The following is a 144,179-nucleotide window of genomic DNA, read 5'->3' as shown; positions in this document are numbered from 1 at the left end:
ATTCGTTGGATTTTTCTGGATCCCTCCTATGTTGTCTTAGGGGTAACTGCAGTTCAGCACACATGAACAATAAATAGAGTTTAGATAAATCAGAAGAAAAATAAATCAAGGGAGAAAAACGCTTTGGGTTATGTTTGGGTAGTTTAAATAAAAATTCCCTAAAGCTGACAAAACACCTCAGTGGGTTGAGCCATCATGGGTGTCAGATGAAAGTTGAACAGACTTGCAAAGTACACACATCCTCTTAATTCTGAATGATTTATAGTGAGGACCTAAGCAACTTAATGAATGACTGAGCTCCTGTTGAGAGGATAAGGTGTCCACAGATCCTTAAAAAACTTAATTAAGGCCTTAATTTTACTGAAAAACTATTAAATTCTTAAATACATTCCTTAAAAACATTTTTCAAAGACCTTTAAAAGCTATAGACACAGCAGTTGTGATTTATATTTAATTGTCTTGTTGCAGACAAAATGGTACACTAATGAGACCTCCAGTTGTTCTTTTTGGGGTTTTTGTTAGATATCATTGACTTTAGCGAGAAATGTCAGGTAACACCACTGCAGGCATCCGTGGGAAGCGAACGGTGAACAAGCTGTGATCCACCAAGTATTGTTTAGCGAAAACCTCAGAAAATGTGTTTTTGTTTTCTGTTGGGAAAACGTAATGCTCTAAGCTCTACAACAAATGAAGCCAGCTAGTTATAATGTTACGGACTAGAATGAGAACTCTCTCGCTCTGTACTTCTGCAGAAAAAGCTACACAAGCATCTCCAACTACCTCTAGATACTCTGTGTTAAAAAGAAATATGGAAATAAAATAGCCAAACATGACAGAAAGAAAAAAAGAGGCCGTTTTGATGTTTATTTGCATGTTTGTTGACACCCAAACTGCATAAACAAAATTAACTACACACGTATGACCAGACATCAGAGTTAAAGTGGTTCATGCATTGATTTCCTCTCACTGCTCTCCTTCTCCTCCTCCTCTTCTTCCTCCTCTCCAATCCTCTTAATTCTTCTTGTTTTGCATTATGTTATCGATCAAGCCGCAGCATCATACAGCGTGGCCGATCAGCTGTTTACTGACAGAAAAATAAGCTTTTAGGAGGCAGAGGAGACATGAAGAGGCAACGGTATCCTCCCTGCTATTTTAGTTTTCACTCCGTTTTGTTATTTTCTCTGTTGAAGTGGGTTATTGGAAATTCTCAAACTTTCATTTGACCACTTTACTGACAGACACAGCACCTTTCCTCATGTCACAGTGTGTTACAAGTCACTATAATGTGAGCGGGTGCAGGTAAAGGACATACTTTATGGGGCCTGAGGAAAATACCATACCCCCCATGAGAATAGCCACCTGGCGGAGGGGTTTAAGTGGCTCAGTGATCCTAGGAGCTGTGTTGTCGAGGGCATCAGCCCCTGGATCTCCAAAGGCAAAGGGAGAGACCAGACTAAGAATGGTTCAAAACACACCGGATGAGAAGCAGCCCACGTCCCCAGCTGAGTGCAGCTGAGTGCAGCTGTGTTGGAGTTTTTTCCGAGGGTCACCTCTATGCGCGTGCGAGTTCCTAAGAGGAAGGCTCTGATTGTTGTTTGTGTGTATGCACTACACAGCAACTCTGAGTGCCAGGCCTTTTTGGAGTCGGTGGGAGGAGTCCATGAAAGGGCACCACCTGAGAATTCTATAGTTTTTCTGGGGACTTCAATGCTCATGTGGGGAACGACGGAGAAACCTGGCAGGGCTGATTGGAAGTAACGGCCTCCCCAATCTAAATCCAAATGGTGTTTTATTGGACTTCTGTGCCAGTATCGGGTTGCTCATAATGAACACCATGTAAGGTGGTTCATAAGTGTACCTGGTACCAGAACACCTTAGGCCTGAGATCAAGGATCGACTTTGCGGCCGTATGTCTTGGTCACTTGGGTGAAGAGAGGAGCAGAGCTGTCAATTGATCACCACCTGGTGGTGAGTTGGATCACATGGCAAGGTAAGATCTGCCAAACCAAACGTGTAGTGAGGGTGAACTGAGAACATCTGGCGCAGGCCCCTTTCCAGGAGGTCTCCAATTCCTACCTCCGGAAAAGCTTCTAAAACATCCCAGGGGAGGTTGGGGACATGGAATCCAAGTGGACCATGTTTAAAGCCTCCATTGTGGACAGGTGCTAGGAGTTGTGGTTGGAAAGGTTATTGGTGCCTATTGTGGCAGCAACCCATGAACCCAGTGGTGGACACAGGTGTGGGAGGAGTTCAGGGAGAAGGCTTTTAGTTTGGCGTCAAGGAAGTTCTGGCAAACCATCCAAAACATCAGGAAGGGAAAGCAGGGCTTACCCCAGGCTGTTCTCAGTCGGGGAGGATTCAGACTGGGGATATCAATGGGCGGTGGAAAGAACACTTTGCCAAACACCTGAAACCGGCCAACATGTCCCCTGGGAAGGTGGCAGAGTCTGAGGACTTGGGGGGATCTCACTCATATCTCTTGCGGAGGTCTCTGAGGTAGTCAAAAAGCTTGTCGGTGGCAGGGTTACAGGGGTAGATGAGATCCGTCCTGAGATGCTGAATGCTCTGGACATTGTTGGGCTGTCTTGGTTGGCATGCCTCTTCAATATAACATTAAGTTGGGATCAGTGCCCATGTACTGGTTGGGTGGATCCCATTTTCAAACAGTGGAACCAGAGACTGTGCTACACACCACTCATCCTCGTGGGGAAAGCTCATACCAGGGTGCTGGAAAGGAGTCTCAGACCGATTGTTGAACCTCGGATTCAGGAGGAGCAATGTGGATTCTGTCCTGGCCGTGGACAGTAACCATTGCAAGGTTACTCATGGGGTAATGGAAGTTTGCCCATCCAGTACAACTGTAGTAGGAGTTGTGTTTGTTGCGTAGTCATGTTTCCAGTGGGTGTTGGCCCCTGCCAGCACTGTCCTTTGTCTCCGATCCTGTTTGTGACCTTCATGGACAAGATTTCTAGGTGCAGCTGGGGGGAGGAGAACGTCAGGTTTGTAGGTCACAGGATCCCTTCTCTGCTGTTTTCAGATGATGTGGTCCTGCTGGCTTCATCAGACCGTGCCCATCAGCATGTACTGGAGCGATTTGAGGCCGAGTGTAAAGTTGCGGCGATGAGACTCAGCATCTCCAGTCTGAGGCCATGGTGCTCTGCTGGAAAATGGTGGATTGCTCCCTTAGGATGGGAATGGGGTGCCTGGCCCAAGTGAAGGAGTTGTAGTATCTCAAGATCTTGTTCACGGGAGATTGATCGGCAGATTGGGGTGAAAAACAGCTGCACTGGACATTTTCGGTGAAGGGGGGGTAAGTTGAAGGGCAAAGCTCGGCTATCTCATCTGGATGCCTCCTTGCCACCTCCCTCTGGAGATTTTCTGGGCATGCTCAAATAGGAGGAGACCCTGGGATAGACACAGGGATGCCTCAGGATCCCCCAGGATGAGCTGGAAAATGTTGCTTGGGAGAGGGAAGCCTGGGCAAACTCACTCAACCTGCTGCCACCTCGACCCGACTATATAAGCAGACGAAAAGGATGGATGGAGGAAAATACCACCTCAAAATTGACTCATTTAAATCCATTAAATCTTTAGTCAAATTTGGCAGAAAATGTCCCCAAAATTCAGGCAATGGCTTCTAAGATAAAGCTCGTTTTTCTCTCTACTTCATCAACTGATTGTAAGGGTATTTGCTGTGATTTGTAGCTATACATATATTTTTTTTTAAGCAGGTATTTGCTACTTTGACCAAAGCTGTTTTACCTAAAAAATACACCACAAGTTAATGGCATCAGAAGCCTCCATCTGTCAAACCACCTGGTCAGACCTCCATTACAACCGGATCTGTCAGTTGTCAGTAGCTGGTTTCTTTTCCAGGATGACAACTAAAAATACAACATCTATGTGTTTAACATACAAAAATAATTTTCAAGTAGACTACAGAACAGGGTAGAAAATGGCCTATGTTTGTAGTCAATGCTAGGAACATGGGGATGTCAATATTGACTGGTCAGTCTGACTTTAGTCCTAGCGCCGCTCTAGGTTTACATGTATGGTTAAAATTTAAATGTCTCACAGAAATGGGTGGATTGCCATGAAATTTGAAACATCTTGGGAGCCTCAAGATTGTTGCGTAACTGATCCCTTTATTTTTCACCTAAAACTTAATTTAGTCTAATACAAAAAAAAACCAATGACCTCCTTTGTATTTAATGCTAATTACCAAATATTAGCATGTTTATGAGCTAAACTATAAGATGATAAATAGAGTAAACATATTCCCTAATTAACATCATAATATGGATCTTTTTTCTACTTTTACCATCTTTTTTCCTCCTCTTCCTCTGATATCTCAGCCCTCTTCTCATTCTTCATGTCTCCCTCCTTTGCTCGTCCCTCTGCTCCAGCCTTCACTGCTAATTAGTTTCAGAGGGAGAGGAGAGAGAGGGAGGAAGAGGAAGATAGAGAGAGGAGAAAAAGGATAGATGAGGAGGAGAGGGAGAACGAAGAGAGTAGGACAAGAAGAAATGGAGGATTACTGCGACTGGTTCTGAACCTAACAGTACAACTGGAGCTGCTATGACCATTACGACCAATACTACTTTTAAAAGAGAATGACCCTTATTTTACAAATGAAGATCAGTTTACTAGTTGCAAGAAGTACTATACACAGCTTTAAAACAGTTGTATTACGCTCTCTGTGGCTTTCAATAATCCTGATGACATCATGTGGCAGACAGCTTTTAAGTGATTTCCATGGTAAAAGCAAGAACAATTTCTTAAATATGTATGATTCCTTATGTAAATAACTTTGCACTTTGCCAGGGAGAATTGCTGCAGCAATGTTGTATCGTAATAAATTAAACAAAGCATTTTTGTAAAATAGAAAGAAAGAAAAGGGAAATATGTTGTTATTTACTAATGGTGGGTGGTGAAAAAAGTTAGTTGGGTTGTTCCATATTCAGTCAGTTTCAGTAACCTGTGAAAAGACTGAAAAAGAGAGGTTTATCTGCCGGTGGTTGGTTTAATTAGCATTGTGTGAACCCCTTTAGCACAGTCTTGAATGTAATGTACGTTTATTTATATGTAAAAGTCCCCCATAATAGCTTTAACATCAAATAAACGGCACCAGTGCCATATATAATTGTTAGATGTAATTTAATGTCAAACCAACATTAACAGCATGTTGCACATACACTAGCCTCTACTTGCATGACACTGAAAGCAGGTTGTGAAGCAAAAGGTTTACTTACTTTACTTACAAAGAATTGATGAAAAATTAAAGATCGGGCAGGCTACAGAGGGTAAGGTAGGGTCACCTGTTCTAGGATAATCTGTGTCTTTTCCATAGATATGGGATCCACCCTGACAGGCTTGTATATGTGACTGACTGTTTACATTTCACACACACACACACCCTTGATGCTCCTCTCTGAACAAACTTGTTTTTTTTGGGTTTTTTAACTGTCTCTCCTGACCAGTGGACATTCCAGTCAGAATCTATCTATATAATTCAGCAAAGCTAAAAAAAACAAAATGCCTTCAGAAGTCCTCTACAGATATGGGAGGACTTGCTGGGTAGACGACATTCTCAGCAGCACATCATCAATCAGGCCTCTATGGTACAGTAACGAGAAGGAAGCCACCATGAGTAAAAGACAGGACAGCCTGCTTGGAGTTTTTCAAATTGCCTTTAAAGGACTCTGAAATCACACAGAAAATATTCTCTTATTTGATGAAACAACAGTTCAACTCTTTGGGCAGACCTTTAAGGACTTTGTCTGTCAGATTTCAAGCACTGCTCATATTGTGGCTATTACCAGTTTTACAGCGGAGCATGGTGGTGGTAGCATCATGAGATGGGGGCGCTTCTCAGCAACACGGACAGTGACTGGTCATAACTTCGAAATGAATGCAGAAAACCTGCAGCAACCTGAGACTGCGATGATGGTTCACCTTTCAGCACCACAGTGACCTGAAGCAACCACCCGGTATCACGGCAAAACGTGAAATAGACACTCTGTGCTGTCTAGGCGTGACAGTTCCACTTTTTCCTGTCGTGAAAAATTTAACTTTAAGCTAAAACACATGTTTGGCATTACTAAATAAGCACATGGCTGAGGTTAGGAAAAATAATATGGCTGCGGTTTGGAAAAACAAAATGGTTGGAGTTAGGGAAAGAAAACATAGTTGGGTTTAGGAGAAAGAATAGAGTTGGGGTTAAGGAAAAATTAAATCATGGTTGGGGTTACAAAACTCAAAACAACTCAACAAAATGCCACTAAGCCTCCTAATATTGCCAAAAAATGTCTTTTGTTGCCTCAGTTTTGGGACGTTTGTCACATGTTCCTGTGTCACCTAAAATGTTCGTGCTTGTAAGTTTTATGCTTTCAAAACGTAACTTTCACGCCTAGACAGCCCAAAGCGTGGCTATTTCACAGTTTTGCTGTAGTGGACCAGTGGGTCTATTTCAAGCTTTGTCATGATACCGGGTTGCAAGCAAACCGCCAATAGAAGATTTTTTGTTTCCAGTCCAAAATCTTTTGTTTTGTTTTGTTCACACTGAGAACTGCAGAGCCATGACCATATAAATGGTTTTCACAGCCACAACCATTAACTCCAACAACTGAAGTAAAAAATCTGGAAAAACAAGAGTACTTTAAATAATGTTTGACAGAGGAAACTCTCCTCACCTCTCCTCTCAGTTAGGACTCTAATTGGATGATGAGAGGGGCCCATTGAGGGTGTTGTGTGTGTGTGTGTGTGTGTGTGTGTGTGTGTGTGTGTGTGTGTGTGTGTGTGTGTGTGTGTGTGTGTGTGTGTGTGTGTGTGTGTGTGTGTGTGTGTCAGCCGCATATCTGTGTGCGTGTCAGCATTTCGATTTTCTTGCACCATCCCTCTCTTTTCTCGCTTGTTGTAAAGAGGAAGAGGAGGCGATGGAGGAGGAGGAGGTGTCACTGTGGCTGCAGTTGCCAGTGGTGACAGGACAGCAGCTGCTCTCTCTCTCTCTCTTTCACCCCTTTTTCTCTCTCTCTGTCTCTCTCCCTCCTCATCGGCCCGGATGATCGAAACTCAGGGGAAATCATCACTATGTTTACTTCAACCCCCCCTCCCACGCCACCCACTATTTCTGTCCCATAACACCGGCACCTCCAACCCCCCCTCCCCATATCTCTGTTTTCCGCCCCATGATGGTGGTTGTTAGACAGAAAGACAGCAACACCCACCCTGCCCTCCACTCCCTCTTGTAAATGTGTGACCTCCGCTAGCATCCAAACAAAAACAAGAAGGAGGAGATCGAGGGGGGGGGGGGCAATTGGGGGTGATGTGAGAAGGGGGTAGTAAAGGCCACACAATTGGTGGTGAGGGATGCGCTAGAGTAGAATGGAGGGGGGAGAAAGAGGACTTGAGAGGGCGATCAATGCGATGTTCACCTGCCGTCCACCTCCCCAATTTAAAGAGAAAGAGCTCTAACGATTTCCCCGGCTGGCTCCTCCCGACCGATGGAGCCCGGGAGGAGTGGAGACTCAGAGAAAGTAGAAAAATTAGGCTTCAGTGCAGCAATGCATATAGATGGGAGCAGGGCTGTCAGAAAATTAGCTTTTATTGGTGGAAAACATGTAGTTAAGACAGAAACAAAGGAGGGAAATGGCTTTTAATATGTTTTGGGTGAGAGGAGAAGTGGAGGCAAAATCAGGCTTTTAAAGCACGACTGAAACAGAAGGGAGGGAAATTACAGGACAATTAGGTGCTAATGGTTAAATGCATACAGAGAGAGAAATTTGGGTTTAATGCAAGAATTTATGTAAAAAGAAATAGCAGAAAATAAGCTTTTATGACCGAATATAAATGGGACAAAGACCACCAGAGAATGAATGCACATATTTAAGAAAGACAAAATTTGTTTCACTGTAATTAACCGAAATTGAATATACATTGCAGTAAAAACACACAATTCTGTAAAGCATGAATGCACACATAAAAAAATAAATAAAAAAACCCGCTGGAAAATATGCTCTGAACTGTTAATCTCAAATAATGGGGAGGGAATTTCCTGACTTTTTTTTTTTTTTTTTTAAATAGAAGTTTATCATTTGGAAAAAAATAGTCCATCAGAACATTTGTAAAAGCAACAGCTCTGTTTTGCAATGCTCAAGTCACTGAGTTAAAAATCATGAGCATATTTGTGTTGATTTTAATGGCAAAGATATTTCTCTTTCTGAGTAAAACGTGATTTATATGATTACAATTTTTGCACTTTAGAAGATTGACAACCATTTGGGTTGGGGGGAGGGGGTTTCAGTTATTGCATTTATTCTGGCAAACAAAATGTTTGTTTTCCATGTTTCTACTCTAAATACAGAATGTATTATAGAAACAAACCATAATGAAATAATAAGTCAAATTTACATTTGTCTTTATTTTCCTTTATTTATTTTTCCCATTTCCCATGAGGCGCTGAGATCCTATATACAGTATGCACTGATCCCTGATGATATTCAGCTCCTATTCCACCGGTACATACGATGTGCCCAAAGCAAATATTACGCTGGAGCTTGCCCTTATGAATGGAACGAATGTTAGCCTAGCCAATTTAGCCAGTCTGACTAATCAATAACGGAAATTTGTATTCACTAAAAAGGCAATTTTCTTTCAGCTCTTGCGGGGAACCTCCGATAAGCCAGCTGAAAATGATCGCAATGTTCTTGAAGTTACGTAATAAACCAGAGAGTTAGCTCTGTCCGAACCCATCAAGAGCTTTGCATGTAAAGAGGAGGACCTTAAAGTCAATCCTTAGTGTTGCAGGTAGCCAGTGCAGAACAGCTAAAACTGGACTAATGTGCTCTCTCCTCTTGGTTCTGGTTAACAGCCGAGCTGCAGAGTTTTGGATGAGCTGAAGTCTCACTTTAGTTTTCTTTTCAAGGCCTATAATAATTGCATTACAGTAGTCCAGTTGGCTAGAAATTAAGGCATGAATAATTTTTTCAGCATCTGTGTGATTTATAAACGGGCATACCTCGGCTATGTTCATGTCAACATATCTGTATAGAGAATTAAAGTCCTGGGCTTTCATCGGAACTGGCGGTCCAGTGATTCTGAATTTGTATTGACTGTAATGTTGTAATATCAACGCTGCAATAAGACAGATATCTTCATGAATTTAGCTAAATTGCCAGCTCCTGCAAATATTGCAGAGATTGCTTGAATTTGCGTTAATTATCTTGTGATCTCAATTTCCCGGAGTGACGGAAAAGTGGACGTAGCTTTCGGATCTGAAAAATTAGGCCAATGCGAAAGTGCCTTAAACTGCAATACCACTGAGAGCAGCTGGGGGTCGGTTCCAAAAAGACTCTGGCTCCATAGACTCTTAATCAAATTCTCCCATGGAATACAAAGTCAATACATTTTTTCCATCATTATGGTGTCATTCACTAAATTCCCATCAGTGTTCTGGTGGTCCATCTGAAAATAATCCTGTCATTAATTAGATATTAGGCCTTAAAAAGCGGCAATTGTGGGGGGGGGGTGTCTGTTTGATTTACAGGCCTGTGGTACAGTCAGGTTTTTGCAACTGGTGGGCGGGGCATAGTGTCCTCAGGTTCCCAATGACATTGAGTCAGATCCCCACTCGCTTGTCCACAGCCTGTTCAAATATGGTCACTTCTGTCTCCAAAATAGCAAAATGGCGACGTCCAAAATCTGAACTCGAAGGCTTCAGAAAGGCAATTCATAACCCGAAGGGTGATGTCACTGTTGGTTGCTGCTTGACGCAGACACAGACACAGACAGGTGACACACAAAGGATAAATAGAGATTGATGAGGAAAAAGTCCTTTCACTGTCAGTGAAAGAATGTTGTCATGAATAATCATTTTTCTGTAGCTACTATATATTATACAGGTGTTGTCACAGGTTGTAGAAACAGTTGTTGTTGTTGTTTATTTTTCAGTTTTTGACCATAAATTCTAGAGCTTATTTTTTCAGATGAAAAAAAATAATTTTGAAAGCAAACAAAAATCCCTACAGATTGGTGTATAAATTGTACCTGTACATGTATGTGTGTGTGTGGGGGGGGGGGGAGAAGAGAGAGGGGGGGGGTGGTACAGGATTAACAACCTGGGGGGCATATTAACACATTTTTGACAGTATTTTAGTGAGTCAGGGAGTTGAAAGTTAAACACATTCTAACCTTAACACTCCATTTAATACGGACTATAAACGGAAAAAGGGTCCAAAAAGTTATTGTATTGAACAAATATGTCATCAATTAAAGTTCAAAGCCTCGTGGCCCATTAAAAGCCTTGTGTCCCATTAAAATGTCCTGTCTGGAATAACCATATTCTTCCTGTCTAAATGGGTCTTTAGTTTTGTTTCATCAATTCTTGTATTATTCTTGTACATCGTGGTACTATAGGGTTCTGGTCAGTGTAGTACAATGCTACTATTGATGGTCAAATTTAAATGTATAACAATATGCCCCCCAGGTTGTAATACAGCAGAATTATCCTGAACGCATCCTTACAGTTGTGCATTTGCCGTGTTGTGGTTCGTTTAAAAGCGGCTTGTGTGTTGGTCGTGTCCAGATTAGGTGTTAGTTCTCAGGGCAACCTCTCTCTGTCTGAGGATGTGTTTGCTCCTGACCTTTAAACAACTCTGTCCCATAATCCTTTGCTTCTCTCATGGAGGCCCACAGGGAGTGAACACACACACACACACACACACACACACACACACACACACACACACACACACACACACACACACACACACACACACACACACACACACACACACACACGTGTTGAGAGAAAGAATAGACAATCTTGCAAACACTTCTTACACTTATGATTGCAAATAATCTTCTGCTGGCATGGAAATACACACAGTATAGAGTACATGCAATATGAAAACACAAACATTCTAAACACACGCACATATAAACATGCACACACATGCGCGCACACGCACAAAGAGGCATCACTGTCTGATGTTTGGTGGTAATGAGACCTGTCATCCTTCCACACCGCCGCCGTCCCTCCCTCTTTCTTTCTTTCTTTCTTTCTTTCTTTCTTTCTTTCTTTCTTTCTTTCTTTCTTTCTTTCTTTCTTTCTTTCTTTCTTTCCATTGATCTGCTATAAAAGATCCCCCAATATAACAACTAGATATCACTGTGGGAGCCTCCCCACGTTCCTCTCCTCCTCCTCCTCCTCCTCCTTCTCAACACGCATCCCTCCGGACCATTTAAAAACCTCTCCTCCTCTTTGTCTCTTTCTCCCTGTGTCTTTCTATCGCTTTCTGTTTCTCTCTTTTCGCCTCCCTAAACCCTCTCTCTGCCTCCATCTCCAGCTCTCTGCTGGTCCGCCGGGTTCAGACAGTCTTGTTATATCGGCTGAAAAACAGAGGGATTTCTCTGCGGCGGCCTGAGTGGAGTTGGTGGATACTGGAGGTGGTAGTTTGTCCATCGCTTTTACCTGGTGGTCCCATAGAAAAATAACAAAACACAGAAAATAGAGTCAGTTGAGATGCTTCTCTATTGAATCACATTTATTCTTTAAAAAGCCAAGTTTAATCCAATTTTATGATGTGTGAGTCTTCTTAAACTTTAATGATTTGAACGTCAAAACATTTGTTAGGGGTCCAAACTAAATGCATGTGTTGTCTTAACAGCTTTTCAATGACTGCGTTTTTGCTTGTTGTTCAGACCTGCTTAATGTTTGAAAACAGTTTTTACTTTTAAATACTGCTGAATGAACATGGGGCACATTTCAACCAAGTCATAGGATGGCTTTGGATGGTTTCTGTGTATCCTAATACAATTCTGACATGCTTGTTAACTGTCTGTATGTTGAATACTAATTCGTCACTGCTACTGCTACATATACTCTTATACCACAACTAACTTTGGTCTGTATGTATTGAATTCAAAAAGGGTTTAAACGATTGAAGACTGATTCTTGAAGCACGGTTTTAAATTTGCCTAAATGATTCTTAACATTTGTATCACAAAATCTAGGTGATTCTCACAGAAACATGTCCAACAAACTTTTCAGTCTGAAAAATGACATTTTTAGATTTTCTCATCCCGTGTTTGACTGAGGTCGAGCCTTTAACTGATCACATGTACAAAATGGACTTTGGTTATAAAGAAACTGTAAAACTCTTCACTTTATTTAACTTTCGTAAACTCACCTTGTAGTAGACATTAAAAAGAGAAAACAAGATATGTGGTACATATATACCCAAATATAACAATATCCCATGAATTTGCATTGCATTGTGGGACATGAAGAGGCTGTCTGCTTTTGCCTGAAGTGATAGAACCTCTTTCTGAGAAAATGCCTACTAAATCTCTTATTTTCAGTTATAAAACAGACACGGCACAAAATGTTTTGTTTTTTTCCACATGCAGATTATATATTAAAATCCCAGAGACATTGACTGAGAAATTAAAATGGCCTTGGTCCAACTTGCCTTATACCTGCAAATGAGAAATTATGTTCAGAAGTTTGAGGTCGTGAGACTTTAACTAACTCCACACTTTCATTTATTGTTAAAATCTATACCAGCTCTGTGGGATGAAAGAGTGGACGCCACAGGTATAAGAGAGAAATGTGAAAAAGATCTGAATACACAGATTGCAGAGAAATGATATAATCATAGTGCAAAACAAAGTAATTCACATCAGACATAGTCTTATTGTAACGATCCAACGTGTGGACTGAGAAAGCACGACCCGAGAGACGCATGTGGAGTCGACAGTTTTACTTTGTATTAGGTGCACACAAAAACAGGCAAAAACACCAGAGGGAGCTCCAGAGGCTCAGTCCAATCACGTAGTCCGGGGTCAAAACCAAGTAAGCGGATACAGGCAATAGTACAAGAGGGTCGGGCAAAAACTCGGTCTAAGAAATCAGGCAAAAAGTCACAACACCAGGAAACTCACGCAGAAACAAAGAGCACAAGTACCACGATGAACTGGCACTGCAATTAAAAAGAGGACATAAGTTGCACTTCCCCACATCTAAGATAAATAAATGGTTCCTCTGTGTTCCTTCCTCCTGTCCAAGTGAATCTAATGAAGCCGTCTAGTTCACTGCTGTATAATGTGTCCTAAGATCCGGTTGTGCTGATTCCACATTTTCATATAGTTTCAGTAACTAACTATTCAAGAATCAAGCCTGAACCATATACAATTACTGTATTTTTGAATGTGTCAGAGATGTTAAACAACATCACATTTGGTTGATAGACAGCTGATCAATCGTTGCCTTCTTACAGCAAAGAAATGCTTGTGGATGTTGTGGAAGGGTAAAGATCTTCCAAATGTTAATATGTGGCTTGATGATCTTGTCAATACTCTTGAGGTGGAGAAGAATAAATATATTATAAGGTGAACTTATAAGTCACTATCTGGCAACTTTACATTCAATATTTGGAGATGACGAATGGATTCTGATGCTATTTCCACATTTTGCTACCTCATGATGTTCCTTTGGTTTTGCTTTGGGTGTTTACGTGGGGAGGTGAGTTGGGTGGCTTTTCTTTCTTTTTTCCACCTCCTCTCTTTTCTTTTCTTTAACTGTTATGTTCTCCAAATCCTAAAAACAGAAGGGTGTCTGTGTTGTCCTCATCACTAGAAAATATCCCTCTGCCCTCTCAATGGCAATACATAATTGTTATAGAATTTCATATAATATGCAATATAATGTTGTTTTTACTTGTTATAGGTCTATCAAATGTGACCCATAGTGAAATCAGGTCTCTTTTGGTCCTTTTTTGGACCCCGTACCGTAACACCGCAGATAGTCACGCACTTAAAATCCTAGCGAGTCCATCGATATCTTCTTTCAGTGGATATCTTACTTACCACGAGATCGAGCTAGCTGAGCAGTTTAGTGTTTCTATGTGCTGTATTCATTTAGTTTGAGAAAAGATCTCTAGAAAGCAATAAAACTGACTCGATCTCGTCTCTGTTGCTAGGGTTGTTGCTAAGGGTTGGCCTACTTCCTGGAGTGGTAAACATTACATACATTACATAAGAGTCTACAGATGCGACTGATTGTTTTCCAGCTCTTTGTCTTACCCCATGTGTTGCCATGGAAACAGAAATTGCACTAACCAAAAGTTTAATATTTTAAGAGTGAACTGACCCACAATATAAATACATTTTGATTACATATTTCATTTAGTTGGTAAACTTGTTGTATAATCGCAATATTACACTCAAAGGTGATGCTTTAACGTCATTATCAGCACAAAGTCAGCGCCGAGGTCGTTAAACATTGCTGAAGTGTAATATTGCTTATTTTGATTTGCATATTCTCTAATTCTCTGCGTATTGCATTGGTATATTCATCAATAATTTGTCCACTTTCTATATTCACTAATAATCTGTACATACTCGACTCCACGCTCATGGAAGTCGTGTTGAATAATAAAATAAATTAAAAAAACATGTTTAAACAAACACACAAACAAGCAAATGCATGCATACACAAAAAAAATCTAAAAGAGACACAGTAGACAGCATTAAACATTTAGTAACATGAAGTTGGCAGCTTTACAACAGTTTGTTACTTTTGCCTGCAATGCACATCCAAGTTCAAAAGCAAAAAAATTAGAAAGGAAAATATTACAGTGATAAAAAAAACATGAATAAAACATGTCCATGGTGCTTTTAACAGGTTGTCGGTAGTAGTCTTAAAGGTAATCCAAGGATTCAACACCCTGAAAACACATTATCAGATGTTATTGGAATTGTTTTAGTGAAAAAAGTGTTTAAATTGGAAGACATTTAAAATCGGCTGAAAATATCAGCAACATGAGTTGAAATTAGATGAGCAGTTGAAACCAGACTCTTTTCCTGACAATAAATGTCGAAAATTAAAGAAGACAAACAAAACAACCTTTGATGATATCTGAACCCTCGTCCAATTGCCCAGCCACCCTTCACCGTTTTGAAGTAAACATGTCAGGGGTGAAAATTATTGTCTTATTTCGGTAATTTGTGAAGATCTGACTTTTCAGAGAGTGCCGCGCATCGAGCGGAGGGGCTGTGATATATTTCATTGTTTTCTGTCGACTTCCTGTCTTCCTCCAGAGATTTCTACTCCACTCTGACCTTTGTGTTTGGATATGTTTTCCTCCCCCGTGTGTGTGTATGTGTGTGTGTGTGTACCTGTTTATCTGTTGGTATCTGTGTGTATATGTGTGTGTGTGTGTGTGTGTGCGCGCGCGTGTTGTAGAACAGGGGAAAACAAATCACCCGCTGTAGTTCTCATTAGCAGCAGTTTTGTGTCAACGCTGAGAGATCAGCTGTCGGCTCGCCAGCCTTCCTCTGCAGCTTCACCTTTTACTGACGATAATTACACAGCTTAACGGCGAACGCTTCTCAAACGGCGGGGCTGCAGACTCCCGACTGCCTCGAATGGAGGCCTGAAACAACAAAAAAAAAGTGTTCCAGAATGACAACAGGTTTCACGTTTTAGTCGCACAACGGCTCAGTCACGATTCTGTTCTGATTCAAATTTCACAACCAGAGCATCTGTCCCTTTTGTTTTTGATGAAGTTAGGACTTGTACCTGCATAAGCAGGTTTCATGCTTATACGTCATTTCGATGTAGAAATAGATGCTTTGTGTCTACACGTCCTTTATCATTTATCAGAATACAAAAACCTTGTTGCCCGGCGATGATTTAAATATCTCCTTGGTGTGTCCCTCACAGGTGCATAAACCATTCTAAAGTGCCTAAAACCACAGCAAAGGCCATATAAATTCATAATTCAATTTCACACGTAAACAAGATGCATAACTACAGCTCAGCAAGCCAATATAACATATGGACAATTTAGTAACTGTAGCAACAAACTTACCTTTGGTCCTGTACTTGGTAGGCTCTCTGAAAGGACATTAGAGTGAAATGAACATTCAATTTAAGGGCAATAGTTCTGATGGAGGTTCCTGCAGTCAGCATGACAAATGGCACATTCTCTCAAAATCTTTTGACATTTGTGGCATGTGAGATAAAACTACACATTTTAGAGTTTTTACTTCAACTCATGAAAAATGGACACGAAAACAAAAGTGTTGCATTAATATTGTTGTAGAGTGTGATAAAAGGAGGATTTGGAAGAAGAACATGGGAAAGATGCAACCCAAATATTGATGCATTACCTTCAGATGAAGAAAATCCCCAAAGCTGAGAGAGGGAGAGACATTTTCTTTAAAAAAAAAAACCCAGTAAAATACGTGGCTCTTGTTTGGGCCAGATGTCATCGCAAAATGTCATGAGGAAGACCTCAGCGGCCACAACATGTGGAGTTGCCCAGCCCCACGACATTGTGTCAACATTCCACATCTTCTTCACACCATCGAAAAAAATAAACCCGAATGACCAATTTGGAAAGTTTCTGAAAATATGGAGTCAAGTGGAAAAGGATGGATGAGATTGACCTGCGGGCCGATGTAGGGCTGCTTAGCACGGTGTGGTATATGATGTTATCTGCAAGTAACAGCATCTGGCTTCATATATATATATATAATGATGATAACATCATCCATGTTCGGTTTGTTTACATTTTGTTGGCGGCAGGAAGTGTGTGTAATTCCCTTTGGCCAAGTCTGCAGAAATGCAGACTTACAGTAAAATGTGCCTAAAGGGCTCAAAATGTCCACCAGAGAGCCCTCATGGACTTGACGATTTGACAGTAGGACAGCCTTAAATCCTCGCGGACTCACTGGGGACGCACCTAAAAGTTGGTGAGTATGGACATTGAAAATTGAGCCTGTGTCTCAAAGCAAGGCTGCATCTGATCTCTGTGATGCGGAGAGCGTGTAATTCTAATTCAGGTGAAACAGGGCAGGTGTAGTGTTGTTGAATGCACCTTAAGGCCTTAGACTCCTCCCCCAGTTTGCCAATTTAGAGCCACAGGCACCTGCTGTCCTTCGTTCTCCCTCTGCTGTCCCTGCTGCGCTTGGTAGTGTTGTAGTTGCAGACTATGTAAATGTAATAATGTAAATGCAATGATCGCTCCTCATGTCAAAGTCTAAATCTTGTGAAAGCTTTGTCTGACACGGTAGCTTGAAATTCATGTCGGCAACCCCGTAATTGTTCGGCCATCTTGACAACACGTCAGCTCCATGTCAGAAGAAGGGACACAACATGATGTGCTTTAGTTGGCAGCATGGTGGGCCTCGCTGAACTGATTTGTCTTTTTTCTTTTCTTTTTTTTGTAGGCCCACCAGCAGCTTTTCTTTGCCTCTGTTCTGTTTTGTGTTACTCAATTTAATTGGCTGTGACACACCCTTCTAATGATCTATTCCTCCTACTTTACTGAGTTGCTCCTGCATCTGTATTCATCAAAATACCAAACAAATTGGCCACACTTATTTGCGGTACATGTTATATTTGGTGCATGTGTCATGTCTCTGTGAAACATGACTGTTCATGTCTCTTACCTTAAAATACTTAATTTAACCCAGAGCATGTTTTTTTTTTTGTAACCAGGTTGTTTCTGTGCCTGAACAAACCTTGACTAAAGCAATGATTACATGATAAAAGGGTAGTTATTTATTTGTCCAACGGATTTAAACAGTTTATCCGTAGCATTTGGTCTGCTACTACAGCAGTCAGGTTATCCCCCAATAACCTAGAAACAGTAATTCATGCTTTCATCTCATCCTGTTTAGATTACTGCAACGCACTGTACTCCTGCCTCACACAATTAACAATAAAGAAACTTTAACGTATTCAAAATGCAGCAGCCAGACTCATAACCAGGTACCAACAGGAGAGAGCACAATATACTTTTTTTTTTTAAATCACTTCATTTTCTCCCTGTCCATTTTATAATAGATTTTAAAATGTGTATGATCACTTATAAGGGTTGCAGGGGGCTGGCGCCTGAATATATAGCTGACCTCCTGTCCCCCTACGAGCCTACAAGCAACCTGAGATCTTCTGGTAGGTCGTTCCTGACCACACCTCCAACTAAACACAAAACTAAAGGTGACCGGGCGTTTTCTGTTCGGCCCCCTCGAACCTGCCAGAGGTGATAAGGTACACTAACACACTGTATTCTTTTAAGTTACTCTTAAAAACGCACTATTTTAGATTTGCCTTTTGTTGGCTGCATTATTATTGATTGACTGTCTGTTTTATTGTCTATTTAATTTTTGTTATATTTTATCATTATATGTTATACTGTTGCATACTGTGTTTTGTAACTTGTTTTTGAAAAGCACTGTAGAAATAAAGTTGTTATTATTATTATTATTATTATTATTATTATCAGTAAATTGGGATAAACCACCTATATTGCTGGAGGACAATAAGTGGTGCATCTGATAGTGCCTTTTTATTGTTTCACTTGATGTGATACACACAGTTTGCCATTACAACTACCTGAACAGCTGTCTTAATGAGTTTATAGGGACCTCAATTCTTGCACAAACAGCTGATAGATGAACAACGAGAGAGAAAGATGAGGAAAGATTCCCAAATAACTGAACATTGGCCTCAGACGGTTTTGCAATAGTGTATTTACTGTAGAAAATACACCAGTTGGCACTTTCTTTAGTTGTGCATGGAAAAAAAAACATTCTGATATGTATGGTAAAGGAACTTTTGAATGCTGCATTAATTTCAGTGGCACCAGGAATATTCTACATCATAATGCTACAATAACTGTTTTGGGTTATCACAATGAGAACATTACAAAGAACATAACACATTATCTCTAAGAATTGTTAATTGAATAGGTGACAGTCAGCAACTAAACACCTCACACAGAATACAACATTTAAACTCATTATTAGGAAGAGAAAACAACATCAGTACATTAATAATACTCTTTTTCATTCTGTTCAATTTGTGCTGTTGTTTTTGCACAAGATGATACTGTGTATAATGTATCGAAACACGCAACACAAACTCTTCATTTTCAATGACAAAAATAATGCTAGAATTTGACACTTGCTACACAGTTTTTGCATATGTATTTTAAAAGGCTTTGAAATTCTGGTATTTATTGTTCAGATGCATAAGAAGTATAAGGAATTTGGCAAATAAAAAAATTATTTGGCAATAAGAGAAATGTAGTTATTCTGGAAGTGCAAATTTCCATGACATTTCCATCATGTTTTATTTCAGCCAACATGGTCTTCAGTCTACTTTATGACATGATGGAAAGTTAAACAGTTTGTTCATTATTCATTTTGATATAAAATGTGATGGATAATGCTAGGTGGCACCTACCACTAAAAACAAACACAAACTGCCACTAGCCTTTGAAAACTTTGTATCTCTAGGTTAATATGTATTTAAGCAGGATTCTGCTAATTTGACCTTAGATGTGCATTGTTTCATGCTGTATGTTTAAATACTGCATGTGTCAATGCACAAACGTAATGGAATAAAAAACACTGCATTATTGGCCACACTTCTGAAAGAAGTGGCCATTTTGAAAAAAATAAATAAAGTTTCCATCTCAGCATAAAATGACCAATTGACTGTCTATAAATCTCTATCTGACCTCCAGAGATTCATGTCTTAACGACGGTGTCACTGAAATACAAAACACAACAGCAAAAACCAACAGTCCTGAAGAGCAAAAGCATACACACAAAGGAAAATGAAAAAACTCCCCCCAAAAAACTGTGGTCCTGAGGTGCAGATGCAAAATACAAAAAAAACAAAAGAAAACTGTCATGAAGGGCAAAACACAAAAAGAAAATGCACAACAACAAAAACTTGCAGTCCTGAACTGCAAATACAAAAAAAGAAAACAAAAATTACAACATAAGCAAGTAATCTTGAAGTGCAAATTGCAGCCCAAAAAAAATTACGGAAATACATCATCAGCTGGTCCGTCAGCTGTTAGCACCGTTTCCAAAGGATTTGAGGCAGCAGCACTGAGATGGGAAAGCGCTTTATATCATAGTGAAAAAGTACCTTGAGTCTATGCCAATCATATATATGCTGGTAGAAAACACACCGGCTGCTAGTTGAGTGGTATGATGGCATAGCATACTACTATATAAATGCATGTGGATATGGTTGGTCTAAAATGGCATTTGCAGCCTGATTATATGAGGGCGGATCAATAAATTCCTTTTGCGCCCAAACGATGTGCAACCTTACGACATTCACGGAGCAGAAGGAAGGTATAATCCTAAACAAGTGTTAAAAATGTTGTCTCTTGACCATCATCAATCTGGAGTTACAGATGTATGTGGTCACTGGTCGGTGCGCACAGCCATTTCTCCGTTGACACTACCAGAGGGGAACACATCAAATATTGCGTCAAATGGTGTAAATTGGCAAAGGAAACCCTTAAAATGCTTAAAAACCTTTTTTTTAAAAAAAAGGAAGCCTACAGAAATGGAATTAGAGGTGTTTTGACTGACACTCCTGCTTCCGAGTGGCATAACGTCCCCGTCCAAAAAAAAAAAAAAAGGTGCATCAGGTCAGGCGCACAACCAGGTGGGTTTTTCTTTGACATTCGCAGGACTGTGCACTATGAATTTGCCCCCTCAGGGTTAGACTGTGCTCTATTGTGATATTTCTGAGGTGTCTAAGAGAAAAACGTTCAGTGCAAATGACCTGAACTGTGGCGCAATTGGACTTGGGTTCTCCAACAAGCGAACAGGTCCCCTCAAAGCGCATTGAAAATGCACAAGTTTCTCTCCCACAAAATCACAAGTGTCAACCCCCACCACTCCGGCTCACTGGATTTGTCCCCCTGCAACTTCTTCCGGTTCCTCAAAAACTTTTTCACAAGCTTTTATGTGCGTTCTCTGCGCAAGTTTCAGGTTGCGTAAAATGTCGCAGAAGCACCCAGGCCACTACTCACAGAAGCAGGAGCTGATTTTGAGCAAGAAACAAGGAGTACTTAATCACAAAGGTTCCGTCAAGAGCCCAGTTTAAGCTTTCTCTCTTCACCTACAACATACAATATACATTGACGTTTGTGACTTCGGTAAAGGGAGTCGCGGGGAGCCAAATCCGGTGAGTAAGGGTGGAGGGGGTTGTATTACTGTGTGTGTGTGTGTGTGGGGGGGGGGGGGACTGGTGTGTTTTCAATGCGTTGTGAGTGGGACACATTGTCATGTTGAAGTGCCGTCACGTCACACTTCAGGTCATTTGCGCTCAATGTTTATCCTTAAGACCTCTCAGAACATCCTAGTAGAGGACAGACCCATGAATGTCAAAGAAAACCCACCCGGTTTGCACCTTAACCTATTGTGCCTTTTTAGATTTTTGGAGGGTGACGTTCTGCCCTTTGAAAACGTGAATGTCAGTCAAACACCTGCCCAATTTCATTGCTTCATTCACGTCGGCTTCCTGAAGCTTTTTATGCATCTCCGTTGCCGATTTACAGTTTGACACAAAGTTTGATGTGCGCCCTCCGGTGAGGTCTGTGGAGAAATCGGCACGCGCATAGACCGGCACTCAAAGATACACGTGTAACTCAGGAACTGACGATGATGATCGAACGATGAAGTTTGTAACACTTATTCATGAGGGTTATATCTTCCTTCTCTCGGGACTTATTGATTAATCTTCAAATACACCAGCTGCAAATGCCATTTTAAACCAATCATATCCAGGAGGCATTTATACTGTGGTGTGATGGCATATGTCAAATGCCATCATACCCGTCATCCAGCAGGCATAAGTCATTTTCCACCAGCATATATATGATTGCCATAGACTCGGGATACTTTTTCACGATGACATGAGTGGCTTTCCTGTCTTGGTGCGGCTGCCTCAAATCCTCCAGAAATGTAGCCAAAGCTGACGACTAGCTGATGACGTATTATGGTAACTTTTGGGCTGCAATTTGCACTTCAGGGCTGCTAGTTAATATTGTTGATTTTTAAAAAAAAAATGTTTTATGGTATTTGCGTTTTACCCTTCAGGACTGCAAGTTTATGTTTTTGTACATTTGCATCGGCACCTCAGGACCACAGTTTTTTTTTAGGGAGTTTTTGCATCTTGTTATTGTGTATATGTTTTGTAGTTTTTGGTGTGTTTTGCACCATACTTGACCTTGTATTTCCTGTTTATTTTCATGAAGTTTAATAGCTACAGTGCCTGTTAGTCAGCTGCTGTATGGTTGATCATTTCTGTTAATCCCTTACTAAAAATATCTGTGACTTCTTATGTTATGTCTCCGTACAGTAGACATTTATCAGAAGCCATGTTCAGCTTATACCACTGGGTGTTAAAATGCCAGTATTAGCCTGATAAATTAGCCTTTGGGATATGTTAGCATACCAACATTAGCTAGTGAGTTACCATGCTCCGAGTTAACATTAGCTTTGTGGAGCTGAGTATTAACAACTTCTTTTGGACTAAGTACAAGCTGGTTCATGTCTTGTCTCTTTGTCTCGGTTGTTTACTCTTTGCTTAGATATTTCTTGTGGTGATTTCTAAACATTTTAAACTCCATTACTTTATTTGGGCAAGGTTCTTCAGCTGCTACGATGAAATTGAACTGATCATTTTCAACAATTTCGATTTGTTAGAAAAACATTTGTATTCGTCAAGTAAAAAAGTCAAAGAAATTCAATTACTTTATCAAATCTTAAACTCAGATACTGTATTGGCCCTGACAAATTAAAACAACCATTTCTGCATGCTAGAATGCTACAATTTGCTAGTTAAAATGCTAAGGTATGAAATGAAAATGTAAATTTGGCACGATTCAAATGGGACTTCTGATCAATCACCAGGGTATAGTACTGTATTTGTCCTACAGAAAACTTTCCACCAGTTGCGTTTACCAGCCTTCCACCTCCACTATGAAGGGCTCTTTAATGGGGATCCTGCCGCTGTTGATGACCACACACTCGGTGTATGGCAGGTTCCTGTCGTTGGTGTCCTGAAGCTCGATGGTATGAACCACGGACTGTCAAAAGAGACACACAAAATCACGTTAGACGCACTCAGTTTAGATAAAGAGTGCCAAACATTTATTTGGGCATTTATTTGGTTTTGCAAAAGATTAACAGGAATTTCTGCATTATATTGTTGGTACAGTGGCTAATTCCTAAGGAATGTCTATTGCCTTGTTGTCATTTCCCATGAGGCTTTAACAACCCCTTTAAAAAAAAACTACTAATGGGTGTAGTTGGTTAATAAACTCTAAATCTTTGTTTAATTGATGAGGATTGTATATGTAGGTTTTAGAACAGCAGATGTGTCTGAACATGAACCAAAAATCTCAAGAACACCTTTCACTTTTTATATTTCCTATGTGGGTGAAGCTCCTGAATCTAAGAGGGATGGATCAAAAAGTGGATTTAGCAGAATCTAAAGTGTATTCCTTATTTTCTTTGTCTTCTGTTTTGTTTAAAAAACATTTGGGACAGGGGCAACTAAAGGCTGGACAGGTTGTGTGATGCTAAAAAAAAAAACACCTCGTGGAACAACTCACTAATAATCAAATTGCTTGGTAAGATGTCAATAATTTGATTGCCTCTCTGGGATGTTCTTTTTATACCCAGAATCTCTTGGGAGGGATTCACCAATCTGTGAAAGACGGTGTGGACAAATAGTGCAACAATCCAAGAATAATGTTCGTCAATGTGAAATTGCAAAGAATTTGGAGATTTCATGAAATTATAACCTAAAATCGTTCTGGAGTGGAAATCATTGCATGTGTTTGGGAACACTTCTGAACACAATTGTCTGTAAACACAATTTGTTAATGCATCCACAAATGCAGGATAAAACTCTACCATGCAAAGAAGAAACCATGTATAGACATGATCCATAAACGCTGCCATCTTCTCTGGGCCCGAGCTTATTTAAGATATATACAGTGGGTACGGAAAGTATTCAGACCCCTTTAAATTGTTCACTCTTTGTTTCATTGCAGCCATTTGCTAAAATCAAAAAAGTTCATTTTATTTCTCATTAATGTACACTCAGCACCCCATCTTGACAGAAAAAAACAGAAATGTAGAAATTTGTGCAAATTTATTAAAAAAGAAAAACTGAAATATCACATGGCCATAAGTATCCAGACCATTTGCTGTGACACTCATATTTAACTCACATGCTGTCCATTTCTTCTGATCCTCCTTGAGATGGTTCTACTCCTTCATTGGAGTCCAGCTGTGTTTAATTAAACTGATTGGACTTGATTAGGAAAGGCACACACCTGTCTATATAAGACCTTACAGCTCACAGTGCATGTCAGAGCAAATGAGAATCATGAGGTCGAAGGAACTGTCCAAGGAGCTCAGAGACAGAATTGTGGCAAGGCACAGATCTGGCCAAGGTTACAAAATAATTTCTGCAGCACTCAAGGTTCCTAAGAGCACAGTGGCCTCCATAATCCTTAAATGGAAGAAGTTTGGGACGACCAGAACTCTTCCTAGACCTGGCCGTCCAGCCAAACTGAGCAATCGTGGGAGAAGAGCCTTGGTGAGAGAGGTAAAGAAGAACCCAAAGATCACTGTGGCTGAGCTCCAGAGATGCAGTAGGGAGATGGGAGAAAGTTCCACAAAGTCAACTATCACTGCAGCCCTCCACCAGTCGGGGCTTTATGGCAGAGTGGCCCGACGGAAGCCTCTCCTCAGTGCAAGACATATGAAAGCCCGCATAGAGTTTGCCAAAAAACACATGAAGGACTCCCAGACTATGAGAAATAAGATTCTCTGGTCTGATGAGACCAAGATTGAACTTTTTGGCGTTAATTCTAAGCGGTATGTGTGGAGAAAACCAGGCACTGCTCATCACCTGCCCAATACAATCCCAACAGTGAAACATGGTGGTGGCAGCATCATGCTATGGGGGTGTTTTTCAGCTGCAGGGACAGGACGACTGGTTGCAATTGAAGGAAAGATGAATGCGGCCAAGTGCAGAGATATCCTGGAAGAAAACCTCTTCCAGAGTGCTCTGGACCTCAGACTGGGCCGAAGGTTCACCTTCCAACAAGACAATGACCCTAAGCACACAGCTAAAATAACAAAGGAGTGGCTTCGGAAAAACTCTGTGACCATTCTTGACTGGCCCAGCCAGAGCCCTGACCTAAACCCAATTGAGCATCTCTGGAGAGACCTGAAAATGGTTGTCCACCAACGTTCACCATCCAACCTGACGGAACTGGAGAGGATCTGCAAGGAAGAATGGCAGAGGATCCCCAAATCCAGGTGTGAAAAGCTTGTTGCATCATTCCCAAGAAGACTCATGGCTGTACTCGCTCAAAAGGGTGCTTCTACTCAATACTGAGCAAAGGGTCTGAATACTTATGACCATGTGATATTTCAGTTTTTCTTTTTTAATAAATTTGCACAAATTTCTACATTTCTGTTTTTTTCTGTCAAGATGGGGTGCTGAGTGTTCATTAATGAGAAATAAAATGACATATACATATGTATGTATGTATGTATATATATATATATATATACAGTGGGTACGGAAAGTATTCAGACCCCTTTAAATTTTTCACTCTCTGTTTCATTGCAGCCATTTGCTAAAATCAAAAAAGTTCATTTAAAAAAATTTATAAAATAAAAAATATATATATTTTTATATATATATATATTTTTTTTGTTGCCCCAAACAGACAGATGAAGGAGCGTTATGGAAAGTGTTTAAGGTTCCACCCACCATTCCATCTAAAACTTTGCCGAAAACCACGTGTTTTCCATCAAGCCATGGTGCTTTAGCAGCCAGGACGAAGAACTGAGACCCGTTGGTGTCTGGACCGGCGTTTGCCATACTCACCTGGTACACAAACACACACAATTCTCCACATCATATCACTTTCACAAGGTATGTTTAAGCTATAGTCGCAATATTCGATCCTGCTGCCAAGACTCACTTTGTGAAAAAGCAAAATTAATGAAACGTATGTTTAAAAGATTTTGGCTTCTTATTGGTTTCATGCAATGCATAAATGACAAAAACACAAGTACAAGTATGTGAGCCCTTACCCAGCCTGCTCCTAAATGCTTCAGTTTGAAGTTTTCATCTGCAAAAGTTGTTCCATAGATGCTGTGACCTGGACAGAAAAAGAATGAGGTCACTTTTAGGTGTTGAAATATTTTACAAAATGTAAAATCTTAAAATTCATACTATCTTGGCTTTTCTACATTTTGCAACTTTCTTTGTGCATTGTATCTCGAAAAACAAAATTGAATCACTTTGAGGATGCAAATGGACATCAACAAAGTGGAATATAATACAGGTTTGAGAAATTTCTGTGAATGATATTTTCATGAAACCTCATCACATTCTGAATTTAGTCTACAAATATTACTTTGAGTTTCAATCCCACCTCCAGTTCCATCTCCAGCTGTGAAGTCTCCTCCCTGAATCATAAAATCCTTGATGACTCGATGGAACTTTGTATTTTTGTAGCCATAACCTTTCTGCGGAGACACGGAAAAAAGTCTCTCCTTAAACACAACAGTAAGAAAAAAGTAGAAGCTTTAAGAGAGTTAGCAACTTATTTAGAGGAGATTAAGATAAAATAAATTTAGCTTCCTAAAACAAACAAACATTTCGGTGTTTTGAATGTTTTGTATTCAAAGTTCCCTTTAAAATACTTTTTATTATGTCCTGGTGAATTTCAAGTTGGAATGTATATAGACTACTTCATTGAGTCTAGAATGAAATATACTGTACATGCTGCATAAAATAAGTGGGGGAAAAAAATCAAAAGAAATGGAAATGCAATGCGAATATAAATAAAGCCAAATATGTTAAATGGACATATAAAACAGCTTTCAATGCTACATTTTATAAGGCTGATGAGCACAGCTGCACTTCCACTAGTTCCCATTTGGTTAGCTGCATCGAAGTATATTTACAGACATCCCTACAGATGTATTGCTTGTGCGTCTTGTTGAATGTGTGTGTTTGTGCATAACACGATTTACATATCGTTTCCAATACATTAATTTGTGAAGATTAAGCACGTAAATCACTTCAGTGTGTTTGTGTATGCAAGTTTCTATACATCATCCTACCTCTCCGGTTGCCAGGGCGACAAAGTTATTCACAGTGAGAGGGACAACCTCTCCAAACAGACCAATGACAATCCGTCCCACCTCGTGACCTGCAATCGTGATGTCAAAAAACACCTGGGCACAAAAAAAAAGTTAATTAAAAAATATATAACATACTAATGTCTACTCGATTCACTAATAAACACCATTCGAGATTATTTTTCTTGGGATTTCCACCATATCTTATGGTTTTTGGTATTTTTTCTCCCTCCTCCAATTCCATGTCCACCTTTTAATTCTGGAGGTGGAGTTCACTCTGTGTAACCACCTGTGTGTTTAGGTCAAATGAAGGAAGTAAATGTTGATCTTTCCTGTATTTCTTTTTGGATTTAACTTTTTTTTTTTTAAAAGCCTAAATATTCTATAACAGAGAATGACCACTCAGGGCCTTATCTCTGTCTGCCAGCAGGTGTGCCAGGAGCACAAGTGGGTGTGGCCAACTTCTTTATGATGTTAGTGAACACAAGCACAGGTGCTCACAACTCTGGCGCTGTGTGGAAAAATGGCAAAAAAACATGTCTTAAAGTTGCCAAACACTGGTATTAAATAAACGTCCAAGTGAAATCAGGTGCTGGAATGTTGAGGCGTAAGCAGAAGTAAATTATGCACACTTAAAGCTCCCAATGCAATTCATTTATTAATAACACTGATGAAAAGCAATGTCCTCCAAATGTCACTGATGTTATGGTGTTAATAAATGAACAGCATTGGAAGCTTTGAGTGTAAATCATTTACTTTCTAATCATTAATTAAATGGCCAAAGCTGCTGATAGTAAATTGCCCTAACCTTTTGTGCAAAAATGACGCATTGTCACACTCCTTGCACTGATTACTAAACCAGACGAGTGCATAAATAAGCTTTTTGAATTGTTACCCCTTTGTGTAATTTAATTGCAACTCATTTGTAGTTAACCCGAGTGCCTTTTATATTTTGTGGCTGAGATTGGCCAACTGCCTGATTCCCATCCAATTCAATAAGCAAGAGTCAGCTTCATTTTTATACGATTAACTGAATCAGAAAGGTGCATTCAAAAAAAAAAAAAAGTTATTATTTATGTAACTGGCATAAAATGTGTAGGACAGCCAACAAACCTGTCTGTGGGATTTTGGATGGGTCGGTTCATGTGTGCACTTTTACCACTGGAGTCACAAAAATATCCCTCCGCCAGCTGTGCTGCACTGAGACCTGTGCTGTGTTCCCAATGACAAAGTTCCCGTAGTAGAGTAACAAATAGTGCTCTTCCATCTTAGGTGTCTTACTTGTGTAGTGCAGGAATTTTGACAGGGTAGTGCTGTTTTAAATTGCACACTGCTGTTCTGCACTGACTGGAAATGACCTGAGCAAGTGAACACATCACCCTCCAAAATATCTGCAGCTTTAATTACTTCCCTCTGAAATTAACACATTTTTGTGCCCTCTGTTTAACACACTCAATAAACACACTGATTCTTCTGTCCAGCAGCAGTGGGGAAAAAACAACACTTTTGTGTGGTGTTCAGGAACAGCTGAGACACCTTAATCTGAAAATTCTTCACGCCGGTGGTCCCGCCCCCTTCTACTATGTAGCCAAGATGGAAACCATTGAGGGTGGAAAGTGTCCAGAGTTTCACATTTCTTTTTAGGGGCGTTTTGAGGGCATCCTCCTGCTACTTGTTGTGCACCGCATGTTTCTGTACTTGACTGTGTGAACACACTCATGCACTCAAAATAGAGAGTGTTAGTACACGAGTACACCATTTGGAACATAGGACTTGTTTGAGCTGGCGGAGGCGCAGCCGCAAGTTCACTGGAAAATTGACATCAAAATTGCACTGCATTGGCACTTTAGCGACATCACACCCCTTTTGCGCTATTCTGCACATTGTTTAATGAAAATTGCAACTTGGCAGAAGTCTGGAAAAAAGCCCTGCTATATGAAAATGGCAATGGGTCTGGATTTGTGCTACGTCTGCGCTGCGCCGGGTGTAAAAGTTGGACCCTCAGTGTTTTCTTCTGCAAAAACGTTCTGTGCTGAGGATGGATATGTGACATGAATGCAGGTTTGGGACAACACACTCGCCCAAGTGGCAGTTATAGAATACGAACGTGTGCATTTCCCCGTGGAGTTAAGCATTGACATTTTCATAGTATTTCAGCCATCATCTGTCGCAGATGGCTGACAGTCATCATAGTGGGAATCACCAAATTCAATGTTTTTAGTGTCATAAATCTACCTGAAGTCACCCCGACAGAGACCAGCGTTGCTAAAGCAGACACGAGCATCTCAAGTAACCACTTCTGATCGGATCTCACTTTTTCGATTTAAATGCAAATGAACATGTACGTCACATTAATAAATAAGTGCATAAACATGGAAAAATACGTGCAGAAATGGAAGGAAAGCAACAGGCATTAAGAAAATGAGACATTCCTCACACACCCCCACCCACCCCATGATGTTGGTCCACAGTAGCCATCGACCAACTCCAGCAACTAGACCTGCTTTATTGTCTAAAAAGGAAATAGAAATCTAATATCATTTAATATGGGCCCTTTAAAAGTTTGACTGCTTCTGCTCTTCTGCAAACAGTAGCTAGGTGTCATGAATTTGTGGCAAATCAGCCGATTTCATAAAAGTCTCTGTATTTAGGTATCAGGTGGCAGCATGGTGAGTTAGCCTGAAATGCCCAAAAAAGACAATAGCTCTCCTCCACTAAAAATACTGCTTCGGGTTTGGTGTTTGTCAGTTAGTGTGTGGTTAGTTTAGGAATATGCACAACTTAATGCACAATGTAAAATGCACTATTTTAACTATAATTTGACACAGCAAAGCCACTACAAGACGGGACCTGCCCTTAACGTTGTGTTTTAGTGCAACTGATTACCAAATAACTGCAATGTGCCTGAGACTTCAGACACTTTAGGGCCAGAGGTGACCACTTATTTCTATAGACAGCACTTGTTGTATGCACATGATCTCTGTTAAACATAATTTCAAAGTAAAGCCAGGTGCTTGTTGATCCAAGTTCCCCAAACTGACACTGCTTTACACAGAAGCTGCATTGTTTGTATTCATTTCACGTGGACGTCAGAGCCATTTGAGCCTGCAGACAATTGCGCAGCAAGCTGTCATCTGAACGGACGAGTGCGCAGCTGTGTTTGTGTGGGGTGTCCCCATATATCCAGGAAGAATCTGTAAAGCAGTGAGAGAGACACAGAGAGAGAGAGAGAGAGAGAGAGAGAGAGAGAGAGAGAGAGAGAGAGAGAGAGAGAGAAGTGTGTTTGTGTCAAGGCCTCCCCCAGCTGATACACGTCCTGGCGTTCCCCCGAGAAAGTGTGTGTGTGTGAATTATTCCTCCGTTATCATCCGCGTTCCGGCGGCGCGCACGGCCGCACCACCGCAAAGGGTGCCGACGGAACACGGGAAAAGAGAGCACAACGCTGCTTTTTGGATCTATGCAAATAAATGCGGCAAAATATCACTCACCTTCTCCGTGACTTTCGGTCCCGTGCGTGAAACCGCACCGGACACCGACTTCAGGGAGGCGGCAGAGAGGAAGAGGAAAGCGGGTAGAATGATCCGCAGCTCCATCTTTTTCTCCGGAGAGAGCAGGAGGCAGGCACCCTGCAGGGAGTAGCGGCGGAGAAGGGAGCGGAAGAGAAGGAAATAATAGCGAGTCACAGCTGGGAGAGCTGGCAGGGAAACGGCTCTCCAAACCCAGCTGCATCACAAGACCACTCCCACCCGTGGCCTAAAGTCTCGATCAAAGACCCGCCTACTGAGGAGAGGAGAGGAAACAAGAAAGAGGGATTAAAGGTCCCACACTACACTTTTTTCCTGAGTATTATTTGCAGTCTTTATATCCACAGGTACTTGTTTTTTGGTATGGTTTTAAGCACCAAAATTAATTTCAACATAGTCCCTTTCACTGTGAAGTTCCATCAAGAAGAGGCTGTTTTGTGTCTTAACAGGGCATCTATAACAATGACCCCTTTCTTTTGATTGGCCGACTCCTTCCTGAGTGAAGCAAGCCCTGGCCAACCACAGGTTTTATTTAATCTCCGAGCTTGCTGAATGGATGGAGTGACTGCTCGTGTTTACTTCTATATACAATTTTGGACAGTGGGCTGTGCGAAGGGTTAGACATATACAGTATGACGGGAGCAGGAGTTTGTGACATCACAAATTTACAGAAGTACAAATAGAGAGTCCAAAGAGCACAGTTCCTGGAAATCAGCATGTGCATTTCTCTGTGGACTCAGCATTTTGACACTTTCACTGTACTTATATAGGACCTGCTTAATAATCACAAAAATAAATTAAAATCTGAATTTGTATAAGTTGAGGCATTTTCATACTTTTAACATCTGAACCAAGGTCAATGTTTTTGTTACAGTGTGTACATTTGATCCTTTTAGTTTTAGTTTCACTTTGCAATTTTGAAGGCACACTAAAGAACTTTGCATCACATACAGTAACATGCTGATTAATATCATAAATGCCTCTTCTTGAACAGTATTGGACGCTTTGAGTGCAAAAATGACACATTGTCTCACTCCTTGCACTGATTACTAAAGTGCAAGTGCATAAATACGCTTTTGAATTTCCACCCCTTTGTGTAATTGAATTGCAACTCATTTGCAGTTAAGCCAATCTCAGCAATAAGCTATAGAAGGCACTTCTTTTATATATTATGGCTGAGTTTGGCTGCCATTCAGTTATCACCTCTGAGGGCTGCATGTCCCCATATACTTGACATTGAATGGTTTCTTCTGGACAAGAATGGGCTTGATTTAATTTCCAAATCCTTTAAAATCAGAACCACAGCATGAAAATGACAAAGCGTAATGCAGTTAGCGTTACAAGAGGAGGGTTGAACCTGTTGCAATAAACACACAAGTATTTTTCCAGGACAAATTTCCACTTTGTGAAGCCAGAAGATCTCAAAAACTTTCCTCAAACTTTATCTTTTAGTTTTGGTCTGCAGAAAAGGGAAAACGTGCAGCAACTTCCAAAAGCTGATAGATGCCTCAAAAGAATCAGAACCATTTCAACGTGAAAACTCCTACAAAAACATTGCTTTGCGCATTAACCACAATAATGTGACTGTGATTTGTAATTACTGCGCTGACTGATTTGGGTTTTATTGGTGTTACTTTATGAAAAGTTACAGGGGTCTGAAGACAGGAAAAATAGGAAATATGTCAGTCGGCGTCACTAGAATATGCAAGAAAACCCCATCAATGGAAAACAATATAAGTCCATAATGTATTTTTTAATCTTAATGTTTATTAAAGAGTATAGACTTTAACATATACTGTCAAATGTAATATATAGGTTACAAATTGTAAATACACAAACGTCTCTTCATCAGAACACAAAACGGAACAAAAGTAATCCTGCAGCTCAGAGGATTAATTTTTTTTTATTCCTGATTGACGTACAAATGCATTTTCCAGCTTGCAGAGATCAATAATCAGCTTCAGCAGCTTGTTTTTAACACTAAACAGAAGGATAATGAAGTCTATACAGCCGAGTATTACAGCTTTTAAACACGCCGCTTTAAAAACACCTCGGCTCAGCTCCAGCTGCAGGAAATAAAGCTGAAAAAGAGAATATAAGTCCCTCCTGAATACATGTCTATAGAGATGACTTATAATAGTCAGCCTGCCGTGACCTTAACACGACAACCGGGACACACACAAACACATACACACACGATTATTGGCCTCCTGTCAAAGCAGCCTGTCCATTCGTCTTTTCTCACCGCCATCCGCAGAATTAATTAAGCAGAAATGTAAACGTTTTAATTGAATGTCAAAGCAGGACCTGAACAGCATGCTCCTATGTAAATGAAAGTGACACCGCTTTAAAACTGTATATTTATATATACTAAGGTTACAGGGGCCCGTTCATGCATTTATGTATGTGTGTGTGTGTGTGTGTGTGTGTGTGTGTGTGTGTGTGTGTGTGTGTGTGTGTGTGTGTGTGTGTGTGTGTGTGTGTGTGTGTGTGTGTGTGTGTGTGTGTGTGTGTGTGTGAGTGTGTGTGTGTGTGTCTGTGTTTGCTGCAGAGTGACTGCAAACTGCAAATGTTTTAATTGAATTACCGTCACTTGTGTACTAACTAACCCTCATGGATTTAAACTAGTAAGGCCTTCAATTAACCCAGAGTGGAAATAAACCTTTTAAACTTTCTCTTAACTGCCCCAATCAGTGATTTATGACCACATGAATTGCAAAAAAATGTATACATACAGCCATAATATAGATTCAAACCTATAAAATAGGACTCACCGAAAGGTGATAAAGCGCTATACAAGTACAGACCATTTACCATTTACCATTTACTTCTGGTCATGAGTGATATGATTTGATTTAAACGACCCAATCCCGCAGCTTCCCATGCGACCACACTGACGTGCCGTGTGTTACATAGCGACAGGGACATTTAAATGGGGTGCAGGAGGCACAGGAACCACAGAGCACAAGTATTAGACTGAATCCAAATGTCCACCCTCCTGGACATGCGGACTGAGCACGCTCAGACGTCAGTCTCTACGTGTTCAAGTCTGCAAGGGCACAAGACTACAAGACTGATAGGCCTGAAACTACAATAATTAAAAAAAAAAATGTGATTACAAGTCTGCAGCATATTTCTGTATCTTGATGTGGTTAAATATCATTTCCGGACTCTCTGGAAGTGTGCAGAAAATCTGCCTGAGGCCCCTTTTTATGAACTGAATGAATTGTGAGTGCAGCCCTTAGCAATGTGAATGAGCAGTGAAGTGTGGACATTTGGATTCAGTCTGAGTATTTTGGTCAAACCTTCTGCAGGCTACATTAATGAGACAACAATAATTACCTGATATGGCTCTTTTAGACATTTGAAGTTTATTGGATGGTTCAATTGTATAAATGAGTTCATATATGTGGTTGTTTTTTATTAATTTAGCAAAGGAAAAAAATCTAATACCTGTAATGCTGCTATTGGCCATCCCGTAAAATGACCTGACACCTGTATTGTTTTGGGTGTCCAGCTGGAACGGACTGGAAACGATAGTGCATCCAGATTAAGGTATGGAGTCCCTCTGTTAAACAATGTTTCCAAAGAGGGTGTAACGCTGATGGCTGCTTCCAGCATTTATTTTAAATTGTGTTGCCAGGGCTTCACTTTGTACACAAACTGTTAAACAAAAAAGGCTATGCAGCCAAAAGCACTTTTTATTTTTTTTATTGTTACCTTACTCACATTTTATGTTGCTGTCCTAATTGTATCGTAAATCCTGCAATGGTTCTTCAGTTTAACAAATGTAACCAATTTTACACCCTGAATAGATAGCAGTGTTTTACATACTTATAAATATGCCTTTATGTCTACATTGCGATTGTTGTGTTAAAAAAAATTCTTAGTTGTGCAACGACTTTTTAAAAAATCAGGAATTATAAAAATTGGAAATGAAAAGATAAACAAAGTCATAGGTTATAACTTCCCATTATAATAACCTGCACACTACAGACATAGCTTTTAATGTTTTACTTGTGATTGTATTTTTATTTACTGAACTTAGAGAACCATGGGCTCAAAATTGAATCATAAAAGTGATGTTACTTTACAGAACAGACAATGTCACATTGCTGTGACAGCAATATAGAATACATACATCTGTAAAAATAAAGACTTTAAATGTTTTTGTAAATAATATTATTTCAAAACATGCTGTTTGCATGAAGTTTAGTCTCTTGGTGGATACAACTTTTTTTTTACACATATTGTATTATTTGACTGATGTAGGGAAGTGTGACAAAGTCTGATTTCCATGATGAGACCATTGTTTCCATAAACCCTGTCGCTTCCTGTTTTGCCGTTCTGTGTGGTCGATTGGCATGTGGTTAGTTTTGGTGACAGAAGGAGCGACTAAAGAACCTCCCTAACTGGTATATGAGAAGCTATTTTTGATGTTTTAGCAAGTTTGACTTTTCAATATTCACTGAAATATTGTAGAAATTGTGCAAAATTGCAAGCTTCTGCCAGGGATTGGCTACATGAATTGTTGCAGATTAATATTTGCAAAGTTATTTTTCATTTACTTTTAGATTGTTAAATGTGCACGGATTGCCTAACGCACATATGAGGTTACAAGGTTTCATTTGTGGATAAAATAATGCAATGCAATACAATAGAAAAATAATAAATGAAAAGATATAAAATGATAAGCAAGCAGTTTGAGACTATCTTCCTGCTTTTTTGTAAATTACCCAAAAATAATTTTATACATTTCGATACACATAGAACACACAGTGAGTCTACCGCCATGCTAGCTGCTCTGTGAGTGTGTACCGAGCCATCTGTAGGTGATTTTAGTGTAGTACCCCAACCACCAACTTTTTGCATTGTTGTGGAGTCAACTAAAGTTTTCACAAAGTTTTATATTTGACCTGATGATGGCGCTAAATGAAAAGTTACGAAGATCGTGAATGTCTTAACCATAATGGCTAAAACCATCCGGTAATTATGGAGGCATGTCACTTTGAAAAAACAGTTTTATGGGTTCACTATTGTTGGCAATAGGAACAGTTAAAAAATACAATTATTTTTTATTTTAACTGTTTTTGTCCAATTGTAAGTGCATCTATGCAATGGATCGATTTGGGAATTGTTTTTTTTAGCAATCTATTTAGTACTCTTCCATAGCACTGATATTTACCTTTGTCTTATTTTTTTTTATATTAATTCAGTTAGTTGGTTGGTTAAAAGCCATACCTTTTTTATTTTTATTTTTTAAGAACTGTAATCTAAATCTGTTGTTGTTGTTAAGCATGAAGCTCCATGTGGGTGTAAACAGCAACTCTGCAGTGTTCTCACATGTAGTAATACACAGCTTTGCTAAATGAACTCTTGTTAATATTGTGTTTTTTTCTTTTCCTGCAGCCGTCTAAATAATTAGCTTTTGTTGTAGAAAATGATGAATTTGGGCAGTTAATTTATTGATCGGGCGGCTCCTTTCGATGTGCTTTGCTTTAGAAAGCCATTAATCAATGGATGAAAACACCTAATTCTACTCGTGGTCTGCTTTCCTCTTTTTTTTCCTTTTCTTTCTTCACACTTGGTGTCCGAAACGGAGGATCCCCTGTGACAATATGGAGGTGAATCATAATTATGTACTAAAACGGATGATGACAAAGTAGAAAAATAATAGTTTATATACATTTAGAACAAATAGGTCCACGCATTCATAATTTCTATTCATCAGTTGTTGTATTTTTTTGCACTTGTTTGCTAAAATGTAACAGAAAAAAACTGATTACAGCTTCAAATGGGACTAACAGAGATACAACCATTGAATAATAAAAATACTTTTATTGAAATAGACTTTTCTATGATTTTCTGGCCACAGTGAGACACAAAATGATAAAATTGTCTTTCACTAAAATATTGTTCATATCTTTGTGACCCATTTAGGAGCTGTTAAAATAGTCTAAGAAGATGGAAATATATATTAATATCTCTAAACATTTTGCCAGGAGCGGTGAGCCTAAAAGCCTGAAAACTGCTTTTAACTGTACATGTATGTATTTTTGAACAGACTGACTATTTACCAAACTCCAATCATGTTAAATCATGCTTTTATTATTAACTAATTTAAAAGGTGACATAACTTTATTTGTCAGTTTTATTGTTCCACACTGCATGAATGCAATCATGCAAAACATCCCTATAGTGTCAAATGAAAGTTACTGTGATGCCAATTTTTCAGAAATGATTAAAAGCTAATTCCTCAGAAAAAAGACCATAACATTACTGAAAAAAGAAAAAATATAAAATAAACAAAAAATTCCTGAGGGTAAGTTAAAAAAAATAAATCTATACGGTAACAATTTACAGTCTTTCAGGTGAAATAAATACAGCTTAAATTACACACCAGAGGATCTGGGATTTTAACCCTGATTCACTGCTGGCTACCGTCGACCCTGAACTTGTGCTTCAGCCAATCAGATGGCCAGTTGTTGCTCCACATTCCTCCGTGTTGAAAAAGTTGCTTTAAGCCAACAAGAGTTCATTTTCAGACGCTTATGTTTGTGTTTTTGTTCGTTATCAATCCACCAGAGGTCCCCAGTATGACAAATGGGGCCTGTCAGGGCAACGCCAGTCATAACAACACATGCACACTTGCGCACACACACACACACACACACACACACACACACACACACACACACACACACACACACACACACACACACACACACACACACACACACGGGCATTTAGCTGATGTTCTTATCCACAGCAGCTTACAATGACTGATGCACACACACGCACTGTTTGCTTCACATGCCTGCCTCACCGTTTGTGTGTGTGTGGGTGTGGGTGTGGGTGTGTGTGTGTGTGTGCAGCAGACGGGTGGGAAAGCTTGGGGTCGTGGATAACAAGTCAGACCCAAAACACAATGAGCTCAGCTGTAATCTATCTTATCTACACACACACACACACACACACACACACACACACACACACACACACACACACACACACACACACACACACACACACACACACACACACACACACACACACACAGAAACACACATGCACGTACACACATTAAAAGTTGAGCGAGGTGAGCTGACAGCAGGACGACCATCTACTGCAGCAGAAATAATAATGAAAGCTATAACAATAATCTTTACTGTAAAATTGACAAACATGTTCCCAGATGTTAAGAGGACATAACAACCACTCCCCAAGCCTGGTGTTACCAGACTCTTGCTCACAGCTTAGTTTTCTTTGTTTGATTATGGTATGGAAACCCTGTTCACATTAACTCCTGCTCAGCCAGTCAGAGGCGTGGACCAATCTGCGACCAGTGGGGGGGGGGATTTCTTTCTAAATGGAGTTGCAGCGGTAGTACAGTTTAGCACATACAGTGGTCAGTGACGATTGGTTAACGGCTGCTCTTATGGTTTCAAAATGAACCCAAGGTCTATGCCGAGACTGGAAACAAGTCTCTCAGGAGAGTGCCCAGACCAATAATTCATACAGTGAATCGGGGTCACTGCTGTCTGTACTCTCTACCCTGCCACCACCCCAGCATCCACCTGCAGACTCTGGGGGGGTTTAAGTTATTTGCTCATCACTTCCCAATATCTCTGTTATCACATCTGCGGAGAGCCCAGACATAAAGCTTAACTATGTTCTGCTACTGCAATAAACATTTCAAATGTAAGTCGTCTGACTGAAATCAAGGTCATAGTATTAATCCCTATGACTCCAGTGGCACTGAAAATCTGTACAAGGATGTTATTGTTTGGGCATTTTTACTGAGAAATCTGTCCAGGAAGTCCCCTCAAACTACTGGCCAATATTCTGCCTTTCCACAACAGAGAATTTCCTCTCGTGCCTCATACCAGCTAAGTAGAGTGTACACTAGCCGGCACATGAGTAAAGCTCGGAGAGCTATCAGACACAAAACTGTAGAGTTGGTGCACCAGCTACCTGTCGATAGAACAATCACCCAAGACTCTAACACATGGCAGACCAATCCGAGCATCATCCAGATTGACTTCAAGAAAGCCTACAACTCAAAGCCCTACACATGGATACTCGAGTGCCTGGCACTGTACTAAGACTAACAGGACAGTAAATAACTCAATATCAACAATTCAACATGGCTGTGGACAAAAAGATCCAGAGGCCGACTCCGAGGCTACCACACAATTCCCCTTTAATTACAGAATGCAGTATACCAAGGTGATACATTATCACTGCCACTATTTTGCATAGGCCTGAACCCTTTCAGCCAGATGATCACAAAGAGTGGATATCAATATATAATCAATGGTAAGAGTTGGACTGGCAATCAGCCGCCTCCTATATATAAATGACATCAAGCAGTATGTCAGGGTTGAACTAGACATCTACTTTCTGATCCATCTATAGCCAGGACATTGAGATAATTCAATACAAATTTTTTATTTATTTATATAGCGCCAAATCACAGCATAGGTTATTTCATGGCACTTAATACATTAAAGTCCTTACAGCAAGACTTTACAATATCATACAGAGAAACCAACAATTAAACAATTCCCACATAAGCTAGGAGGGGAAAAAAAAACTCCTCTTTAAGGGAGAAAAACCTCCAACAGAGGGAAGGAAAACTCCCTCTTAACAGGAAGAAACCTCCGACAGAACCAGGCTCAGGGTTGGGCGGCCATCTGCCTCGACTGGTTGGGGTGAGAGGAGAGCACAGGGAGAAAAGGACAGCATAGAGATACAAGAGAAGAACTGTTGGTGGAGACGACAAGCACAGGACAGAGACATGCAGCTCCATGACGGACATCTGCAAAAGAAAGAACAGAAACTGCGCAAGCGAGGGAACTGAATGGAGACAACAGATAATAAGCAAAACCTATGGGAGAGAAAAAGATGGTGAGGTATGAGTCAGTTAAAGAGTAGGAGGAAAGAAAAGAAGCTCAGCATGTAACGAGGTCCCCCAGCAGCCTCGGCCTATAGCAGCATAACTAAGGGTTGGTTCAGGTCTACCTGAGCCAGCCCTAACTATAGGCTTTATCAAAAAGGAACGTTTTGAGTCTAATCTTAAAGCTAGAGAGGGTTTCTGCCCCTCCAACACAAACTGGGAGCTGGTTCCACAGGGGAGGAGCCTGAAAACTGAAGCTCCGCCTCCCATTCTACTTCTGGAAACTCTAGGAACCACAAGTAGACCAGCGTACTGAGAGAGAAGTGCTCTGCTAGGATTATATGGTTCTATAAGATCTCTAAGATATGATGGAGCCTGGTCATGTAGGGCTTTGTAAGTCATCAAGAGAATTTTAAAACCAGGGTGTACCTCAGGCCAATGCAAGCCATAATGAGGATGCAAGGAAGTTAAGCAAAGCAAATACCTCCAGAGGATAAGACAGTGCTGAAAAGCAACTCAATAGTAGGAATAGGATTCAAACCATCAATATGTCCTTCCTATCAGTCATCAGATACCCAGCTGGAACAGTAACCTGGCCGCAGGAGGACATAATTGCTACTGATGTTAAGACAACTCACAATGCATGGACTCCAATTGTGCAATTGTCCAATGCAAAACTCCAATACCCTGACGCTCCTACGTTGTAAAAGACGGAGGGTGAGGATTAGTGTTTTTCTGAGCCACTATCCAGGATGACACAAGAAGTATCTGTCCAGATAGATGCCCTCTCCCCTCCCCCCGCAATAAACTGCTGAGAGAGTACCTTTCGAAGAGTGATGAGGAGGAAGAGACAATGACATGGAAAACCCAGCCCCTCCATGGGATATGCCATTGGCAGATACAGGAAATGACTTACATCATGAACACTTGACTAAGTGACAAGAAAAGGTCATTCTGAAGGAGAGCAAATAGGATCTGATCATGAGAGCACAAGAACAGGCCCCAAGCAGCAGATCCACACAGGTTACCACAGCAGACAGGACCCAAGGTATACACTGTAAAAAGATGTCTCTGAGACAATCCAGCACATAGAAGCAGGGTGTAAGTTGCCTGCTCAGACAGCGTACAATTAGAGATTTAATCAAGTTGGCTGAGATAGGGTACAGGAACGTCTTTGCCGACAATGGGCTACAAAAGTCCCAGAGTCCCAATGGGACATGCTACCAAAAGTGGTTTAGAAACATAGAGCTGTGAGACTTCCAAGTTCCAGATTGATGAGCAGCCACTGGCTAACCAACCAGACACAATGGTTCAATAGGAGCAATTGTCATAAATGTGACAATCATATCTGACAGTAACTTTAGGGGGGGTGAGGGGAGCACAAGAAGATCCAGAACTACCAGGGGCTGAAAGAACAATTGGAATAGATGTGGAAAATGAAGCTACAGTTGGTGCCAGGGGTAAGAACCATTCGGGGCTGCGACTCACAAACTAAAAAAAGCTCGAGCAGAGTCCAGCTAAAACATCTGAAGTCCAGAAGAGCGCAGTCCTAGAAGCAGCTGCATATATATGGAATGGAGCCACCCTCATGGTCCCTGTTCATAGCTCCAAATCAAATTGAGACAATCAGTGGACAGAGGTGGGGTGCCATGGCCGCAAGACTCTTCTGGAGGTTACTCCACAACGCTCTCTGACTGCCACACAATCCTGCAGGATGAGGCTCCGGTCTATCCCAATAATGCTCAACTGACTCGACTCAGCCTGGATCCCACACTGGCTGTGGCCACCTGTTTCCAGTTTTGAGCCTATTCTGCTGGCCTCAGCACAAATGGAGATAACTGCACGTACACTGTCCTGTCGAGGTAGCCCAAACACACTGTCTCCAGCCCTTCTTCCCCTTTTTCACCCCCACTATATTAATTAGTAGTGATGACATAACCAGCAGCATCTGCTTCAATGTAATTATAAACGGAACTGATGGTGAAATGGAGAAGAGACGTGCCACATACTTTTATCCCACTGAGCAACAGATCTTAATGGAAGCATATGCAGAGGTAGATGACAAAACATGTCAAAAATAAACACTGGTGTGCTGCTGTGATTAAAGATAATCAAAAGGTGAGTCAGACAAGAGTGGACCGACTGAATGCATAACTATCCCTAAACCACTGATCTTAACTTAAAGTATCATCACTCTCCACTTGTAGGAGTTACTTGCTCAAAGTGTCAGTTGTACATCTTAATGCCTTAAAAGAGCAATGGAAGGTACTATGTGTATAGATATATACATATGTATATGTATACACACATATATGCTCAGATTTTCAGCATCATATAAGAACATGGCCCCTGACACTTAATTTTAATTTTTTCAAAGATCAGATTGCTCAAAGCTTTTATCTATTCTCAACACAAATTGTAATACAATGTTGTATTGTTGTGGATTTTAACTTATACATAGACAACAAAAATGACAAAAAGGCCACTGATTTTAAGAATCTTTAATACGTTTTACACAACTTGTCCACGAACCAACCCACAACCAAGGCCATACTTTAATAGCTCGTAGTAAATGTCATCAGTTAGAGGGGTCACTTCATCTGATCATTATTGCATTGAATTAAATGTGTCTGCCGAAGCCTCAGGATAATACTTCAATGACTGTAAAAAATAAAATAAAAAAAAAAAAGGCTTCTTACACCACCATGTATATGAATCTTTACAAACTCTACCTTTTGTTCACTCTCTGGTAAATGTGGTTACTAACACAATTTCAAACTATTTCCACACTTAATCTAATTTTTGTTAACCAGGATGCTGGTTTGTCTGCCGGGATGATTGAACAACGCACAACAGGGGTGTGTGTCAGTAAAAATGCTTCTGTATAATATTGGTGTCAATTATGACTTGAAGTTGCGCTTGCTATTTCCATGGCTTCATTAGGCAAAAAAACACACACAAACTGACCTATTTAAAATCACACAGACAGGTTAAGTGGATGTTCTAAGTATTTAATCTAATTTATGTAAATATTTAAAACAAGATTTATGAATGCAACCTTTCCGGTTTTGTAAATCACATAAAAACATGAAGCTGACTCTTATCTATTGAATTGGATGTGAATCATGCAGTTGGTGTGCATCACAATGCTGTAGCCCATCTCAGCTGTAAAATATTGAAGGCAAATGGGTTAACATCAAGTGAATTGTAATTAAATTGCGCATAAATGAAGTAACAATTTAAAGCCATTTAACCGACTCATCAGGTTTGGTCATCTAGCCAGCTGTGGAAGGCCATGGAGCCTGACACTGCGTCATTTAGGGCAAGTTACGCATACCAGCTTAGGCCATTTAACTCATGATTGGAAAGTAAATTAGGCACACTCAAAGCTCCCGATGCAATTCATCTATTAACACCGCAACATCAGTGACGGTTGGAGCTCATTGCTCTTCATCAGTGTTGCTAAATAAATTAACTGCATTGGGAGCTTTAAATGTGCATAGTTTATTTATGCTTACTCGTAAACATCGCCCCAGCACCTGATTTCAGAATATTGGCTGTGTTCTTTGTTTCTTGTTTTGTGCATCATTGAAATGCTTCCTACATTGGCCAGTGGTTCCCCTTCCATGGAAAGAGGCATTTATTAGTTACTGCTTGATGAGCAAATTTAACATCTGCCTTTGGAGGCTGAAACTACTGGACAAGTATGTCAGTTTCCTCCTGCATAATGTTTAGATGGCGGTGTCCGTCTGCTTCTTCTTCAGCTATTAGGAATTTAACAATACACCACACCACAACCATTATAAAGGATATGAGAGGAGCTTTATTTTTGGCTTTTGTGTGTCTTCACCAAAATCCAAACAATTTTGCTAAACTTACTTGTGTTCCTGGTAAACCTGCACTTGCACAGATGAAAATAGAACCTTACATCTAAAGAACTTCTATAAAGACATAATCCTGAGAAATTAATGTCCGGGGGAACAAATGGCTATTGTTACTGACTATTGTTGGCATGTCCACAACTTTTAAGCTTGTTAGTGGTTTTCTTTCCAGCTAAACTAACTTTTTCATTTATAAGTCAGAACCACATGACATTGCACATTTTATCATGACAGATTGTGGTAAAAAATAAATGCAAAGACACGGTTTCCTTTTCTTTTTGAAAATATGGAACTGCAAAAGATGTAAATGAAAAATTATGTAAATAAATTTCCGATATTAAAATAAAATAGGCCTATCTGTGATAATGTTCCTTGAGTTATTTTCAACAGCAATAATAGACTGATGTGCTGCATTAAGTGTAGCCTGTCGTCTATTTTCCGGTTGCTGGTGTGTCTTACTGACAACTTTGTTGTCCTATTTCAATCATGGCTCTCTCCTTTTTTTTAGATTTGCTATTTATGTTAGCTTAGCAGTTATAGCGATGGCTTCTCTCCCTCTCCTATGAGTCTTCTGTTTAGTTATTCTTCTGCCTCATTTAGTGATGATGGTGGGATATGTATAATATATGTAGTTTATTTTTCATGATGGAGGGGAGGGTTCGTGAACTTTGATGCATGGCCAGGTTGGCTGGGCGACTGTTCGAAGGAAGCCCACAATTCACCAGCAAACACTTTCCACAGAGAGCATGAGAGAAGATAAACAGTGGTTTTACGGAGCGAACAGTTTATGTAACACGGCATCAAACTATATCAATATATATGTATTGTCTAATCCTATATGTAGAATGAAAATGTATCAAAATACTTTAAAAAGTCCATATACCACCCAGCCCACATCAAAACCTCTATGACTGGACCATATATTAAACACTGGAGGACTTTTAATTTGAAAGAACAGATTTTAATTTGGAACAAATGCACACAGCATTCAGCCAACTAACAGTAATTTCAGTTGTTTTCTCATATTAACTCCAGAGTTAATAATAAAGAGTAGCCATGTTGTCATACATTTTTTTGACGGTAACATGAAATCAGCAAGCTTTCAACATTTCTGGGAGGACAAAAAAAACAGTGTCATTCATAATATGTCATTCCCCATATTTAATACATGTTGTGCATTATTGAAAGGTTAATATAACCAGTAGTGAGTATCAGCACTGACCATAACCAGGATTTTTCTAACCTAACCACATAGTTTTAGAGACCTAAACCTCACTGAACAATTTACTAAACACTGGCACATTCAAAAGGCACCCATTGAGTTGTCCCATTAAAAGACTTGACAAAATAGGCCATGACCTCACGTAGATGTCACACTATTGAACATATCGTACATCTCACAAAGCATAGTAGGGGGTCTGGACGAACTGCTGTGATATAGACACAATATATTGTACACTCTCTCCAATGTTGGATGTTTGCAGGGCCTGTTAGGTGTTTGCTAAGCATATTCATCTGAAAACAGTCATAAGGGACATTTTAGAGGACAAACTTCTTACGGTTTATAATTTAAGTTGGAGGACTTTTGGGTACAAAATTCTGTCAGTGGAGATGCGCAAAAGTGATGAACTGATTTGAAAATGTTTTAAATCATTTGTGTTTGAACTAACGATGCACACAACAGCAAAGCAAAACTGTAGCTACCAAAAGTTGAGTTGGCTTTTGTCTAAATGTGATTTTGTCGCTATATAGGGTGGCTGCGGCTCAGATGGAAGAGTGTCCTGCCCTCCTGCCCACTGGTTGGCATTTCCATCCCCGGTTCCTCCTGTCCACATGCCAAAGTGTCATTTGGGTATTACCCTAAACCCCAATTTCCTCCTGATGGCAGGCAAGTAGCTTACTTGCATGGCAGCTGTAAAGCCATTGGTGTGTGAATTGGAGGTGAAAACTGTAAAGCACTGTCTGAAAAAAAAGGTAAAATAGATATATTAATTTGATCAATTACCTTTACAGACACACACATATACACTGTGTGTGTGTGTGTGTGTGTGTGTGTGTGTGTGTGTGTGTGTGTGTGTGTGTGTGTGTGTGTGTGTGTGTGTGTGTGTGTGTGTGTGTGTATGTAAATGTATTAATATCCACATAAATCCTATTGTTTACTTTCCAAATATTCTTAAAACTTACTAAAATAAAACCCTCTGAATTGAGCGAAAACGGAGTTTGAAGATGAAGAAAAAAAAGAAAGAAAACAAGGAAGAAAAGGAAAATTGTGAGGCGAGAAGGAGATCGTGTGAGAAATGATACTGTGTATTAGAGGGGGAGACTACAGGAGATAAGGGACAAGCAAGAGAGAGAGAGAGAGAGAGAGAGAGAGAGAGAGAGAGAGCGAGCGAGAGGCAGACACACACACAGAGAAACTCGCGTAGCTCCCGCAACGATAGTTTTGGCCCCAGTGACGCGCAGGACGCAGCGAACTGTCCCGGCTACCCTCGATGGTTCACCGCAGCCCGAAGGAGGGACAAACCTTCCACCGCTGCCCGGAAATCAGCGCCCAGGAGCCGCATACTCTCTGACAGCTGTAAGCTCTTTTCTGTGCGTCAACAACTTTCACTTAGAAAAACAAACACACATCCAGGTTAGGAAACCCTCGCAGAGACTTCCCGTGTTCTCTCTTCCCGCGGATCACCGCCTCTGCTTGGACACAAACCGCTGGACCGTCGATCTCACTTGGATTTATCCGGACCATCTTGTTTTGTTTGATCAGAAGACAATTTTACTAACTGCCTGATTTATATTGTAAACTCGTTCAAAGTGTGCATAGAGTGAGTGCACGCGCGTTTTTGTTGCTTTTATTTGGAGCGTTTTTTGCGCTTGTGCGTAAAATCCGCGCTCAGAAAAACCGAGACAGCGAAGCAGAGCGGGGCTGAAGGAGGGTCAAACAGGCATAAGTCAGTTAACGCAAAGTGTTTTAATTACTTGAGAGTTCATGTCAGCGATAGCGTTTAAACTTTTTTTTTTTTTAGAAAGAGACTTCTAAATTCCTTTTTAAAGGATTGAAGATAAAAAGCAAAATAAAGAATAGTTTTGCAGTTGAAAACAGAAAATATACATAAAAGTCTGTATTATAAGATCACGAGATTGCAAAGACATTAAGAGACTCTTTCCTGATTACATCTTATAATTATGCCATGATCAGTGGCTGTATTTCTTTTCTTTTCTTTCATAATCAATATTCTTCATACTTTAATACTTCCTTAAAAATAATTCAATTATACGATTATGGATTTTTCTTCCGTTTTCCCAATAGAAGCTTGATCTGCAGAACTAAAATCTCCACTGAACTTGACTGTTTTTCTTTAACAAAACCACATGAGAATTGATGTTCAACTCTGAATTTTCTCCTAAAACAGCAGCGGAAGCCTGCAAGACTGACAGAGTGGAGAGTATCAGACTAAACAAACTGTCCAGGATCACCTAAAACACTTTAAACCAGAGCTTCTGACAAATTGAAATTTAAGCTAAGACATATGTGTCTAATTTGATCACGATAAGCTCTGTTTCAAGCCTAAAATATAAATTGTAAGTGATTGACAGGAGAGCATTGTGTAATCAGTGTTTGAGAAAATGATGTTTTGTAGCATCAATTTAAAACCCGAGTGTCATCTCGAAGAAGAAGACTGAAACATTGAACGTGTTTCATCTATGGAAAGACGTTGATATAGATTTAATGTTGAACACAGTGTCTCCTATAATCTCAGTTTTATACGTAATTCTAAATACATATCATAGTATTTATATTTTTTTATAATCAATCAAAAGTATATTAAAAAATATTAAATAAAAATTAAAGTTAGAAACGTGATTTGACAGCAGGATGAGGTTACATTTCTGGGTCTCGTGCTGAGGATGATTCATGGCAACAGGACTCAAAGTGTAAATTACAGGTAAAAAAAAACGGGACATCAGGAGTGACCTAGCTCAGCTTTGAACAGAAACATTTTAATTTAGTGTGTGATGAGGTTTGATATTGCTTCTTCACCTTTTGAGTAAATTTAATTCAAATATTCTTTGAGATAAGTTTAGTTTTAGGGATTCTGGCTACAGTTAAATGCCTAAGGCAAGATTTGAATGTGACAATGATTAATGGGACATGGTTATCATGGTGATAAATGTCTGACACGTAGCATTTAAATGTCAAATTTATTTTTGCTCATGTGTCTCAGGTGAATTTTACGCACATGTCCTGCACCTTATGTTTGAATTTATGAAATAGATTGAACCCTTTTAGTGTTCAGCACATGTCCACCTTGTGACCTGACCTCTTGAATGCTTCCTTGTATGTATTTTGATGCCGATGATTGACACCTCTGCCTATGATGTTTCCTGGAAGCAGTCAGCGGACAGCCATGCTGAAGCCAGGCGACCCGAGCGGCTCGGCCTTCCTGAAGGTGGACCCGTCGTACCTGCAGCACTGGCAGCAGCTCTTCCCCCAGGCGCAGCTGAAGGTTCCTCTGGCCCCGCCGCTGCCCCCACCGGATCGCCACTCCATCCCCGTGGACACCCTGCGCCCATCCCGCCTGCACAGCCACCTCCTGGCCTCCACACACTGCACCTCCTCCTCCTCTTCTTCTTCCACACCTTCCTCTTTGGCAGCTTCTTCGTCAGCTGGACCAGCTGCCGTGGCAGCGACGACTCTCAGCCAGTCCTCCTCCATCGCCATCTCCACCTCCACGGGGCTCTCCCAGCTTCCCGTCACCCAGCAGATCGCGCTCTTCGGGCAGGCGTTGGCCCCGGTGTGCGGCGGGCCCGTGGGACCCGGAGGGGGAGCGGGAGACCTGGTGGTGGTGGTGCCCCCGGAGAACCAGCAGGGTCACAACCCAACAGCGGGGTTCCTTCATCAGGCCAAAGAGCAGAGCTGTGGGGGGGTTGGGGTGGTGTCGTCGAGTGTGAAGAGCAGCAGCGGAGGAGGCGTTGAGGAGGGCGGCAAAGGAGCAACAACGAGGTTCAGGCTGACGTCGGAGGAGCTGGACTACTACCTGTACGGACAGCAGAGGATGGAGATCATCCCACTGAGCAACCACACAGGAGAGCAGAACAACCGTACGTAAACACACACACACACACACACACACACACACACACACACACACACACACACACACACACACACACACACACACACACACACACACACACACACACACACACACACACACACACACACAGACCTTTCAATGCCACCTTTATTTAGAGGTTTACATGCACTCCTAACATCTTACAATACTTCAGTGACATTCCCATCGGGTCTGTGGTGCTCAGTGGTGACCTTTGACCTTGTCGTGTCTATAAGGCTGTTTTACCTGTGATGACCACATGCTATCACTGTGATATTTCTCTCTGGGCTCTATATTGTTTTCTGCACAATTAATTTATCTATGGAAAAAATATATGAAACAAATGTTATGAAGTGAATTTACGTGACACTCATCATAAAGCAGTACATTTGTATAAAATGATCATATTATCAAAGGCGAGCCTCGTAAATTTAACCTATATAGACTAGTCATTTTATATTAATGTAATTATTCATATTTTTTAAATCTCTAAATTCTGTCTTTATTATATGTATTCAATTGTGTGCAGTGCTGAACAGGGACTTTATTGTGCTTTATTAAATATAAATCTGTTCAATTTATGTCATTTTTTAAATCTGAAAATTATACCTATAATATTTGTACATTGTTATGACCTTAGGACCCATTTGTAAGAAGTTCTATCGTGTTTTAAGGATTTTTCATTTGCTGCAAAACATTCTCTTAAAATCTGTTAAATAGGTGAGAACTACATTCATGATTATGTAGTTAGATAATTACCACTTTAAACTATTTTGTCATATCATTTCTATCACTTAAAAATGTGAAGCACTCTTTGAATTATAAATTATACAAGAGGTATTTAGTCATTAAAGCGTGTTAAACGTGTAAAAACTATTTACAGCTCTAAAAAGACATCGTGCAGCTGGTGTGTGAGATCGCAAAGTTGGTTTGACAGCTGCTGTGTTGGACAGTCGACACGGAGGAGGAGGAAGGTTGTTGGGGTGTGGAGGGTCAGAGGTCACAGGTCATAAACCGGGCGGGGTTCAAGCCCTCAGACAGCAGCAGCAGGCCTGCCGCTGACAGTAGATATTAACCGAACTCCTTTCGGATTTTTCAAGTAAAATATAAATGGTCTGTTCAATCTGCACCCGTCTGGCTCCACGAGACATCTCAGTGTGTTTTAGGTGTGTGCGCGCTAATGACTAACCTCACTCCAATCAAAGCTATTATTATTATTTCAGAATCAATTTCTTCAATTGAGGAGACAAAAAAAGCCAAACAGCAAACCAAAAACGTTTTAGCGGATTTTTTTTTCTTCTAAATAAAGTATATTTTTAAATTAATTATTAAAAGCAGCTTTATAGTGCATCACGCCTACTTTTAATGGTTTACCTCAAGAAACTTCATCCGCAATGAAAAAAACATTTAGCTCTGAAATTGCCGACACTCATTTATTACTTTGATGTTGCTGTGAATCCGCGTGCAGCCTTAGTTGACAGATATTGACAGAACACCGTCATGCGCAACAACAAAAAAACAAAAAAAAATAGCACGGACACGCCGTTTAAATTCTCCTCAACCTGAATCAGAGGTACGTTTTTTTAGGGACCTTAAACATACACGGAGTTTTCACACACTCAGTAGCAGCTCACCGGTCCGTTTATCCGGTATAGCAGTATTAAAAACACCGGGCCAGCCTGCTCGAGCTGATAACACCCGCCGCGCGCGATATCAAGTGAATTCTCTGTTAAGTTTGGAGTGTTTAAGGTGGAAAATATGAATATTGACAACATCTCTATGACTGTTTGTGCCCGATAGCTGTCACGCCTTCTATAATGGTTTATTTTTCCAGTCTAATATTGATTTATTTCCCATCCGTATAAAATAACTTATTTATGATGATACAATAAGGTCCCAGGGGGGTTATTTTAACATAGCCTCTAATTTGAATAATTTTATAATACTTCGCGTGCAGTGGTCAGTAGACATAATATGGGAACAAACGACATGAGGATAATGTCCTTTTTAAATAATGTATGTTATATTTGCCTGATAATTGTTATTTTTTTATTTTGTCAACACGCAATTCTCTTTTAATATTGTTATAATATTTCTGTGGTCATTTTGTATCTCAGTCTGTGTCCTACAAATTACTTTAACTACGATTTATGTTTAAGTGGCTGCGCTGCGTTGAGCTATACCTCTCTGAATAGTGTGTGGAGATTTTAATATTATCATCTTATTAGTATTGTTTCCCTATAAATTAACGTGTATCGGACTTTTAAAGTGTGATTTTACTTAATGTAAACGTGGACGTTGGGCTGCATACCGATTTATTAGCTCTGGAAGAAACTTAGTAGGCTACAGAACTGTTTTAAATCAACACAAACTATTTATGGGAAAACATATTATAGATGATATCTTTATATCTCTGTGCTGTTTTTGTGTGTGTTTTTTTTTTTAACGGTATCCTTTTTTCCTGCTTCCATGGTGTCACCACTCAGGCTACGACTCGAACAGTCCGCTCCTAATATGAAGTCCGTGCCGCTGTGGCATCTGTATCGTAACTTCATGGTTCATCATCGTTGTTTCTAGTTTCGGGCGTTACGGCAGCGATCCTGAACACCACTGAGAACATGTGGATGTGTGTGCGCGCGCGTGCGTGCGTGCGCCCCTCGCTGTATATTCCGCGGTGATAAAACGGACCATCAGCAGTAATCTGAGTCGATACACGCCGGCAGGGCCGATGAGGGATGGAGGGACAAGCAGGAATTAATTGCCGTATATAGTTTTGTGTTTGTGGAGGAGGGAGAGAGAGGGGGGGAGTGGGGGGAGGAGGGATCGATCCACCGGCCTACCGGCCCGCTATTTATCATCCCAACTGGGCCGTATTGAGGTCTCTGGGGTGTGTGTGTGTGTGTGTGTGTGTGTGTGTGTGTGTGTGTGTGTGTGTGTGTGTGTGTGTGTGTGTGTGTGTGGGTGGGTGAAGTGGGGGTGTAGATAAAGCAGTCACAAACACTCCCCCATGTCACCATCTGACCTCAATTATTATTATTATTGTTGTTATTATTATTATTATTATTATTCATATCTCCTTAATGTCTTGTCTGGTTATACATAGACATAGGCTATTCAATATCAATACCAAAAATTCAACAATTTAATCTAAATGTGAAATAAATGCATTTGAATGATCAGTTTTTCTGTTATAACTAGAGGGCATATCTGGGTTTTCACAGGACAATTTGTACATAATAAACTTTTAGACGCTGCTTCTGATATTTTTAGATCTTTAGATCTTAAACTTTATTTAAAGAAAAAATAAATAAATGAATGAATTAAATAAGGAACCTTTTATCAGAAGATTGTTGGGTAAAGAAACCTTTGGAAAAAAAGCTTTAAGCCCTCATGTCGGTGTATTCAGTTTAACTGAACAAAATATATCAAATAGACTTATAATATGTTCCCCCCCCCCCCCCCCCCCCCCCCCCCCCCCCCCCCCCCCCCCCCCCCCCCCCCCCCCCCCCCCCCCCCCCCCCCCCCCCCCCCCCCCCCCCCCCCCCCCCCCCCCCCAGATTTTTTATTTTTTTTATTTGCGCCACCATACATTTGAGGGACTTCTGAAAAACACATTAAACGAACAGACAATAGTCTCTAAAAAAGTTGCAACAATTAGTCAAGTGACAGAAAATTAACCAACCACTATTTTAATAATTGAATAGTTACTTTTCAAGAAGAAATGCTAACCATTCCCTCTCACGTGAGAATTATTATTTGTTTTTTGGTCATATGTTCATGTAGATCTAATATTTGGAGGGTACTTGGTTGGACTTTCGGAGACATTTGAGGACGTTACTTTGGATTCCAGGGTGCGTTGATGGGTAGTTTTCACCATTTTCTTATTGAGTGAAAAATCCACAGATTATAAAAAATGAAAGTTATGATTAGTGTCAACCCTACATATCCATGTAGTCCCTAGCACAGATCAAACTCCCAAAACACCACAGTTCCCATAATGCAATGGGATGGCATCTTTTCATAGGACTCTCTCTTCTCTGAGATTTAATTTTTCTAGGAAACTCCACATTTTTAGTTTATACAGGCTTTTTGTTAGAAATTTGTAGCTTTCAAAGACCACACCAAGATAACCCTGATGATCTCAGCGTTAGCTTCTCACACTTAAGAAAACAATATTGTCATTATCTTTTTTTTTAAAGAACAAATCAAACTACTGCCAAAGTTCAAGTTTAAATGCTCAAAGACTGTTTGGATGACGGTTAGTCAAACATTTCTTAAGTGGGTGATATGAAGGATGCATTTAAACCCCATCATTGCAATATTTTTAGAATCTTGACTTCATCCAGATCACAGATGAATCTAAAAAAAGATCATTTCTCTCAAAATTACACTGATATGTTGATACTATTACAACCTCAAAATACAGATATGTAACAGACACAAGAAATAATCAAACGTATGCAAAGTTACTTAATGTTTTAGAGAACAAAATGTGATCATACTGTTTAGTGTCTTACACCTTTGCATAATTAATTGGCAAAATGATTATCAGTTTTTTAGATTGAAAACTTATATATCACATTTCCTGTCTGTTTCATTTCTAATAAGACATCAGATGTTTTAAATGTATTTTCTGATCAGTAGATCTAATTTCTAAACTGGAAAGGAGAAAAAAAACATAAAGAGTCTGGGTTTTTATTTGAAATAAATTCAAATGTGTTTTTAGCTTTTTGTCTTTGCTCCAATACAATAACACAACTCATGACTGGAAGTTATTAAACGGCTGTGATGTATTCTGGTTTGATAGGAAACACAGCTCAATTCCTAAAGTTACATCTGGAGTTAATGTCAGCTGGCAGTTTTACTGTAATTTAATAATGACAGCTAAACACAGGCAGACCCTCGATCGCCTGCTCAATGCTTTTCAGCCTCTGACTTTGGAGTCACTAAAACAAACTTCACTCACTAAACCTCTATGTTTGATTAATAACTGTGTTAGACTTGTTGACTCTTTAATCTCTGCTTCAAATATTTCTATGTAAATTTTACTGCTACATCAAGAAGATTATCCTTTTCTCATGTCTACATGAGGTGATGGGTCAAATTGTTGAACCTCTTTTTTTTATTGTTATTCCATGCTTGAAGTGAAACTAAAACTACACATTCTCAGTAGCGAGTACTTGTGGCGCTTCATGTGTTCACTGAGCGAAACCAGCCCTCTTTCCTTAAAGATGACAGTCATATACTTCTAATTATTGTTGGCATATACAAAAATACAGTGAGTGCTTTGACTGTATTATCTTTTATCTGGTAACGTTCACACTGCAGAGAAGTTGCAGGGAGTAGAAATCAGAAAAAGAAAAAGATTGTAGTTTAAGATAAATATTGAACGTGTAAATAGATCCTCTTTTAGTGACTTGTTCAGTATTGAATCGTGACTACAATCTTTAGTGTGTTTTATATATTTTCCACATAAAGAGTTATATTACCGAGCTCCAGATGTGATTATTCTCTGTGTATGAGAACCAACAGAGCTGTTTTTCCTGATAACGTTTAATTCTAGAAGTAGAGAAAGGTGAACGATCCCCACCAGACTTGCCTCGGCTTATTTTAAAATGGCACGCATGGAAAAATGTAATGTATCCATCATTAAGCTGTTTAATTTATATTTTCTTTAGGCTCTTTATCCCAACATGCAAAGCCTTTAATATCCTGCCATCTTTTTTAGTTGAAGTTGAGAATAGTAAATCATTTTGTTTTAGTAAATTTACAGTTTTGCCAACAACAATTGAGTCCAACGTGTTTGTTGTGTTTGAAAAGCAAATGTAAACATTTTATGTCATTTGACCTTCCAAACTGTTCATGTTTGTAATGGTAGTGACACCTGTGTTAAACTTAAACTGGCTTAAAGCATCTTATTGTGCAGAAGCTACAGGAATACAAGGTTTATTACATTAATAGCTTCGAGAGATGGAATTCCTCTCAAACTCACACACACATTAGTTATCATACCTAACATGTTGGCAAATAGTTGCCTCATACAGCAACTGACTTGAGCAACATTATCATCCCATTGCATTTGTGCTTATATCAACCGAATACTCACCCTGTTATAGCTCTGGTTTGATCTCCACCAGCTCCAGAGAAAATGATCTGTCACTTCAGCACATTCTTCCACACTAATCTCTAACGGTGAGCTGAGACTGAAGCTAACAGTGAGTGTGCTGTAAAAAGAAAAACTAGTGGCAAAAGAGGCTGAAATGTAAATTTGTAGACTTTTATTTTTCACTGTGGATTTTCTACAGCGTAGAAGTGCAGTCTTGCTGTGTGGTCCCTTCTCATCTGGACTCCCAGATGTGCGAGAAACAAATACTGCTATTAACATCCATAGTCATTATGAAGTGTGGTGGTTCTGCTGAGAGGTCCAGAAGTTTGTAACTGAACCTCGACCTTCTCGCTGTTTAGTGCTCGAAATAGTGGCAAGTCAGGAAATGACACAATCTATTTTTTTTTACTCCACGCACTTATACTTTCTGGATCAGTCAGATAAATGGAGGAGATTAATACCTGGGAATTTAAAGTAGACTAGTTTAAAGAGATAAAAAATTTGTCACATTGAGTACCTGTCCTAAAAAAAAAAAAATCCTAATTTTCTGGGAACATAATGCTTCGCAAAAAGCAGCAGAATAAGAGAAGCCTGCTGAAGTTTTGGCTGGAAATAACCCATCAGAGGCAGAGCGGAGCTGTTTAAACACTGGCGGCGGATGTAAGAGAATACTGAGTTTGAATGATGGGCAGTGAGGAGAGCGCACCACATACAAGTTCACAGCCAAGTTCATCAGTCTGAAGGAGAGGAAGAGAAGAACAGAGAGGAGGAAGAGACAGGTTCGCCGATGGGAAGACGAGGCATTTACAGCTTCAACTCGACTCAGAGATTATTAGCAGGATTATTAGCAGTATCAGAAGTCGACGTAGTAGCAATACGTGACATTTAGAGGATGTACCTCATACGACTTGTGTCATGTAAGACATCACAAGTGAAAAACAACAATTTCCCACGTGCAAAAACCTGGAGCTGTGGCCCTGGATAGACTCTCAAACTAAACTATTGTATTTTATTTTTAGTACAAAAATATCAAAATCAGTAATAACCAAAGTCCCCTACCATTGCTTCATAACAAAATGAGAAGTAGAAAGCTTAAATAAGTACAAGCATAAATCTTATGTAAAATGATATTCCAAGTTTTATATGTAATATATTAGGTTAGGTAGTTACTTTATTAATCCCCGAGGGGAAATTTTTTGATATGAAAAATTATATGATATCATAGGTTTTTGTGCATATGCAAACATTTTGTTATTATTTTTTAAAGAATATATTACGAACAACTGCCTACAAATTGAGCAGTATATGGTAAAGTTATTATCATAATTATTATATTGTTATAGTAATAGTGGTGATAACTCATGTCTGTTGCTATATTGTTGCTATCTATACACAGATAGATTACAGGTAATATATATTTCACTGCATCAGAATAGTGAGAGAGGCACTCAGATCAGAAGTGGTCAGATTACTTTATGAGTAGTACAAATATTATTATTTATTCATTCAGCTGTATCAGGCCTGTTAGCGTGACTAAAAAAACTGCATCCCCCTCAATTTCATTGGAAAGCATTGACCAGCATGTCAAGAGCCAATCAGCCTTTTGATCTAAATCTTTTGAGTGGTTAATTGGTTGATTGGCTTGTTTAGTTTGTAGGCTTCCTCGCTCCAGAGAGTTTGATGGATATGTTTGAGATAAAACGGTGTTGGACGTTATGAGCATCAATCAATTTGTAAGTATGCTTTATATTTGTTATATCATTGTAGATATAAGGATGACTGACTGTTCAGAGTTTGGATGTGTGTTTAGCTCGGTCCACGTGCTCTGCAACTTGTAACATCTAAGTTGTAACTTACCATGAGTGTATTTGCAGTCTTATTGTTTATTTCTGCGAGAGTTTGACATATTGTAAAAGCTTAGAGGTTAGGATTTCTGTTATATCATATATCCTGCTCTAGAAACCACATACAGTAAAAAAACAAGTGTAAATCTGCACAGCCTTCTCGTCAAGAAACCTTTTAAGCGTCCTCTCACGTACAACCCATTTACGAAAAAGTTGGAATACTGTTTGAAATGTAAATAATAACAGAATTAGTTGATTTGCAAATCACATAAACCAATATAGACCAAAGACAACATATTAAATGTTGAAACAGAGAAATATTTGTGTCTTATGAAAAATATATGCTAATTTTGATGAGCATATATTTTGATGCCAGCAACATGTTTCAGAAAAGCCGGGACAGGGACATGTTTACCAATGCGTTGCATCATCTCTTTTAACAACACTGTGTTTGAGAACTGAGGCAACCAGTTGCTGAAGTTTTGAAAGTGAAATGTTGTCCCATTCTTGCCTGATGTAGGATTTCTGCTGCTCAACAGTTCGGGGTCTCCTTTGTCATATTATCTGTTTCATGATGTGTCAGATGTTTTCAATGGGTGACAGGTCTGGACTGCAGGAGGTCAGTTTACCTTCCAGACTCTTCCACCACATAGCCATGCTGTTGTAATACCTGCAGATTGCAGTTCAACATTGTTTTGCTGAAATAAGCAAGGCAGCAACTGAAACAGATGTTGTCTGGATGGCAGCAAATGTTGCTCCAGAAGCTGTATATATTGCTCAGCATTAATGGTTCCCCTTACCATCACGGATGTTGACTTTTGAATTGTCCGCTGATATGAAGCTGGATGGTCCCTCTCCTCTTTAGCCCAGAGCAACAGGACAGTATTCCACTTCGCTTCAGTCCATCTTAAATGAGCTTGGGCCCCAGAGAGGGTGGCGGCGTTTCTGGATCATGTTTATACATGGTTTCTTCTTAAATGGTGGAATTTTAACTGTGTTAAACTGTATGGGAATACTGTGTTCACATATGACGGTTTTCAGAAGTGTTTCTGAGCCAATGCAGTGATTTCCACTATATGAATTGTGCCTGTTTTTAATACAGTGCTGCCTGAGGACCCGGAGATCATGGCCATCCAATGTTGGTTTCCAGCCTTTTCCCTTGTGTACAGAAATTTCTCAGAATTCTCGTAATCTTTTTGTGACATTATGCACCGCAGATGATGAAATCCCCAAATTCTTTGCAATTTTACGTTGAGGAACATTATTCTTAGATTGTGGCACCATTTGCCCATGCAGTGGTGAACCTTTCCCAATCAGCACTGCTGAGAAACTCTGTCTCCATAGGTTGCTCATTTTATACTCAATCATGTTACTGACCTTTAACTTTTTTTAACGTGTTGCTAGCGTCAAATTCAAAATAAGCATATATTTTTCATAAAACAATAAAATTGATTAGTGTCATTGATATGGTGCCTTTGATCTATTTTAAATTACATACAGGTTCACATGATTTACAAATAATTACATTCTATTTTTATTAAAATTTTACACAGCATCCCAACTTTTTTGGAGTCAGGGTTGTATACTAACCAATACACGATTACAAACTCCAAACAAGTGATATTTTTCAGAAGGTGCCAAACACCACTGCAGGGCCGTGTGAGGCTGAGGTTCAACACACATGGTGGTATTCTGGCAGTGAGCCAACTCTGGCCCAGTCATGGTTGCTAAATTTGGCTGGGTATATGGATCTAGGCCAGTTTGGGCTGAGAATATTAACTGTATCAACATTGCAGGTTGTGATCCTGTTTTGGTCTGAAGTACAAACACATGAATCAAACCTCCTAGAACTCTAAGTTAAACTCAGCAGCAAGATCGGCTCGACCTGAGTCTCTCTGCACTGTGAACTTTCCAATTAAGTTTTGAGTTCTGTGGATGTAAGCAGTGAACGTGTTTCTTTGGATCTGTAGCCGTTCTTAACACTGACAGACTCAAAGACAGTAGGTAATGTAGAAGGTGTGTATAAATACTCCTTTTCATAGTTATAGCTGAAGTTTCCGAGTACAACCGCATGTCTGATGTGCTCCTCACAGAGTACCTCACTGGAGCAGGTGGCAGTTCAGAGCCTGAAAAACAATCTGGTGAAGAGATGATGTTTTCCTCTGAGTTCTAGATGTCATTATAGTGTATATATTTATATATACACACTATTATATAGTTGATATAGCACAGGTCGACCAGACTGACCTGCTCCCCTGCAATAATGTTTTGAGTAATAATACTACTATAATATTATTACTACTACTGTTAAATATTATGGCTTGACATTTGACCTTTTGACTCTGCTTACAGTACACACATATCACTTTCCGGTATGATGTCATGTATCGCTGCTGTGTACTGTTCTGCCTCTAACACTTGTTTGTTTTTCATATCATGTATTGTTTCTTATGTTATGTTCTGATGTCCTTTTACTATACCTGCATCAGGAATTGCAATAAGTACAGCTCATTGAATTGAACTGAATTTGAATTGCGAAGCATTTCAGGAGGCAAATGACTGGCTGGAAGTGGTGGAATCTAAATAAATACATTAACTCAAGTACTCTACTTAAGTACAGTTTAGAAGTATTACCTGTTTACCATATATGCTCAAGATTTAATCTTTCTACTTTCTGCTTTAATTGTCCTGCTTGTCAAGCTTTTGTTGACTTTTGTGCTGGGACTTAACACGCGTGTATTTTGTTAATAACTTGCTTATTTCCTTTGTTTGTTTGTTTACACACGAGATGAACCGTCATCAGTGGAGATATAGTAAAGTGACCGTACTTTAGTGTCTCTCATTGGTTGAGATTTCACTCTGAGCATGTATCCTGGAGTGTCCCTGAGCTGAAATAGAAATGATGTTTTTGTTTATCTCAGTTTCATAAAGTCAAGCTTAAAGTGTAGCTTGTAGAAATTTTTCCCATTTACTCAACCGTGGCCCTGCATTAACTTTTGTGATTAATGGCCAAAATTTCATTTAATTAACTTTAATCAATCATAGTGTAAAAGTAGCTGTCAGTCTATCAAATGGCCAATATTTTCATTTTGGGAAAGACATAGAAAAAACATTAACATCCTGTTCCTCTCAGCCTCTCGGCTCTGTGGGAGTTTTCTGTCCAGATAATAATCTCTCATTATGTTACTACTACAGTCAATTAACATCCATTACTGTCAGACTGCATCTCTGAGTCAATGTTGACACTTGCTAATTCCCAGCAATACACTGCTCGCCACATTTAACCTAGAAAAACACTGCAGGAGTGGACGTGTTTCCTCCCTTTATCACCAAGACGTTGCTCTTTATTCTACTTTCCTTTTGCATCAGTTTCAGTTTTTCATCCAGTCAGAAGGACTGAATATTCGTGTAAAGATTAAGATAATCACTCAAACCTCATTTTTCTCAAACACAGCTGCACCTCATTCTTTACCATTAAAGCTCCTCATTAGTTCTGTAAATTGACTAAAAGAAAATTCTATATTTTTCAAGCACAAGTACCAAATATCTGCTGGATTCAAGATCTCAAATGTGAGAACATGTTTTAAAGACCAATTAATAATTAATTTAAGAAAATAATCAGCAAAGTTAACAATAAATACGATAATTGTTCGTCAACCACTCCACAGACACTACTATTTCATAAAATTGGCTAAATCTGTGTTTAAAAAAAATATATATTTCATTTACAAGGTGTATTCTGAATATCTGAAGGTCTTAAACAATGTTTTAAAATTCAAGGTTAAGGTTACTTTTTTGTCTATGCAAAGACAAAATTGTTTGGATTAAAAGGACTTCTGAAATAACCAACACACAAAGGCAAAGATTTATTCATATTGGTTAGCTGACATTAGACACGAGTTATGAGATGGACACAACAATACAGATATGTGCTCAAGACAAATCAAAGGATCAAACACAGCACTTTTTCAACTAGCATAGTTTGCGAAATAAAAAAAAAAAAGTCTATACATATGCTGCATCATTTAAATCTGTGTGTGTTATTTGTCTGATTGTTTTCTTGTTGTAAAAAGTATTTCCTTTCTCATCAGGTTGCGACATGTGTGCAGACAACAGGAACGGCGAGTGTCCGATGCACGGCCCTCTTCACTCTCTACGTCGGCTTGTTGGCACCAGCAGCACAGCTGCACCAGTCACTCTGCCGGACGTCCCTGATTGGCTGAGAGACCTGCCCAGAGAGGTGACTCTCCCACTTTATGTATCTTAATGAACTGACTACCTGTTTGTAGTATTTAATAATATTTCAATGTTGGATGTCGTGCAAGGTTTATCAACATTTATTATGGACTGATATGTTTATCATGCTTGACAAAAATTTTATTTCTGTCAAATACAGCATTTAATTTTCCTTTTTCCTTTGACATAACTCAAAGTTGTTTTTTTGTTTTTGTTTAAACCAAGTAGAATACTGTCTTTCCCCCTCTGACTATTAATTTGGTATTTTACAGTTTATATAAAAAGATGTTAATTGAATGCATGCCCTTAATATTGAAAACATATGTTTGTTCTACTTTAGACACTTCAGTTGAGAACAAAACACTGTGAAATTTCATATAGTTTTGGATATATTAATAATTTTTGGGATAGCTGTCTAAATGTCTACTGTATATTCATATGCTATTTGCATATAAATAGTATGAGACAAAATCCTAAATCAGTCTCTACTTTTGCTTCATTGCTCAAATTAGAATGCCTTAAGTAAAAAAAAAAAAAATCCATTACATCCAGCTCCAACACGTTGTTGACCCTTTTTCAACACTATATATCTTCTTGTTTCAGTCATGCATCATACATGATTAAGATTTTACATCATCTTTATCATCAGTTGTTGAGTCTCACAATCTTCATTTTATCATCTCTATTACTCTTTTTGTGGTTCATAAATGTACCCGCCACAAATCTGGACCTGAAATATTGGGTGGTAAATGTCATTCAATATACAATGAAAGTCATTTTAGACACAGTTAGTCACACACCGGTGAGCTGCTAAGATGAAGAACAGCGAGTTCAGCATCCCTCAATTAGTCCTACTTCACTTGTATAGCACCTTTTGTACAGGTCGGTGCTATTCAAAGTGTTTCACAGGTGACTGACAGATCAAATGTAAACAGTGAAACAACTTCAGAGTAATACACAAATGGTGAGAAAGTACTTATAAGAAGCTTTGTATTTTGTTGAATAATAATTCGAAAGTAAAACAAATAAAAACTAAATAGAAAGCTAAACTACAACATGAAAAACATTTAAAAGCACAAATAAAATCAAATACATTATTTAATAAAATGTTAATGTTCAGAAAACATTGGAATCTGAAACTAAGCTGAAAAGGTAGATTTTCAGCTTGTGTTTAAAGCTCTTCTTGGATCCCCAGGCAGTTCTGTTCGATCAGCTCGGAGTATAAAACTAAAAGCTGCCTCACTAAATATTGTTTGGCCTTTGGAACAACTAAAAGACTCAAAGTGGACCTGACACAACTGGTCCTAGTTTATAAACAAGTAGGCTGGTGCAAGTCCATTAAGTACTTTACAGAAAAGTAACACAATTTCATATGACAACTACTGTTTGTAAATCAGTACTCTTACTGAACGGAGCTGCTGCAAGAACTTTCACACTCTTCCCTGGTGTCAATTTGTTATGATATTCTCAATAGCTTTTCAATGCACAAAAATTCATGTAATGAATAGTAATATCAGCACTTGCAACATTTCTCTCTTTTTTTTGTTTATATTTTTGACTTCACTGTGTTGTGTGTCTGCAGGTGTGTTTGTGTACTAGTACAATTCCTGGTCTGGGTTACGGTATCTGTGCGGCTCAAAGGATCCCTCAGGGAACCTGGATCGGTCCGTTTCAAGGAGTCCCCTTGCTGCTGGACAAACTGCAGTCTGGAGCAGTGAGGAACTCCAGACACCTGTGGGAGGTAAGGAGGAAAAAGGGGTGATGTGCATGAATAACCAAACTGCCTCACGGCATTTGTCTGACCAATGGTCAGGCAAACCTCAAAACCAAGCAGTATTGACGCTTCGCTACACAGAAATCAAACCTATGTAAAAGAGGTGACAGGTGTCAGAGTGCATAGGTGAACTATGTTTATCCTTTTCTAAATATAGTTAGCCATTATAGACATGTTTGAAATGTGTAGGGCGTAATTTGACAAAGTGAGAGTGATGAGGGTTGTTTAACATCTTTTTATCAGATTTCCAGGCGCCAAACTTTAGATTTATTTTGATGTTCTAAATGCACTGACTACAGTGCATGGATAAACAACACACACTGATAATCTGAGCACAAAGTGTCGCGTGTGCTTCAAAGTGGTGGTACTGAAGTTAAGGTTCTTAATTCATCTGTTCTGTGGGAGGAAAAAAACCTTTTTTTTCAGGCGCGGTGATGCTGGAAATGGAACAGTAGCCTAGAGTGTAAAGCACATGCACGTGTGGGGGTTGTACACAGAAACTAATAGGAGTGTCTGTTTTGATGTGTGCTGTGCGGCGCCTGTGTGTTTTGACCTTTAGGGTTGCCACCTTTCAGCCACCACACCAAAAGCCGGTCTTGTCTATTGGTAATTTAATTATAGAAATTTACTGTACAATAAAAATCGGTTTACATTGTGTCTAGGCTACCCGTTGCTATATATAGTATATAATACGATACTATATAGTTATGGGGGAAAAAAAATCCATAGCCACAGTAATGTCACTGCTGCAAATAGCCTGCAGTGAGCCAACAAACAATTGTTAAACTTTAATAAACGCATCAGATTTTTACAGTGAAATAAAATGATCTCCACAGCTGTGATGGTGCTCAGGACTTAACCTGAGGACTGGAGCTATTCATCAAACGATTGAACTATGACTCTCTCTGACAGCTTACCTGTTGGAAGTGAAGAAAAATATGTGGTATCATTTGCGATGAGGTCTTGATGGATGCAATCTGTGTCAGGGATAATTTATGATCAGTGTAGGGAAGGTTACTTTTGAAATGTCATATGTTACAGATTATGAGTTACTCTCTTAAAAATGTAATAAATAATGAAGCTTTTTAAATTACTTCATCAAAGTAATCTGAGTTATTACACTTTTTGATGAATTTTCTAACTAATGTTTTAAACTGGTAAATAAAGCCAAAAAGTTAAAATAAAAAAAATAAAAAATAGATGAGTGGGTGCTGTCAACCTCACAACAGTAATCAACACAGTTTCAGATGTTTATTAAATGTTCTTCAAAATCACTCAAATATTTTAATTTAAACACACAACCACCAAAACAAATCACTGTTATTGGTTTCTCTTAGAATTAGTATTTTTAAAATATGGAAAAATATTGTTTTTACAGCAGGAACATAACATTTTTACAACAGAAAAGTCACAATAAGTTCACAAATATCATACTAATATTTTTGACATCAAAATAGTGATTGAAGTTTCGATAGAAATAAGAACAGACATCCGTCATCATTAGCAGACACAATACAGTCTGTGGAAACTCCTCTATTCTCCTTCCTTTGCGGCAGGTAGAGGTAGGAGGGGCCAGTTTGGAGGAAGGGCTGCTCAGCCACCAGCAAAGTTGAAACCAAGCTAATTTAGATTACAAACTACTCTAAACTCAGCAGACAGACTTTCCTCTGTTCTCTGTTTAGGTGCTAACTTCAAACTCTCCTCTGATATCCGGTCATCGTAGGGCTGTCTCGGACTCTCCCTCACGGTGTCGTGCTTGCTTGCAGAATGTCACTCTCTCGCTCTACCTTGCACTCGCCTTTCCCTTTCACCAAGAATCCTTTTGTTGTGTTCATGCAGCTGTGAAAAAGCTCTTGGGCACTCTGATAATGGTGAAGAAAAACCCTGCTAACATGCCCGACATGCTATGTGGAACTGTGGCTGCACCGCAGTGACTCCGCCCCCTCTGCTGCACATAGAACCGGTCACCTTTTTATTAAAGTTTATTCATATTAAATGTATCACATGTCCAAATTGCACCAATTTTGGCAGTGCACAACCACATTCCTCCAGCAATACACCCACCAAATTTGAAGCCGATGGGAATAATGGTTGTCAAGATAAGCAAGGGACAAACATACATGTGTATACAGAGATGAAGACTTATATTGTGAAGATTTATAATTATTCCCTGTGAAACAGTTAAATGGTGTTTAACTGTTTAATGTCAGTGTGGACAAATTGTCAAAAGGGTCTGATAACCACATTTGAGGTATCATTGCTTTGGTATACAGCCCTTTGTCTCTTTATCTCTGCTTTTATTGGACAGAATTTATACTGTAATTCATTTAATCATTGGCTTTCGTTATATATTGTGACTGCACATGAAATAGGATTTGTTATTGTCATCATATTGAGCTGATGAGGGAACACAAAAATGATGTGGCTACTGAAGCCTTTAACATGGAGCATTACAATTATGCACCCTTAGTTTGCTTAACAGTCCCCAACATTTCTCTGGTTTTGTGTAGCCTGTGTAACTACAGGACACAATGACTGTGGGTCTTTTAGGTCTTCTGAGGCAAAAAAAAAAAAAAAAAATAGAACAAGAAAAAAATAGAACTAACTAGTACTGCCTCCACCCACCCATCTAGTTTGTTTACATCCATGTCTGTCCAGAGTCATACATGTAGTGAAGACTTTGAAGGAATTAAATGATAACAATGATTTTGGCTTTGTGAGCAGTAGTCTGGGTGTGTCTGTGATTTCTTCTTGGAAATGACCAGAGGGCGCACATACATTTTTTTTGTCAAACTCTGGAAAGCTGCAACAGAGACCCTTGAAATGCATTTGGAAAACCTATGGCAATTAAACTATGAGTTTGGAGTGGCGTTTTGAGTGACATTCACATTTCCAACAGGCACCACCGTCAAAAATCAACAAGGACACATCCCAATCAGGCGCGCAACCAGGTTGGTTTTACTATGACTTTGGCCTTCATGAATTTGTCCCCCCGGGTCAGACTGTCAACACACACTTCTATTGGGATGTTCTGAGGCTTCTGAGGGAAAACATTCAAAGCAAAAGACCTAAACCAAGGCGTAATCACGAGGGTAATGACTTGGGTCCTCTGACAGCACAATGCGCCCGCTCACGGGGTATTGAAAACGCACAAGTTTCTTGCCCATAACAACACAGAGGTCACTCCCCACCACTCTTACTGACTGGATTTGGCTCACTGCCACTTCGTACTGCACTCCATTTGGGTGCAACAAGAGTAGTCTCTGAAGTCTTTGATCCCCGTCAGATGTATATACATAGTACATACATACATACGGACAACCTAAAAACATGAAATATCTTCGGTCACAGCTTTCGGTCATGGTACTTGACAACCACTGGAGTGGGACCAGCTTATTTGACAAAAAACAGAACATAGTCCTTACTGGTTGTTTGTAAATTTTCTCTGTTCAATCTATATATATATTTTTAACATATTTAGAAGTATTTTCCAAGAAAAAAAAATCCCCAGGTGCCTTAAAGCGTCTTAGATGTAACTCTTTAGGTTAATTAGGTATGTGACACATGAAAAACCGTCCGTCTGAATCCGTGTGCCTGAAACAGTCAATGGACAGTTCCAAAGTAAAAATGCTCAACCGTGGCCGTGTCTGCTTATTTTACTCATTATACATCTTAGCAGATAAAGACAAAACTACGTACATGGACATTGTAAAGAGATTAAGACTCAATTTTAATTGGAGGGTGTCTTTAAAATGTTGAATTAATTCATCTTTTAATTGGTTAATCCATAAACCATTTTAGGCTCCTTGTTCAGGTCATGGTTGTATTAATTGAATTAATTGCTTAACAATTATTGCTATACCCTGCTTGGAGGTGCAAAAAATAAAAATAAATAAATAGCCCATTACAGGTATTTCTATTGCATCTTATGTAGTGTTAAAAGTCTGAAATTAAACTCTGCAGAACTGTTCTGTATCATGTTTAGTCCGTCAGTTGTGTGTCCGGGATTTTTGTTAGTATTTTAGCGTGTTTGTGTACGTGTGCTTCAAGTCAGCATCATGTCACCGCTCAGTCCATTGATCAGAGCGGATTGTATTTACATACAGTGGCAGGAGAAAGTCAATGTGGCAGTTATAAACAGCTGCATTAGCATTAGAGAGCGGGAGGGTGGGAGACGGAGAGAGAAGGGAATGAGGGATGCTGGGAGACAGAGAGATAGATGAGTCCCTTGTGGCCGAGGTGGTAAAGGTCAGTCAGACGTCGGTTGACCGGACATCAGTCTCTCTGCTGTTGACCGCAGCGGGACACGAGGAGGAGGAGGAGGTGTGGGTGGAGATGGGTTGGTGCTGATGGGGCTGCACAGGGTTAGAGGTCGGGTGTGTGTTTGGGGGTGGGGGGGATTCAAGTAATCACAGGCCAAGTCCAGCAGGAGCAGGGACTGTCACGTCACATCGGGATTTGTGGTTCAAACATAGCTCATGAAGGAGCTGATATGTTTTTAATCCGTTTATCTGATCAGAAAGTGACTAAACAGTTTACACTCTTACCTGCTAATCACCTTTGAGCTGCTTAAGTGACACTGAAGCAGCAGTTAGAGCAGCGGGCTCCAACCTTAAGTCCACCGTGAGCTAATTTGACAAAGAATAAGTGGTAGAGAGCTGCTATTGTCACATTACTGGTTAAATTTAGTCACATATAATAAAACATTTACAAACCCAACTTTCTTTATGCAAACAGTTATCAAATATCAATTTCAAAAACTCACAATTTCTGCCAAAAAACATCTTGATTTCTATCAGTGGCACTGAAGATGTGTTGTCCGTATCCATAGGTTTCAATACCAAACACAAAATGGAGCTTTAAAAATAACCATCACATTTTTTAAGTCATAGAACACTAAATGTTACTCACTTTTACTTGTTTTACTGTTATGGAGCCACTTAATCTCTTTCTTCAGCCAATCAATTCATTTTGCCGCAGGTGTACTCTAATCAAGTTCTCCCAGCTCAAGGATCACTAAAGCAAATGGGATGCGTCTGAACACAAGCAATAGCAAAGGTCTGAACACTTTTGTAAATGAGATTTCAGTCCAATATTTAACAACTGCAAACATTTGAAAACCATTTTGTCATTTTATGTAGTATGCATACAACTGGGAAATCCACTATTTTATCATAAAAATGGACTTTGAACTTTGACCCCTTGGTCATATGTTGCGATCTGTAGCACGACATTTGAAGTAAAAGGACACAATTTGGTACGAGTATCGTTATGCTTCCTTTCAATGCCTCTTCTTCTGCTTCTTTTTCTTACTTTTGTGAAGAAAACTTTAATCTTCAGCTTCAATTACTCCAGAATACAACTCCATGTATATTAGGACATCCTGGTATTTTTGGCATACGGCATTTCACTAGCTACGTTGTGAGACATACTTAATCTTTATCTGGTATACTAAATAATATAATAGTATGGGTACTGGAACGCATAGTAAGTAAAAGACAAAAGAAAAGAAAATTGAGGTCTTGAAGTCAAAGATATATTTTTGACAGAGGGAGACAGAAGGACAATTAATGCAATACAAGGATTATAATTTATAAAATTATTTTATTTTGCTTTTTTATTGCTGATACCACCATAGATTGACAAGGCAACTTTAAAAAAAACAACCTCCACCCAAACTCTATTATGATCATTTTAATAATAATTGTGTCCCCCTAAAACTTACATTATTCTCATTGAAGTCCATTTCTGTGCATGATTCCAAAGATGAATTCTTATGCTATTTTTTTTCTTTTTAGGTTTGTACCTAATACTGTCTCAATCACAAGAGCTGATTCAGGAGAAAGTCCTTTTTTAACAAGTCTATTAGATTTTTAAAATGTGTATACAATTTATGAGTATTTATATCTGCATAAGTACGGCAGCCACATCAAACAACACGACAAAGACTTTCAGTATGTAAAGCAGACTAGTAATCCTTTCCTGCAGCATTATAATTCAGTGTCCGAAGATTCATTCATTACAAACTGGAATTTAGAATTTTCTGTTTTTATGTCTTTCCTTTTGCTGCTGGAGTGATCTATAAAGTCAAAGTCCGTGACATTTTTGTCAACATAATTTGATATAATGTCAATCATTTAATTGAAATAAATGCCTTTGGTCCTAAATCCCTTTTTAAACTTGAAAAAATTGAGGAAGAAAAAAAACCCATAGAGAACACACTGGACGGGAGACATTTGTTTTTGCTGCAGTTGTTTTTAATTTGGACCGATGCAGTCAACCTGTGACCCTCTATGGGTCTCAGACCACTCTTTGAAGCTCCCTGGCCCTTGAGAAATGGTGATCCGATAACCCAGCTCTAACCATTGGCAGATTATCGGCTGCCGAGCTAAAACCAGTCATTAGGCCCATTGATGAAGAAGCTTTACACACAGATCCCATTAAAACTCACTGGTTGTTAAACTCGCTTATTGATGCCCCCCAAAACAGGATGAGATGTGTGTCCTATAGCCAATAATGGAGCTTGTGTCATGTTGTCTATGGTGTCCAGGAAGGGCCAGTTTTAATCAAGACACTTCGCATTACATCCGCGTTGAACGGTGGAGGATTTTTCTGGTGCTGCAGTATTTTACTGCTCGACAAATTAATCTCCTCTGAGGCAGAGCTCAGTGTTGGAGTTCGAGTTTATGGTGGGATAATTCTTTAACTATCTGACCTGCAACTCTATCACTCACTGGTTTCTGTACTGAGGCAGTCAGGAGACTACATCTTAACACGAACTTTTAACATGCAGTTGAATGTGGGAGTAGAATAAGGATCCTTTAAACTGCAGTTTTGACAAAATGGTATACAGATAAAGTTTAAGGCTATATCAATCAGCTGATTAATTGCAATTACATTAAGTTATTTCTTTTCTTGGTTCCAGTGTCTGTAGTGTCTTATCTCGGAGTTTGGAAAATATTTATTGTGCAATTTTTTTTGCTTCTTAATAAACTTATTTTTAAAGCAAAAATATTTAACAGATTAATGAGTTAAAGTAAGTGCTAAATCAAAAACAAGAACTAGTGGTAAAATATCCAAATTAAGTAACATTTCATACACTTTCAGATCCCAAAGAAACAAAGAAAATGGATGATAATGGATGAATTACCAAATGACCCTTCTGGACGCATGCCCAGGGGACTGTGGGGCCAGGGACTTCACCTGCATATTCCAATATCATATTGGCAAGAACACAAAGATTTTGACCATAATGTTGAAGTGTCTGCATCTACTGTACTCACTATAATAGTCAATGACTATCAGTTAGGATTGAAACACTTCTGTAAACTAGTTCCTCTTGATCACATTCAACTTTTCAACTTTTTGAGATATTTGCATCTTTCTCTTTTCACTGGGACGTTTACGTTGCAGTTACAATGCACGTCTTTCCTTAAAAATAGTAATAATCAGTCATTTGAATGACAGATCGGTTCCTGAAAATATCTAAACATCTGAACAGCAACTTCTCAGAGGTGGCTTAGCACCGCACACAATGCAAAACAACCACTCAGACACCAAACATGTGACACGTTTTGTGTCTGCTTCAGTCATGGGGATTTAGTCCTGTTGTGCCATAATAGTAACGACTTTAAAGAAATGTAATGAAAGGTACTCAAAATATTTTTCGGGATATTTAAATAAAATTGATTTGACTTTGTGAGGCCTTGTTGTTCTTATCTATGTCTGTGTTGTGTAAAAATCCATTAAGTGAAACAAAAACTGGAGGAATTTGTTGGCATGAAAAAAGAAAAACCTACAATTTTATCTGAAATAATTTGAAACTGACAAAAGTAACCCACCTCCATCATTGTTCATATATATATATATATATACACACACACACACACACACACACACACACACACACACACACACACACACACACACACACACACACACATATATATATATATATATATATATGTATATATATATTCAATAAGAAATCTGACTTCTGCTTTTGATTTTTGAGTAAACAGAATTTTTTAAATAATCAAACTTTAAAAAATAAAAATTATGAAATTAATTGGACCCTTAAATAAATAATTGATGATGACACTTATCAAAAAGCTCCAGTTTTATCTCATCTGTTCAAAGAAAGTTTCCCCAGAAGCTTTATGGCTTGTCAATGTTTACCATTCACAGCATCCTTCTGTTTAATCTGGGGTCGATTTTCCTCTTGCAGCTGCACACAGGCAGTTTGACTACAGTCCCATTCACCTTAAACTTGTTAATAATATTTGCAGTACTCATTGGAACATCAAGTTACTTGGAGATGGTCTTATAGCTTTAATCTTTAACATATGTGTCTGTAATATTATTTTTGATCTTTTCAGACATGCTATCAGATTTGCTTTCTCTAGTTCATGTTCAGTGCGGTGCACAGTGATACCAGACAGCAAGGGTACCACTTTACTCCTATATAGACATACAGTATGTGATACTAATTAAAGAAAGCAGTTCATTTGAAATTTCACTATATCTCAGTTATTTCTCATTTTTTGTGGGGTACCAACAAAAAGTATTGTACTCCAGTGAAGTACCAGCCCCTCAGATTTCTATAGTAATTAATTCCTATGACAATAAATATTTCCTTTTTGTGAAACAGTTACTTGTTGAGGGAAATCTCTCGACTCAAATGGTGACCTCCTGGGCTGAACCTCGAGGCCTTCTTGATTGAAAAGAATGTGCAGTAAAAACAGCCGAGCCGTCCCAATGCCACGTCTCTGACCTCATCCTCTGGGGTTTTACGGGAGTTTTCATTTGGACAGATCAGAGACTGGACAAACTGTCAGCGCATAGTCAGTAAAACAGCACCAACCACGACTTCAAAGCAGGAAAGAGAGATGAGGTTGCGCTGCTCAAATTGAGGCAAAATATTTTGTTGGTGTGGAATGTTGGATGGACACGTGGATACAGAAAATTTGAGAAAATATCTTGATCTCGCATCATAAACTAGTTTCTTTGTCTGTTTCTAGTGGTTTGTCTGCCTGTTGGTGTTTGTCCGTCTGTCCATCAGTGTTTTCCTGCTGCATTCCCTATTGAATTCCTATTGACTTTGTGATTTTAGTGGTTTGTGGTCACAGTGTCCAATGATGTTTTCTTGACTGATGTCATTATTTAATGTTTGTGTATTCTGGGTTTTATTAAAGCGCCTCATCACATTTGAGGTCATCATTTTGATTACATAAGTTGTAAATGGTTTATGTCAAGTTAAAAGTGGGGGTTTCCTTGTTTGGATTTCAGTGAGGCAAATATATTTTAATCAATGGAATTTATGCATTAAGTAATAACTGCTACACGACAGTTAACACAACATTTAGTTTTCGTAGTTTTCTATGATAGCAAACTCAAAATCTTTGGGTCTTTAATGGTTTCTCAGACAATAAGCATTTTTCACTCAAGCTGCAGCTTGTTCTGCAGTTTTCCCAAAAAACTGACTTTTACATGAATTTATTTTAAAAAAAGTTCTGTCAGACTGAAAGCATTTTGATAACTGCAACAGGGATCTCCATCTGAGGATACTTGCAGTAGACCACTTTATCCTGCATTGTCATCTTTGCATGCTTGTTTACATGTGTAAAGCTGACTATGGAAGCTGACCAGCTAAATGGAAAGGCAGATTACTCCGGGGACAATTATAGAGGATCAAAGCACCGGGACATTTCCTGGTGGCCTGAGGATCATGAAGAGTGATGAAATCAGCAGGGAGATCTCTGAATCCTCCCACCAGACATACATTTCATACCATAGAGTTCCCCGATGTGAGAATGCACAGGCCAAAAATGGCGCTATCATTTCTCAGTTGATGCACGTAACAATTTTTTGGTAAACCATCCAGATTACAAAAAGTTTTCTCTCAGATGAACACAGTAGCCACAACTGTAACTACCTGGTACCTCTCATTAACAAACAGGGTTAGCTTACAAACTTATCCCTCTGGTGGATTGCGTGAACAGGGTGGCATGGGATGGAGTTCGAACCCTAAATTATTGTTTCAGTCATGTAGGATGGCCACAAGTCCACAGACCACAGGACAATTTTCCACCTCACCTCAGTCTGTCTTAAATTAGCTCTCTCAGAGGTGTCCATGTTTCTGGAACTGTGTTCACAGACAATGTTTTTTTGGAAGTGTTTCTTAGCTCACCCTGCTCTGAACATCTGAGACCAAAGTTTTCAATGTATTGTATGTCTTAAGTAAAACTTGAGTTAATCCTTAAGGTGACTGACCCCCAGTGGTGGCAAGATGAAAAGATGATGGTAGTGGACAGATAAGAGCTTGATTGTGTCAAGTGGACTGTTTGAAGAACTTCTATTGCATTATGAAGTGGTTGCACAGTCAGTAAGACAGTGTGGTACACAGGAGATTGTCCTGGTGAGTGGTGGTACCTTGGCCCTGTGGGCGGTGTGTTCGTGTGTCACGTTCTGCTGCTCCTTTCTGGTCCTGATTGTTCTGTCAGAAAGCAGCAGCTCTGCCTCCAGACGGGAACTTTCTGCTGTTGACATTGAGGTGAATCAGGGTTGGTTATCCAAATATTATCTGTTTCTCTGACCGATTATTACCCCTCTGATTTATGGGTTGGCTTTCTGCTCGCTGAAAACACAGTTTCAGATGGTGAAAGGTTCCGACTTTATGTGGAGGCCCCCAACTGTTGCTCTTGGGCATGACGGCAGCAGCGGTGATGGCAGCAATGGCAGCACAGCTTACAAGGCTTACTGCTGAAAAATGGACCTCGACGACATGTGTTTAAGAAAACTGAAAGATATGGTGAACTGAATACTGGCGTTTCAGACAGGATGAATGAGCAGGAGTGTCGCTTTATTTTTGGTTTCATTTAACTTTCATTTAATTTCACCTGGCAAGCCGAATAAATCCTGTGGCTATAGGGAAGCTTTATCATTCAGAGTGACAATAATGAGGAGAATCAGATGGATATGGGAAGTATGTATGAACGGTGTGTTTCCACATTCAGTATAAGGGACAGGGTTGAGGAAGAGTTAAAGTAGAAGAGAAAAAAAAAGAGAACGAAAAAAGGTAATAGAGAGGAGACAGTGCTTTAGATTTAAATTTTAGCCCAGGATTGTTTTAATGATTGGCATGAAGTAGTTAAGCAAGAGATGATCTAGTACCACTTGCAGATTTATGTTAATTATATTTTACTAGTCTGTATTTTACAACTATTCCTAAGCAAACTTTATTTGTAATTTCCAAATGGCTGGTAATTAGCTGCAAATTACCACAAAACACTGAGGCTGAAACAGACAGGAAATGTGCTGCAAAACCCAAACCAGGATCCAATAAAGGCTAAAAGCATGCTATGAGGGCAGATCAGAAAGTTCAGAGACTGCTCCTGTTGAATGTTTACATGTACAAAAATCATTCTGTCATTAGGGTTGGGCGATATAGCCCTGAAAAAGATCACGATATAGCTGGGTATTTTTGCAATAGAGATATTCTTGACAATATAACAAAATACTGAAAAATATTTGATCACTGATTTTGGTGAGACATTTTGAACGAAATAAGTATAAGTCTGTATGTCAGCAAAACATTTTACATTATGCCTTCAGATATTCAGAAAAACTGAAGATCAATGATCTCGTAGTCCTTTAATTGTAATCAACAATAACTCAAAGTGAGATTTCAATTCTGTATACAGCCCTGAGGGGGGATTTGGGGTGCAGCAGTGCAGGACAGCTGCTGCTCTGTTAGAACCATCATGATCAGCTGTAGAGCTTCTAATTGCTTCCTTGCCACTGTAGGCTGATTCAACAATATTTAGGCCTGATTTTCTGAAGTTTAGCGTCAACATTTGTCATTCATAAATTAGTTTTGGGCTCATACGGTGCTGCGTAACGATATGACATCATGACTATAACAGGTCAGAATATTGTCTTTATCACAACATGATTTTTTTCTATCGTCTGAAAAATTATGCTGGTTTAAAGGAATTCCATTAAGTTCTTAAGTAATAAAATAACACGTTAATAAGAATAGGAAACATAATGCTATAGCCATTGTAGAGCTATAAAAGTTACTAAATAGAGACAGTACCACAAAGAGACACTAAACAAATTCAACAATAGAGGCATTGTGTTTTTTTTGTGCTCAGGGGTCTCCTCTCCTATAATCAGAATGTGCATGCAAGTTGTGATGGCAGAGGTCTTTAGTAGTTGAACATAGTTTCTGATCAAGATTTATTCAGTTTGGAATAAAAGTCCCTTTTAATTCTGTGTTATCTGTATTATTATCATCTCCTGTTGGAGGGGGATGAGACACAGCAAGATTAGGAAAAGGAGGAAGAGGTGAAGAAGAAGGATAAGAGGAGCAGGAGGAGTAGGAGGAGGAGGAGGAGGGGGAGGAGGAGAGAGGTGTGGAAGGGGAGGGAGGAGACATGGTAAGATAAGGAGGAAGAGGCAGATGAAGAGAGCAGATAACAGTAGAATTAGCGGAGTTTCATTGATTAGCTTTAGAACAGAAGCACTGAGAGCATTGATCGGCTCTCAGGGACAGTTTTAAAGGATTTGGACTGAGAAAGAAGAACAAATGGAACAAGAAAACGGTGTGTTCAGTGGTGAAAGAGAGGAATTAAACTGACAGTCCTGACTTACTCTGACGCTGATGTTCCGTCAGACGTCACTAACAGACATTTAATCAGACAGTTACTGGGAGTCTAAATATCTTCTGATATGATGAAAAACAGCTCACTCATCAGTTCTAGTTCTGTATGAAATAATAATGTTTGTGGTTCACTGAGACAACCAATCAGGGACTACATCCCGATATCCTGTCTGCACATATTGTCTAGCTCCTGCCTCTTAAGTATGTGCATGTGAGAATATTTAGGTCATTTCAATTCAATTTTATTTATGTACAAACCCATTTCCAAAAAAGTTGGGATGCTGTGTAAAATGTAAATAAAAACAAAATGCAATGATTTGCAAATCTCATGAACCCATATTTTATTGCAATTAGATCAAAGACAACATATCAGGTGTTGAAACTGAGATAGTTCATTGTTTTATGTAAAATGTATGCTAATTTTTAATTTGACGCCAGCAACACATCTCAAAAATGTTTGGACAGGATCAACAAAAGACTGAAAAAGTTGTGTAACATGAAAAGAAACACCTGCTGGAACATCTCACAACTAATTAGGATTATTGACAACAGGTCAGTAACATTATTGGTTATAAAAAGATCATTTCAGAGAGGCAGAGAGGAAAAAGTGCAACAATCAAAGAATAATATTCCTAAATGTAAAATTGTAAAGAATTAGTGGATTTCATCATCTACGGTTCATAATATCATTAAAAGATTCCGAGAATCCAGAAGAAATCTCGATAGGCGAGGGACAAGTCCAAAAACCAATATCAGATTGTCATGATCTTCGGGCCCTGCGGCAGCACTACATTAAAAACAGAAACAGTTCTGTAGTGGAAAACATTGTCTGGGCTCAGAAGAACTTCCAAAAACCATTGTCTGTGAACACAATTCATCTCTGCATCCACGAATGCAGGTTAAAACTCTACCATGCAAAGAAGAAACCATATGTAAACATGATCCAGAAACACAGATGCTTTCTTTGGGCCTGAGATCATTTAAGATGAACTGAGGCGAAGTGGAAAACTGTCCTGTGGTCTGATGGATCCTCTAGGCTAAAGAGGAGAGGGACCATCCAGTTTGTTATTAGCGCTCAGTTAAAAAGCTGGCATCGGTGACGGTGCAGGGGACAGTGCACATGGGACATCTCGGAAGGAACAATGAATGCTGAACGATGGTCCACTTATTGAATATGTGAATAGCCCTCTAACTTAAGGCCTAGCTGGGCCCGGTACTGGTCGTGTTTGCTGAATTCCAAAGGGGAAATGAGCAATTGGGTTTTTGGGGTTTTACAGTAGATGTGCATAAGCTACCTACTGATCGGTCGATGAGTGCAAAGCTCTGTCTCAGGATGTAGAGACGGTACCTGGAGGGGAGTAACCAATAGCGAGCCTGTTAGAGGGCTACGCACGGACTCAATGAATTGGAGGTACGTCTCGGAACTATTATTTCTTTGTTCCTTCCATAAACCAACCAATTGAAGCCATATAGCCTCATTCTCAGAATTTTATTAGCTTTACAATGCATCAGTCTTGAGCAATGTCACCTCTGAAGTAGGGGATCCACCTCCTTTTAACACTTTAGTTAATAGGGTTTGTATGTTTTAATACTAAAACTCAGTTGCAGAGACTTGCAAAGTATTTTAAGGGTCAAAATACAACAAGGAGCTGTGTGCTGCAAATTTGTGATCTGTGGTTTTATGCTGCATAAATTAAGTTTACTACATCTGACTTGTCACGTCAAACAGCTGTTGTGTTTTCTTGTTACCTGGAGACTTGAGTTACGTGTTTTTAAGAAATCAAGGAACTCCAACACACCTGCACCTCCATCTCCAGGATTTTTGTTAATTTACTTGTTTACCTTATTTTATTGAAAATCTTAAGCAGATATCAGATCACAGCAGCTTCAGTTGAAAACTGAATGTCCAAAACTGCTGAACTCTCTTGGAAAATTTGTTGTTAAAAAGCATCCAAAGTACTCCTGTGTATGTATGTGTGTGTGTGTGTGTGTGTGTGTGTGTGTGTGTGTGTGTGTGTGTGTGTGTGTGTGTGTGTGTGTGTGTGTGTGTGTGTGTGTGTGTAAGTAGGTCACTAATGCAGCTGTGAGTTATCATGTCTGAAGGTGTTACGACATTTTCTCCGTCTCTTTCTAACACACACACAAACATGATAAACGCATTTAACACACACACCCATCTTAACACACATATTCGTCTGACATCCATCCATCCATTTACATGCCAGTGTTGGTTCAGAGATGCAGTTAAGTGTTTTTAACTGATAAGTGAACCACATTCCTGTCTGCAAAAAACACACACGTATACACACACGCACACACACACGCACACACATCACAGTATATCTCCGTTGCGTCTGGTCCAGACGAGAAGATTTACTCTCTGTGATTAAATAAAGAGGTCAAAACACTGTCAGTACATTTCAGAGACACACTTTGTCTCTCACGCACATGCGCGCGCGCGCGCACACACACACACACACACACACACACACACACACACACACACACACACACACACACACACACACACACACACACACACACACACACATTCAGCTGTTGTTGAGGTTTTGCAGATCGCTCCCTGACAGCTGTCACTGTGTATTCAGCACAACAATGCAAAACTACCAAAACATCAGTTTAAATCACTGTCAAGCAGCAACCAACAGTTACATCAATCATTGGTTAATGGCAGTTTGTGAACTGCCCTTCTGAAAACCAAAGTTTGATATTTTTCCCGTTGCCATTCTACTAGTTTGAAGCCAGAAGTGACCATATTTGGACGAGCTGGGGAGAAGCGAGCAGTGGATCTGACTCGATGTCCAAAGTCCGCCCACCTAAAATTAGAATCCTGATGGCACTGTTCCTCGACATAAAATTGCAAATAATTTGGGGATTTCATTATCTACAGTACATAAAATCATTGAAAGATTCAGATAATCTGGAGAAATCTCTGTACACAAGGGAGAAGGCCAAAGACCAAAGATGGCTGTGATCTTCAGGCTCTCACGCTGCACTGCATTAAACGCAACCACAATTCTGTGGTGGAAATCATTGCAAAAGCTCAGGAATGCTTCCAAAAGCTTTTGTCTGTAATCATTCCTACATCCACAAATGCAGGTTAAAACTCTACGATGCAAAGAGGAAACCAGATATAAACATGATCCAGAAATGCCGCCGCCTTCTCTGGGCCTGAGCTCATTTAAGATGGACTAATGTTAAGTGGAAAACTGTTCTGTGGTCTCTGACAATTCAAAATTTTAAAATATTTTTGGAAATCAGAGATACCATGTCCTCCAAGCAAAAGAGGAGAGGGACCATCCAGCTTGTTCTCAGCGCACATTTCAAAAGCCAGCATTCATGATGTTATGGGCGTGATTTAGTGCACACGGTATTGGTATTTGCACATCTGGGAAGGCACTGTTAATGCTGAAGAATATATACAGGTTTTGGAGCAACATACTGTATGCTGCCACCGAGACAACGTCTTTTTCAGGGAAGGCCTTGCTTATGTTATCAAGACAATGCAAAACTGCTTTTTGCACATATTACAACAGCATGGCTCTGTAGTAGAAGAGTTTGGGTGTTTAACTAGTCTGCCTGCAGTTCAGACCTGTCTCCCACTGAAAACATTTGGCCCACCATGAAACATAAAAATACGACCCAGAGATGTTGAGCAGCTGTGAATGGGACAACATCTCACTTTCAAAACTCCAGCAACTGGTGTTCTCAGTTCCCAAACATTTACTGAGTATTATTAAACGAAGAGGTGATGCAATGCAGTGGTAAACATGCGCTGGTCCCAATTTTTTTTTTAATATATTTTGCTGGCATCAAATTCAAAATGAGCATATATTTTCCAAAAAAACAAACAATTTCTAATTTTCAACGTGATCCTCTGTCTTTGTTCTTTTTTTCAAATAATGGGTTTACGTGATTTGCAAATGATTTCCCTTTTTATTTACATTTTACAGTTTCCCAACTTTTTGGGAAAAGGGTTGATGTAAACTGGATTTTGGACCGTTGAGTGACACAAACAAGACATAATGTGTGATCTTCCACTTGTTTCAAGCACATTCTAAACCGAATAAAAATTGTTATGAATCCAATATTAAAAAGAGTGTTAGTTGTTGAGATCAACCTTAAAATGCAAGGCTAAAGTTCCTTTGAACAAAGCTCTTAACCCTGTGGTCTTCCTGCAGCAGTGGGACATACAGAAGTGCTCTGTATGTAAAAGGTCATCTGTCCTGGCCAAACTGAAGGTCCATAGTATTATTTATCGGGCTTTGAGAAACTGAAGCTGCAGCTAAACACAAGTCCAGTTTTGTCACAAATATTGTGCTGAGATGGAAAAATGACAGCCAGAGCTGTGAACCAAAGCCTGCAGCCTGCCAGTATTTGCAACATTTTTTAGGTGTTCAACTAAACAACATGTTACATTTGGCCATTTGTCTTGCAGATGGAATTCTGTAGTGATGTATTTGATAAACACAGGCGACCAAAATGTCTTTGACAGAACGGCATCAAGTTAGAAAACCAGCTGCTTGTCTGAGAAGCCTGAGTTCATTGCAGCTACAGATGTTTCAGTATACAGTCAGTGGAAAGTTACTTACAGGTGGATCTGTCAATGAAGAAGCAGTATAACATACTGTCAAAGTTACTACATTCAAAATGTTATAGCAGGTTATAAAAATAAAGTTTTAAACTGTAATGACTAAATAAAAACCACAAAACATATTGGAATATACCTGCTAACTGATAATGGCATCCGACCTCTGCAGCTCATCCAGAATGCAGCAGCTCGACTGGTCTTTAACCGATCTAAATTCACCCACACTACTCCGCTCCTCCTTCACTGGTTAACAGTAGCTGCCCGCATCCGTTTCTAAACATTGATACTTGCGTACTGTGCTGCGAACCGATCGGGTCCAGTCTACATCCAGGACATGGTCCAACCTTACACCCCAGTCCGTTCACTCCGCTCTGCTTCTACCAATCAGCTTGTCGCTCCCTCACTGAGCTAAACACTCTACAAAATCACGACTGTTTGTTGTCCTGGATCCTAAATGGTGGAATGAGCTCCCCACCGACATCAGGACAGCAGAAAGTCAAAACATCTTCCGTCGCAAACTAAAAACACACCTCTTTCGACTATACCTTCAATAGATAGCACTTTAGTAGCGATTAAAATGGCACTTACTTATAGCACTTTGCAGTTTGGCTTTCTTGAAGAAAATTGTACTTTCTTGATTGTTGTTGTTCTGAATTTGTACCCTCATGGTTGAAATGCACTTATTGTAAGTCACTTTGGATAAAAGCATCAGCTAAATGAAATGTAATGTAATGTAATATAAAAAAGGTGTTGTCATGGCAACATTTTGAAATTTACAAATCATTGTTTAACAGTTTTTGGCAATTATTATGTTTTGTTTTTAAAAAATATATATTTCAAGCACAGCAAGTGACATTCATTCTGTATGTATAGCACTGTAGGGAATTTAAAAGACTTGCATTAGGCAAAGCAATAGATGACAAGAGGAATTAAAAAATAAATATAATTTAATCATCTTTAATACATATGTTGAATAAATTGATTTTTATCATTTTGCTGCAGCGATACAATTTCTGGAGTTATATGTGATTGCAAGAATTCGAAAATAGGAAGTTGCGAAAAAAGCAAGTTGCGAAAAATATATCATTTATAGTCACCTTCTGTGATTATATATTTATATATTGAAACTTAAGTTATCACAGGGCATTTAACATTAAAAAGGTTCAGTCCTGACAGCATAGACACTCAGCTATTTAACTGAATAGTTAATAGCATGAGCATGCATTTGGTGACAGTGGAAAGGAAAACAAGCACTTTTAATATGAATAAATCTCAGACAGAAACAGACTTAGAAGTGGGTGACCATTTTTTAATATTCAAATGATTAAAGTCATACAAGTGACGCAAAAATTGACAGTCTATGACTGCAATATAGAATACATAGGCTACATCTTGTTAAAATTAGTGCTTTAAATGCTTTTAAAATTAGATAAATGTAAGACTTACTGCTTGTGCAAAAACTAAGTGCAATTACTTATAATTGGAAGGATGTATTAAACTCATGTAATTTAACACATACTGTATGATTAAGACCACATTTACCCTTAAACCCAATCATTCCTGGTTTAGCCCTTTTCTTCAGGACCAACAGTACATGGCTTGTTTTGATGATGAAAGAAGAGCCTGCAAAGCCTTGCCGACTGTAAATGTGGAGTTATTTTATAAAGCAAGTTTTGTTCAGCAAAGATTACTTTGTGCTGTAACACTTTAAAAAGACTTGTGCTGAGTAACTTTATTTCTGTGAAATCATGTCAATTTCGGAGATTAGGTGAATTTGCATAGATGTCCCTGCTCACAAATTCATAATCCTCTTTAAGGAGCAGTTAATTATCAAAAATCATCAAATTTCATAAAGACCTTCCCACTTTGTGTCTGTATAAATGTGTGTCTGTGTTTGTCTGTGTTTATATATAGCCTTAAGTAATTTGTCTGTCCTCCATCCAGTGTTGTCACCTTTTTAAGACTTGTATGACGCAAAGTTTCTCTTTCTCCCTAAAACACGTTGGGGACACGGTTATTTTATATTTTGAGGCAGATTAGCTTCATGCAAGAGACTGGAGTTAAATTTTGTTACAATCCAGTTACTATAACTAGTTTACAGTAACTCTTCCCTTTTTTTTTTTTTTTTACACAAAACAAATAAAATATCCATAATCCAACCATTCTCCAGTTACACAAATGTTGTGGAAAGAAACTTTAAAAAAAAAAGAAAGTTTTTCAACATTAGTTAGACTGTTTGCTTATACATTAGCAATATCAATGGCAATCAGGCAAACATGCATTCTCTCCTCTCCAAGTTTGATGTTAGCAAATAACATCAACGTTAAGTTGATGTGCTAACTTGCAGTGCATCTTTTGGTCTGTTTGTGTCAGAATTTTGCTATGATAGCACAGCCCTGGAAGTGGCTGGCAAGCTCAACAAAAGTCAGAGTAAATTACAACTATTTGTATGTTTGATGGCAAGCATAAACCGCAGCTTCGAAAAGAAAACTGTGTCACACATGAACATGCACAAATGTGCGCGTGCAAAATTAAAATCACCCTTTCCAGCTACAACTCTGGAAAAATGCAAGATGGAAAGGAATGGATTGACATTTACTATTGATTAAATGTTGAATTTAAAATGATGATTTGTCATGCATTATAGGTAACATGAATGCATGTGCAAGTCTAATATTTGAAAATGTTTAAAATGATATCTGGAGAAGGCAGCTTGTATTTGCCATCTCACAAATGGTTTACAGTACATAGCTATAGGGTCAGAGAAGGTTTGCAAGGCCCAATGGTCAGGTTGGAGGGCCCCTGAGCAGAATTTTGCTTAAGGCCCCAAAGAGGTCAGGACCGCTCCTGGGATAAAAGCAGGAGAGTCTGCAGACAGCTCGACAGCGACAGACATTGAAGTGCTTACATACAGAGAATAATAAATGAGGCTGTTTCCTTTGATTCGCACAGTCTTTTACAGCATTGATTGTTTGTTGGCTGTATGGACAGCAGAGAGGCCAACTATTGGCTCAGGTCATCACCTTATAAACACACTCAACACCTCCTCAATACAGTCACGGTGGATCACCACAGATAGATGGAGGGATGGATTAATAATGAACACACACGGAGGGACAGAGGCTGAGGGAGATCGATTCATTTTATCTGTGTATGATCACTATTAACTGTAAAGTCTTTCTTAATTTACTCATTTTTTATTATTTTATCATAATGTTGGTTTGCAGCGGATATCTACATGCCAACTACCAATTATTTTTTACTTAAAATACAGTTGACAAATCAAACTTTAACACCAAAACCCACTATGCAGCTAAATGTTTTCCGTTTGGCTGGAATGGAGTAATTGTGACAATAACTTCTACCTCTGGGTAGCAGAATACACAACAATAGACCTGATTTGATTGTTGTCAGAATATTGAATAGGTGGTTATCATCACACATTTGTCAGATATATGCCTACTAAACCCACAAGTAGGTTCAGTAGGCAATTATAAATGATACGTGACAGTTGGACAGTACTAGTTGTGTGTTGTTGTGGTACAATAATAAAGCTTGTAAAAGTTGTGACACTGTCACAGACAAATTAGTTAGTTAGTCTTAGTAAAAGATCATGTCTTCGGTCAAAATAAGTATTACAAATATTAGTAGTTGGTAATGTAACTTAATAAGATAACTTATGTATTTTATTGTGAAATAAGTCAACGTTGACAATTGTTGTCCCAAACAGCTGGCACAAAATCATGTTTGATTTTTAGTTTGATTTGTCTGACATCATTCCTTAGAGAAAATATGTGTTATAGGGGCAAATGGACTTTCAATTCAATTCGGTTTTATCCGTTTTAAGTCATCTTAAGGCACTTGACATAGTAGGTTTCAGGACCTTACAACATTACAGAGAGAAACCCAACAATTCAGCAATCCCCTTATGAGGGAACCTCAGAGGTGACCGACCAGTTGCGGTGAGCGGAGAGCAGAGGGAGAAAATAACATCATAGAGAAACAACAAACAAAAAACACTGGGCGGGTTGGGGTCAGTAACCGCAGATCAGAAACATGCAGCTCCAAAGCCAGAGATACCTACAGAAAGGTACAGGAAGAGAGAGGACAGAGAGGAAAAAGAACATATCACAGGATAGATATGGTACAAAGGTAATAATATGTAATAGAGGCATATAAATGCATGGACAGTGAAAGAGATAGTGGAGGAAGATAGCGTGCCCAGTGCATAATGGAAGTTCAACCAGCAGCTTGGGCCTACAGCAGCATAACCAAGGCATGGTTAATGGGTCACCTGAGCCAGCCCTAACTATGAGATTAATAAGAAAGGAAAGCTTTCAGCATAATATCAATGTGTGTCCGCCTTCCAAACCCAGACTGGGAGTTTCATAGTAGAGGGTTCTGAAAAAAAAATGAAAGGCCTAATTCCAATTCTACAACTCCTGTTTCCAAAAAAGATGGGACGCTGTGTACATTTTAAGTAAAAACTGAATGCAATGATTTGCAAATCCCAGAAACCGCTATCTAATTAAAAATAGACCAAAGACAACATATCAAATGTTAAAACTAAGACATTTTATGGTTTCATGAAAAATATATGCTTATTTTGAATTTGATGAAAAACAGGGAAAACAAAAGACTGGAAAAGTTATGTAAAGATTAAAAAAAAAAAAAAATACCTGATGGAACATCTCATAACTAATTAGGTTAATTGGCAACAGATCAGAAACATGATTGAGTATAAAAACAGCATTTCAGAGAGGCAGAGTCTCAGCAGTGAAGACGGGGAGAGGTTCATTACAAGGCTGAAAACCATTATTGGATGGCTGTGATCTTTGGGTCCTCAGGCGGTACTGCATTAAAAACAGACACAAGTCTGTAGTGGAAATCATTGTATGGGCTAAGGAAAACTTCTAAATCACATTGTCTGTGAACACAGTTCATCGCTGCATCCACAAATGCAGGTTAAAACTCCACCATGCAAAGAAGAAACCAGAAATAAACATGATTCAAAAGCTTTCTCTGGGCCTGAGCTCATTTAAGATGGATTGAGGCAAAGTAATCTGACAAATCAAAATTTGAGATTCTTTTTGGAAATTATTAAGAGGAGAGGGACCACCCGGCCTGTTATCAGCGGATGCATTAATACATGTGGCATGGTTCGCTTGGACATCTGAGAAGGAACCATTAATGCTAAACGATATATACAGTTTTTGGAGCAACATATGCTGCCATCCAGACAACGTCTCTTTCGGAGAAGGCCTTGCTTAATTCAGGAAAACAATGCAAAACTGCATCCAGGTGCTCAACTGGCCTGTCTGCAGTCCAGACCTGTCTGCACTTTAAAAAAAATTGGCGCATCATGAGATGCAAAATACAACAAAGGAGACCCTGAACTGGTTAGCAGTTGAAATAAAATTCATAATAAGCATATATTTTTCATAAAACAGCATTTTTCAATTTCAATGTTTGATATGTTTCTTTGGTCTATTCGTAACTAAATATGGGTTTACATGATTTTCTAATCATTGCATTCCGTCCATATTTACATTTTATACAGCATCCCAACTTTTTTGGAAACGGGGTTGTACTCTAGGAACCACAATTAAGCCTGTAGTCTGAGAGCAAATTATCCATTCCATTGGCATAACCTGGTATTAAAAAGTCTTTGAGATATTATTATACCGGATGCCTCGGAAATGCCATCCAGAATAACTGGATGAGTTAAACTGATTTACAGCTCTGGACTGAGAAGAGCTTCAAGAGAGCTTTTTTCTTACCTGATGAGGCAGGTTTTTAGAGTTGGTTTAAGGTATGTGTGTTATTGGTTTAAACAGTATATTTATCTTCTGAAATACTGTGGAGAAACATGGGTTTAGTACAGGTACACTCTACGGGTGTTACATAACCTTGGATTAAATTGGGCTCCACCTCCTGACATCTAAATTTCACCTTGCCGGAGCTCAGTTCGATCTTATTCAATATCACGGAACCAGTTAGTATACTAATTTAACTTTTAAAATATACTTTTAGGCACAATCACGCACTAACAAAAAATTAAAAATGTCAGATTATTTTCTTTTATGTATTTAAAAAACAGCTGTTTCATCACACAGCAGCAGGACAATCTCCAAATTGAGAAAGGCTTTGAACAATTTACACAGGTGTTAACTTCCGCTACATAGAACAGGATTTTCTGACATGCCTGATTCAAATTCCTAGCTATATTCTGACAGACTTTTTAATCTGTTATGTCATAAATGTGAAATACTATAGAAATAAAAGAAGCTCAATGAATGAAAGCTGATTTGTGGAGCCATGCGAACTAAGATGTTTGGGCCTGTATGCCTTTGTGATGTGCAGCAGCATATTTCTCCCTCTTCTCTGTCCCTCTACGTTAAGTTCCGCTCTGTTAAATTAAAATGCCAATTTTGAGAAAACAAATCGCATAATCAGATTCATAAACTGAATAAAGGACAGACTTAGGAGACCCTGCAAGATCGATCCTGACGCAGCATATTGGTTATTGTAGCCGTGGATTTTGGAAGATTGTCAATGATTCACAATGCCAATAAAGATGCCCAGTGGTAAGAATCCATTTTTACTGTCTTGCTTATTTTGTTCAACGAACAAGATTAAAAAAATTAAAACATGAGCTGTGTTTTGGTTTTACAGTAACTACAAGAAAACATCTTGCCGTCAAATTCAGTTTGAGAATCTGACCTGTTAGGATCAAGTGGCAGCGAACCGTGACGTCACATCGGTTTGTGAATTGCCGTTCTAAAGCCTTGACTTTGGATTTTAACCATCGCCGTGTTGCTATTTTGGAGCAAAAGGTGCCATATTTGGACGAGCTGGGGGGAGCGGGCGGTAAATTTTAAGGCGATCGAATTGGAAACCCAAGGAAACTACACGCACCCACTGATAGCCGTAACATGACAGCACCAAAAGCATGTCAATCAAACAGAAATGCCAGGAAACATATCGCTTTTTGAGGCCTACTATCTAATTAATGATGGGATTATTTTCAGATGGACCACCAGAAAATGAACAAGAAGGAGTTACTTTCGCGAACCTTTGGAAAGAAATTTGAAGTCGAATGGGAGTCTGTGAAGCCAGAGCCAACTTCTCGCGGCCATCGCTTGTATTGCAGTTGAAGACACTTTTGCATTGGCCTCACTTTTCAGATCCGCTAGCTACGCCCCCTTTTATATATAGTTAATGGTTAAGATGACACACATGCCCATAAGCGCAAACAAAAAAGTACACTGTAATACTAATGTTTTATTTGGGCTCTCCTCCCAGCCAAGAAAAGCAGGAGATGCTTGTACATTGTCCCTTTAATACAAATTAACATGCAAGAAATGTGACAGTGTTGAATTAGGAGATAAGCATATCATCCACCTGTCAGGTTCTGCTGATTCATGTCTGCTGTGAATTTGGGTTCGATAATGTGGTGTTGTATAGAGTTTGTCCTGAAGGTAGCGCTTGAGTAGAAGTCACAGTAAAATGAAATTATTTAAATATCCTTTTGTGATCAGCTAATTTCACAGCAATACAGTCCATTTAATTTGTATATTTTATGAGAGCAAAAGAAACTTATGGTCACCCTAAGAGAAACACCAAAATAATGACGCGTCCCATCTTTAAGCCCAGCACCAAGAGACTTGGAGACCTGTTTGGTAAATGTTCATGCATTCTGTTTGATGTGCCACCTTTCACTATTGCCCTGAAAAAGTACTTTTAGTCCTTAGAACTTGTTTTTATAGCTGACAGATGTAACTTTTAAGTGGGTGTAAATCAGGTTTTTATAACATTTACCACCCAGCTGGCTTTTAACACAGCTCTGACTGAAGATAAGAGGCTCGTGATTATTTGCTGTAGCTACTTTTAAACCCTTTCAAATAAGCTTCAGCCATACCTGTCCAAACTGTAAGACTTTGAAGAAATCTTTAATGTGTTCATATGTTAATAAAGCCAATTGATAGTAGACAATTTTTCAAATATAGATGTTGGAACAAATAATCTATAAATTATAAAATATGGTGCTTCACAGACATCTTCAATCCTGACAGCACAGATCTATACAATCACCACAGTTTCTAAACGGACACACGATTAGTGTGTGTGTGTGTGTGTGGGGGGGGGGGGGGCTTAGGTCTGAGCAAAGGCGGTCAGTAAGGAGTAAGGCTGGCCCCGCAGAAAACAGGAAGCTGATGATTGATCAGGTGCGTCGTGAGGAGGAGGCAGAGAGATATGTTTAGGCAATTGCTCAGGGTGAGCAGGGACAGTGAGTGAACTGGAGTGTAGAGAAGAGACGACTTAGTTGGAAGGACCTCTGGTGCACGAAGGCGAGTCGTGTAGGCTTTCTGCTGGGAGCAACGTATGACGTGCTTCCGTCGCCACAGAACCTCAAGCAGTGGTTTGGTGAGGATCCAACCTGTCCATTACGTTCAGTGGTAGGAACGGTAAACCACATGCTGTCAGGCTTTAAGATTAGTTTGGGGTAGGGTAGGTATGCATGGCGGCATAACCAGGTTCTGAGGTGCTTGGCTGCTGCCATTGAGAAGAGGAGAGTGGAAGTAAGAGCAGGGAAGAGTGGAAACAATAAGGCAGCTGCTAGTTTTGTTAGAGTGGGAGAGGAAGGAGCTCAGATAGGAAAGTTGTTAGTGTGTTAAATAAAAATAGGAGCTGGGAAATGCGGGTATATCTGGGTGAACGCTTGGGATTTCACAAGAAGTAGATTGTACCAGCCAGACATTGTTTAATGGATAAGTAGCCAGCGAAAAGTTTATTTCATTGAGCTGACAGTGCCCTGGGAAGATAATATTGATGAGGCATATGTGTCAGGAGTCCGGTTTTTCCCTCTGTTTTGCCCCCGATCACCTCTCCTCCTGTGTCCCCTGTCTGCTTGTCTGTGGTCACGCCCCTCACCTCCCGTGGCCACGCCCCTCACCGGTCCCAGCAGATGCAGCCACTCACCCCTGATCACCTCCTGCAGGTGTGCTGCATCTCCCTGATCACCTCCCCGGACTATATGTACCCTGCCCCTGCACTCCTCTGGTTGTCGGTTCATTTTTGTTAGCCACCCGTCCGTCCTCCGTCTGTTCTCCGTCCGTCCTGTTCCTGTTCCGGCTCCTGTTCCTCCTGCAGAGCTCCCTGTCAAAGTCACCTGTCGGTCGAGTTGACCTCCCGACTGGAAGCAAGTGGACACGATAGGTGCCACCTTTTGGTTTGTTTGTTTTTGTTTATTACAATAAAGACTGTATTTTGGAACTGATACCTAAGTCTGTGAGCTTGCATTTGGGTCCTTGTAAACACCACCACATGGCAATATGAGAGAGAAAAAAATAAATATTGCAAACTAGTGGCTGAAGTCAAGGGGCGAGGTTGAGGATAAGGTTGCATCCAATGAAGGTATGTTGTCGAGGGTTCATTGCGTGGTCAACATTGCTTCGCTGTTGCAGGAGCTTTGAATCTGGAGACGGAGCCTGCAGCAGGCAGTGAGGGAGATGGCAGAGGCAGATGAACAGGGTAGTCTCTGGATTTAGTGGAGAAGGACTGGTTTTGGTGCTCATGTGTAGCAGGTATGAACTTGTGGCTTTGAGCAAAGATAACGTTGCCAGGGTGTATAGGCACTAGTCATACTGGCAAGGTAGATTCTGGATTTGGCAGAGAGGGAATGGTATTATTGGTCTGTTGTAGCAGGTATGAACTTGTGGCTTTGAGTAAAGTTGCTCAAAGGGTTGTCTCTGGTTTGGCAGAGAAATAATGGTAATGGTGGTCGTTTTTGTGGCTTTGAGCAAAGATAATGTTGCCAAAGTATGTAGACACCAGTCACACTAGTTTGGATGTAAAACAGGTAGAGCAGGGGTGGTGGGTGTGAGTATTTAGGGGAATAGTTCTGGGATAACAGAACTGCTGTTGAGCCTTCCTGATGTGGTGTGGGCCAAACTTTGACAAAACACTGGCGTATGTTCCTTCCCTCGTCCTGATCCATGTGCCACAAAGTCCACAGAAGCACTAACTGTTTACTTCAAACACAAAATAAATGATACAAAACAATTGTCCATTTCCCAGGTTATCACATTGCTATAACAAAATTCAAGTGAGAAACCCTCATAAGAGGAAGAGAAAAGGTGGGCGAGGTCAAAAAACTGTTTGAAGGGAGGTGCCCACTTGATAACCTCAGTGATATACTGCACACACTCACCTCGTCACTCAGGCATTGTACTAGGTAGTATCTTACTTTGGTGCATGAACATAGCAGCCAAAGTATTAGCATGGCATACTGTGAACTAATGAGACGTTTGGTAGGGGAAGACTGGTAGTAATATTGAGTCAGTAAATCCCTGCGGTGTTATTCTGCATTAATAAGGCACTTTATGTGTAATTTAAACCACAGCACTAAAATGCTGCACTTCATATTTGGTCTATAAGAGCGTCTGTGTTGCCGTTAAAAATTCCATGTCCCCCTTCTCCTTGTAAATTATAGTGTATCTTAGTTTGGTGACCAACTTTATTTTCCCTTTACATGCTTCTCTTTGGACATACAGTGCATCCGGAAAGTATTCGCAGCGCTTCACTTTTTCCACATTTTGTTGTTACAGCCTTATTCCAAAATGGATTGAATTCATTTTGTTCCTCAAAATTCAACACACAATACCCCATAACGATAACGTGAAAAACAGTTTTTGGATTTTTTTTTTTGCAAATCTTTTAAAAATAAAAAATCACATGTACATACGTATTCACAGCTTTTGCCATGACACTCAAAAGCTCAGGGCATCCTATTTCCACTGATCATCCTCGAGATATTTCTACAACTTGATTGGAGTCCACCTGGTAAATTTAGTTGATTATACATGATCTGGAAAGACACACACCGTCTATATAAGGTCCCACAGTTGACAGTGCATGTCAGAGCACAAACCAAGCCATGAATTCCAAGGAATTGTCTGTAGACCTCCGAGACAGGATTGTATCGAGGCACAGATCTGGGGAAGGGTACATACATATTTCTGAAGCATTGAAGGTCCCAATGAGCACAGTGGCCTCCATCATCCGTAAATGGAAGAAGTTTGGAACCACCAGGACTCTTCCTAGAGTCGGCCGTCCGGCCAAACGGGGGAGAAGGGCCTTAGTCAGGGAGGTGACCAAGAACCCGACGGTCACTCTGACAGAGCTCCAACGTTGCTCTGTGAAGAGAGGAGAACCTTCCAGAAGGACAACCATCTCTGTAGCACTCCACCAAGCAGGCCTGTATGGCAGAATGACCAGACGGAAGCCACTCCTCAGTAAAAGGCACATGACAGCCCACCTGGAGTTTGCCAAAAGGCACCTGAAGGACTGTCAGACCATGAGAAACTAAATCATCTGGTCTGATAAAACAAAGATTGAACTCTTTGGCCTGAATGCCAATCGTCATGTCTGGAGGAAACTAGGCACCGCTCATCACCTGGCCAATACCATCCCTACAGTGAAGCACAGTGGTGGCAGCATCATGCTGTGGGGATGTTTTTCAGTGGCAGGAACTGGGAGACTAGTCAGGATGGAGGGAAAGATGAATGCAGCAATGTACAGAGACATCCTTGATGAAAACCTGCTCCAGAGCGCTCTGGACCTCAGACTGGGGGAAGGTTCATCTTCCAACAGGACAACGACCCGAAGCACACAGCCAAGATAACAAAGGAGTGGCTTCGGGACAACTCTGTGAATGTCCTTGAGTGGCCCAGCCACAGCCCAGACTTGAAACCGATTGAACATCTCTGGAGAGATCTGAAAATGGCTGTGCACCGATGCTCCCCATCCAACCTGATGGAGCTTGAGAGGTCCTGCAAAGAAGAATGGGAGAAACTGCCCAAGAATAGGTGCCAAGCTTGTAGCATCATACTCAAAAATACTTGAGGCTGTAATTGCTGCCAAAGGTGCTTCAACAAAGTATTTAGCAAAGGCTGTGAATACTTGTGTACGTGTTATATTTTCATTCTTTAGTTTTAATAGATTTGCAAAAAATGTTAAACTTGTTATTATGGGGTATTGTGGAATTTTGAGGAAAAAATTAATTGAATCAATTTTGGAATAAGGCTGTAACATAACAAAATGAAGAAAAAGTGAAGTGCTGTGAATACTTTCTGGATGCACTGTATCATTTCACTATGATGGTGTTTCTTTCCACTGCTATGCTGATTATACACCTATTTATCTGCATGTTAGAGCCTCTGATCCTGGCATGCTGAGTTCTCTCCAGGACTGCCTGTTTGATGTCAAAAGCTGGATATCACAAGACTTTCTCCAGCTTGACAAAACAGAAATTGTTGTAATTGGTTCTCAGCACTTAAAAACAAATCCTGCCATCTGCTTCTTCTGATAGAAGCTTCAACACCCCATCACAAAGCTCATGCTGTGGTGTTTTTATCATCTTAGAAATATATGGACATTTCATTTTAAAACACAGGCCATTTTGCACACCTTTATATCCTCAATGCAACTGCCTTGTCACCTACCTTAAAAAAAAAAAAAAAATCCATCAGTCAATTCCAGATTGTACAGAAGTGACCACATTACACCTGTTTTAGCATTCTTGGCTCTGCTCCCAGTATGTTTTAGAATCGATTTTAAGATTGTACTGTTGACTCGCAAGGCTTTTCATGCCCTCTTTCCTTGCTATATATCTGACCCCATTGTTACATACAAGACTTCTGTAACCTGAGATCATCAGACAAAGGACTTTTATCTGTTCCTTAGGTATTGCTGAAAACTAGAGGTGACAGAGTATTTACTGCCAGACAAGTTATGGAACGGGCTGCTGGACGTAATTAGGTCAGCAGAGTCCGTGACATCTTTAAAATCTCTTCTTTTATAAAGTACTTTCATTGGATAGTTTTTCCTGATTTTAGTAATATCATTTTATTTCTTGTTTTAGTGCTACTTATTATTTTGTTATTTTTGTACTTTAATTTGTTTTATGGCTTTATAGCTTACTTGTTCATTGCTTTAATTTATACAATCATTTTGTTACTAAGTTTATAGCTTGTTTGATGTTTTCATTTCATGGCTTGTTTTTGTGTGAAGCATGGAATTTAAATAAGCGCTATATAAATAATGATTATTATTTATGTCTCGTTGCTTATTTTTGAGTGGTTGTTTGGCCAAAACATCAACCTGCTCCTTTCCCTCTACACCACCATGAGCAGAAACAGAAAGTGCGTGTGTAGCCCTTAACTTCCATCCTGTAAATTATAAGGAATATTTCATTGATAATATCTGTCCTGATTGATGATCTGCCACATCTTATGTTTGCAAGTGCTAAAAAGCTATCAGATGCAATGATGATGTTATTTATTTACTTCTCCTCTAGCCACTGCTGGGGCAATAGTACTGCCAGTAGCTCTGTGGTATATACTGACAGATAGTCTGATACCCTTTCCTTGATGTATGACTTGCTAACTGTGATGTTCACTTCTGCACCTGCACACCCTGTTTTGGGATCTATGAAAACAAAACACTGAGTTCGAAAAAAATGCTTATGAAAATAATTCTGGACTATGCGTCAGAGTAGAAGTTGTTCTGACTTGTCCTTCAATTCCTGCTGTATGTTGAGGTCTACAGTTGGCAAGGATAATAACCCGATAGGAATGGAACAAATTGGAACTGGAACCCGTTTTCTGTCTTTGCTTCACCAATCCCTCAAAACTTGTAAAATGTAATTTATATTCCCGGCAGTCTGTTAAAACACTGTAAGTAGAGTGTGTATCACGTTGCCACTCAAGATTAACCTAGAACCCAATTTCCAAAAAAGATGGGACATTATGTAAAATGTAAAGATTAGCAAATAATGTATATTACATGATACATGCACATATTTGATAAACAAAAAAATCTAACAAAGACAACATATTGGAAGTTTTTAAATTGAGGCCTTTTATTGTGCAATCAAAAATATATGCTTATTTTAAATTGGATGGCAGCAACACATTTAAAAAAAAAAAGTTGGGACAGGGTTAAAAAAAAAGAATGGAAAAGTTGTGTAAAGAAACACCTATTTGGTTAATTTGCAACGGATCAGTAACATTGTTGGGTATAAAAAGAGCATTTCAGAGAGGCAGAGAGGCAGTGAAGATGGGATCTCTGTCAATTAATAGTTATAAATAATGAATTAGTTACCACAGTTGTGCCGTGTGCATAAATGCACCCACTGCTTTCTCTTTGAAGACGCTCATATGAATCCTGCTACAGTATGAAGCTGCAGATATATTTAATAAACTCAGAATAAACACCCCAAAAAACAGCTAAAAGCAACAAACACCACTTTAATTCATGTTAATGTTTTGTCAAGACCTGGATTAGGCTACTTTTAATATCGGTGAGTCCCATTAATAACCTGTTACAGACAGGTTTCAGTCAATTTAGGCGTATGTAAACTGTGTCTTTTGCGCTCACTGTAAAGTTTTGTAGTCTATGTTGGTGCTGAAATCTGAATGTAATTCTTACTATGCCATGGTGAACTGATATTTTCAGCAATGAGTTTCTGGCACACCAGACGGCAGTTCCTCTGCTGCTGCAGGATATTTTGTGGGATGTCTTTGAATCAGCGTTTATGGGACTGACAGATAGTCACCGCAGTTCCAAAATGGAAACGCTCAGCCATGGCATTGACTGCTTATTTCGCACATGATATTTCTTGTAGCATATAGAAAAACAAAACATTGCCATGTAAACAATGTGAAAAACGTGATTGTCACTGGAAGGGTCTTTCATTTACCATAATGAGCGGAGTAAATGTCTTTGTACTTGTGACGCTTTCAACTCTGACACTACATATTTGTGTTTTCCAGATCTATGATGCAGAGGGGACGTTACAGCACTTTATCGACGGTAATGATCCCAGCAAGTCCAGCTGGATGAGGTATATCCGCTGTGCCAGACACTGTGGAGAACAGAACATGATGGTTGTACAGTACAGGTAAGAACAACTGTTGAAGGTATGACAATGAGGGTGAAACCCAATACCAAACTGTTTTAGAGCACAGTGTGCTTCCTGATCCTTGATTAAAATGTATTAGTGTGCCAGGTATCTACTTTGAGTTATTTTATAAGAATACTTTTTTCCACCAAACACGCTTTTAAGGCTGTTTATGAATGATATATGTGGTCATGCAAACAGACAAAATAGTCATTTGTATTAACCAGTAAACCAAAGCATATAAAAAACCCAATAATAATTAAAACAAATAGAACAACATATTAATTAGCATTTATGTAATACATACATTTATGACTCCCAGACTGCATTTTCTATAAAGTCTCTGTGAAGTTTGTTATTTGGAGGATAATCACCTGCTGCCTTTGATTGGAGTTTTGGATTACTTTATCCACGAAGGAATTTTTGGTCACAGCATTTTATCTTTGTGTTATGATCTCCAATACCCATTGTTGATCAATGGTCAATGAGGTCAAAGTGTCTTGATCAAACAAGCTCAGAATTGCCTTTAAAGCTTGTCATTTCTCTGTGATGAAATCAGAGGCCGTCGCTATCAGTAGCGTCGCAGTTGGTCCAGGTGTGCACAGTCATGCATTTCATCATTTCCTTTGTCACTGATAATGAAGAAAGATCAAATATATCGTTGGTAATGTCCTCCACTTCTCAAGGTTGGCAACTTGCAAAGTTGGGTCAAGCTGTCTGTTTCTTTTGACAGACTACTGTGGAGGGCCTTCATTCTTCAGGAAATTATTGGTTTTGACTGCATTGAATGATTTCTGTTTCTTCAGACATCAACTGTTCCAAAGTCAGTGATTTTTTTTTTTCCATAGAAGATTTAACATTTTCCATGTGCTGCTGCAAAAATACCCTTTTGTCTTTCTTCCCCATCACGAAGAAACAACAGCATTTGACTTGCTTTATTACCAGCACAACTTAAGATGCTGTACTATAAGCATTCTTGCTTGCAGTAGATAATAAATAAATATGCAACCGTGCTTCAACTGTGGTTCCAAATCTAATGGGCTTAACACATCTGTTTATGTGGAAGTCTTCTGGCCACTTAAACCATTGATCAGCTTGCCAACCACTGATTTCTTTGTCCCATCCATGTCTTTGTCCCACCCATGTTTTTCTTTGTACAAATCTCTCAAAAGAAACTTCGTAGGAAGTTCAAGGGAAGCCAAGAAACCAAGATAGAGTTTACAATGTCTGTGCATCACTTTACACTGAGGGTTAGTTTAGTGGGTAAGGCATCATTAACGAGATCAAGGTCCTTTAGCTTGTTGCTCGATGCTCAACTGGGATGGATGACTTGATGACTTTATGACTTGCTTCCCATTTTATTAGGTCAAAACCTCCTTCAGCTCACAAGTCTTGAAGATTATTCACCAAAGTAACTGCTTCTTCATCCAAAAAGGTGCATTGCCATTTGACACTTTTTATAGGTGCACTTAGGTTGCCGTCCAACCACCACAAAAATCCCAACAGGTCGACATCTGATTCTGGAACTCTGACCTGGTAGAACGTTGAATCGGTGTCTGACATCATCGCTGTTTGTTTCTCACGAAACCTCAATGATGAGCGTTTTGGCTCAGTAACATCCTGAAAGGAGGCTTTGAGGTCTGAGAGCACATAACTGGTAGTCATCTTCTGTCTACCTGTTTAATCTCTGTGTGCTCAAAAAGATCGGTTTTCCTTTCATGTTCAGTTTCTGTTGTAACAGACGACATCACATTACTCCAGTTCTGGCCTCTCTCCACTGGCTCCCAGTTGGTTTTAGAATTGATTTTAATATTTTGTTGATCACTTTTAAGGCCCGCCTGGGTCTGGCTACAGTATTGAAATGTTAGCCCCATATGAGCCAACTCGCAACCTTAGATCCTCTAGTAGGGCCCTTCTGGCCGTTCCAAAGTCGGGGCTTAAGTCAAAGGGTGACCGTGCTTTTGCCACTAGGGCCCCTCGACCTTGGAACGACCTAGCTGAGGAGATAAGGCTTGCAGAATCATTGACTTCTTTTAAATCACTTCTTAAAACACATTTTTATAGAATTGCTTTTAAAAGATGTCGTCCTTTTATGTCCTTTTATGCAGTTCTTTTGTTCCCCTGTTTTTGTTTGTTTATTTTATTCATTTATTTATTTGTTTGTTTTCTATTCCACTTGCTCGTTTTGGTTATTTGTTTGGTTTTGTTGTATTCATTACCTTAATGGTATGGTCTTTTTTGCCTCCTGTTTTCTTAAATGTTTACCGGTATTGACGTTATGTATGACTATGCTTTGCTTCTCCGTAGAGCACTTTGTAAACTCTTTTAAAGGTGCTATATAAATAAAGTTATTATTCTTATTATTATTCTTATTCTTCTTATTATTATTATTATAAAGAACATGGCTGTACTTTGGGGGTCCATTAAAGCTTACATCTCTATAAACCTTCCATCCACGAGATCTCACTTTCACTGGCACAATTAATAACACACAGTCTGTTTCTACCAGCACCTGCGATACTGGCTTCAATTAGAGTGCTGTCATCATTTATCAACAAAGATGTATTATTATTATTATTATTATTATCATTATTGGCTTCTTTCTCCAGATAAAGACTGCCTGCTATTTGGTTAATAAGATACTTCCTTTTGCTCCACTTTTTTTCAATAGCTTGTTCAAAAGCTGTGATCTAAAGGCAAGTGGGACACCTTTGAATTCTGCAACATCTTTAACTGGTAGCTAGCTCAGCTGGTTGCTTAACCAGCATTTCATTTTACAGTACTTGAAGAATGTGATATTGCTTCTGTCCCACTGTTGCCTGTCAGTATTGTCTTTGTGTCTTGGCCTCACTATTTGTGGCTTTGTCTATTGCTGTGACCGGGTTGGAATTTTACTTCCAGATACAGGCATGTTAGTGGGCAGATTATTATTATTTTCATGTGCTTCTTTCAGTTTAAGAAATTACAGAATCTGAAACCTTTTTTTTTTTTTTTTTTTTTTTTTACTGGTTTGATGTTACCAACTGCCATTTGTGATGCACTATCTTCAGGGTATACTTCATCATCTACTTCTTTATCATAGACACCACTTTCCTCCTCATCATCAACTATCGTTTGGAGAGAATCAATGACAGAATGATGCACATATGGGCGAGTTTCTTACCCACTTTGCTATAGCCCAGGCTGTAGCTCCGACAGAGCGGTGGGAGATGAAGTAGGCGGTCTTGGATCATTCTGTTGGGTATGGGGCCGCCTGCAGCTCGGATTGGAAGGTCTTACTAGACCAGGAAGGCTTTGCAGTCACCAGAGTATCGTTCAGGTCTGGTGAGGTGAGGCATGGCTGGTGACTGTGCAGGGGGAAGGAGGCACAGGTGGAGCAACAGGTGGAGGCTGAGGTGCCGAAAAGGCAAGAGGAAGTACATGAGAGTTAAGCAACCGAATTTGTTTAGGAAGACGACGGACCTGATTGTTGATGAATGCTTAAAAGCTGTCGTGTTGCACAAAAAGCTCCCTGATCACTTCATCGAAAAAGCCTCCTTCCTCGCTTCTTCAGACTGGGTCTGAGTCAGCTGATTAACACGGGCACAAGAATGACATAACTCCAATCGACGATTCACAGATGACAAAAGTAAAAACAAAAGTCCTTTACTGAAAATGTTCTAGAACAAAAATGCAGGCAAGGATGCAGAAGTGGCAAGTGGAAAAGTGGCAAGGCAAGATCAAAAACTAAGAAACAGGCAACGATCAAAAAAACAGGAAGGGTTACACAGAGCAGTGCGGAAACGCTAGGGAATCCACGGCTAGAACGATGACACAAAGGTACAACAAAGAACTGGTACAGAAGGACTGGAGCCTACAGACTACATACACATCAATCTGAATGGGGTATGCAGTCACACTGCCGAGAAGGCACCCGAGGGCAGGAAGTAAAGACTTGTAAAATGAAAAGAAAGGTGAGCATCAAAATAAAACAGGAAATTGAATATTGGCTATGCAACAAAAAAAATAACATGACCTCGTGGCAGAAGTCAGGACACTCCGTTCAGTTAGAAACAGATCTTTGGGTCTCTTCTCCAGCCACAAATCCTCACTGGCTCAAATAAAAATGTAGGTCACTTGCTAGATTTTACAGCTCTGATTTACTTAAGGATGATCTAATCACCTGTTAAAGACTATGGACTGACTTTATGACTCTTGTCAGCATGACGGATTTAGATAAACATGTTTATATGAATGTAGGCCTGTTATTACACCTCGTGAGATATTTGGGTTGTCTGATTTACAGTACAACCTCACACTGTTCATATGAGGCAGCATCTATGTTTCTATTCAAAAGCTGGTTAAAAAGTTATTTTTGCTTTATATGAAAACAGACAGGAGAAGAGAGATCAAACAACTGACGATAGTGTCCCGCTGCTTGGCCAGACGAACAGTTTTGAACTTCGCCCAGCTGCTGCTGTAAGGCAGCGGGGGCCTTTATTTTTCTTACCTGAGAGCCTGTTGGATTTGTTTGATTTATAACACAGCCCCGCCTGAACAGAGCAGCATGTGTGTATTAAACACATACATTTATTTTTTTTAAATACATACAAACCACTGCATGTTTGCACGACCCTCTCTCTTTTTATCCTTTTTATCTAAGTTTGATTTATAGCCCAGTCCTGATCCGTCTCACGGTGTGGAAAGAATTAATAATACACATGTATTGTAAAACACTTCTAAAACTCCTCAGCAGTCTCAGTTCGGCTCGTCTGGCGGAACTAACGGCTCTCTGTACTCTTACTTACTCTTATTAACAGTAAAACGCACAATTTCCATTGTATGATTTTGTGCCAGTATCACGTTTTCTTAACAGGATTATTGTGGCTAAAACTATCACTGAATAAATGGTGTTATCATTTTCACACTTTTCTGAAATAGTCCTCTTTGCACTGGAATATAAAATTATTTCACAATGTTTTTGCCTTGGATTTTAGGTACTTTAACTTTGGTAGACATCGTAAAAGAATTAATACAGTATACACATAAAACACCATAAATGTGAGCATGTTTGTTGTCAAAGGACAGTTGAGTGAGATATCAGTAAAAAGTATTTGTTTTCTTGGGGCATGAACGGTCTGAGTCTTTTTTTTAAAAGGCCAAATCCAACTGTACATGTTGACTTAGCGAGCATAATATTAAGTGGCCGTGGTACACTACTGCAGTACAAGTATGCAAACAAAAAAGAGAAAAAGACAGGTCTGGGTGTCTTCCTGTGCTCGGGTAATTTTAAGTTTTGTGGCAATGAATTACAATATTATAAAGTGTTGATACTGTCACCATTAGAACCATAGAACCTTACACATTATAGCAAGGAACCCAACAATTTAACAATTCCTACTTAAGCGACATCTGTAAGAAAAAAAAGAAGCTTTTTAACAGCAAAAACCAGGCTCAGAGGCTCTAAAATTTGACGGAATGATTGAAATCATGGTGAAATTTACCAAAAACTCCAATTCGAAGAAGCGGGAAGAGAGACAGAGTAAGAGTGAATTGAGAATGTGGTGTGTTGAGACATAAAGACAGTCTTCCCAATTGAATTTACGCTGAGCTTGATTTCAGCCTACCTCTTTAAATGTACTTTTTCTCTCTTTCAGTCTTTCTTGCCTTCAAATTCTCCCTCTCAGTATTTTAGTTTGGTGGTTCTTGATTTAATTAAATAAAGATCATGTTGCACAGTTGACATTCCACCTCTTTCTTCCTCTTCTTTGGCTTTACTTCTTGTTGTCGTTAATTATTCTGTCTATTTGTCTTTTTCTAATTTACTATTTATCCTCCTCAAATTCTCGTTTTCATGGTTGGTTTTCCCCTCTTGCCTTGTGAGTCACTGTGGCAGATGAAATACAAGTTGTCTAGATTGTGACTGATGAAACACCTACCCGCAGAACCAATTTAACTTAATTAACTCAAATTAATTACTTAATATCAATGAATTGTTTTTTCTTAATTTATGTTTCTTTCTTGATTGAGGAGGTTTGTATTTAATGTTGGACTCAGTGTCTGAAATGTTTCAAGCATTTTCTTTAACAGTCATATGGCTAAACTGGGCTTTTGGTGGAATAAAGGGGTGTTTAAGCGACGTCAGCTCAAACTTCATTTGTAGAACATTTCTCAAACAAAGAAAAGCCAATGTGTGCTTTGAATTATCTGGGCATTAGAAAGCGGTTTGGATTAAATATAATTACTTTTCATTTTAAGTGGTTGTCGCAAGCTGTAAAAAACAAAGTAGTTTTCTGGCTCAAAGGCATGTTGGCAGATAAACATGGGAGTCGTGTTGAACCTGTGACTTCTCAGTTTAAATGTGGTCTGTCTGACACCCTCCTGCCCCGGTGGGGAAAAACATGTGGGAAAGTGTTTTCTAATAGTCTTGGCTGGATTTGAAAAAATGTGGTTTTGAATGTGAAGTTTTCGCTCATGTTGTCAGAGTGATGTTTTTGGGTGGATGAGGTGTTGTTTTAGTGGCGGTGTGACCCTGGAACCGTCAGTTCACTGGCTCCCTGTGTGAACAACAGCATGCTCATTAGTTGGTCTAAAGACTTGAGAGACACCAGATATTTCCCATTAATCATTTGGGTTTGGTTAGATGTGAAATCAAGCTGTTATCAGATGGAAGGCATTTCCAAAATCAGACCTGTAGAAAGAGTCACCAACCACCTCAGGTTGTCACATTCAGGACTGTTAGTCAGCTTTTTATTTTTTGAGGTAGAGATTTCGGATGGTCAGCTGCTTTGTTCAAAATTGTTATCCAAACACCCTCTTGTCAGATATCCTTGATTATTTTACTGACCACTGATCTTCCGTCCACTAACAGGTCAAAATATTATTTTATTGAAAAGAAAACGTAATATCCAAGATGCTGTGTTTGGTGCTGCTGTCACCATCTCCATATGATTAAATATATATATGATAGTAAAATCGTATGGCTGCTAGCAAAGAAATCATAATTTTATTTATTGATTTTGTCAGAATGACTTGAAGACCACCTTGATCCAAATTACTGCTGAAATATCTTCAGGATATTCAGTTTGTTCCCCTCAGATATTCTCAGAATGCTCCACATTGGTGTGATTTCATACAATAATAACTATTTTGTTTGGCACTTTTTTCGAATTGAATGGATCTATGTTTTGTTTTTTTTGCAGGTCCTGTATCTTCTACAGAGCATGTATGGATATCCCCAGAGGAACTGAGCTTCTGGTTTGGTACAACGACTCCTACACCTCCTTCTTCGGCATCCCGCTGCAGTGCATCGCTCAGGACGAAAACTGTAAGAAAACAATCCTGATCTTCTATTTCTGCCTTGTTGGCCTCCTGTGTTGGATGAACATCCTTTTTCATAATCAGCTTTGATTTTAGGGGGTGCCAATCAACAAGCTATACAAGATTTTCTCTTCTAAAACTGTGTTGGGTCACTGCTTTCACTCCCAGAACAGATGACTGCTGAAGTGTCCTTGATGAGAAAATTAAACATTCATAGAAGCTAAACAGAAAACCTGTTTAAAGTGACCGAAAAGTCATCCTGTACATAGAAGGTGATGAGTTCACTTCTGTCAGCCGTGTTTTGTAAATTAAAGACAGCGAACAGTGACACAGATGTAAATGTGACTCTGATATCTCGGCTGAACCTCTCTGCCCTCCAATCGGTCTGTCTGCAGTTACAAACAGACGTTTTCTTTGGACGTTGCTCAAATGTTATTACAGACAGCGTTAAAGCTGTTAGTCTAGAAAAAAAAAAAATCCTTTGGCCCACCACAAAAACAATGATGTGAACGAACTTTAAAACATTTTTTTTTTACTTTGTGTGTGATTTATTTGTCTGACCAACCCCAGCCAGTCAAAACAAGGCCGGGAGAAGTCTTTTATTTGCTCAAATGTGGGCACGTTGTGGCCGAGTGTCGACTCACCGCCACACTCTCCGGGTGTCTACCCTTCTGTCCTTCAGTAGAATAAAACTAAGGATGCTAAATCTCTCTCTTTCTTCCAGAATTATCCATCCCATACTGAAATATTTCTGCTAAGTTATGAAAACCTCACGACCTAATTTGATGATTTTAAACAAACGTATTTATTTTACAGTTACAGAAGTCTCCGGTCAAAATGGTTTAAACAATGACTGAAAGGTGTCATCTGAGTTTTACCTCGACTTGTAAAAGATTTCATAGCATGTTTTTAGGTTTTTTTTTGTAAATGTATTCTCAGTATTAATTTTGAATATTATTCAAATTTTAATACGTTTTGGTCAAAAATAGTAGTTGATTGACAAAACAGTCAAGTTTTATAACTTAAATAAATCTTCATGATTCCTTATCATCGTGACTCAGTTGCTCACCAATCAGACTTCTATTTCTTTGTCTGTTTAAAAAAACAGTTTTAAAAGGTTTGTTAGCTCTGTGGTTATAAAGCCCCTCCCATAAAGCTGTCTTTCAAAAGTTTGTGACTCCAACTTGTTGAAAGATTTCTGACAAACCGCGATGTGGCAGTCTTTTCCGCAACACAATACTCCCATTTAAAAACTAGTTTGCTGTGTATTTACGGCTCGCTCTGTTAATCAGTTCACGTTATGTTTCTGTTCTTTCTCTGTCCGGTCCTCTTTCTTCATCCACGTCACTCTTCTCCTTTTCCTTTCCCTCCTCTGTCCATCCTCTTTTTCTCTGTCACTAATTTGTTTTTGCTTACATCTACTTTAGTTTTCTGCTCAGTCAGCCTCTTTATATGTTTTCCATTCAAACCTTTTTTCTGTTTTTTGTTTTTTTTCTTGGACAGTAACTTCCTGCAGGGAAAAACAAACTTTGACATTTTTATACAATTATGGAGAGTATTTTTTGGGGAGGAGGGTTAGGGGGAACAAAACATGAAGAAGGAGTTTTAATCTGTGGAATCTAAATTGAAATGAATTGAATTTGGAGCTTGTCTTTCACAGTCGCGGTGAAAATGAGATCGTGCTGGTTGCAAATTAGAGGCGTTTGGCCACAAACTGGTTTGTATTAGAGATGGAACGACTTCTTTTACATGGCAGAGCACTGTGGCAGTCTCTGCACACACAGTCACGTCCTGCACACATTTGTATTACTTAGTTAGTTGTTAGATGCCTGTTGCATTATTGTAAATTTAAAGAGGGATGTTTCTGTTATTTAGATTACCCTCATTGATATAAATGTAGTTGACAACTGACAAATCTCTCTATCGTGTGGTAATATGTAGGCTAAGGAAATGTGGTGATCTCACAGTTTGACATGAGAGCACTTAAAGAATGAAACATGTCAACAAACAAAACCAAACAAAGTCCTGTGCTTCAACTCACCAAAACTCAAAACAATAAAAATTACCAAAATATCCTCAGTTTTAGATGATTCAAATGAATGTGCTTGGTCCTCAAGAGTACAGATGTACAAAATCCATTCCTACACACAAACACACGGACATGCAACACACACACACACACACACACACACACACACACACACACACACACACACACACACACACACACACACACACACACACACACACACACACACACACACACACACACACACACACTGGCAGTGAGCAAACAAATACTGGTGGATTTGCTTTTGTTCCACCCTTCAGTGAAAAAAGTTTGTTCACATACAAATGAAGTTAAATTAGATTACGCTTCTTTTGTACAAACTGAAAGATGGCAGCTCTGCTCCAAATTAAAGACATTTTTGCTACCAAGTGTGTTTAGGTTTTCCGTGGCATCCCTATCTGCTGATTGCCCACAGAGAACGAATGTGACATGAAAACTCTGCACTGGAGACAGCAGGACTGCGACTTCCAACGCTGACTGAGCACATTCAGAATTGTACAGCCGCCGTGCCACGTAGATGTGTGCATTTATCAGAATTATTTAGGTGCTCTGTGTGTAATGTGTTAGCAGAAAAAAATGGAAACTTCTTAAATGCCACAGTGCATCTGTCAGTGAAGCTGGCAAATCCCACACCGGCTGTATAAAAAATGACAATTGAGTAATTATTGTACTAAAAATAAGTCATGGTTTAACTGTAGTTGGTCGGTGGTTGTGAGTCTTGGTTAGTAAAGGTAAGAAGTACTGGGAGTCTGATAGCTTATGGTACAAGAGACTGTGTGGGCTGAATGTTGTCCTGAGCTGCCTCGGCTCAGCATGAAGAAGGTGAGAGATGTTTTTTTATGAAAGCCCCTCAGCTTTCCTCTCAATGCCTCCACGCTGTCCAGAGCTGGCCTTAGTTATCAGCTCACCAGATAACACTGGCAACTCGTCTGGTAGACCGTCCATATCGGCTTAGTGTCCACAGAATCATCAGAAGTTATTGCGTAAAATAAACACTTACATTAAAACTTTGCCTTCCATTCAATGACATGGATTTTGACTGGCCCACAATCTTTTTCTCCTGTTCAACAAGATTTTAGGTCAACAAAAGTGGAGGACAGGGACGGTTAAAGAATTGAAAATTCAGACACAGCATTGAGCAGAAAGTCACCTGTGTTTTGGAAGCGATCACAGGAAAACAGACTGGAAGCGTACCAATATGGTTTGTCTCATGATTTCAGGCGTATAATATAAGTAAAACGTGATGTTGTAATGACAGATGGGCAGATGAAATGAGAGCATATCTGTTCTGTCGACATGTGCATGACACAGACGACAGAAAAACGTGACCCGGGCGGTTTCTGTGAGGATACAGTAGAGGGGTTCATTAATGTAAGTAAACCGAAAATATACAAAGACGCACAACAACCACACACATTACATCAAACACACATTTCCCCCTATACATGTGCATACCATCACTTATACACTCGGCCGCAGACGAACAGAAAGTCGAAGTGCCCGCCCCAACACACAATAAAGAAAAACAACACACACCCTCCAAACGCACACTATCAAAGCACATACAGCCCGTGGTTGTTTACTCATGCACGTTCCATTCAATCACGGCCTGTCGGCTTGACGCTCAGCAGCCCGGCCGCCGCCTAACAACAACAACATGTGCACCGACAGACAAGGAAAGATCTCCAAAAGACGTTCCTTTCTCTTCTCTTCTCTTCTCTTCTCTTCTCTTCTCTTCTCTTCTCTTCTCTTCTCTTCTCTTCTCTTCTCTTCTCTTCTCTTCTCTTCTCTTCTCTTCTCTTCTCTTCTCTTCTCTTCTCTTCTCTTCTCTTCTCTTCTCTTCTCTTCTCTTCTCTTCTCTTCACTTTTCCTCCTCTTTCCTCCATCCGCCGTCCCTTCTTCTTCTTCTCCTCATCCTTCGCATTTCTTTTTCTTTCTTCAACCCCTTCTCCTTTTAATACTTAAGTAAGAAGCAGCAGTAATGTGCAGATTACTTGTGTTTTTTTAAGAACATATGCTAAAAGAGGAAGAAGGGAGGAGAAGAAAGTAGGAAAGAACACAGGAGAGATGAAGGCGAGGAAAAGATGGAAGAAAGTTATAGACTGCACAAAAAGATAAAAGGGAAAAAGTAATGATGTCACACATTTGTTTGCATTGGAGGTGAATTGATTCGTGAAGAACTGTTTTATGGTTTTTATATTATGTCAGTTGGAGCTACGACCTTCCAAATAGTTGGTGCGAGATTGGATCAGCCGGAGGGACGTACTCGGCACTGCTGTGACTGGTTGTTTTACTGTCAATCACCTGGTTCCTAATCACGCCAGTCATGCCCCAACATACCTCTCTTTGAAGCTTCAAATCGACTTGATTATTAAACTATTTTTAAAATAACCACCGGCACACTGTTCAGGTTTGAACTTAGTGAGTGACGTCAAAATTACTTTTAGGGGGAAAAAAAGACGATGCTTTTTGAATGGGTGACTATAAAGGACAGACATTTTATGGAACCAGCATCTTAGCTTAGGAAAAAGTGCATGAGGAGAGGAGAAAGGAGAAAAGGGAGAATAGAGGAGGAAAGGGAAGGAGACGAGTCGACTCACAACGAAGTCTGAGGGACAGTTGGAGGAGAGCAGAGAACAGGAGAATATAGTTCAAGGGAACGTACATGAACAGGCCTAAACAAAATCTCTTGTTTGGTGGATGGACGTATTTCATCCCACTTACATGAATAAGCAAAGAAAGATTTTTTTGAACCCTGATTCCGTTTGTCATTTAAAATATATAAAATAGAGCTAACTTTTGTCTGTTGAATTGGGTATAAATGAGGCAATTGGCACACATCATGACACAGTAGCCAATCTCAGCCATAAAATATAAAAGGCAACTTGGGTTGACAACAGAGGAATTGCAATTAAAATTTAAAGGACTTTTTACCCAGTCTTTTTGTTTCTTCATTTGTTTTAAGTTTTTGTTTGGCACTTCTTATGTCATTGAATCTCTTCCTAGGGGCTCTAATGATGCCAGGGGAAAAGGCATTTACAATATTAGTTATCTCTTTGCAAGCCAATTTAATATCATCAGCCCATGGAGGCCGACTCAAAGTACCATAAATTCGGTGATTACGAGCCTGAACCTCCTGGACAAGTATGTCATGTCCTGCATGAAGTTTTGGCCGATAGTGCCAGTCTGCTCCTTCTTCAGCAAAAAGGACCAAATGCGCCACAGCGGTTTTAAAGAGAACGAGAGAAGCTGATTTGATTGGTCGTGGTTAAAGTTGGCTGTGCCACACCTTCTAATTAGTATTTCCTGCTACTTTATGTGCCAGGGATAAACTTTTGTTTGTGTTCACCAAAGTACCAAAAAAGTTGACTACACCTACATGTGCTCCCAGTGCACAGAACTTAGACACGCATTTGTGCCGGCCTGCATTGCTGAAAATGGAGCCCCATAACATCATGGAACTTTCAATTTTCAAATGAATCTTATGGTTTTGGGAACACTGCAGTTCATGTTTTCCATTGTTCAGGTCCATTACACATTCCTCAAATAATTTGTGGATCAATTCTGTGTGTTCTGCGGAGCTGTTAGATTATATTTTCGAATGTTAATGAATGTAATGTATGTAATGTCAAACTAGCAAAAAAGAAAAAGAGAATCATACAGTTGTTTTATGGTTCTCATAACGAAGAAGAGGAAGAGAAGGAGGAGTGTTAAAATGTGGCTGGAAACTGAGAGAACACACCGCTTAGTGAGAAAGAAAAGAACAGACTCTGCAATGCTGTAAATTGCATCTGCATAATTTTCCCATTTTGATGATGCATTTCATACGTATCCCAAACCGTATTGACTTGCATTTTTTGTATATGCGATGTTTGTAGCAAAATGAATTAAGTATGGGCGAGCAGCGCATAATACGGGCATCAATAGCGCAGTCAGGCGACTTACAAATGGTATAATTATCTCCTCATAAGGTTATTAGAGGATCAATGGAGCCTGGTGGTCTGATGGCAGAGGTGAGCAGATGAGGGAGGGATAACGGTTATGAAGAGCGGACTGCAGGGCTACAGCACAACAAAGTTAGACAGAGGCTGTTTATTTACTTAAAGTAGAATAATGAAGAGAATAGGACATAAAGAAATACAGAAGACAAATGGTGAGATTAGTGCATGATGTGTTCTTAATGATACAAGAAAAGGAGTATGGTCCCAAAGAGGTGGTGCAGTTCAGTAACTCTCCACACATCATCTTTACTAAACGTCAAACTTTGCGATTTTTAAAATGACCCTCTATGAGGATCTTCTAATTTGCTACCGTGGTTAACATATGGCTAACTTCAGGAAATTCAAAAAGGTTTGTTTCAAGTTGGGAAAGCTCACAATCCTTGTTTTAGCCAGCATTTCCTGCTAGGATACAAAACAAATTCTCTCTCCGATGTCGAAGTGCATGAAGATTGATTTCCTGCCCGTCCACAGGCCCAGTTTTTCCAAGCAAATTCGTTTTACAGAATTAAAGAGGAACCATCCACAGCGAGTTAAAGTAAGACAAGCCCTCTTAATGTAATTTCAAATATAATGAAGGGTTATGGATACCACACATACCACGCAACAGAACACAGCTGACTTCTGGGTCAAGTGAGGACAGCTGGCAGCAGCTGGTTTATCCAAAATCGAATTTACACACTTTTATATAATGTATTTTTTTTTCCTGTTAATGTCATTGTACTTGACTGTTTTATTTGCCAGCAATACTTTATCCTAAATCTGTTCATCTTATGTATCTGGTCTATTTATCTGGTAGCTTCTGTGTCCAGATTGTTTGCTAAATCTAAATGAAATGAATACAATTGTAAATTACAATTAAGCACTGCACAGAAAATTCACAAATACAATACACAATGGATGAATTCAAAATGATTTACACATAGACTGTATATAAAGTGTTCGTAGCTTCTGGGTGTGAAAAATGAGGGATATGCTGAAGTGCCTTAAGCTGCAATACCACCGAGTGCCACTTATTCTATTATTATTTTATTGCTTCCTGTATGCTGCTGTCACGAAAAAATGTCCCCTTGGGGATTAATAAAGTAGCTACCTCCCTACCTACCTAGAGGTCGGCTCCAAAAAGCCTCCGGCTCCATAGACTCCCATTCAATTAGTCTCATTAAATTCTCAGTCAATAGAATGTCTCCAGCAGTTATGTCAGTGTTTTTAGCTTAAAGCCGCTTCTTCTTATTAGTTTTCTGGCAGTCCATCTGAAAATAATCTGTCATTAACAACAAAATAAGCTTCAAAAAGCTGTGTTTTCATGGGGGGTGTCTGTTTGACTGACAGGCCTGGCGTGCAGTCAGGTTACACCTGTCGGTGGGTGGGACGTGGTATCGCCGGGTTTCAAATCGGATCAGTCAGATCCACCGCTCGCTCCGTACACATCCGGTAACAATAATGTACTGATTGATTGATTTACCTTAAGAACAATAAAGTGCAGCTTCACCATGTTACAAACACTGGTCGCATCAGTCTTGGCAAGTGCTACACAAGCAGTGGTAATCAGTTGTGGTATTAATGTAGCTGTAATACTTCTAGTACTAGTAATCCTAACAGTAGGCCAATAGTAATCATGGTAGCAATGGTAACTGTCATAGTACTAATGATATTATTCCATGATGTTTGAGTTGCAGTACAAATAGAAATAGCACAGGTATTAATGTGGTGACACAAAATGTCAGTGTTACTATCAACACATCTTTTCGTGGTCTATTTCTGGTGCTTCACTCATGAAAAAATAAGCAAAACTATGATGCTGGGCAGCAGAGAGGCTGCTCTAACCTATATAGATAAAAACCAAGAGACTCTGCAACCGCCACTCTCATTTCACCCAGTGTACCTGGTGCTACGACTAACCACTATAGACAAATAGCACTCTCCTGCTTTTTGTTGTTAACCATTCTCCATTACCACAATGATAAAATGAGTTGAGTTACAAGAAAGGTGCAAATGAAGATTCACCAGGAATTAAGAACAGGTATTTCCTAGCTGTAAGATGATGTGATTGATTGTTTGACTTACTGGCTTAAGGTTGAACTAGTCTGTCTTGGTTAGCATGCGAGTGGCTAGCCTTCATCATGGGTTTATCACAATCTATGTGAAGTATGAAAGCAGTTATATTTTTTCCCTGTCTGATGAAATTATTCTAAAACACCCAAAAACCTGCATAATCAAATTATTTCTGTATGTTTTTGTCTCCAGTAAATGTTCCAGCTACAGTGGTGGAGGCCATGACCAGACAGGAGTCCCTCCAATCCTTCAGCAAAAACGGCAAACCCTCCTCCTCCTCTTCATCATCTTCCTCCTCCACCCCCTCCACCACCCACATACGTTCCATGGTTTTCCCCCACACTCCCTGCCCTCGGAGTTTCTCCCTGCTGGATAAGGTTGGCGTTGGGGTTCAGTCGGACACCAGTTATGGTCAGTTAGGGTCAAAGAACCAACGAGTCCTCGCCAGTCCGACCTCGACCAGTCAGCTGAGCAGCGATTTCAGCGACTGGCACCTGTGGAAGTGTGGGCAGTGCTTCAAAACCTTCACCCAGAGAATCCTGCTGCAGATGCACGTCTGTCCGCAGAATCCCGACAGGTAGGACAGCATCTATGTTTAATGATTGGTCTCGAGTCCTCTTTAATGCAGAATAAACCTACTACATAGACTATTGCAAACATGTGTTCTCTTAAGCGTGAGGTTGGCATTGATTGAAGAATCTTACAATCTCAAAATAGTATTGACACTTTTCTTTATAGCTCATAAAAGTTGTATATCAAGCAATTGTGTTGTAGCCATAATAGCTTAATATGACTGAATAATACAAAACGTTCAGACTCAGATTTACACAAGCTGTTTGAGAGCTTCGATGGACAAATTGAACTTTTGATATGAAGATTTTCACTGACAAGAAAGCATAAAGGGAAAAAAAATTAAACGTATCTAGGTTGTTTCCTGTAACTTCTGATGGCTCAAAAGAGAATAAAAAAACACGTTTTCCCTTCCCTTTTCCTTATGGGTGGGAAGCGTCAATACAATTTCTACAGCATCACTGTCTTTTGCAATATTGCTTGGAATACTTTGTACGGGTGAAACATTAAGAACATGACATGAATCGATTTTTCTCAAACCGTTGTTGCTGTTTTTCCAGACGAAGCCGGCAAATGGGACACTTTGTTAGTAATTAATGAATGAATGAATGTCCCATCATCTCACCATCTGCATGTGACAGAAAGTGGGAGTTTGTGGAGAGTGAAGAGAGTGTAAAAGTGTTTGAGTGTGTACAACATCTGCCAAGTTAATTATATACTGCATGGATGGAGGAAGAGGAGGTGTGCATGTTTGTGTGTGTGTTGAGGGGATGGAGGATGTATTGGAAATTTTTTGCTTAGCTTTATTTTTTGTGGGGATTGTCAGACCAGCGTATAAATCAGCGCTGTGCGTCAGTGAGAAATACCTCGCCTTACGGTGACGGGGCCAGGAAAACAGATGCCACTTATTCAATAAACTAATACTCATAGGGAAGAAAAATGTGGAGTGGATATGGAGGAGGGATTGAGGGTCGATGTGGAGCTGCCTGTCAATAGGAAGGTTTTATGGGACAGAGAAGCAGATAAAATTCAGCTGAACAAGCCAAACAGAACAGAGTCCAGGAGCTCCAAGGCCACACTGTACCTCACAGTCCTGTGGACTACAGTTAGACCAGGATGTCCATTGTCACCTTTAGAAAAAGCCAATGTTCTCACCCATGTTTTAACTTCCTTTCTTTTGTTTGTCATTCCCTATGCCCCCAACCACAGATGATTCATATGGTTTGTTGTTGAGCCGCCAATGTGATCGTCATGTTGTCAGAGCACCAGACTTATTTTTTCTGCTGCAGCAAGAAGAACCCCTCAGGGCAACAGAAAGAAAGTATATAATGTACAGTATTACAACCAGAGTGTTGTTTCAAAATGCTGCAAATTAAAAATGAATTATAATAGAATAGGCAAAAAGTTGGAAAACTGTAGGAGGAGGGCAGAGCTGAGCACCACAAATATTACTGTCTGAATTGGCTGGTCAGATAAATAAACATTTATAATCAATAAAAGTGGACGTAGGTTCCAGATCTGAAAAATTAGGCCGATGCAAAAGTGCCTTAAGCTGCGATACCACCGGGTGCCACTAGAAGTCGGCTCCAGAAAGCCTCCAGCTCCATAGACTCCCATTCAACCTCTCTCAAAAAATTATCAGTTATCTCAGTGTTATAAGCTAAAGTTGCTCCTTCTTAATAGTTCCCTGAAAATAACCCACCATGAATTCGAAAATAAGCTTCAAATGTCCTTGTTTTTGGCGGGGCTGTCTGTTTGATTAACAGGCCTGTGGTGCTTCTAAAATGCAGTTGCAGTTTAGCAACATTGTGAGCACGAGTGAATCCACAGACATGTTGTCCAACAATGGAAGACTTCCTTAGTCTCAGGCTGTTCGGGTTAAGAAGCCACAAATACAAGCTACACGACATACTGCTGAGTTTCTAACTTTCATATGGCTTCAGTAATCCAGAAATGTTTTTTTGGACACTTTGTAAGGGTTGTTACGCACAGATGTGTGAAAAATTAAAACAAGACATGAATGAGTGAGAGTAGACATGTTACAAACGATATGGGTTGCACACAGGGAAAAATGACTTTTGGAAAAGTTTGATCGGAATGAAAATATTTTGATCAGGTGCTATGAGTCAATAATTGCACAGGAAGTTCCCGTTTCAGTGGTTCATCTCGAGCAGTTCTGGGGTCACCTTTAGTTGGCTGTTGTGGTCACTGAGAGGGTCCTTGAAGTCCTGGGTGGTTTTAGTGGTAATTAAGTAGGTCTAAGAAGTTCTCTAGGGGCTCTTTGCGGTACTTGAGGACGTTCCAGAGGTCCGTTAGTTGCTCATGTGGTCATCGATAATGTTCACGGTGGAACGGTTGGTAAATAGTGTTTGAGGTTGTTCTAGCAGTCACAGAAGCGGGTCTGCGAATCTTCTAGTTGGTTCTTGTGGTCATCGAGGAGGTTCTGTAGATGGTTCTAGCTGCCATTGAGCAGGTTCCAGCAACATATAGCTCAGTTAGGTCTTTAAAGTGAGTTTTTATTTTTTAAAGGGTTCTCACAGTTCTTAAGAAGGTTTTAGGCTTCTTTTAGATGGTTGATGGTCAAGAGATTTTGGAGCAGTATGTTAGACACAACTGTCACAACACTGTTTCCCAAAATGTCAGAGAATAATGTTTTTTTTTGTATTCCTCAGTAGACTTCACAGACTATGGCAACGAAACTAAAATTATTTTGGATTCTTGTGATTGAACACAACCTGACTCGTATTTTATGTTTTACTTCAGTCACCCTTCTGGTTATCATCTTTTCAGATGTCTCTGTGAATAAAAGCAGCTGGTTTGTCCACCATTCACTTCTCTCTTCTGGATTTTCCTAACAACTCTCTCCCCTTCTCTCTTTGCTCCTCCTCTTTCCCTTCATACATATTTATTGATGTTTACTTGATGGGAACATTTGGAACTGAAGACTGATGGCGCTTTATATCAGCCTAAAAAAAACAACCCACCACACACCTCCTCTCACCTCCATCTCTTTTAGGTTTTTTTCTGCTGACTGTTTCTTTTTCTGAACTTTTTCTTCTGGTGTGTCATTTTTCCTTCTGTCATTTCAACAGAATCCATCATCAGAGGGGCAGTTTGTTTATGTCAATGAGGCCTTGGAAGCGCTTTTGATTCAGTTTTAAACTGGTGTCGGGATGCAGCATACTGTTTAAGTTTCGTGATAGCGATGAGTGATGAATCAGGAAAAAAATCTGAACATAAATGGCCTGTGTTTCCACTTAAGAGGTTTGACATATTACAAAAGCAATGCAGTATAAACCACAGCAATGAATTGAATTAATAACCACTGCTTTTATGATTGATGTGTTTATTGCGCTAGTGTTTAAAAGAGTCATTAGTGCTTTTAGAGTAAATGGGGTATTTTTGCTTCGCACTTTGATCTCCAGTGTTCACAATTCAGGTCTTATTTCTGATGGCTGATGTTGTTTAGGAATAAGGCATGTATCTGTATATGGATATAATCACGCTTGTATATCGGAGAACAGAACGTTTAGAGCTGATTGAAAGTGTGTATCATCACAGAGCCCGACTGAGGAATTAAATGCTCATTTCTGTCATTTGTTGTTTGGCATCTAGCAGATGGTTGTTCAGTTTTGCCAGCGATACAGTTAAGTATTTAACATTCTTTATTAGTCATGTTAGCACTGTAATAATATGCTCGTGGGTAATGGGGCATGTTCACATGTTTTACTCTCAATGGAAAAACTGAAAAATCCTGAGCTTACTAACAATGCATGTTTTCCTATACTTTGATACGTTTCTTTCATAGAGACTATATACTCTCACTTCATGGTTTAAGGTTTGAATAGTAAAAAGCAGCACTTGGGCATGAATTCTGGTTCACATTATGTTGATTTAATGAATACCACGATAATGTAGAATAGGGGGGGGGGCACGTAGAAGCAAGACACAAATATGACTGAACTTGTTGGGGTAAAACGAGGTGATTAAGCGTTATATATCTCATAAAAAACAAAACACAAATGCATCCTTTACCTCCTTAATCTCATAGAAATGAAAACATGAGGGTATGGGTTCCTACACAACATCAGCAGTAATGAATACATTTAGACGTTCTCTTTGCTGATAAGGATGTTTTTGTAAGTGTATTAAATAAATTAAAAAAAGTCACAATTGAACATATGAGAACAGGTAAACAACTACAACCGCTTAAATAAGCATGCCGAGTCAGGAGGTGGTGATAAAGTCTACAACTCTACATGCATACATCGAGCATGCATAATGATTTCATCCTCCTATAGTGGTAGAAACAATAGCAGTAGTAGTGAATTATTTCTTCATTAAGTTGTAAATTTGCAATTGCTGAGTTAACTAAACTTGAAGAAACTGGCATATATCTGCCAGTGTTGTTGTTGTTGTTTGAGCTAAATGCTCATAACCAGAGTTTCGAAAAATCTGAACTTTTGAAGAAAGAATCTTTGTTTTGGTAACCTGAGATGTGCTTTGTGTTTGTGTTTGGGGGCATAATGTAGTGGGAAAATGTTGGTTTTGTAAAATACCTACATGAGCGTGGACAAGGCCTTCGTCTTTCTCTTTGTATTTTTCAGCTAGACTTTTCTGACAATCTAAATCACACACACAGATGCAGTCCCTAATTACTTTTAAACACTGAACCTTAATGCATCACTAGCTACATTTTTGTGGTAAAATATTGTTAACTGAAGCAGATTTACCTCAGTCTGACATTTATCGTTGGATCTTCGTCAACAATTATCAGTTTTTCACCAAAATGAGCTCGTAATGACGACTGCTGAGTCCAGTTAGTCAAAAAAATTGTCAAACTCTATTCATAAATGTTATTCATTCATACACTGTTTGGTTTGTAGTCACATTGCTATCACAAAAGACTTGTGGTATATCAAATAAAAAGTGTTTTTTCAGAGAAGGGCAGGTACATTAACTCACTTTTTGGCCTCAGTTTAAACACTAACAGATTGGATCAACTCAAAATTTTTGAAAACGGAGTGATGGAGCCCGAATTACTTAAGGATCTCATGTACTTCTCTTTCTCAAGGACAAATTAAATGATTTTAGTTCAGTTTTCTGAGCCGGGCTAAATGTTTAGCTCAGTGGGAGTTTTGAGGTGAGAGGAGCATTATGGGTAATCAACAGCATCAATACCTTTTGACTGTAGTGTGCCCTGTTAGAGTTGAATCAAATAGAAAACCTTCTCCAGGACAGTAACTGTAACTGTATCTGACAGCAGACATTAAAAAATGAGTCGTTGCTCTTGCTGCAGAATATGATGCTCATAAATGTTTTATAGAAATCAAAGTATTTATGATTTATGGGGGTTAAAATGCAACATGCGGCATTCTCTTGTGTTTTTGGTGAAGACTCACTTCCTGCTGTGTGAGCTGAGAAAAATTCAAAAAGCACAATGAATTCAAAATGTTTAAGTGTCAGACTAAAACAAGACTGTTTGTCTGTGTTGCTAAACAGTGGACATTTAGGAGATTTATCACCCAGCAGTGAAGACATTTTTGCATTTAATAGTAACACAGATGTGTGCTGTCCCTGCTGGACACACAGATGTGTTAAAACATGGCTTTTTTTTTTTTCTTTGTTCAGTGTGTAGCCGTAGGATAATGATCCATCGCCGTGATGGACGGGCTTGTAGAAATTTCTTCCTAGCCTATTTTTATCTGTCATGTTGCCATTATAATAAAAAACCTACTTTGTGTGGCATCTGTGCGTGAGTGGATTTTAACATATTTAATGCCAGTGATGATGTGCGGATGTAAAGTGGAGTATAATTTTGGGTGAATATTTTAATGAATTGAGTCTAAATGTTTTTCCCAGTTTTAAAAATGCAAATTTTTAGAAGTGCATGTGCAACAACTACTGGCTATCAGATGTCATCATTTGCATGTCCATAATTGCCGGTATTTATTATTATTTTTCTACTGCAGTTTGGTCAAATACACTTTGCACCCTGAAAGATTTTTTTTAGCAATCTTGGCGCGTCATCATTTCTACATCTTCTGAAAAACAAAAGCAGGACTGAAGCAAGAAGCAGTTTTATTGTATAAACTGAGAGCACAGTGTGAATGCTGGATTAAACAAGAACAAATCATTATAATTGGTAGAAGTATCTTTCATGTACTGGAAAATATCAAAAGATGAAATCATTTGTCTTGTGTTTTTCATTTTTAACTACATTACCCATAATACACAGCCCCACAAAAAAAAATAAAACAAGGCTCAATCTGTAATGACATGATATTGGCTTTTTGCTTTGTTTTGTTTTTTCCAGGCTCATTTGATGAGCAAAGCTCGTTGATGAGCGGACATTATTATGGGCTTTCTGCTTTAATAGGTCAGTCAATACCATACAAAAGAAAGAAAGACAGACGTAGAAAGAAACACAAAGAGAGACGGATGTTGGTGGAAAACAGTAGATGAAGGAAAAACTCGTTTGAATTTTTTTTTGCTTGGATGTGTGCATGTCCGCTCACATACATACAGTTTATTTGTGTGTGTGTGTGTGTGTGTGTGTGTGTGTGTGTGTGTGTGTGTGTGTGTGTGTGTGTGTGTGTGTGTGTGTGTGTGTGTGTGTGTGTGTGTGTGTGTGTGTGTGTGTGTGTGTGTGTGTGTGTGTGTGTGTGTGTGTGTGTGTGTGTGTGTGTGTGTGTGTGAGAGAGAGAGAGAGCCATTGATTGTGTATTGACGAAGCGGGAGCAGTGATTTATAGCTGCTGGTCTCGGGGGAATGATGTCTTCATATGAGGCAAACGGAGGAGACATCCTCACAGCGCAGATATAACTTCATATGGATTAGACCGCATCCATACGGGTCAATCGACACACTTCACTCTGCGCACGCACACGCACATGCACACGCACACACACACACACACACACACACACACACACACACACACACACACACACACACACACACACACACACACACGCACACATGCACACGCACACGCACGCACACACACACACACACACACACACACACACACACACACACACACACACACACACACACACACACACAAATCTAGAAATGTGAAAATGTGTTGGTTCTTCTTCACTTAATGATAACCTACATTTTCCAGAATCTCCATTTTCCAGTCGTTACAGAGCCAAACAGCTTATAACAACAGCAGTTTGGAGTCTTAATAGAAAACATTTGTACACATCAAGAAATGATATTTATTTCTTACTTTTACACATTATATTGACATTTAGGGTTTTCATTTCACTTAACATGCAATGTTGTGGTTTTGCAAGTTTTTGGATAACTTATAAATTATATGAGGCCCATATCGTACTTCTCAGCAATAAATAATGACTTTGGTATGTTAGCTTTGTTGATTAGAAAAACAGTTTTATCATTTTCTAGAAATGCAGGTCAATGTCTTGAAACAAGGCAAAGTGAGTTAGATCACAGTATTAAAAAGGTAATCTGATTCTAAAAAAGTTCATCTGTCAAGCAAATTTTTTGTAGCTAGTTTTTTTTGTTAAATGTAAATAATGAATTGAATTTTAAAACAGTCTCTGTGTCAGCCTTTGTTTTGATTAAAGGAATACAGTCACTTTTGTATAATTAAAAAAAAAAGACAAAATCAAATTACAAAATAATTGTTAAAATATATATTTTTAATAGTGTCAGCAATGGTTTTATTTGTAGTTTAGATTACTACACAATACTATTAACAAAACTTGATTTAGTTTGTAATCTAAGCTCATGATATAGTTTAAAGGATGTGATGATGCTCCAAACTTCAGTTATAATGTTGCATTGGGCTTCACTTACGGAGGCCTTTCCTTTGAAGTAAGAAGAAAAAGTTGCTGCACACAGTCCTTTGTGTGTGCAGGAGATGGTGGGCACACTAAGTCCATTTAGCTCTCTGTTTGCTTTGGAGTTCAGAAGTCAGTAAGTTGTTTTCGTCGTCATTTGGAGTTTCCACTTTGCCACACATGGTCGACTAAATGACGCATTAACATTTTCACTTTTTATTTTTTCTGGGATGTTAATGGTTTTTCCAACAGTCTGTGGGCAGCATGTTAAAACCCTGCAACAACTCCACCCCCCAACCCCTCCTTGCTTTCCCCCTACTCCTGGCTACCTTGTTGACCTCTGACCTCTCTGCGATGACATAAAAACATGTACATGGGCCAAGATATTTCATTCCCATGTAAGTCTGTGTCGTGCAGCGGCAGTTTGGGTCTCGCACATATTCATCCTCTTTCGTCAGCTTGTACATTAAAGGTGCGGACACCCCGACATGTTGACGCTGACTCTGTTGTTTTAACCGCGTGTTGTGTTGAAAGGCGACGCGAGGTTTATTGTCCTGAACAGCATTTCACAGACATGTTGAAAATGACTAATTTTATAGATCTGACACACACTAACACACACACACACACACACACACACACACACACACACACACACACACACACACACACACACACACACACACACACACACACACACACACACACACACACACACACACACACACAGGCGAAGCTCAGTGTGAACAACATGGCAGCCAGTTCTACTCTCATCGCCCGTCCAAACACAAAATTATTAGCTTGACTGTGAACCCAAACGACGAGTCTCTTCTGTGTTTTTGTAGCTTGTCTCAGTGTTGACTCTGAACATATCTGACCGTCTGTGCTGTCAACACGCTGTAACAGTCCGACCGAATAACAGCCACCGAGAGAGATAGATGTTGCTCAGGGGGCTGCACAGAGCATAAGTGAAAGGGTGAAATAATCAGATGATAAATCTATATTACTCAGCAGATTATTCAATTTGTATATTTGACCGACTATGGAATAAGTCATTTTCGAGCAAAAATGCAAAATATTTTCTTTTGCAGCAACTTTAGTTCTTCTGTTGATATCATTGAATTTTTTATTGTTTTTTTTTTTTTTAAATGGACATTTGAAGATGGCACTTATTGCTCTGTGCAATTGGACAATGCTCATTAATTAAAAGGCACTGAAAATATTCACCAAATATTGCTCACATCTTAAACTTCTAACTTATTTTTTGCTGCATTTTGGGTGCTTTAGGACAAATCTGTGCAAAACCACAAGTCCAACTGGGCATTCAGACCAAAAAGAGAACTGTACTTGACGATGACTGAGTTGGTTTACATGTGATGGTTTTGGGTAACTTCTTGTTTGAGATTCATAATTCATGAGTTTGACTTTTTCCTTTTTACTACTTTGAGATGTAATTTTACCAGAAAAATATGCCAACATTCTTTTGGTACTTCGATGGCAACAAGGTAAACTGTTGAATTACGCTGCTTAAATTAAATAAAACATTAACAATTGTTTATGTTCGAGCAGTTCAATTCAACACAGTTTAGTTCCGTTGAGTTTAATTCTATTAAAATACTTCCAACTGATAATTCACATTGTCTTTACAGCCCAGAAAACTGAACGCCCTTCAGCGCCAGTCTTGCTCAGTTTCGGACTCACATTTTTCCGAGTCATCATGTCACAAACCCACATTTTTTTAAATTTTTGAGCCACTCAAATTAATTTCACCAAAACTAGTATGATAATACACAAGGCCCTTTATGCACTGTGAAGAACAGGAAATAAACAAAAGTGCGACAGAGTGCGACTACAGGCTGAAAAGCCAACGACGTATTATCTTGAACTGAATAAAAAAGGGAGACTCATGGGGAAATGTGACTTAATAATGGTGATGCTCATTAAGTTTGAACTTAACTGAGAGATCAGGGGGATCCATGATTAACAGCATGTAGATTGACCCAGAACCTCTTTGGCCATGTCAGGAAAGATAAGGTTCTCCTGCAGAGCTTTTTGGACTTTGTTCTTTGAGCTATATGTGCCGGGACGTCACTGCACACTTTCAGTCTATTTACATTCGGTCTGGGAGGACTTCTGCGTCGCGATCCTCCCTGTACGGGTGCAGAGGTCTCATTGACATGAATGAGGGGACTGCGTTTTTTGTTTACACTGCTAATACTGATATAAATGTGATCCAAGTGTGTGTGCATATTTTTGTGCCATACATATTAGAGTTTTTGTGTTGTGCGACTGTTTTTCCTGTTCTGCTTTTCTACTTTGGCTGCAGTGAGAATTAGTCTCAGATTTACTTCAGAGCTGGTTTTAAACATTCAAACTGTGAGCTGCAGGTTGTCTGAAGTTCACGTTCATGATAGAATAACAATAGGTAATTAATGTATATAAGATCATATTTGCAAATGCTTGTGTGTGCAAATATTTGAGTTGCATATTCACATACTTGTTTGTGTGTGTGTGTGTGTGTGTGTGTGTGTGTGTGTGTGTGTGTGTGTGTGTGTGTGTGTGTGTGTGTGTGTGTGTGTGTGTGTGTGTGTGTGTGTGTGTGTGTGTGTGTGTGTGTGTGTGATGGAGGTGTTTATGCTCCACCTCTTCTACTCCTCTCTCCACTGTAATAAACAATAACCGAGCATTAATCTCCCAGCCTGCTGCCTTAATAAATTATATCCACACATTCATCAACTTAAACTATTCAAAATCAATGCAGCTCTTCATAGAAAACCCACCTCATAAATAGTAGTGCGGCCCACTGAGGCGTGAACTTATAGACCAGCCGGCTGATAAATGAACCGACCCCCATGGCTAGACGCCTTTTATGTGGAAAACTGCAAGTGAGAATTTTTCGATTTTATATTACACTATTTTACTCTTATTACTTTCCTGTGTGTGTGTGTGTTCCCTCCACATCCTCTCAGGGTACTGGAGGTGTTTGTGATTTATTAGAGTGGTGAAGATGTTGGTCTATTTGTTTTATTCTAGTTCTGGAGGTGTTAACCTATTTGTAAGGTACTGATGTCAGAGTTTTGTCTTATTGGTTTCAGAATAAGAATCACTTTATTTTCAGGGCGGCATGTGGGAATTTGTTCCAGTTGCACCACGGCGGAGACAAGTAACGCAGTAACAGAGAACCCAGTGGTGCGCGGCGATAAACAGGGAACTGTGCATCATGTTATTATATTTGGATTTATGTGGAGAAAGATGCTCCTACCAACACCACGTGGATTATGTTAACCGGAGCTGCGCAGATTAACGTAATGTTTAAACTCATCAGGAATGTAAGGTTGATATCACAAATCACAAGAGGCTTCACAATCTGCACAGAATGCAGCCCGCTCTGTCATTAGACTCTTTATTCAGATAAGGAAAAACTACCCCCCAAATAAAATATTAAAATCGGAATGAAAAATGGAAGAAAACCTCTGGATGAATGAACATTTAATAGATGTGGGTACAGAAAACAGCAGATTTACAAATAATATTATAATTAAGATGATGATAATGATTATGATGATGGCAGTCCATAAACATTTAATGTCAGAACTAATGCATTCTTTTTTCAATTAATATAATAATTTATGAGTTACTTTTACTATAATTTGAATTCCATCAATTTTGCAAAATGAGTGTGACTTTATTTATTTTTTGCTGCAACACTGCATCTTACTTCTGACTGAATATATCAAATACATATTGGTGATAAAAATGACGCTGAATACAATAAAATTAAAAACAATCAGGAAGGATATTGATGTCACCGATGATGCTCGGTAACAATCAATTACCCCTAAAAAGATGCCTAAAATAGATATTGCAGTGATGATATGAGCTCTTAGTTTAACAGCAAAGCTACTTGTTTTTATTTTATTTTATTTCTTTATAGGTGCTTACAATTACTGTGATGATAATGAAGACAACAATCCTGAACAGTGACAGTGCCGATGCCGATCGTCCCAGTGCCACCAGTGTCTCTGCTCACCGTCATTAGCAGCAGGTTTAATAACGGGATCTCAGCCTTTTCATCAGGTCCTTAATGTGACTGACAGCGGCTAATCACCTCAGAGCTCTGAGTGTTTCTGTCGTCCGCTTATCAGCACACGCAGCTGACGCAAACTGTTTCCTCTCTACTGTAACACTTCGCTGTGCCACTGCCGCAGGGTGCATCCCAGGTTTTTAGATTTTTCAACACAGAAGCTACGTGTTGTTTTTATCTTTGAGGTCTCACCGTGTTAACCTGTCGGCATGAATTTGAACCAGCAATAAGGAAAAACGTTCAGGGGCCAAGTCCTCTGAGGTCCACGTTTCTAGACTGAATCAACTGGAAAGAAAATGAATTTATCTGAATTTCCCGAACACTGATTCGGATGTGCATTTCTGCACATCCGAATGTTATTATTTGTCACGATGTGAACACTGTCAGATAAAGGGAACCAATAAAAATCCAACACAAAAGCAACAGAAAGCAGATGTTTACTGTTTTGTAATTTTTTTATTAAAAGTACTACAGATGAATCAGATTTGTATGAAAGGATTTATCGTAACTATTTGATAGTGATTTATCATGATACACTACTTGTACTTTGAACTCGGGTATCATGAAGTTCAGTTTAAGACTCATGTTGATAATTCCTCGGCCGTTTTAGGACAACTTCATGGCAAACATGGACATTTTTGAGTTTCAGTATCTGTGAGGTTAAACTATTCCATCTCATATCACCTTCTCTAAGTCTGTCTACCTTTGTCACCTGATTTGAACACAGTTATTGACCAATGAGATCATCTAATTCTTAATATTTTACTACAATAAGTTTTCATTGATAACCTTCATTCGTCTCAAGGGTTTGCTCTTCTTTTGCGTCACAGCATGTTCAGCTTCTTATAACTTCTAAGGAAGATATTTTTAAAGCATTGCTTTTCTGGAAGGATATTTTCTATTAAAATTAAAGGAGTATTTCTAATATCGGCAAACAAGATAAGAGCTTTGAAAATGATAAAAGGAAACAGAGAGAAAGAGGCAAGACACGAGCAGAGCCTGTGATCACGCTGGAAGTGTCCCGTATAAGTTCAAACAAAATAAATCAATAATGTTAGCGGGGGACGGTGTTCGGCTCAACAAATGGAAAGAATGTAAGGTTAGATCTGCAGCGGTATGGAAGCAGGACACTCTATTAGGAGACACACAGCTATTGTTTGGTTGTTTGTTTCAGTCTGATTCACTCCCACTGTGAACTCCCATTTGGGGCCAACACACACACACACAAACACACACACACACACACACACACACACACACACACACACACACACACACACACACACACACACACACACACACACACACACACACACACACACACACACTATCTCTTTATATCTCTTCTTTTCTTGTTCTGGTATTGTCTCTATCTCACCCTCGCCAACTGCTATTCTTCATGCACACACACACACACACACACACACACACACACACACACACACACACACACACACACACACACACACACCATGATGTCATGATCTGTCATGATCTAGGCCTGCATTGTTGATGATGGTCATGCTGCCATGGTAACCGCAGCAGTGTCCGACCCTCCCCTATCCTGGGTGGAGGCTATCTGTGTTTTTTTTAGACCTTACACATTGTGGTTGTTTGTCTGAAGCTTTTCTGTGTCTATATAATATATCTGTTTATCTCAATTATGTGTTCATCTTACAGCCCCCAAAAGTGTCTCATAATGTTTGAGAATGTGTATAATATTCCAAACAATTTTTCATAAACCCTTGATAAAAGAAAAAAAAAAGATGGGGGAATAAAGGAATACAAATAAAACATGGCATATAGAGCTCTGGTTGATAATGTCACACCATTTATCAGTCAAATGAAAAACCATGTTAGTATTGCTACCAGTGCTAATAACAAATGCTACCATGGAGCCTTTACACCTGCTGCAATCATAAGAAAAGTGAACATGTATAATCACACGGCTGACACACGGGAGCAGCTTTCATCACGTCCAACTGCACTGGGCTCCTACAACACAACTCCATCATGGCTTCAACGCAGGGTCATTCAGTCTCCAGGAAGGATTCTGGTGTATTAAAAAAACTTCATAACACTTACATGAAGAAAGGGTGGGTGAATCGGAATTTAAGACATAATGTTATAAAAGTGTAGACTAACTACATAAAAGTTAGCACGTTGACTACATGACACTGAAGTGACACTTCAAAGCTATTTTTAGCTGATGGACCCCAAAGCTGAATATTCGTCATGAATCCAGAATTCGTCCATTTGTTACCCCTCCACAATTTGATAGGCTTTCAAAGAGTCTTCAGAATATGTAGAGAGAAAGTTAATGAAATCACTTTGATACTGCAGAGCTGGAACATTGTCTGTTCTAGCTATAATAGTTTTGAAAAGCACCCTGCGGGCACTATGTGGGTTTTATCTGTGACGTTTTGTCATTTAGGATTCAATGGCTTATGAAAATAAAATGTACAGTGGACTCCTATTGGCTTAAAATCCCTATTAATGCTGTTCATTTCCACTCGTGTGGGTCTTGCCATTATGGCGGTGTTAAACAAGATGAGCCATGCAACCTCTGGAGCTCCGTTGATGGAATTATCTCTAAATGTTTATTTCTGTTTTGTCTGTTTTTTGTATTCAGTTGTTAAGTATGAATCTCGTTGGTGCGTTCCTTGTAGGCCTTCATTTGACATCATCTTCTTTGCGTTGAAACATTTGAAAACAATTCCTTTGTGTTGTCTGCTGCTGTAAAATGCTCTGATAAAAGTTAATTTATTTATGATAAAAGTTAGTTTAATAATTTATTAGTTCCTGAATTTTCCTTCAAAACTCAGACAAAAATAAATGATGAATGTTAAGCTACCTACTGTACATTATCATTTAAAAGGGAATCCCTGCCATGGGAAAGTTAAATGACTAAAAAAGATGTAAAGATGTATTAAAAAAAACAACCTATATTAACATAATTTGAAAATATACCTACATTCAGGAAAAATGGCATACATTCAAGAGAAGATAAAGTAGCACTCACACCCATCTCCCTCCTTTTTCTTCCCTCCCTCCCCCCCGACCCTTCGTCCGCCTCAGACCGTACCAGTGTGGCCACTGCTCTCAGTCCTTCTCGCAGCCGTCCGAGCTGAGGAACCACGTGGTGACGCATTCCAGTGACCGACCCTTCAAATGTGGATACTGCGGCCGGGCGTTCGCCGGCGCCACCACGCTCAACAACCACATCCGCACGCACACCGGAGAGAAGCCGTTCAAGTAAGTAACAGTGAGTACCCCCCCCACCCAATCCACCCCACCAACCTCATCTCCTTCCTCCTTCCACCTGCTGCACACAACTTCCATGTAATAACCACTTCGTCATCACTACTTGTTTACCTTCTTGTTTTCTCCACCCACATTCCCTTAAGCCCCGCCCCCTCACCTGCCTCCGACGGCCCCCACCATGATATTCTTAATATTCTTAAATCATGACCTTGTTAACTCTTCCAAGTTAAGACTCTGACTTGTGTATTTTGACAGGATAGTGTTCTTTCAAATCGCACACTGCCATTCTGCACTGACCGGAAATGACCAGCATGTGAACACATCACCCTTCAAAATAACTGCAGCTTTAAATATTTGACCCAGAAATCAACGTATTTTTGTGCCCTCTGTTGAACACACTCAATGAACCCACTGATTCTTCTGTCCAGCAGCAGCAGTGAAAAATAAACACTTTTGTGTGGCGTTCAGGAACAGCTGCAACTTCCTCAGATGCCTTTAATTTGAAAATTCTTCAAGTCAGATGGCATTTAGGGTGATTTTTAGGTTAAAAATGTGTCCAGCACTTCACACTTATTTTCTGGACTGTTTTGAGTGCATCATCCTGGTACTTGTAGTGCACTGCATATTTCTGTACTTGACAGTGTGAACACACTTATGCACTAGTGCACAAGTACAGGATTTGGAGCACAGCACATGTTTTGGAACTGGAATGACTGGAATGTCTGAAAAACTTGAATTTAAACAGCTGGAGTTTCATATGTTACAAACCAGGAAGCCAATACATTGCAACATCACTAGTTGGCAGAGAAATACAACTGTGACATGGTAGTTCTAGTTATTTGTGAACAAAACGTCCTCCCTGAGTATTTGAGGTGAAGTCATGGGAGTTCAGCTCTACTGGTGAAGTATGACTCCCACATCACCCAGAACAACAAAAAGCTCAGTGATCCATTTATCAACTCATTTATCAAATGCAGGATGGATTGTTTTTTTTATGCGAATGGCATTTGCTCACCCTATTGACCTCAAATGACTGAGAAATACTGATAATTATCAGGATCAGTGATCATTGTTGGTTCAATGAGACCGATGCAGTTAGACTAGAAACAAGTCAGAGTAAACAGACAAGTTATGTTGGAACAAATAAAGCTTTTGCTGTAATTACAACTTGGAAAATAAACTATGAAGATATTTGGACATATTAACATGTGACTGGTTAAATTGGCTGAAAAGACAGTTTTGAAACAATTTCTTAAATGAAGAGTTCCCATGTGAGCCAAATACAAATCAATACAATGATTTCATGTCATTGTTATTCACTTATTGTTTTTCTGGGCGAACCTGAAAACAATAAAAAGTTTCAAAAGACTTCCACCTTCTCCAAATGTTGAATTAAAATGAATGATATTAAAAAAAAAAAGAAAAAAGAATAAAGGCATAAATGGCAGTGTTGAAATCTTTAAGAAATTTAACTAATTCGTAAAAATTTGAAATCTTTTTTTACATATTATTGCAGTTCCCTTTTTCCTTTGTTTTGTTTTAGCGCCGCGTTGGTCAGACTTTTGCCAAAGGCCTCAGAAAGCCTTAATCCAGCTGGTGGCAAAAACACACGGCAGCATCTTTTGGCCCTTTACTTGTTTCTCGAGCACTTTTTCCATTATTCATGACCCGTCTGTGAATTTTTTTTTGTTCTTCTGTCAAGGCTGGTGTGACCTCTGACCTTTATGCACTTTACTACCGTCTGCCTGCGTTGTTGACCACTGAGGAAAAATCTCGGCTCATTCTCGCGTTTTACTTGTTGTAAATCAGAGAGTATCAGCAAAAAAACGGCCAGTGTAAATACAGGAGTGGCTCGATCGCAGCTGTTAGCAGCCTGGTAATGAATCTTCGCACACTCAGACTGCTCATTTCCATTTTTTTACTCGGCGAAGGGCTGATATAATTAGAGGCCGAGCCGCACTGCAATTAAGGCTTTGTGGATGCTGCTGTTGTCATGCTGTCATCCCGTCAGCGGTGGAGGACAACAAGGATTCCCTGGTGGATGGAGAGGTCAGCGTTCAGGAAGAGGGCAGGAGGGCAAACGAGAGGAGAGGGCGAAAGATTAAAAGATATAAAAGAAAGTGAAGAAAGCAAAATAAGGGATTTGAGTTGCGAGAAATGTAAAAGACTCGTATCAGGAGGAAAGTTGGGAGGGGGGGGAACAAATTAACCTCCGTGATAGGCAATCGGAGAAATCCGAACTTGTCATCGACGTGAAAGAGTGAAGAAGTGAGAAGAATGAGCGAGAGAATAACAGGGTGAAAGAGCAAAGAGGAATAAGAGATCACAGTGTAAAAAGTGAAACGACAAGCGGCCGGCGAGAAATCCGGTTAAAGCAAATCAGCATTCTTAATAAGCAATCAGAGGAAACCCCGAACCTTTTCATCAGCACTTCACAGTCTCGGTGGAGGTAGAGCGGGACAAAGACAATCATGGACGGGCGTCAGAAATCTTTAGTGGATCGATGGCCTTGGGGGAGTTATCTTCTTTTGGACGGCGCAGCAGATAGATTAAAGCTGCCACTGTCACTTTGTCAAGAGGAAAACGCTCAACTTTATTTTCCCCGCCGAAGAGAAAGCAGCCAGGTGGGGGTTCTGTGTGGTCGGCAGCTTTTCAGCACTGGTAACTCGCTGGACTGTGGAGCACTGTCAAATAGATGCCGCTGTTTTTCTCCGGTGTTCTATTGTTCTCCTGCAGTCTGTTCAGTTTTTCACCAGGAAGCCTTCAACGACATCGCACCTCTAAGTAACCTCCAGAGGACTGAAGGACGCAGGAGCAGGAGATTTTTGTATGTGTTCTAATAAGATTTATAACATGTAAGAAAATGCCTTCTGGGTTTTACAGGTTAAGAAGCTATATTTAAAGTCTGTAAGTCTAGTTTCATAACAGTTTGCAGGCATCAAGCAGTATCTTCTACCATTTTAAAGAACTTTTGTATCTTTAACATCTCTACGTGTAAAGTGAGAGATCAAAGTTTGACACTACAGTTAACTATATATACATATATAACTGGACATATTTGATAACGATTTGACCCAAGTTACAATACAATACAAAATGCAAAACACAATACAAATGACCGTTGTGATGAAACTGGAGAGAGAAGGCAGAGAGACTGAAAAATAAACTGACAGACACCCCGCTCTGACATATAATTGAGCTGTTAAGGATACAAAATTTTTTTTTTAAAAAAGGCTAAGAAATGCCTGTTTCCACATTCAGCAGAACAACATTATGATTCCATTGAAGTTGTTTGTGTCTGCCTGATGCATGCAAAGTTCAATATTCAGAGATACATTATTTATTTTACAAGACAGGCCCGCCAAGATGGCAGCATAGAGTACGTGAAGGAGGGAAACTTGTTTATTTCAAACATTTGTTGATTATCTTGCTTAAAATCTAAAAATGCAGTTTTGCTAAATTGAGAACAGACACTGTGGACTCAAAAAAATCGTGCATCTGGATTATTCATTTAATTATAGCTGTTTCAAACTGAGAAATGCATTTGACAGTAGTTGACAGGGTGTTTTTCTCGAGAGACTTTAGTGATGGAAAGTCTTCAGCATCAACTCCACCTCATCTGTCTATTGTTTGCTGCTGATGAGGTAGCATACAGGGTGTGAATGTGAAGGTTTTATGTATGGGAGCTTGATACCAGTCAGAGGAGCTCAGCCATGTAGTTTTAATGAAACTAAACTTCTAAATGAAGTTTAGATGAAAAAACAAATCTACAGGTTGGAAGAGCTTCGAAGCTCAATGTGGCTACAGCGTTGGTTGATGAATTCATTCATCAGATTTCATTCGGTTCGGTGCAGCGTTGACACTTTCCCATCTAGAAATCAACTGATTTATTTGAATTAAAAACTTTAATCAGTAAACAAGTCCAGTGTCTTACTGACCACAGTTGGAAGGTTATTTTGGAAATGTCAAAATCCTAACAGAACTCAACAGTTTAACCTGAATTAAAAGTTATTTAAATACCTTCAATTATGACTGAAAAGTTCTGATTTAACCTTTCAAAAACACCTATTTTTTAGGCCTCTGCTCGAAAATTGCATACCGATAATAAAAAGAGTATATCTCTGCAACCACAATAACAAATTATTTAAAAAAATATTTTAATAATAAAGGGAACTGTAAATATCAGTATTTTAATAATAGTTTTGCTAAGTCTTCTCCATGGCCCCCAGATCACAACTGAGTTCAGTGAAGGGAAAGTGCGAGTGATGATAGAACTATCAACAGGGCTCGGTACTGTTCACATTTTTTTCCCACTGCTTCCTGAATGACTCGTTTTAAATATCTGGTAGTCTGAGGCCAGAGTTGTCTTTGCTTTAAACTAGGTGCGCGTGATAGCTGCCTCACGTATCCTGCATCTATTTGGAGCGTAGGTTGTGCACGTCCTCAGAAATTAACGCAACGTGTACACAAGCTGCAATGTACACCTGACCAGTAAGAGGCAGTATGGAGACGTGGCAGGATCACGGACCAACAAAACTAAATGGAAACAGGTCAGATACCGTTACGTCCATGGACAGCAGGAAATGTTGAAATAGAAATCCCCTCGATTGTCGCCATTGTTTTCTTTTGTTTACGTCAAGCAAATCAGGATGTTCTAATGCTATAAATTTTTCTCTGGTGCGCCCTCCGCTGGAGTCCTCTAGTAACACGCAGAGTGCAGAATCAAGTATGTGAGCGATAACGTTCATGACGCATGGCTCGACAGCAAGTATAAGTTCTGGCCTTATTTGACATCGTGTCCCATCCACGTTGGTGTGGTTGCAGTGCACAATGATTCGATTGGCAGATGAGTGGCACTGCAAATTTCAAACAAGAGAACCCAAACAGAGCTCAAAATTTGAAAATTTGTAAAGAATGTATTCCGATGTAACACCCCCCCGCCCCCCTCCCTACAAGTGAATTTTAACATTGCTGTTAATGGAGACATCTCCATCTGCGTCTCTGCCTCTCTCTGCTCCCATCAGGCCTTCAGTTTCTATCCGTCTGTAACTGAACACAATCTGTACTTGTTAACTTCTCGTTCCACGCCGGTGTGTGCAGAGGAGATGAAGATAAGAGGTGAGCTGAAACTTCACTGATCCTTGAGGGAATGTGATTAAAGCGGCCTCTGTCATTTTGTCAGGACAAACCACTCAACATTATTTTTCCCTGATGAGAAAGGAACAGATGCGCGCTGGTCGATAGTCAGCGGACTGCAGCCGCCACGTTTGGGCTCCTCTCTTTGTTCTGCAGGAGAACCGTCGTCGCATCTGTCCTGCCGGATAAGTGGCTGTGACAGAGACGCTTCAGAGGGGCTTTGATGTCGGTAACCGTTGTGGTTTTGTAAATCTACAGACAAATACGGCAGGAATGTCAGAGCAGTCAGGGATTCGGACATGGGCCTGTTTTCTTTTTCTTGTGCTATAAGGACATTTACAAAGTGAGAATAGTTCAGATGGGAGCTCCATCTTGTCAGTCTGTGAGATACCTCATGCATACACTTATATATACTCACGAAAAAAACTTTGATTTTATATAATTACTGTATAATACTTGGATGCATTTGTGCATGATTATAACATTCACTGAAATCAGTTGTATGATGGGAAGATTTGGCGTCAAGAAAAAAATGCTCACAATAAAATGATGTTATTTCACACCTAGCAGCAACGACCGGTGACGTCACCCGTTGGTTTGTGAATGGCCGTTATGAAGACTCGAGTTCAGAATTTAGCCGGCGCCATCTCGCTAGTCCGGAGTCAGTAGTGACCATATTTGGGAGAGCTGGCGGGTAGCGAGAAGTGGCTCTGACATAATCTGATTGGAAATGTCCTGCCCACCAATAGCCGTAACCTGACTGCACTACAGGCCTGTCAATCAAACAGACACGCCCCCCCAAAACACGGCTTTTTGAATCTTATTTTCTAATGAATGAGGGATTATTTTCAAATGGACCGCCAGAAAACTAATAAGAAGGAGCGACTTAAGCTAACAACACTGAAATAACTCGTGGAGAAATTTTGTTGACTGATAATTTTAGGAGACTAATTGAATGGGAGTCTATGGAGCCGGAGGCTTTTTGGAGCCGACCTCCAGTGGCACTCGATGGTATCGCAGCTTAAGACACTTTTGCATCTGCCTAATTTTTCAGAGCCAGAAGCTATGAACACTTTTATATACAGTCTATGTTTCACACATGCAGAACCCTTTCATGCATAGAGGTCACTACGGTGGACAGCTATTCAAATGTTGATTCAGCCTCGTACAGGATGATGCAATAGCGTTCACTGTAGTGGCTGATGTGCAACTATGCCATCAAAACCCATGCATATACAAGAAAACAACATTTGAATAGCTGTCCACTGTAGTGACCTCTATACATGAAAGGGTTAACTGCTTCTCCTGCAATATAAGTCCTCACACACAAACTTAACAACCAATATCTAGTGAGAGGCAAAGGATGGCTGGCTGGTGTATTCAACTAAAAGCCCAAAGCAGTCTTCTACTGTGACTGGTCACCCTAAATGACAACAGCTTTTAGGTGCATTACTGCCACCATCTGGATTGGAGTGTATTGCTGCATTGTTGGGTTTCTCTGTATAATGTTGTAAAGTTCCACTGTAAGGACTTTAATGTGTTAAGTGCCATGAAATAACCTGTGTTGTGATTTGGCGCTATTTGAATTGAATTGAATTGAATTGAATTGAATTGAATTGAATTGAATTGAATTGAATTGAATTGAATTGAATTGAATTGAATTGAATTGAATTGAATTGAATTGAATTGAATTGAATTGAATTGAATTGAATTGAATTGAATTTAGTGTAGGTCCGAACTGCTGCCACAAAATTAATTCCACAAATAATTCCTGTTTTCTACAAATCTGTAAACAGCCCTGGCACATTGTGCTCGCTTTGTGCGCTTGCCGTTTAGTTGTATACAATCAAGTATTTCTGTCATCCTAATTCTAGTCAAGCCCAACTATAGTTTGTGTTGATGACAATTGTTTTGGTTATAAATTGGTTGCTTAAAGGATTTGACATTACCAAAATATGGTTACCTGGGTTGACTGACTGTTGGAATTCATTTCTACTTTGTAAATGTTTACATTCATAAGTGACTGTAGAGAAGGACCATTTCTTTTTTTTTCTATTTTGGAGTTTCTTGTTTTAGAGTGTAATTTGATGTGCCTATTGCATATTACTATTTATTGTATGTTCTGTTTTTTTTTACAGAGATGCATCAATACCACTTTTTTTCAGACCAAGTACAAGTACTGGCATTTTGGTACTTGCTGAATTTCTCTACTTAAAAATGATGCCCTATCCCTATCAGAAAAATTAGAGCTACCACAGAAGTGCAACTCAAATATTCTAAAACAGGAGGTATTTTTTTCTGTATGAATTGTATGTATGGAAAATAAATCCTCCATGGCTCCAGCTAAAATCGAACACACAGTCAAAAGGATTTTTTTTTTTTTTACCCTCGACATAAAATTCAGTACATCTGTTGTTACAGAAAGTCAACAGTAACCATGTCCACTAAACTGTAAACACACTTGTGTTCATAAAGATGAATGAAAAGCCTATTGTTGAAGAGCTTCAATACAAAACATATCTCTCCTCCTGTATTTACCGTCGTCTCCCTCGCCCTCCTCCTTTCTATCTAACAGCATGTTAGTCTTGTTTCAGGACTGCTACGTCCAATACTTCAACACAGCTTTCTCTTTGGAGAGCCTTCCCCCCACACACACACATACATTTATATACATTTAACTGCCCCCCTCTTCCCCCTACCACTCCCTCGCTTCTCTTTTTCTATTGAAAGTGACAGTGACACTGCCTTATCAGGCCTGGATATATCGGAGTGTGTGTGGGCTTGTCTGTGTGTGTTAAAGTGTGTGAGATGGGAATGCCCCCCCCCCCTCTCAGCCTGCTGGATAGATTATTGACAGGTGGAGTGTGTGTGTAATTTGTCGGTCAGGTTGTCAAGATCAGGGCAACAATTACAGCTTGCTGCTCAGCTGGGCCTCACACACACTTTATACTGTCACGGGATATTAGAGTTAACAGGGGAGGTGTTCGTGTGTTTGTGTGTGTGTTAGCAGATCTAAAGGTTTGTGTCTGTGTGTTGAAGCTGTGTAAGTGTCATTCTCTGTCTCTTCAACAGTGTTTTTGTTTTTTTCTGAGATTCTCAAACTCTTAAACTAATCAATGTCTCTTATCTCTCTTTTGTGTGTGTGTGTGTGTGTGTGTGTGTGTGTGTGTGTGTGTGTGTGTGTGTGTGTGTGTGTGTGTGTGTGTGTGTGTGTGTGTGTGTGTGTGTGTGTGTGTGTGTGTGTGTGTGTGTGTGTGTGTGTGTGTGTGATTGCGTCTCAGGTGCGAGCGTTGCGACCGCAGCTTCACACAGGCCACTCAGCTGAGCCGCCATCAACGACTTCCCAATGAGTGTAAACCCATAAACGAGAGCAGCGAGTCCATCGAGGTGGATTAACCCACGACTGTTTACCGACTGATGACTGACTGAGACTACATCCACATTAAGGCATCTGTATTTGAAAAGGTCTTTTTCTCTGTTTTGGCCCACCATCCACACAAAACCAACATTTCTCTGACCTGAAAATGAAGATTGTTGCATTAACATTGCTACTGAATCTCCATTTTTCCTACACTGTTCCCAGAAGCAAAAGTTGAGAAGGCAACCTGGTATCATGGCAAAATGTGAAATAGACACGCTGGTCCGCTACAGCAAAGCGTGAAAGAGACACACTTTGCCCTCTCTCTCTCTCTGGGTGTGAAAGTTTCACGTTATCCTGCAGTAGATGAAAAATGAAACCTACTGCATGCATGCAGCCATGTGATTTACAGGAAAATTAAACTGTTGAGGTTAGGAAATCACCGCGTGGTTGTGGTTGGGGTTTGTGACCAAAAACATTGTTGGGGTTAGGAAAATGAACATGTTTAGGGTTTCAACAACAAAAGAAAACATGGTTGAGGTTAGGAAACAACTCAACTCATGCTGTCACTCCTGGATTTGAACCTCCCACATGGCAGTCTTTGATTCATGCCAACAGATGACAGGACAGAAGGAGGAGACAAATGTCCTTGTACTTGTTCACATGATCTGTTGTTATGTTACTTTTACTTGCGTGTAAGTTTCACGCTGACAAAACGTGAAACTGAGAGGCCAAAGCGTGGCTATCTCACATTTGGCTGTAGTGGGCCGGTGTTTCCATCTCGGGCTTTGCCGTGATACTCGGTTGGAGAAGGCAGCAGGAGGATACACTATCTCCAGGCTCCAGTGGGCTCCATGACAAGTATACAGAAAGAAAACTGGATGGTTTCTATGTTTTAATTCATTGATTTTGTTTCCTTTCGCTCTATGATATGCCGATAGTGAAACCAGAAAGCTCACAGTGAAACAGGGGGCCTCAATCAATCGCTATAGTTAATAAGTTCACAACATATAGACAGGCAGATGGTTTGTAGATTGGAACGGTTGCCTGTGGAAATTAGCTTCACTAAAACTTGCCAGGGAAAGAAAAAGTACTTGCAAGTTTCAGAGTGTATCACATCTGTGAGAGGGGGGGAATTACAAACATGAGAATGCTTCAAAAAGTGCTTTATGTTGTCCTTCAGCGTGGAAGACAAAAAACGGTGCTTGTGTGTAATCACAAAATAAGCCGAGCACCAGTACCGTAATACTACAGATAGTCGCGCACTTAAAATCCTCACGTTGGCTAGTTTGACACATGACATGGTGGTAAAATCGTAAAAGTACATGAGTCCATCGATGTCTTTTTTCAGCAGATGTCTTACTTACAACAAGAGTTTAGCAGTTTAGTGTTTCTATGTGCTGTATTTATTCAGAAAAGTTTCCTAGAAAGCAATAAAACAGACTGTGGAAGGCTGTGGCTCAGACGGTAGAGTGGGTTGCACCTAATTACATTTAAACACTAATCAGAAGGTTGGTGGTTCGATCCCCAGCTCCTCCTGTCCACATGCCTAAGTGTCCTGGAGCAAGACACTGAACCCTAAGTTTCTCCCAATGGTGTACCATCGGTGTGTGAATGTTCTCCTGATGGCAGCACCCTGCATGGTGATCTGTCTCGTTAGTGTGTGAATGGAAAAACCATGTTAAAGCGCTTTGAGACCAAAAGGTGATAAAGCACTATACAAGTACAGACCATTTACTAGAAATCCTCTCTGTTGCTAGGGTCGTTGCTAAGGGCCGGACTACTTCCTGGAGTAGTAAACATTACATACATTACATGAGAGTCTACTGACGGGACTGATTGTTTTCCAATTCTTAGTCATACCCCATGTGTTGCCATGGGAACCGAGATCACACTAACAAAAACTTTTTATAGTTTGAGAGCGAATTGCTCCACAATATAAATACATTTTGATGACATATTTTATTTAGTTGGTAACTTGATGTATAATCGCAATATCACACTCAACTTTAACGTCATTATTGAAGGTGATGAAATGCAGCAGTGCGAGAGGTGAACAACACACGGTGGAAAAAAGGATTTAGCTTTTATTGGCCACAATTTAGCTGAATACGATCGGCTCTGATATTGATCTCGAGAAACAAAAAAAGTACGTGTACATGCAATGATCTGTATTAAAACACACGATAGAAGATAAGACGAGATTTTACCGTTTTCCTGTTTTGTGTGGGTGAAGATCTTTAGAACCTGAAACTGGATGTTTTCAGATTTTTAGGCGGCTTAGTGTGAATGTAATCTGACTGTTCTTACTCAACTGACTTCTGGAGAGGAGCGACCACAAAGCCACATTCATCCTGCTGGAGAGAATCCTGATTCAACCAAACCAAAGATCCCTTTCTTTCTAGCATTGGAAGCAGAACTCTCAGATGGAGGAGTTGGACAAATGAACTTTGTTTTTTTTGGGACATGGATATTTATTGGAGACTTTTGGGAATCCCAACAGGTTTCCCTCCAAAGAAAACTCTTTGTTGGAGAAAAAAAACAATGAAATACCAAAAAATTCAGACTGATGATCTGTCCGTAAGCTTTACCTCTCGATTTCTTTTTTTTTTTCCTTTTGCAACAGCGATGCCAAAGGAGGGCGTGACCAAAGCAAACAGAATGAGATGCACAATGAGTTTTACATCTCAAGATGAACAAAATAAAAAGACAAAGGAGTATGTATTGTAAAAAAAAAAAAAAAAAAAAAAAGAACCAAAAAAAAGAACAAAAGAAACAAAAATTATATTTATCTTCTTGCTCATATGCTTCAGGCACTTTTATTTTGAGACATTGTTAATTTAATTTTTTCAGTTCTAATGTTGGCAACGGTAAATATGGCAGAGAAAGGAAGGAAATACTGAAGAGATCATGGTAATGATTTCTGAAGTAATCCTACAGTTCATAAAGAAGTGTTAAATATGAAGTTGACACAAAGTGTTTAAAAATGTACTTATGTACTAATCCCGGCATTAACAACATTTCTACAGTGAACATCTCCTACATCCTGTTTCATCTGTTTAGGTTTCTAATTTTAATTTCTGATGAATATAAACAGACATCTCATCATCCAGAAAATCCACAAGAGCAAATATTTAAGTTTTTGAAAAATACCTTTTTTTTTGTCTCACATGTCTCATACGGTATATTTGCTACACAATGCAAGTTTGAATCCATCCACAGGCAATCTCAGATGTGTAAATAGTGCTGTCATTATGATACACTTTGTATTAAAAATGAGTTAGGGTAAAAGCACAGTTATTACATGAACACCAAAAAGGGTTTTGTGCCCGAGATTTAGAAAAAATCTTTAATAATAATAATGATTAATAATAATCTGGAAACCAAATTGTCTTTCCAAAGATCAACAGAATGTTGAACCTGGTGGATGCCATCCAAACCAAAACTCGAAGGGATGTTTCACTTTGGGAAAACACGTTTACTTTGAACACACAAATGTCTCCAAGAGTTCAGGAGCACTTTTAATAGCATTTACTTGCTCCTATATACTTGTTGGTCTTAAAATAAGGTGCGATCAGGTGCATTGTCGGTGCATTTCTATCTTGAAGCAGCTGGAAGTGATTGACCAACAAAAAACTGATCATAAAACAATGCTGCAGTATTTTACTGTGATTTTAATGGTACATTATAAAGATAATTACATGTCACTACATAGGCGGGTGACATGTCCAGCTCACAAACTCAAATATGAAAGATTATTATTGTGAACATCAATCTGCACACAAACAGATCTGAACGAAAGTGTTCTTTCTCTTTATTTGGGAAGCCACCATTATGATATTAAGTATAATAGTAAGCCACCAGGGTGCAAGCACACCTGACTCTCAAAGGGAAGGGAGATGACGCTCTGATTGGTTTATTTAATGTTACCTGCAAAACACAACAATGATTAGTTAGGGAACTAAGCACCCCCCCCACTGAACCATTGGCGTTACTTTGTGCTCAGATTATTCGCCATTAAACTAGCAGCAGTGGATTTGGACACACCGTAAATGCACTTGTTTCATGCACTTTAGATTGTCAGTTAAATCGTTAGAATAGCAAACAGTAGTTAATCATAATCTGTATTTACCGCGCTACTACAGCTAAACAGAAACAGTTGTTTATCCTGCAGTATATCAGCATTTTCCTTTTTCTTGTTTCTTGGCCTATTTGAATAATTCAGTTTTGTGAAATTACATTTTATGAGTACACGTGGCTCCAGCAATACTTTTAAACATTAGTTAGCAGTTGACAGATATGAAGTGAACGCTACGGCTACCTTCCAATGACAGTCAAGCATCTTGCATGGGAGACAGGTTGTCATTTGTGTGTGTGTGTGTGTGGGGGGTGAATGGATGATAACAAGGCAAAAAATTGTAGTGCATTTTGTAAACCACTAAGGTGAAAATTCACTGTATAAGTGCAGTCCAATATTTTGTCAAAACTGGTACCCAAAAGCAACAGCTCAAAGTGTTTCATAGAAATCTATCACCTAATTTGCACATACAGTTACTTGTGGAAAACAAGTCTTATAAATATCTGATGCCATTGGTTGAAATTTGAACTTTAGGTTTGTTTGCAGACCCGAACAGACGTGTCCCAGTAAAACAGTTGTGTACCCAAGTGAAACATCTCTTTATTCAGAGGGCAGATTAATATAATGCTGTATATAGAAAAATACAAACTACCTGTGATTTTTACATGACGGATCAGTGGGACTGAGGTGAAATAAAATAAATGTGAATTTTGAACCGGAGCTCTGAGCAAATTCACTTTCTGTTCACATCTGTCAGGATCCAGAGGATTGACATTCAGAACAACATGTATTCATATTTATTCAACTTTTTTTTTTTAAATTTAAATTACTGGCCAAACATGGACAACTTGTTTACTTATTTTCATACTTTGTAAGGGTTTTGACAGTAAAAAAGAAGAATTCAAAATTTAAATACTTATCTTAATTTTTTTAAACACCATATATAAAGTCTTCTCCACTGTGTCCTGCAGGTAAGCTTACAAAATGATGATGTCAAAAGACAACAGATTTGAATTGGGTTAAAGGGCTGCTTCACAGTTTTACGGGGGTTCAAACCCGCCTCACGGATCAGATGTACAGAAAGTGAAACACACTCGGGCCCTCTGATGATGATAATCATTTCCTCTCTGATAAGACTGACGGGTTCTAATGGGAAAATAACTGTCACGTCAAAAAGAAAGACTCTAATTAATCCATTTTAACTCGATCTTGTTTGCATGATTTCCAAACCCCCTCCCCACCCCCCACCTCCCTACCCCACCACCCGTCTTCTTTTTTTTTTTTTTTTTAACAAATGACAAAATGAGGTCAAAAACCAAAAAGACGTTGTTCCATCGGAAATAAAGTTGAAATCCTGTTTTGATTCCTATCAGTAACGCTCTCTGTGATTTAATTGTCGTACTGAAATTTCCTGAAAAACAAAAGGATCGGACTCAAATCATATATTAGTCACATTAGTTTGAACTTTCTGCTGAGTCTTGAGTAACTTTTGTTTGTATTTATATCTATGCATATCTGTGTTTCAGTTACATGTTTAACTTACTGTTATTTAATTTTTTTCTCAGAGAAGCCGAAGTACGTATAAAAGGTAATGCTGGCAACAGGCTGATTTAGCTTAGCATAATTCAACTAAATTCACTTTTATTTATAGATAGATATAGATAGATATTTATGTGGTACCAAAACCCGACAAATCCATAGAACATTTTAAAGAGACACCCAACAGGTCAACCATTCCCATATGAGTGACAGTGGAAGTGGAGTGACAGAAGGAAAAACTCCCTTTCAAAAGAAAGAAAACCTCCAGCGGAACCCGGCTCAGCTGCCTCGACCGGTTTGGGAGAGCAGAGAGAGAAAAGAGCAGCATGGACAAACAACAAACCAGTAATGCAGATCAGAAATGCAGCTCATGAATCAAATCATGATTCAGGAGCATCTTGACAAAAGACAGGAGGAGAAAGACAGAGAGGGAAAAAAATGTAAAAGTAAATGACATGCAGCGGTGACGTATAAATGTATGGAAAGTGAAGGAGAGAGTAGAGGAGAGGCCTATACCATGTAGCAGTGGAACTATGGGATGGTTCAGGGTCACCCGTGCTCCATTTTACAGGAAGCCAATAAAGAGAAGCTAATATGGGACGAAATATGATCTCTTCTGCTAAATCGCGTCGTTGCTCTCGCTGCATCATTTTGAAATGGGCTGCAGGCTTTTAAAGAGTTAGTAACAAATGCAGGGACTCGTTTTTCAGCATAGTTCTTGCTGGCTATAGCTTTATATTTACTACACAGACAAGAGAACATTTTTAACATTTAAATTATCATCTAATTCTCAGAAATATAACAAACAAAAATGTTGAACCCTAAAATGATCACAGTGGTCCCATGACCAGTGATATTTGTTATCTTCGGAAATATTAATAACCTTCAAGGTCATGCTCTAAGGTGACATTTCAGCCTTGCGATTGGAGTATTTAGGAAAAGGGTGTGGTTTATAGGATCAGTGACTTTTTGAAGGATCATCCTGTCCAGCACACATTTCAGATCAAATCATCGCTGAAAGTTGTCCTCTTCATACATTCGACTGCGGTTTATTTTGTTTTTTAATATTCTGCCACACAGGAGGCTTCGTCACCGATCACCAGATGCCTCTAATTACTGCTAATAATCTGTAACACACACACAGCCTCGCCTTGACCTCAGCTCGGTCAGCTTGTAAAGTGGATTTTCCACTTTCCAGTCTGATTTCAGAGATTATTCCTGTGAGGGTTCGACAAATTCACTAAAACAAACACACTCAGAGCTTTCAGACATCAATCACGGCGTTTTTTTCACCGTGGGAACCGGATCCGAACCCCCAAGCCAAACAAACAATGACACAAATGAGAAGTTTCATGACTTTTTCTTTTTTCTTCTTTTTTTTTTCTTGTAAATGTCAAACATGTGAATGAGTCCAGATTAGATTACTTGCAATGAGATTATGGCAGTTATGATTAGAAGCAGTTCGTGTAAAAGAAGAAAAACAAAGTGGGAGAAAACTGACTGACTGAGAAACAAGACTGAGGAGGAAAACTGTTCTGAGCTTCATGTGTTTGAACAAGTTTAAAAAAAAAAAAAAAACATGAACGGAATGTCCAGGAAGAGAGGAAAAACCCAGTAATTGTTGATTTATGACTCATACCTAAATAGATAATATAAAACATATTCACCAAGTAAAAGATATATCCAGATTATGTAACAAAGGAAAACAGCAAAAAGGTAGATGCATTTGTATATAACAAGTTACATCATATTTATGGTAATTGGACATTTAGGAACTGGTTGAATCGGGAAAGAAATAAAAAATAACTGTTGATGGACAACAGGACGGACATCTGACTATAATCAGATTATAAATAATATAAAGTTTACAACAGATGGGGTTACTCTGAACAACCAAAGGACAATTTCAGGAAAAGTTTATTCTAAAAAACATAGTTAAAAACTAAATTCAGTCAAATGTACTTCACACTGAAATGTAATCCCTTTTACAGGTAATCAGTTGAACCTTCATTAGATCAACCCAACAGGATGTTTCTGTTGTATTTTGTCAGATTCAGTAAATGATGTCAAAAATTCTTGCCATGTCCCTGCCGAGAGAAAAATCACAGATGACACACTGACTCTTGACCAATCACAGCTTGCCTTTTTTCATGACTATATTCAGGAGATCTGGGTATACAGGACTCAAAGGTAGCACCTGCTTACCTTCAGAGTATTGTTTTCACTTTGAGCCCTCGACTGGACATGTGCAGTAGTTCCGGCCCCTCCCCCGGATTGCTACTAAATCCATAGACTTTATGTATTCTGCAGAGTGACGTGCCTGGTCAACATTTGACATATTATTTTTTTATAACTGTGGTCTGCGAGGGCTGGATATGTCGTCTGTTGTTGCTGCAATAATTCAAGTAAACAAGAGTGAGTGGCGGAACAATATTCGTCTTTCTTAATACATCCGTGCCTGCGTGATGCTCAATAATTGAAATCTAAATAAACAAAAAATTGAATGCAAATCTGAGTTCTCAGTCAACTTTCTAACAGTGATTTATTGTTATTGGCAGCATAAATCAAAACCTAAACCTTGATGTTGATGAAGCACGTCATACGCTAGACGTTGTGTTGTCGATGTTTTGTTCACGTTTGAAAATTGACCGACCCTCGGTCTGATAGTTTCTCCTTTCTGTGTGTGACAAAGGGCTCCTTTGAAACTGTGACACATTTGGTCTGTTAATGTTTTGTCTTATCTGTCTAACAGATGCTGTCCTCTTCTTCTACTCTTCAATAGCTCTCCAGGTCTCCTGTCGGCCCGTCGCGCTCCTCGTCTCTTCGGCTCTCACCTCCTGTTCTCTTCTCTCTCCTGTCCTGCTCATAAACAAGGATGTAGTCAGCATATTCCAACAATGCTGAATACATGATGTGATGATTGGATTATAAACATATTATTGTATTTGTTGAGGATAAAGTGAGTATACATAGTGGATGGATGGAGGGACATATTATTTATCCGTTTATTTGATACAGCAATTATTCAAAAACACCAACAAAGTACTTATGCAGTTTTCCATTCCATAGCGGCTAAATAGTCCTCAATGCTCATTATTGCATATAGTATTCAACTTTACTGTCTTACTTAAAGCTGAATACTTATTTTGATTTCGTATTTCCAATTTTAGCTTCTTTATACATCCAATTGACTTCTTAATACATACGAATACAACCCCATTTCCAAAAAAAGTTGGGTAAATAAATAAATAATGCAATGATTTGCTTATCACATAAACCCATATTCATTTGCAAATAAACCAAAGACAACATATCAAATGTTGAAACTGATAAATGTTTCTCTTTTATAAAACATATGTGCTTATTTTGAATTTGATGCCAGCAACATGTCTCAAAAAAGTTGGAACAGGGGCAACAAAAGACTGGAAAAGTTGTGTAAAGACAAACAATAAAAAAAAAACACCTGGTGGAACATCTCACAACTAATTACGTTAATTATCAACACATATAGTAACATTATTGGATATGAAAGGAGCATTTCAGAGGGGCAGAGTCTTTCAGCAGTGAAGATGAGGAGTTGGGTTTACCGATTTGTGAAAGACTACCTGGGAAAAAAGTGCAACAATTCAAAAATAATGTTCCTTAATGTAAAACTGCAAAGAATTTGAGGATTTTATCATCTACGGTTCATAATATAAAAAAAAAGATTCAAAAAATGTCTGTACGCCATGGATGCTGCGTCCTCCAGGCATCATATATATATATATATGTATATATATATATATATATATATATATACACACATTTTTTATATATAGACATTTTTTTAATCTTTTTTTTTATAATATGAACCGTAGATGATAAAATCCTCAAATTCTTTGCAGTTTTACATTAAGGAACATTATTTTTGAATTGTTGCACTTTTTCCCAGGTAGTCTTTCACAAATCGGTAAACCCAACTCCTCATCTTAGATGTATATATATATATATATATATCATATCATATTTTGGAGCAACATTTGCTGCCATCCAGACAACGTCTCTTTCGGGGAAGGTCTTCTTAATTTCAGCAAAACAATGTAAAACTACATTCAGTACTTATTACAACAGTATGGCTCCATAATAGAAGAGTCCAGGTGATAAACTAGCATGCTTGCACTCCAGACCTGTCCATTATTTAAAACAAATTGGTACATCATGAAATGAAAAATGCAACAAAGGAGACCCTGAACTGTTGAGCAGCTGTAATCTTATCTCATCCAACAATGGGACATTTCACTTCCAAAAC

The 144,179-nt window shown here is 39.3% G+C and overlaps 2 protein-coding genes across 2 annotated transcripts; one reads left to right on the top strand and one right to left on the bottom strand.

Moving 5' to 3' along the window:
* Positions 1 to 18,522: 18,522 nt before the first annotated feature.
* On the bottom strand, positions 18,523 to 30,896 carry ppic (peptidylprolyl isomerase C). The gene is made up of 6 exons (XM_069705912.1): positions 30,495 to 30,896; positions 26,989 to 27,102; positions 26,295 to 26,388; positions 25,951 to 26,018; positions 25,625 to 25,741; positions 18,523 to 22,913 (listed from the first exon to the last, which is right to left on the bottom strand). Exons 1-6 carry the CDS (start codon positions 30,597 to 30,599, stop codon positions 22,785 to 22,787), a joined length of 627 nt encoding a protein of 208 aa, XP_069562013.1. The 5' UTR covers positions 30,600 to 30,896; the 3' UTR covers positions 18,523 to 22,784.
* Positions 30,897 to 47,716: 16,820 nt separating this feature from the next.
* On the top strand, positions 47,717 to 134,362 carry prdm6 (PR domain containing 6). The gene is made up of 8 exons (XM_069706012.1): positions 47,717 to 48,410; positions 60,466 to 60,614; positions 62,193 to 62,351; positions 94,498 to 94,625; positions 101,807 to 101,931; positions 110,241 to 110,625; positions 125,595 to 125,771; positions 134,198 to 134,362. The coding sequence occupies exons 1-8, from the start codon at positions 47,717 to 47,719 to the stop codon at positions 134,310 to 134,312; spliced, it is 1,932 nt and encodes a 643-aa protein (XP_069562113.1). The 3' UTR covers positions 134,313 to 134,362.
* The last annotated feature ends 9,817 nt before the right edge of the window (positions 134,363 to 144,179 follow it).

Source organism: Brachyistius frenatus, unplaced genomic scaffold (genome assembly GCF_029030835.1).
Source record: "Brachyistius frenatus isolate BFR_SWC_R1_liver_20210118 unplaced genomic scaffold, ASM2903083v1 Contig_60, whole genome shotgun sequence".
Lineage (NCBI taxonomy): Eukaryota > Metazoa > Chordata > Actinopteri > Embiotocidae > Brachyistius > Brachyistius frenatus.
Note: the sequence above shows the minus strand (reverse complement) of the source record. Positions and strands in the feature narration are given on the sequence as shown.

Bases quoted from the DNA above. Each gene is read 5' to 3' on its own strand.
- ppic (XM_069705912.1), bottom strand. From the start codon at position 30,599: ATGGAGCTGCGGATCATTCTACCCGCTTTCCTCTTCCTCTCTGCCGCC. The intron at 26,019-26,294 runs GTGGGATTGAAA...TTTTCTGTCCAG, and splicing joins AGCTGGAGATGGAACTGGAG to GTCACAGCATCTATGGAACA. The intron at 25,742-25,950 runs GTAAGGGCTCAC...TTTGTGTACCAG, and splicing joins AGCATTTAGGAGCAGGCTGG to GTGAGTATGGCAAACGCCGG.
- prdm6 (XM_069706012.1), top strand. From the start codon at position 47,717: ATGCTGAAGCCAGGCGACCCGAGCGGCTCGGCCTTCCTGAAGGTGGAC. The intron at 60,615-62,192 runs GTGACTCTCCCA...GTGTGTCTGCAG, and splicing joins TGAGAGACCTGCCCAGAGAG to GTGTGTTTGTGTACTAGTAC. The intron at 101,932-110,240 runs GTAAGAAAACAA...TTTTGTCTCCAG, and splicing joins CATCGCTCAGGACGAAAACT to TAAATGTTCCAGCTACAGTG.